This window comes from Phaseolus vulgaris, chromosome 9, assembly GCF_000499845.2.
Source record: "Phaseolus vulgaris cultivar G19833 chromosome 9, P. vulgaris v2.0, whole genome shotgun sequence".
Classification (NCBI taxonomy): domain Eukaryota; kingdom Viridiplantae; phylum Streptophyta; class Magnoliopsida; order Fabales; family Fabaceae; genus Phaseolus; species Phaseolus vulgaris.
Window position 1 is genome coordinate 24,419,734 of NC_023751.2, and position 144,179 is coordinate 24,563,912.

The following is a 144,179-nucleotide window of genomic DNA, read 5'->3' on the forward strand; positions in this document are numbered from 1 at the left end:
TTCTTTATAAGGAATTTTGACATGTCTGATCTACTGAAAAATCATGAGTTCCATCAACTAAGGTACATAGGAGAAGGGAAGTAGAATTCATTAAGGTACATAGGAGAAAGAGAGTCGTTATCATCAAAGAAATTGATCATGGTTTGGTGGAGCCAAATCTGAGTTTTGAGGTACTTCACATACTGAATGGCTTCCTCCAATATGGACACTGTGTCCATCTTATTTTTATTATTATTTTTTTATAATTGTATTAATAATTTTTCTGACAAATGATTAATAACTAATAGTGCTACTCCTTATGACTCTTATTCAATATATATAGTGGGAGGGTCATCATTCGACCAGTGGGTAAAGAGTAAGTTTATGATCACATTGAGTTTTATTATGAATTGTTTGCTATACTTCATGTTTAACATTTTGGTTTGCATATTTTGTAGATTGACACCTAATCATTGTGATACTAAGGCAATTGGACATGCAATTAGATGACTTTTACAATAAATCTTGTTTGAAGATTAACCTCCAAATATCAATATTTATATTTACATCTTCAAAGGAATTCATTTATAGAAAGATTAATATCTTAGAACAATTTTGGGAAATTCACAATAGAAATAACATTTGTAACTATAGGCTATCAACCATTGGATAGGAGAGTTACTAAAACAAGATTCAACATTATGAACATTATGATCGAGAAGGTCCAAATCACCTAAAAAATTGAAAATGGGAGCTTTTAAATAAGGTAGGTCGCATTTGCTTTACAATCAATTTTGACTTCCATACCCATATACACATCTAATCATTTTAGTTTCCAAATTATATTTTTCCATGTATTAATAAGTAATGTAGGTCAATATTGTAGTTTAAACATACAACTAATGAAATCTAAAATTTGATAAGTTGGGAAGTAATAAAGTCCAATTATTTTGTGGTTTGGAATGAAAATCCTCAATGTATTTACCCAACAACTTCAGTTTACAAATGGATTATCAACCACACTTATAAAGTGAAGCCTATTTAAAAAGTAAGAAAACTCAAGGTCAATAAAATTAAACTGTATTTTATGTGACAAACCCTTTACTTAGTTTTCTCTATTAATAGAAGAGTTTTCTCAAGATCTTCCATTTCAACCCTTATACACTACATGCTTTAGTTGATATCCATATATATGATAAGTTATTTGTCAATATAGATACCTATTTTTAGTTATCTAACATTTGATTTGATAAAAAAAATCTTAGATATTAATAATAATAAACTTAATAACGTCTTTTTTTACTAGACCATTGAAACATATTACAAACTATCTCAAAATTTCACATATGATATTTAGAACATTGTCTTTTTTTATTAAGTCGTATTAACTTAATTTTAAATTTAGTTTTTTTATAAAAGAAGTTCATTTCTGTGATACATAAATTAATTAGTTTTATACAAGATCACAAGAAACAATAAAAATATATAATTTTATATTCATATTCTTAATTAATAAATATTTTGAGACAATCAATCTCAAACTTTCAGATAATATAACACACGGAATAAATACTAAAAAAGAGGGAGTAAAATAAAAGTAGATTATTCTGCAATATACTTCTAATAATTTGTTTTAAATGACTAATGAAACTGGTAAAGATATTTGTTTGCTTGAATTTGAATATATTTTTCAAATAGTACAATATATTAAACTATATAAATTAATAAAATTATTTTAATGGTTATAAGTTCACAAGGAAAATTAAATTTTATTTTATAGACTAAAAAATATTAATATTTAAAATAAATTTTATTATTAACAAAAGTTAAAATAGTTTTTTAATTAATATATAATTAGTTACCAAAGTACTAATTTTAAAATTTAAAAAATTTGTAGTTAAAATCTTGATAATTAATTAAATATTAATTTAAAAATTAATTTATGATTTTTTATTAATAAAAAAATTACTTTAGATACTAATAATTTTTTAGTTTATAAAATAGTATCTAATTTAATTAATATAGTGACTAATTATTTTTTATTTTTAAAATTATTACTTTTTATTTAATACTTTTTTAATAATAATTTTTTTTCAGTAAAAATTAAATAATATAATAAATGTAAATACGCGTAATTAATATAAATACATTAATTTCCTTTTCTTACAAAAAATAGTTACTATAAATGCAGCATAAATATCTTCAATGACATAAAAAAATTATAAAATTTTAGTTGATAAATAAATAAAATTTAAATTATTATTATATATCACATATACTACCTTAAAATACTTTTTTTAAAGTGATAAAAATAAATAACTTCAATAGCACATACAACAAAAATAATAAACTAACAGTAGAAAAACACATGTTTTAAAATTAAAAAGCGTGAAAATGACAAACAAATTTCATATTTTTATGATAAGGTTACGTGCGTGTGTATATATATATATATATATATATATATATATATATATATATATATATATATATATATATATATATATATATATATATATATATCAAGAATCCAAGAACTAAAGGAATAAAGAAATTTATTACCAGTTTGTGTTGTCATGTTGGAAGGAATAACAAAGACTTAATTATAAACATTGCCATTAGATTTGGACTGTTGTCAAAGATCTAACAATGTTTGATAATGCTCAGGAGTAAAATCAATTTGTCGAGACAACACTTTTATCTTTGAACCTTCATGATTTTTCTCATCATTACTAGAATCTTCTTTGAAAGAAGAAATCATCTCCCGACGATCAAAAACATCTCCTTTAAATCATTTCATATGTTAAAGGCATTGTCCATTCTCTTTATGATGGGTGGAGAAACAACCTTGAGCATCCAGGAAACAACCAACATATTGGCTCTTTGCCATGCTGGAAACAATAAGTTGGTATGAGTCTTCTATGGTTCCATCAATGAAACCTATCCTATTCTTTGAAATGAGACTCATTTGAAATAAACGAGATCAATGATGATAGTTTGGTCCCTCAAGAGTAAGGGATAATGAGAAAGGAAGGATGATCAGATGAACTAACATGGTAAGGAGAACAAATTTTTTGTGAGGGATCAACAATTTCACCCATGGGTAAATGTAGCAATCAAAGCTCTGATACCATATTATAAAAGAAAAACTGAGATAGACAAAAGGAAAAAAAGAAAGGTAAAGGATATGATAATGAATATTTTTTCTATTTTATTTTTCTTACTTAAATCAAAGTAAAGAGTCTCGATATATCAAGTAATACATTCATTCTAGGTCTAGTTAAAGAGACAATGTAAAATAAAGAGGCAATAAAGGCTAAAATAAGAAAAGACAAAATTAATATTAGCTTTATTCTAGAAGTCTTGTATCCATATCATTTGTTATTATCAAAGATGCGTTACATAAAAAATGAGCTTTAATTGTGATAAAACAATCTTAACTTTATTTCTAACACTACAATAAAATCATTAAATAGAAACTAATTTAGATACCAAAATAATTAGTTACTATTTGATTAAATTAAAGACCATTTTATAAACTAAAAAAACTATTGGTATTTAAAGTAGTTTCTATTATTAATAAAAAATTATAAAATGGTTTCTAAATTGATATCTAATCATTAGCTACCAAGTTTTTAGTTACTTACTACTTTATATTCTAAATTAGTATCTATTAGTCTTTTAGAGACTAGCTTAAAATCTAAAATATTAGTTGTTAAAACTTAGGTACCTAATTTAGATACAAATTTAGAAACTGTTTTATAAATTTTTATTAATAATATAAACCATTTAGATATGAATAATTTTTTATTCTCTAAATTAGTATATAATTTAATTTATATAGTGATTAATTATTATTTTTTCTCTAAATTTGATTACTATTTAATTATTTTCTTGTAGAGTGCTATTGATTTAAACTTTTGATATATAATATTCATTAAATTAAATTAAATTTAGAAAGAACAGTTTTTTATCTCATAATAACTAGCTTAAACTTATTTGTCTCAGAATATATATATATATATATATATATATATATATATATATATATATATATATATATATATATATATATATGGTGTTATTGACCACATTTGTTCATCCTTAATTCATTTCACTTCATATCATCAAATTAACCCTATTTATGTCAAATTTCCAAATGAAAATCAAGTCATTGCCAATTATTCTGAAAGTGTTTTTCTCAATCAAAATCATGTCATAGACAATATTTTGTATATTCCTTGTTTCACTTTTAATCTCCTTTCAGTAGCAAAATTGATTGATAATTTATCTTGTGTTCTTACCTTTGACTATAATGGTTGTCACATTCAAGACAAGAACTTCTTGAAAATAATTGGTTCAACTAAGATGCAAGATAAACTTTATATACTCAGGATCCCATCCTATCAAAAACTTCAAATCAAACTCATCAAATATATATATACCATCAATACTATTAATGTTAGTGTTATTGATCTAGAAACCCTTTGGCATGTTTCAAACAAATGTATTGATGTTATAATGACTAAAATTCCTTTTGTTAAATATAAAAAAAAATATATTGTTTGTGATGTTTGTCACTTTGGAAAACAAAAAAGACTTCCATTTCCTATTAATTCATCTAAATCTAAAAAATGTTTTTAATTAATTCATGTAGATGTATGGGGACCATACTCAATAACATCAATTTGAGGTACGCGTGGATTTTTCTTTTAAAACAAAAATCTGAAGTTGTCAAGACTTTGAAAAATTTTGTTGTTTTTGTTCAAACACAATTTTAGACAACAATAAATTAATAAGAAGTGATATTGAGACTGAATTTTTCATGACTAATTTATTTGTTAACAAAGGAATAGTGCATCAAACATCATGTGTCAATACTCCACAACAAAAATAGCATAGTTGAAAGGAAACATGATCATATATCAACTGTAGCAAGAGCTCTCATGATATAGTCTCATTTACCCAAAATTTATTGGTCATATTTTGTGATACATGTTACGCATAGTATAAACATGCTTCCAAAACCTATTTTAAATTATTCTCCTCCTCATGAAATGCTTTGCAAAACTGCAACAAATTTTAATGAATTAAAGATGTTTGGATCTTTATGTTATTCTAGCACTTTGTCAACAAACAAAAGAAAATATGATCCAAGGGTATCAAAATATGTTTATATTGGTTTTAAAATGGAAACAAAAGGATATGTTTTGTTGAATATTCAATCCAAAGAAATTTTTATGTCTAGGGATGTTGTCTTTTATGAACATGTTTTTCCATAGCAAAGGGTTCAAGATACTAGCAATGAAACTAACAATCAAAACATGGGAGACTACTCTTCTGCCTAAGGAAAAAACAACCATAGGTTGCAAATGAATACTCAAAATAAAATATAAGGCTAATGGGACAATTGAAAGGTATAAAAGCAAGGCTAGTAGCAAATGGATACACACAAACAAAAGACATTGACTACCTTGATGCTTTCTCTTCGTAGCAATGATGACCACCATAAGGTTTCTTCTTCTCCTAGCTTCTATCTATAATTGGGAATTGAAACAATTAGACATAAATAATGTCTTTTTACATGGAGAATTGAAAGAAGATGTATACATAGTTTCTTCTCCTAGGTTGACTCATACTCAACCAGGACAAGTTTGTAAATTAAAAAAGGCTTTGTATGGCCTTAAGCAAGCTAATGGAGAGTGGTTTTCCAAACGGTCATCACTTTTTCTTTCTGTGTGATATATTTAATCTATGAATGATCATTCCTTGTTCATTAATTCTTCTGAAGGATCTTTTACAACATTATTGGTGTATGTGGATGATATAATATTGGCAGGAAATGATAAAGAGAAGATTGAAATAATCAAACAAGCCTTGGATCAAACATTCAAGATTAAGGATCTTAGGGATTTAAGATATATTCTTGGTCTTGAAATAGCAAGAAGAAAGGGATAATGATGAATCAAAGAAAATATGCACTAGAATTGTTAACAAATGTAGGTCTTTTAGCCTGCAAACCTGCACTTACTCCAATTGATAATCATGTAAAATTATCTTCTATTAGAAGTGTTCCTTTCACAAATGTTCAAGCCTATAGAAGATTGATTGGAAGACTTGTGTATCTCACTAATACCCGACTTGACATAACCTTTTTTGTGCAACAACTTTCTCAAACATGCAATTGCTTAGTATAATGCAACAATTAGAATTCTGATATATATAAAAGAAGCTCCGAGTCTAGGTTTATTTTTCTCTTTCAACACTTCTGCTCATTTAAAAGCCTTTTGTGATAGTGATTGGAGGCACTTGTAGTGATTCAAGACAATTAGTGACTGATTTTAGTGTGTATCTTGGGAATTCCCTCATATCCAGGAAATCAAAGAAGCAATAAACAATATCAAAGAATTCTTGTGAAGTTGAATACAAGTCAATGACCATTGTTACATGTGAAATTCAATTGCTAACTTATCTTTTTTTCAAGATTTTAAAATTCCTTTTGAACAATCATCTCTTTTATATGTAGTTAGTACTTAACGAGTTATATATAAAGCAAAATCACAAAATTAAAAACATATATTCATATAGCACTTATCATAAGATCTACACACAACTTTTTTATATATATTTTCCTAAATCTACACACAACTTTTATATATATATATATATATATTTTTTTTTTTTTTTTTTTTTATTTTATTTTTTTATTTTTTTTTATTTTATTTTATTTTATTTTTCCTAAAGGGTTATTTGTTCATGTGTCAAAATATAATTGTTCATGTGTCAACACATGTACCACAAACATAACGAGTGACTACTTTTGGAAGAATACTATTGTTTATAGTTACTACCAGTATAACACGTGTATCGAATTAAATTAAATTCTAAATAAAAAATGTTAAAGGAAACATGTGTATAAAGTTTTAATTAGACATACTCCATTTAACTGTTTTTTTTTCTTTTACCCAAATAAATTTATTGAGTGAATAGCTAAAATCTCATTCCCTAGCGAAGTCATGGAATTCATTGGACATATTAATATTCATTGGACGAAATCAATTAAGAAATTAGCAGAGTGAACTCTTGTCCTCTTGGAAAATTATATAGAACCATAAATTCTATAAAAAAAATCATCCAACATACTTAGAATCCAAAATAAATATTTGTAACCATCCTATCAAGTTTTAAACCTCAATTTAAATTTGTTTTCTACTCTAGTGTACATGTATATCAATTGAAGTTATTTATGATTATTCAATACTTAAAAACAAGTTATTTATGATTATTGATCAAAATTATTATTTACCCTATTTATTTGTGTGAGGAAATCTATTGAGAAAAAAGATGAGAAACAAATTTAACAAAAAATAGAAAAAAAAATGGATTAAAAAGTATAAAAACCGAAGAAAAAGAAAAGATAGATAATAAAAAAAAGAGAAAAACACAAAGTTTTCACAAAGAATAAAATTAAAATTAAAAAAGTTTACCTCACATAATCTTTAGATACTACTGTAAATAGTATTTACCTAAAGATTATGTGAGGTAAATTAACTTCAAGTATGTAATTAACTTTTTAATAATTTTATTTATATATTTTCAAACGTTTAAATAATTAAATGCTACTAAAATATTAGCGTTTACCAATATTTCAACGAATCCTGTATGACCGCTGCAGAAACAATGCATCAATGGATACAAAAGCATTCAAAGAATTATTATAAATGTTTGACATTTATAGAAGTTTAACTGAAATTTAGTTTTGTAAATATAAATTTTTTTCTTATTTAAATTTTCAAATAAAATGTGTTTGCATTAGAAAAAAAATCATACTCATTTACACTTAATTATTTACTTATTCATTGTGTGTGTGATAATCGGAATTTAATTTTTGAATTAACAGAAAAATATGAAAGCATAAATATGATGAATTAGCTGTCTTGTTTTGGATTGATAGCGACCTTTTCCCGTTACCTTTTGGCATGCAAGTTTACTCAGTGAATGCTCTGAATTGGGACCCAAATTTCCTGTTCATTTTACACGATTCTTCCTTCTTTTATCCAAAACCATCCAAACAAATTACGTACCACAGCAGTGCAGTACAAGAAGCTAACTCGTGATTATCATTTTCTAGTCACCTTCTTCCAAAAATTTTAGTCCAAAATATGAAATTATTCTTCTTTAAAATGTATGCATTTAAAATTTTAAATCGTGTTAGTTCCTACAACAAAATAAGAATACAATGGATATGGCTGAATTGAAACTTTGGAATATATAAAATGATCCTTTTGTTCTTGTATCCGGAGGGAGTTCTTCTCGTCCTTAGAATCCTCCAAGTTATTAGTGTTGTATTAATAAATCTTTGATTATTACAAAGTGCATTTTAAGTCTAATTCAATCTATAAAATTGATTCATAGAATGAGGTTTGCATCCACTTATATCACACTCTCCTCACGCTGAAAGTGACAGTTCGTGCGTGAGACAATATATATGAAAAGTCCGATAATATGTGGCACGATAGGCTCATCAAACACTCATTAGTATAAGCTTTAAATGACTCTGATATTATATTACAAAGTAAACTTTAAGCCTAACTTAATAACTTATGAGATAAGGTTTGCACCCACTTATATCCAATAAAATATTTTTATCTCTAATTAGTTAATGTAGGATCTCCAATTTTAGATTTAGATTAAAGTAAATTATTGGGTTAATCTTAAAATTAGAATAACATAGAGATCTGTATCCTATGGTACACCTTCATTTTAGACATGCAATGATGAAGAAATAAAAAAATAATCACATCCTATAGCTATAGACCCAGAAGGTACAAAAATACTGAAAGGAAATAAATAATACTATGTATCTATTGCTACGTCTAGGTTTTGTGATTGGAAATGGAACTGGAATTTATAATAAGATCAAAACCATTGATATTTGATGGGAATTTCACAATTCAGTGCATAAAAAATTGATATCATTAACCGAAGGAATTCTGAGTGAGACAAATGACATCGCATGGGCTGAAGTTGTTGGATCATAAAAATCTATCGGCCCAAGATAAACCATTTTTACGTAATTTTTTTAAAAATAATTATGAAAATTTTATATAGTACTTAATAAACAAAAATTATAGAAATTATAAGGAAGATGTTGAGCTGTTTAGTGATGTTTAATAGCTGTTAGTGTTACTATTAGTCTCTCCGTTTGTTTTTCCCATGTTAAGTTAGTCAAACTAACTAAGTTAGTCAAAGCATTCTATAAATTATTAAATTGACTTACTAAATTAGAAAGAAAGTATAATATTTTAAAGAAAATTATGTTTATTAAATAATTTTTAATTAATATTTGTGTTTTGTAGAATGTTATAATTGCACTTAATGCACTTAGAAATGTTCATGGAAATGTTAGATAATTAGAATTCTAACTCTTGTAAAAAAGATAAATATTTCTACATGCAATATTTTAATAATATAAATTGACATAACTTTATTATATATTTTAGTGAAATATATATAGTACTTATTTTGATGGAATATTTTAGTTATAATATTATTTTAAAGATGATATGATTTATAAATAGGAAATAATTTGGATTTGAAGATAATACAATATTGTTGACCAGGGCTCTTAAATATTCTTATAATTTTTGTGATAGAAGTGTCGCTTTTTCTATATGTGATTAATTGTGTAAGATGTGTTATTCTTATGTGATTTCACACTTTTGTATTACAAAATTATTTTATGTTTTCATTTAAGAGTTTTAGAACAAAATAAATGTATTTGTATAAATTATTTCATGTGATAATCAGTTATCATATATAGAATAATCAATTGATTATATTAAGTAATAATGGAAGCTAATTTCAAACAAGATTCATAGACTAGATAGTCTATTATTAGTTCTATCTTTTATCTGTTGTGATTGCATTTCTACATGTGAAGTGTGTAACATAAATATTTGATATAATGAAACAATCTCACTCATATTATGATTATTAAAATCGGTTACAGATTTATGAAGAATTGTATCAATATATTTTTTTATCATTCTTTCTGTTTTGAATCTTACTTTTATGTTCTTTATTTTATTTTATTTTTTTTAAAAAATTAATCTTAACTTTTGTATTCTAATCTTTTAATCATGTGTTTCATTTTTTTTAAATTCTATTAATCAAAATAAAAGTTTTTTTAAAACATCAATTACTTCTCTTTTAATATTGTGCAACCTATTTTTCTTACAAATACTTATAATAATAATAATAAATTTAATTTGAAATTAAATATAGTAGAGATTACTATTATTTTAAATAAAATATGCAGTAACATATTTGCATATGATGTAACCCCCGGTCAATTAGAAACAACTAGATTAGTTGCAAAAGCGTTTCGGCTTCCGAACAACCCCATACCTTTAGTTTAGAGAATTTCTTGTGGCATAATACACCTAAGTTTAATGGAAGAGAAAATCCACACAAAGCAGACCAGTGGGTGAGAGATATTGAAAGAATTTTTTAAGCTTCTCAATGTCCTGAAGAGAGGAAGTTATCTTATGTTACCTATGTAATGACTCAAGACGCTAAATTTTGGTGGATAGGCATGAAGCAAATGATGGAAGACAAAGGAGAAGATGGCACTGGGGAGAACTTCAAAGCAAGATTCTTGGAGGAATATTTCCTTGAAAGTGTCACATATGCAAAGGAGATTGAATTCGTGTAGTTAGAATAGGAAAATCTCTTTGTTACTAAGTATGCCACTATATTCAAACACTTGGCTAGATTTTGTACCTAAACCATTATTGAAGCTTGGAGATGTAGAAAAATGGAGTTTGGATTGAGGCAGGAGCTTAAGGAAATGGTAGTCCCAATGTGGGAGGACCTTCTAGAAGCAATAGGTGGTGGGGATTTTGAAGAGTAGCAGTAAAGCTATTATGCCACAAATGGTGGGAGGACCTTCTAGAAGCAGACCAAAATATGAAGATAAAAAGAAATCTTATTCCATACCTCAATCCTTCATAAGTGAAGGACCTAATTCTCAATTACCACCCCATGTCAAATGTTTTAGATGTGGTGGATCACGTATTCTTAGATTTTGTTCTCATTATGTGCCAAATGTTACATGCGGTAGATGTCATAAGTATGGTCATGCAACAAAAGACTATCGTGTCTATTTGGGAGATCCAAATTCTGGTGTAGTGCAACAAGTTCAACAAAATAATAATAGAAACCGAGAGCAACTGGCAGAGTCTTTGCTATTAGTAGAGATGAAAATTCACAGTCTGATAACCTTCTTAAAGGTATTTATTTTATCCTTGGGACACAATTATTTATATTGTTTAATTTAAGGACAACCCATTCTTTTATATCTTTTGATTGTGCTAAGAAACTCAAGTAGTCAGTCCAAGAATTAGATATTGAGTTGGTGGTATCTACACCAACATAATGTATTATAATAACTTCTTTTATGTGTGTTGAGTGTCTAGAATTATAGATGGACAAAGATGCAAGATCAACATGATTTGTATACCCACTAAAAGATTTGGAGGTTATATTGGGGATGAATTAGCTATCTGCTAATCGTATCCTTATAGACTGTGATTAGAAGAAGTTAATTTTCCCTAAATTAGAAAGAATGCAGGTTATCTCAGCTCAACAACTTGAGAGAGAGGTACAAGAAGGTGCATAATGTTTTTTTTTCTTTTGGCTTGTTCTATAGTTACTGATAAAACAAAAAAAGATATGTTTATAGTTCAGGAGTTTTTGGATGTATTTCTCGATGAGATTCCACGACTTTTGCCTAAAAGAGAGATTAAGTTTGAAATAGATTATTTTTCCCAATTAAGAAAGTATGTATGCGGTCTTAGCCACATTCTAAAGTCTAATTTAGTTCAGGTGAAAGAAAATTTGTCATTTGAAGTGAAGCCAATCCGAATTTTAGATTCACAAGTAAAACAACTCCGTGGAAGAAGTATTCCTATGGTGAAAGTATTTTGGGTTCTCATATTTCGATATTCCACTTAGGAAATTGAAGAAGATATACGAGCATCATACCCTGATCTCTTTCTTGGTAAGCTTATTTTTAAGACGAAAATTTTTGTAGTTGGGGATAATGTAACCTCCAGTCAAACACAACCCCCACCCCCACAAAGTTTTTTTTTTCTTTCTTTCTCTCTCTCTCCATCTCTCTAACTCTCTCCCTTCTCTCTCCATTTCTCACTCCATAGATCATATATTTTAGAATATGATTGCACCACACTGTAGCTGAGGAGTTAAGGAACATTTCTACCCGAACATATTCTCAAACAGAGTAAGTTCATATTTACTCTAAGGATCCTTTATTCTCAATTTTTCCTTAGGAATTAGTCATGAATCTTGGTGAGGTTAAGTAAAAAAGTAATCATCTCCACTCATTCTACTATATACTAATTTTTTGTTCTATTTGGATAACTTGCATTATGTCCTCATATCTTGAAGCTTTTCCAGACTGGAAGGATAAATCTCATAGGTTGCTTGGAAAGCAAGAAATTCAGGTAAGGGGAAGCTAGCTTTAATTTTTAATAATATCCTAGGCTAGAAGTTATGAATGTGGAGGGGACGTGGTCCCAAGATTCAATTTCTCTCGCAGGGATGTTGTTTATTTATATGTTGTCTGGTCTTATAGAAATATTAGATTTTGATGGATTAGTATTTGAGTGATGGTTTTTTTTTTATGTTAAATAGACTTTTTAATGTTGTGAATTATGTTTGAATAATTTAGAATATTGATTTTGGATAAATTTTTGACTTATGTATGATTTTTTTTAAAATGCAAATTGGATATTAATTTGTAGATTAAATTAGATTAAGAAATTTTAATGCCATATGAATGAATGGTATGTAAAATATATGAGTGACATTGTATGATGAAAGTTTGTATGAACTTGATCCGATACATTTAGGATAATGTATGAGATGTTATGATATATTAAGTATGAAAAGCCTATGTTTTAATATAGATTCTCTAGTTACACTAATGATCTAAGTCACACAGACTAAGGTATCAGTTGGTGAGAAGTTGAAGAGGGAGCTCATACACTCGGTGACCGCTTGTACTCACACGATTTTGTATGTTTGAACTTACCATGATCCTTCTCTTAGATTCTTGTGCAAATCTAAGTCTTGGGTATTGGATTAGATGTTAGTATCTGATATGAACATATTTAATGAGTCTTTCGAAAGATGATGAATCCATGTGTGGTTTGTATGAATGATGTAATTGATAATTGGAATTTTGTATGACTACATTTGAAAAAATATATTATGAATGACTAATCTAGTTAGTTCTTTTTGCATGTGTTGAGTTTATTATGATATCTCTTTTTGTTTGCTTACTTTTGTTTTTCTTGTTGTGTTGTGAACTACGATGATTATATTACGTATACAAACAAATGATTATACTAGTGCAGGAGGGTCTAGAAGGCTTTAAGATGTTGTTTTGAACCTTATATTGTAAACATTTATATTTCTATAAGTCTTATAAGCTTGTTTAGAAATATGTAAAATTTGTATTGTATTAGTTAAATATATTTATGGGATGTTATATATGACACTTATTTTATTTTTTTCTAAATTCCTAGAGATATTTCAAAAAAATTAGAAAATAATTTCCTTACTAAAATCAAAATTTAATTTACTCATTTATAAGAATAAAAATATTAATTTTAGAAATGTAAAAGTTAAAGTAAATAGACTTAAATTATTTAATTCTTGTTTCTAATTGTTACAAACATAATTAAAAATGATGTCATGTATTAGTGGTGGATTTGTTTCTTAGAAATTCTGTCACAAAAATAAAATTAAATAAAAAGTAATTTAGATATAGACATTTTATTATTCTTCTTTTCTAGAAAGAGTTATAAATTGGTCTTCTTGCTTGCTGATAATTTTTTTTTTAATTGTTCTTCTTTTAAATTATTAGATACATCACAAATTTCATGACACACATATAAATGCAAGTAAAATTAACCAAGAAAAAAAATGCGAACCGACTAGTAATCCAATTTTAATTGGCTTTAAATGATCATTTTAGCACATTTATAGTGATAATACATTAACACGCCGTGCAATCTTATTAAATCTCTGTTAATAATAAATCTTATATTATATTTACATAAGATATATTTAGGAAGGAAAAATAAAAAATAATTTTGTTTATAAATTAAAAAAATTTTATAAATAAGCTAAATAAGAATTTAGATAAATGATATGAGATTTTTTTTTATAACTGTTTATAAATAAAATAATTTAACTTTATAGAAAAAAATAATTTGATTTATATATATATATATATATTAAAAATATTGAAATATAATTCTTTTATTAATAAATTGTTATTTCAACTAAAATTGGGTTTGGTAAGTCTCTCTCTTGGAGATTCCACATCGACTAGAGATTAGAGTATTTCATTTTATATAAGTGGGTGCAAACCTCACCTTATGAGCCGATTTTATGAGATTGAGATTGAGATTGAATTAGTTTTAAAGTTTACTTAGTAATAATACTCTCAAGTAATTTTTCTTTATAAATAATAATATGAGTGACTTTTTTATTTTGAATTTTTTTGTCATTCAAACTAGAGTTAGGAAAGTGATTGTGAGGATCCAACTTATTTATTGATGTTTGAAGTGAATTGGATTAAAGTAAATATTTATAGAGCTGTAAAAAGTTGTTCGGAATATGCTGGTTGTGGTGATATTTTTAGAGGCAGTGGAGATGAGTACATTGGGAGTTTCATTTCCTTTTTAAGAGTTCAAAATACTTTATATGGTAAGATTTTGAGAATATTTTGGTTATTTAGATATCCCCTTGGTATTTTAGAGGAAGACGAAGAAAATGCATGTAGGTTTGTGAGTGTGTGAAGTTTAAATCTTCTAAAATCTTTGGCACACGTTTTCTTAACCAGAAATTAAGGTTGTAGGGTAATGGCAGCGAGTTTAGCGTAGACTTTCTGACAAAATGTTTACCTTTTTTATAGACCGAAATTTGAGATGTGAGTGATAATAAAAAGCTAATTGTTTGACTGTAGTCAATATGCATGTTTATCGTGTTGCATGCAGAGATAACAATTTCACAGAGTAATTCAAATTGGGATTGACGAGCCGTGAGTGAAAAATGTGTTGACTCATTTCTATACATTCACAACTTATATTTTTTCTATATTTATCTTACAATTTTTAATAATTATTTTTATATTATTTAATTATAAATTTATTATTTATTATATATTTTTTAAAATTGTTACATCAAAAAATTTATACAACTTCCTCAAAGTATAACTTTTTTTTCGCTGGAATATGTTCAACTTCCTCAAAGTATAATTCTTTTTTTGCTGGAATACGTATGTGTCAGGTTACTGGACCTACATTATGTACTAAGATCTGTAGTTATTACACCTCTTTTCTAATACTCATTTTACAAAATTAATGTCAAAATGAAATAACTTTTATTTTTATTTTTTTACTTTAAAAGCATAATAATAATAATAATAATAATAATAATAGTAATAAAAGTTGGTACATTTAAAAAAAAAAATCTAAGCATATTTTCCATTTTTGTCCTAACATTGTTAAATGTTTAACACCGTAACAACGTGATACATACGAGTACTGGCAAACAGTATTTTAGAATTAAAAAAATAAAAAACAAGGTTTTTTGTAATTGTATATTTTTAGTATTATTCTATGACCAAGGCAGACAATCGCATTGCTAATAATAATAATAATAATAATAATTTAGTTGAAAACTATTAAGTCTATTCAAGTTAAGACAAATATTTTTTTTCTCCAAATTCTTGCCATATTGGCATGAAAATAACCCATATAAAAAAATCCCGATTAATTAGGTTAAAAATTAAATATGACATTGTCTAAATTTTAGTTCCAAAACATATTTTTCACTATAATTTAGTTGGCTTGACGCATGAAGTTATTTTACTGTCTCTAGAGAGTATTAATACACAATTAAGTGCTCTAGAATTACATTTCTTGAAATTTTGTGCGTGAATATTTTATGAAAATTTAAAAAATTTAACAAAATACCACAGAAAATCATTTCTTATATTTTTTTATAAATATTTGAAAAAAAAATAAAAAAAAATTATAGTAGTGATTCGAAAAACTAGGAATAAAGGCTCTTCATGATCAACAAATGAATAGGTAGTTTTTTAGCCAATCATTGCATGTCTTGCACATATATTTATAAGTATAAATGAAACGTTAAAAGTATTAAGTACATATCTAAAAGATGGATTTGTTTAATAAATTGTTGTTCTTAAAATGATATATTTAAAACATAAAATAATATGCTAAAAGGATAAAAAAAAGCTTGATAAGACAAGAAACTAAATTGACAGTGTTAGAAGGATAGTAAAGTAGAAATAAATAGATTGAGAAATGGACGACAGATGGTATTTTGGAAGAAATAAAAAAGTGTTGAGAAAAAGTCAAGATGATGGTAGAGTTTTGAATTTGATCCAAGTCCTTTATGTCTAGGTCTTGTAAAAAAGCCATTAATTTCGCCATGTTAATGGATTGAGTTTGAGTCAAGGGTTTGAATTGTCTGATATGTGTATAAGCTAAAATAGTTGAATGTTTGGGAGGTGGAAGAATAATGGAGGATCATGAACGGAGGAAATGGAGCGTGTTCAAAGAACGTAATAATAATATATGTACCCATGGAAAATGACAGATTTCCATTTGATTCATGGTGCAGTAGAAACGCTGTTAATAAGATACATAGCATGGACCATGGCTCGTGTTTTGTTCTCCCCTCCGACTCCATTCCCTAAGACCTTTTCCTCCCTCCCTGTCGTGCCTCTGCCTGCATGCCTCTCGTGCTTTGTCTCTAAATCATCCAAACATTTATCTATAACATTTTAACCAAACAAACAAACTCTATGCTTTTCCAAACCTCCTTATTCTCTCACCAAACAACCACACACTCTTTATTACTCTAACCCACACTTCTTTTTTATCTTCTAAAAATTATAACACTATCCTCACCGGATTTTATACAACCATATATTAGGAAAATTTACAAGAATAGTCTAATTTGACACCAAAATTATGTCAATGGATAATTGCAAGCAAAAATTACGAATATGGAAATATTGTCATGGAGCACGACTTCATTTATTCAAAACAACTAATGTCGTTCTCCAAATATACGATTTTAACCTACATTAATATTGTGATGCTAAAGTTTATATGGGTTCCTCTGTTAGTGAAACAATAAGAAATTTTTAATGATGATTGAAAAATCCAACGTCGTAAATAATTAGCTTTAAGTCATTCAATTAAGTTACTAAGTTCAGTATGATCTATTAGATAAAAAAAGTTGATTTGAAAATTTGAATTATTTAATTATTTGTTTAGACGGAACATTTATTTAACATGTTCCAAAATCTACACATTACATTCAATCATTCTATAAAATATAATTCAAATTAATATATATAGTATTTTTTATTATAATTATTTTATGAACATAAATTAGTTTCTTTTATAATATAAAATTTATTTTTATTAATAAATATTAAATTTGTTTTAAAAAAATTGCAGGTGTCAAGTGTGGTTCAATTCCCTATCTAGCACCATTTATATCTTTATTTTCCTATCTAACACCCTTTTGTTTTTATTTCTCTATCTAGCACCATTTTGTTTTTATTTTCCTATCTAGCACTCTTTTATTTTTTATTTCCCTATCTAGCACCATTTTAAAAATAAATAAATAAATAATAAATTATTATTTTTTTTATAATTTTAATTTTGAATGCATTAAAAAATAAATATTTTTAATGTTTAAAATAATTAGAAATATAATTAATGAATAAATAAATGAGTTTTTACAAAATAAAAATAAAAAAGTAATAAATTAAAAATGTTTAGTTTAAAATTTTTTTTTTTAAATGAAGAAAATAAAAAAAATTAAACTATACAACAACATAAAAGTTGAATCTATAAACATAAATTAACATTTATTTTTATTATTATTGATAATATAATCATGTTAATTTCAAGTAAAAAATACAGGACATAATTATAAAAAAACCAAAGTCAATTAGTATTAATTAATAGTGAACACATAAATAATATTGAAGTGTCTACACTAAATGCAAAATTCTAAAAAACAGCTAATGCAAATGCTACACTTAATGCTTAAAAATGAGACAAAAAAATGCAAAACTAAATAAGTATAGAAAATAAAAACAGCAACAATAAAATAAAAACAAAAAATAAATATAAATAAAGAATGACAGAAAAAAAAATAACAACTAAAAACATAAAAGATATAAAATAAAGGCAAAACAAAATAAGATAAAGATAAAAGATATAAAAAAAATTCAAACAAGATAAAGATAAAAGATATAAGGCGATATTAAATAAGTATATGTAGGAAAATAAATAAAAGATGATTATTCATTTGATATTTTCTTCAGTGGTACATTAAATAGTTTGTGCAAAATGAAACATAATTAATTACGAGAATTGCCCAATCCAGTAATTTTTTTATAATTTTAATTTCGAATGCATTAAAAAAAATATTTTTAGTATTTAAAATAGTTAGAAATATAATTAATGAATAAAAACATAAATAGAAATAAATAAAGAATGGCAGAAAAAATAATAATATTGTCAAACACCAGGACACACGTGTCCCAACATTACTAAACCGTCTACTTTTCGTCATTAATTATGTTTCATTTCGCACAAACTATTTAATGTACCATTGAAGAACATATTAAATGAATGATCATCTCTCATTTATTTTTCTTTTTATGATCAACATATACTTATTTAGTATCGCCTTATATCTCTTATATTTATCTTGTTTTGATTTATTTGATTTTTTTTTATATCTTTTATCTTTATCTTATTTTGTTTTTCCTTTATTTTATACCTTTTATGTTTTTAGTTATTATTATTTTTTCTGTCAATCTTTATTTATTTATGGTTTTTGTTTTTATTTTATTGTTGTTGTTTTTATTTTCTAGACTTATTTATTTTTGCATTTTTTTCTTCTCATTTTTAAGCATTAAGTGTAACGTTTGTATTAGTTTTTTTTAGAATTTTTCATTTAGGTAAATACTTCAATATTATTTATGTGTCCACTATTAATTAATACTAATTGACTTTGGTTTTTTTTATAAATATGTTATGTATTTTTTACTTGAAATTAACATGATTACATAATCAATAATAATAAAAATAAATATTAATTTATGTTTATAGATTCAACTTTTATGTTGTTGTAGAGTTTAATTTTTTATTTTCTTCATTTAAAAAAAATAATTTTAAACTAAACATTTTTAATTTATTACTTTTTTATTTTTATTTTGTAAAAACTCATTTATTTATTCATTAATTATATTTCTAATTATTTTAAACATTAAAAATATTTATTTTTTAATGCATTCAAAATTAAAATTATAAAAAAATAATAATTTATTGTTTATTTATTTATTTTTAAAATGGTGCTAGATAGGAAAATAAAAAATAAAAGAGTGCTAGATAGGGAAATAAAAACAAAAGAGTGCTAGATAGGAAAATAAAAACAAAATGGTGGTAGATAGGGAAATAAAGATGTAAATGGTGCTAGATAGGGAATTGAGTCATCAAGTGTCACACGAGTTATTAGATGTTTTATTAATTTTTAAATAATGAAGCGAATTTAAATTTATTTCTATGTCATTGATTTATGTCCTTATTTATGTTTTTTTATCTGTTTTCTTCTACAATCTTATTTAATGTGATTCTCTTATTTAATATTATTTGATGTTACTTAATGTCATTCTCTTCTCCCAATCTCACTACGAGAAATAAAGTGAAACATATAACTAAGAAGAAGAAATGGTAGAGAGGTAGAGAGGTAGAGAAGTAAAGAAGAATTTCAACGGACAATAATTATTAGAGTAAAAAGAAAAGAATTTCAAACATTGTGTGATTGCACAAATTCAAACCATATATACATATATTCATAAATATTTTTCTGATTTTTTAAAAGTTAATTAATAATAAAAAGTATTTAAATATCGACATTGATTTTTTTAAATGTCTAAAATTAGTTTTAGATAAATATAATTATACATTTTTGGTTATTTATTACAAAATATTCAATCATGACAGTTACACGAAATATCCTGAACATAGACTTATTCAAAACGCCTTAAATATCAAATTGATATTGTATCCAAAGACAAAAAAGACTTAAATCTGTGTGGTTCATGGAATACTTTGTTTATCATTGTTTCTTGTTTATCATTTAAATCCATTTTTTCTAAATAAATTTCTTCAAATAAATATTACAAATATTTTTCTCAATCTATGGCAAATATTACTCAATCTTCTTTGACTAAATTCAATTTCAATAAATTAAAAATCTCATATACTTATTTTTAGTATCTCACATTATTATTTGAAACAATGATTTTATCATTATCTTTTGATTTATTTCAATAATCAAACTCACATTACTATAAAATATTGCAAATAGGTATAATTTAACAAGGTATTTATTGAACTATGTTAACAAATGTTCAAATAAAGTTATAAATTAAAATCAATGCTACTCCTATGAACGGTACATAAAAGACATAAAAACTCATTACTAATAAAATTTCTAAATTATTTAAAATCCTAAATAACCACAAATCCTAACTTATTTTATGTTATACTTAAATAAAAATCTTAAATAAATAAAATTTTTAAGTTTTACAAAATTCTAAATAAATACAAAATCTTAAATTATTTTATTTTCTACTTAAATAAAAATCTTAAATAAATAAAATTTATAAGTTTTTCAAAATTCTTAACAAATATAAATCCAAAAAATTTGAATGCCGTTCTTAAATAAAAATAAAAATTCAATAAAATTTCCAAATTATTAAATTTTTTAAATAAATAGATATCTTAAATTATTTAATTTCATTCTTAAATAAAAATTTAAATTAATTAATTTTCTAAGTTTTTCAAAGTCCTAAATAAATACAATTCTCAAAATTATTTCATTTTCTACTTAAATAATAATCTAAAATAAATAATATTTTTAAAATTTTCAAAATCCTAAATAAATAAAAATCTAAATGATTTAATGTTTTACTTAAATAAAAATATGAAATAAATTAAATTCTTAAATTATTCAAAATCTTAAATAAATAAAAATTATAAATAAAATTTTTAAATTATTCTAAATTGTAAACAAACACAAATCTGAAATTATTTTATGTCATTCTTAAATAAAAATCTCAAAATCTTAAATAAATATAAAATCTTAAATTATTTTATTTCCTACTTAAATAAAAATCTAAAATAAATAAAATTTATAAGTTTTTTAAAATTCTAAATAAATATAAATCCAAAAACATTTAATGTCATTCTTAAATAAAAATAAAAAATCAACAAAATTCTTAAATTATTTAAAATCCCAAATAAACACATATCCTAAATTATTTAATGTCATTCTTAAATAAAAATCTAAATTAATTAAATTTAAAAGTATTTCAAAATCCTAAATAAATATAAATAACAAATTTTTTAATTTTCTACATAAATAATAAACTAAAATAAATGTTATTTCTAAAATTTTCAAAATCTTAAATAAATTCAAAAACTAAATTATTTAATGTTCTACTTAAATAAAAATATGAAATAAATTAAATTTTTAAATTATTCAAAATCTTATATAAATAGAAATCTTAAATTAATTACTAAATAAAAATCTGAAATAAATAAAGTTCTTAAATTATTTAAAATCATAAATAAATATAAATCTAAATTATTTAATATTCTATTTTTAAAAAAAAATCTTAGTTTTAACCTGATGTCTTCATGCCATTTAGGTTGAGTGAGTTTTTAACTTCATTTTTGTACGTTATTGTTTGAAGATGTATTTTATTGTTCTTTGTTCATCTCATTATTGTTATTTTTATTTTATTTTCACTCTTAATGGGTTGCTTGATCTATGTATTAAAGCTCTTAACACTATTATTTTTTTTCTTTTCTCTTTCCCACTTTTAACACCATTTTTCTCATCTTGTTCTTTTGGATTTTGTATTATGAGCTTTTAACTCCATTTTTGTATATTATTATTTGGAGATGTATTTTGGTTGCATCTATTATTGTTGTTTGTTCATCTCACTGTTATTCACTTTTATTACATGTTTTAATCGCCATTTTTATACATTCTATTCAGTTGATTTGTTCATTTTATTTTTTTTCATTGTTTATTTGAATTTTTTGTTTTTGTTGGATTTGTTATTGTCATTGGTTGATCTTATTTCTGGAGAATTTGTATTACAATTTTTTAAGTCTATATTTGTTTGCATTTGTTTTTGTTATTTGATCAACTCATCTTAGTTACCTCTTCGCATTACATGTTTTTAATGTCATTATTTTATGTTATTATTTTTTTATATTTTCTTTTCTTTTGGTTGGTTGGATGTTTACTGTAATGCATCTTAGGTTTGGGTGGATGTAAATAGACTCAACATTTTTAATATTGTCATTAATTAACCACGGTTATGATGGTCTAAATCCTTACCATATCCAGATCAATGTCTTTTCGGTTCTTATTTTCGTAATAAATATTAGTAATTAGTAATATTAATAATAATTTCTGATATTCAGTTTCTAAAATTGTTTTAAGTTTTTATTTGTCAAACGCTGTAACTGTAAGGATGAAAATGGTTCGAAGATTAGGTGGTAAGGCTTGATTTTAAACTTTACTATAAATACAGCTCTTAACTGACTTTATATTTTATTCACAGTCCTCCTGTCTTCCTTTTTTTAATCAAAATTCCGAAATAAATAAAAAAATATAAATTATTTAATGTTTTATATAAATATAAATCGACAATAAACTAAATTGCTAAATAATTCAAAATTATAAACAAATAAAAATCCTAAATTATTAAATTTCATACATAAATAAATACATATCTAAATTATTTAATGTCTTAAATAAATACGCTTTCTATTTAAATAAATTTTGTAATAAATAAAATTATTAAATTATTTATAATTATAAACGAATACAAATCCTAAATTTTATTTAAATAAGAGATTAAATAATTTAAATTTGTATAACATTTAATAATTTAGAATTTGTATTTATATATGAATAATTTAAAAATTTAATTTATTTCTTATTTTTATTTAATTAAAACATTAAATAATTTAGACTTTGTATTTATTTAAGATTTTAAAAATGACTTTTATTTAATATTATTATTTCTGTACAAAATAAAATAATTTAAGATATGTATTTATTTAGGATTTTGAAACACTTAAAAATTTAATTAGTTTAGATTTTTATTTAAGAATAGAATTGAATAATTTAGGATATGTATTTATTTAGAATTTTGAATAATTTCTTTTTTTTTCTTTTTATTTATGAATGACATGAATTTTTTTTTTGGATTTATATTTATTTAGGATTTTGAAAAACTTATAAATTTTATTTATTTTAGATTTTTATTCAATTATTTAATAAAATAATTTAAGATATTATTTATTTATTGTAATTTTTTATTTAAGTATCACATTCAATAATTTGGAATTTGAATTTGTTTAAAATTTTGAATAATTTAGAAATTTTATTTATTGTAAATTTTTATTTAAGTAAATAAAATTCCTAAATTATTTAAATTATAAAGAAAATACAAATCCTAAATTATTAAATGTCATACTTAAATAAAAATTTACAATAAATAAAAATTTTAATTATTCAAAATCTTAAATAAACATAAATCTTAACTTATTTCATTTCCTACTTAAATAATAATCTAAAATAAATACATATACTAAATTATTTAATATCATACGTAATGAAAATCTGAAATAATAAAATTTTTAAATTATTCAAAATCTTAAATTAATACAAATATAAATTGTTTAATATCCTACATAAATAAAAATTTGCAATAAATAAAATTCTTAAACTATTTAAAATTCTAAAAATTAAAAAGCATAAATTATTGAATGTCATATTTAAATAAAAAAATTAATAAAAAAATTCCAAAATTATTTAAAATTCTAAATAAACACAAACCTAAATTATTTAATGTCCTTCTTAAATAAAATATCTGAAAGAAATAAAATTATTAAATTATTTTAAATGTTAATAAATACAAATTTTAAATTATTTAATATCTTAGTTAAATAGATATGTTTGTAATACGACATTGTAAAAACAGCTATAAACTATTATGAATTATGGAAATACTGCAAAGTTTTTAAACTTTTAGAGAATGTGAGATAAACAAGTCAGGAATTAGTCGAAAGTGCTGCAAAGATCAAAGAATTTGCTGATTGGATTCTAAAGATTGGTGATGGAAATATGAACTTAAATGAAATGGATGGAAGGCATAATTGAAATACCTAAACATGTGTTAATCGAACACATTGATTCACCTTTACTCAGCTTAGTTGAATTTGTGTATCCTAAATTAATGGATAATATGAGCAATGCTAACTATTTTGATGACGGTGTAATACTTTGTCCGATGACTGAATGTGTACATAAAGTTAATGAATTTATCATATGTTTAATGCTCGAAGAATAAGTTACTTACTTAAGTTCATACACACTTTGCCAATCTGATGAACAGGAAGACATTTAAGATTAGTGGTTCACATTGGAGTTTTTAAACGATATTAGATGCTTAGGAATTCCTAATCATTGCCTAAAACTCAAAATCGATGTCCCAATAATGCTTTTAAGAAATATTGATCAAGTTAATGGACTATGTAATATGACACACTATTTACAATTTAATGAGTTGGGAAAGAATGTTATTGGTGCTACAATGATTACAAACAAAAAAATTGGTCATAAAATAATCATTCCTATAATGGACTTGATTCCTTCAAATTCATAAATGTCTTTCAAGTTTCAAAGAAGACAATTCCCAGTATCCTTGTACTTAATGACTATAAATAAAAGTCAAAGTCAAATGCTTTTCGAAGTTGGGCTTTATCTTCTAAGACCTATATTTACACATGGACAGTTATATGTTGTGATTTCTCGAGTAAAATATAAAAAAAAGTTTGAAAATCTTAATTTTGGATGAAGACAAACAATAAACTACTTCAACAACTAATGTTGTTTACAACGAAGTATTTGAAAATCTTTAAAATATGATGTTACATCACACATATGAGGTATGAACATTATTATATTTTCAATTCATTTTATTTGTTCCATTTTTTTACATATAAAAAATCTAACTCTCATGATAGTAAATGTGATTGTGTACCAATATATGTTATTTGTCAAATAGCAACCTCAACATGATTATGCTGCTTACAGGTTTCTAATTTATCTTCTTAGTAGTATAATCATACTTTTTTTAGGATGAATATTTCTTCATGTTCGTGCCTTTTGAAAATATTTATGCCTAAAATGACGCAGTTTTGGTACAGGAGCATAATTGAAAGAGTATATTAGAAAAAAATATTAAAAGATCATAACTTAAATTTTAGATACTGTTGATTCAAATTCACATACACACATTCACACACATAATATATATATATATATATATATATATATATATATATAACAAAAGTTTAAGCAATATTCACATATACAAATGTCTACTTTTTTTCTGTTTCTTATTTGAATTTGTAGGGTAATATAGTTGTTATGATTATAATTGTGCTTCTACTGCAAAATTGTAATAAATCCTTCTACTTTGCATTTGATAGAATAATACTTCTACTTCTTGTTTTTTGTCTAAAACTTAACAGTACAAGTATGACACGTACAAATTAGTCTTTTATATTTTGATATCTTTCATATATTTTCTTCCACCAGTTTTACATTTAAGTTACCTGGTGATTGAAATGTGTTGACATTATAATTCAATATTGTTCAATACTCAATTTATGCTAACTAAAGTAAGAAAGTTATGTAATTTAGTTCCTATTGTTTGTTGCTTGACATGTTTTTTTAGTAAAATTGTTTTTTTCTCTGATTTATTTCTACTTATTGCATTTTTTTTCAAAAGTTTTATGTAATAGTCATTGAATTAAAATCGTTAATTAGTTTTTTATTTTAATTTCTTGATTATATAATAAAATTTAAAGTACAAATGGAACATACACACTACTATATGACTATATTGGTAATTACATTTCTACAACTATATTATTTTAGAATAGTTTAAATCTTATGTGTTGTCTTATTAAAATAAATGTGTTGACTTGATCCTATTAAGTGATCAACACTTTAAATTTGATAGCTACATTAAGTATAATTTATAAATATGTTTTCAATTATTATTTGTACCTTTTTATTTCTTATTTATTTTTATATTTAATTTTATTCTTTATTTATTGCAAATATACTTACAAGAATAATGTTGCACTACATAATCTATTTTATTTATTAATATTATAATATTTAATATTATAATCTTTTACTATTGTAATTTTTTTTATAAAATACTCCTACTGTGCACGGCTACATGGCTAGTTTCATACATAAACATTTAGGAAAATACCGAAGTATAATTAATATAATTCATCTACATATGCTCGTTCTGTATGCGAGAAGTATGGAACTATTATATGGAGATTAGCTGGTTTGTGAAGGTATATGGACAATCCACATTGTCTTAAATTTTTAAATTACCAATGGAAAAACTCGAACAAACATGTAAACGTACTTATCAACAAATTATTCCATCGGTATATGTCAACACTTACAACACTAAACTTTTGGACAAACTTTTCCTTTGGTAATTATAGATAGATGAATCTTTCGATAACTACTATCAGTGGATGTATCTTTTGGTAATTTATGATGGATAAATTTTTCAATCATTTTTTATGGATGAATCCTTCAATAATTTAGGACGCATAAATTCTTCGATAATTTCTAATGAATAGAATAAGTTCTTTGATAGTTATTGACTATTGGGTCATCGAAATTATCATCAAAATTGTTGTCATCGATAATTACCAAAAGACTTGTCTTATCCATAAGTAAAATTTATCGACAATTTTTTTTTGTCAAATTTTATTTACCAACAAAATTTTGATCTTACCAACAAACTTTCCTGGTCAATAATATAATTTTTTTTATTGTGGACATAATTAAGAAATAAAAATAATGTAGTTTTGTCTTTACTTGGACGACTAATTAGAGTTAGAGTGTTACATATTGTAATAAAGTGAGAATGAATACTAACTCTTTCATTACTAATGTTTAACTGACCTAACTTAGTTTAACATTAATAACTTCGAGAACCCGTTTAAATTTGGTCTCATAATTTCTTGACACGTCACTTTAACAATCAATTGGACATTTTGAATAATAATTATTTACACTTGAAATAATAGGGGTAGCTTAAATACTTTTCGGCGTTCAAATAACGTGTATAAAACTACCAAAAACAACAAAACAACAGAAATTTCACAGAACAAACACCAAAGCAATTTAAATCATTCAACACATTTTAATGCTAACTGAAACATGTTTTACAGTCAAATGCAATAAATTGACATTTCAATAAAAATAGGTTTATTTAACACTCCAAACAAGTTCAAATAACACTATCTCACACACAATTTCAAGAATAACAATATAATCATTTACTCAACAAGTTTTTATTTCTACATGACCTTAAATATTTTCAACATATAGTTCTCCTCTTACCTAAAGATTGATTCTCGAAGCAATAACAATCTTATGATTAAAAAAAAGTTGAGAGTACATAAAAAAATATATAAGATCTATAAGAAAACACCACATAATCATTTACAACATTTATGAAATATTGAATTAGTTGAGATAATAATTTTCTGAACTGATTGAGCATATATATGAAGCCTTAAAATATTTGTATGAAGAATCAAAAGAAGATATAATAAAAAGACTTCAAAAAAAAACTTAAATATAAGAGAAAATGAATATAAAAACTATAGAAAGAAATTAAAAAAATAAGAAAATATGTAAGGATTTATATTAAGGGTAAAATTAATACATCGTAAAATAATGAATTGAAACAATTTTTATAACCAAATATAAAAAATATTTTTTGAAATTATCTAAATTACATGAATATCAACATAATAAAATAGTAACTTCACGATGGAATTATGGGTATGGGTGGTTATTATTTCCTTTTTGATTTTTTCTGTCAGCACCATAATTGATACATCCATGTACGTATAACTTTTAGTCAGGATTCGAACCCAAGTCCTTCCAATAATCAAGGAAGGGTTAACCACTGGACCAGAGAAGTTCTTTGGTCATATTATCATTTTTATTTCACTTATAATTATTAACATAATTTATACATATTAATATTATTATTATAATTAATATTATATTCATATTATTAATATTATTCATATTATTAATATTATTACTATTATTATTGTTAATATTATTATTAATATTATTATAAATATTATTATTAATAATATTATTAATATTAGTATAAATATTATTATAAATATTATTATTAATATTATTATAATGAATAGTTTCCAGTGTCGGATTCTTCAAAATTTGATACTACAAATGTAACCAAAAAATAAATTATGATGGTGTATATATGTGATAAGTTAATGTCACTTCACAAACAACTTATTTTTACTTATTGAAATTCATAAAAACAATCTTTAAGAATTGAATAATAATTTCAATTAATGAAGTGTCTTCTAACTTCAATTAATGAATCAACCTCTAAGACCTAAGTTCAAAGCATATTTAAATATATATACCAGTTTAGGCTAAACTCACTAAAAAATTTAATTATATCTATTTATTAAGAATTGAGAAAATATAAAATATAAAATATTTTATTGATGTTTTACAATAAACTTTTGACACTTAAAAAAAATTAAAAAAACTCTATTATTTTGATGAGATTTTAGAATAAATATTTAGAATTTAACGAAGGTTTTAAAATAAACCTTTGAAAATTAACGAAGGTTAAAAAAATCTTTGTTATTTTATGGAGGTTTTAAAATAAACCTTTGTAAATTAACAAAGGTTAAAAAAACCTTCGTTATTTTGTGGAGGTTTTAAAATAAACCTTTGGAAATTAACGAAGGTTAAAAAAACCTTCGTTATTTTGCGGAGGTTTTAAAATAAACCTTTGGAAATTAATAAAGGTTAAAAAAACCTCTGTTATTTTACTGAGGTTTTAGAATAAACATTTGGAATTTAGCTAAGGTTAAAAAACCTCCGTTATTTTGTTGAGGTTTTAGAAAAAACCTCCATTAATTAAATCAATTCCTAAGGTTATATTAACCTCCACTAAATAACCTCTATTAAAACCTTTTTTTCTTGTAGTGTATGGAAATTATTCCACATGTTTCAATTATAAAAATAATGCTATTTTCACTAGAATAATCACGCATATAACAAGAACACCAAATCTGCATTACTGTTTGCATATATTAAAAAACCAAAGTTTATTTGACTATACTAAAAACAATTATTTTACATTTTTTTTTAATAAAACAACCATTCATATATCAATACTGATAGCTTGACACTCTTCACACTAAATACACCTAATTAATAATTTATGAAATTAATATTTTATTTTTATTTTTTAATGTAAAATATTATTATATTATTTTTAGGGATTGCCAAATGGAAGTGTTTTAGTATTGAGATATTATTATTGTGAATTAAATATGTATGGAATAAATTTATTAACTCTTTAAAGTTATATTGTTTCAATTTCTAATTAGTTGAGTGTGAAAAGTTTTAGCAATATATAAAAATTAACCTTTATATATATTAAAGATAACATTAATGGTTGACAGCTATTTATTTGTACTGGTCAGAAAAATAGAATAAAGTTTAATTAAATAACTGTCTTCATTTGGAGAATATTTTATAAAACAATGACAGTGATATATATTTGAGATTCGAAAGTAAAGTATTCAACATTTTTCTTCACTTCACAGATTATTACAATGTGCAGTGTGATGTTTAAGCTGAGGGTCCTTCTTCCACACCAACTTCGCCAGTTCTGAAATATACAGGTCTTAATTACACTACAAATCACCATTGAATTTCCCTTCACTATTCACCACCCCCAACGTTACGTTCTTCTTCCACAACAAACAATTTTCTTCGCCATTTTGAAATACGCAAATCTTATAGTTACACTCCAAGGTGCAATAGAATTCAATTTTTGACATCTTACCAAGCATTTTGCATTTAATGTAAATGAACCAAGATCATAAAAAAATCTGCATGGATCTTATGTATTTTGTCTGGAAGAGAGAACAGACTAATACTATATATGTCAATCAAGCAGGAACAAGAGACACAAAATAAGTTGGCACAACATTTAGTTTAATCATATTTTATTGCAGTTGATGGACCATGTAGTCCTCTTCATTAGTCGAAATACAAACTACCAGACAAATACGACCATACACAAATTTAGACCAATGTTCCCACAAGAAAACAGGGTCTAGTGACCTTTGAATTTGATTTTCTTTTAAATTTGTAGCAGCTGTTGGTGGGTACAACTACACCCATAACCTAACATAACATATAACATAACAAAATATAATAGAATAGAACTCGCCGCCACTCACGCTACCGGAGAAAGAGAAAAACGTGGGCAACAAAATCTTGCCATGCCGACGAATCCACACGCGTGATTAATTTCGAAGTGGGTTTGGTTCCTTCGTTAATTATATTATCTGTACATTTATTTGTGAAGAGACTATATAATATGTACGTGTCGGTGCCAGCTTCAAGAATTGGACTGTACAATATATATACACCAGCTGTGTGTGTACGTAGGGCTCAAACTTAAGCTCTTGTCATTTCTTTTTGAGAAAGTTGAAATGTTTTCATTTCTAAAGCTATGGATTTCAGTTTTGTCATTTCGTATTACCGACGATGATTAAGCACAATCATTAATTGAGACTTTGAATTCCTGTGCATTACAAATAAACAACGATTGATATGTGTGATCATGTTTTACGGCGATCTTTGGCAGTTTCTATTGTGGATTTGTGTTTGGCTCATTAAGACTCTGATCAACTAAATCTTATTATGTCTTTACTTATAAACTTTCATACGACTCTAATTACTCAAACTGTTATAGATTGAGACCGTTTAGTGCCATTGGGTCCACGCCTTAAGCGTCTTTCTTAATCATTACTCTTAACACGAGGAGATAAAATAATATTATCCTCTTAAATTCTTCGCTCCTGAGAGATCAAATCAACTTTCGACCTTATCCTCTCTTCGTTCTTCGATTATTATCATCACGCATTATTACTTTGGACGACACAAAAATCTTTTCACGACTGGTTACTGTTTAATCAATAGAGAGAATGAAAGAATTTGTTACGCTGCTATCGGTGTCAATGCATGCGTACCCATAAGCCTATTCACGTCTCTCTCTCTCTCTTATATATTAGGCATGAAAGATTGGCATAGAATAATCATCATAATGTTGTGGAATTTTGTACAATATATATGCAACTTAATTTCAGACACTTTATATTGCTTATAGTTCCCTTCCAATTAAACCGCTTAAATATTAATCTTGGAGTACTAGTTAAGATTATAGTTTCTTATATATATATCATCTCAGTTTTACGTGAGTCATTATTGTTAATGTTCCTTACTATTTGAGACAGAATTGGGTAATTTGTTTCTTATGTATAGTGGGGCTTTGCTTTTGCTTGGTTCATCCTTCTGACAAAAAAGATAAAGTGTAACTTGGAATTTGATTTTGGTTCACAGCTGGCCGAAGTGATTGACAGTTCTGCACTCTCACTTGCCAAAATGGGTACCTTAAGCCATGCATGTCCCACGATATTACAGAATTGATAGCAAGAATATGAACGCAACTAAGTTCCAAGGTTTTCTTTATATTTTTTCAAGACGATGATGGGATAATACTGATGTGCACACGCTACCACAAATAAAACGATATGTGGGTGTGTGCAGAGCTAAATTCCATGTATAAGATGATGATAAGGTTAAGGTCTAACAAAAAAGTCTACCTCATATATTTTCGCTCTGTTGTTTTAGTGTTCTCCAAGGAATTCAAATGGCATGTGTATTCTGTATTTTTGTAGAACCACGTCAATTTGATAGTGCATGAAAATGACTCAACAAAATTGGGCAATATCTACCAAAGCAATATGTTCATGAAAAGAGGGAACACAGAGAAAAGTAAGAACCGTAGGTTTTTTAATACGTTTGAGCCTAGGGTATCTATGTTATTTTGATCTTATGCAAAGTTCCATTGTTAATTTGGACCACAACATGATGGCAACTTGATGTAGAGACTATATTGTTATATTCCATTCTGAGATAGCGATTACTATACATGCAACATTGGTTTAAAGTTAAAAGATGTAAGATGAATACAGCTATATGTTTTTCACTAGATGACTTCTTCAAAAGCAAACAAAACCAGTACGTACGGTGCTTCTACAAAATCTGCTGCCCAAAGTGCGTCCAAAAAAGATTGCCCCCACTCTGAAAATGAAGCCTTTGCCACTCTTCTCCAATATTAGAATATTATTCTAAAATGTGGGAATATATTAAAGGATAAGAGTTATAAAAAAATCTTAATATTAATTGTGTTTTTTTTTAATTATGAATTGTTTCTCTTTATAGAGGAGAATAATTGAATGTTTTTTCTAATTATTAATTGTTTCTTTTTATAGAAGTGAAAATAACCTTTATTTTGTTTATGATTTTAGTATTTAATTATATTCTTTCCTTTAGTTAAACCTAGAATATGAGTGTACTATTTATATATATATTCAGACCATTTTCACAAATAGGTTTTAGAGTTGGTGAAGTTTCAATCAAGGTCAACAAGTCAAATTGTCTCCAAGTTCACTCTCAGAAAAGAGAGGTAAGTCACTAGGACTACTTAAGTACCAAGTCTTCCTTTAGCCAGAGCTTACCTCAAATAGTCTTAAAAAAAATTTTCCTAAAAAAAAAAACCTTCAAAACAATTTTTTCCTAAATGTGATGCATGCAAGACATCCTATTGATCAAATGAAGATCAACTACAAACAGAGAACAATCACCTAGGCATCACGGTGACTTAGAAAAATAAAGGAAAGCAAGAAATTAAACAAGAAGGAATTAAAGACAAAGAAAATAAAGAAGGAAAGACGGAAAAGTAAATTAGACGTGTCCTATGTGAAAGTGCAAGTGACACTTAGAGCCCCTTGACACACTTTCACCACTAATGAACGAACTTAGCTATTACAATGTGTTTTAATGGGATTGCTTTGAAAACATTTTTCCCACCAACTAATGTAAGCAAGAATAAGCAAGGAAAATAAACTTGAATACAAAGGTTTCGTGATACAAAGCTAAAAATAAAACAATTTTTTTTTATGAATTTCTTTTCTTCAGGTTGTCAAATCTTCCTTCTCTTTATATGAACTTGATTTGGATTTATTATAATGGCAATGATTAACAAGAAAACAATTCAAAGAGTTTGTTGATTCAAGTGGAAAAATAGGGATTGAGTTTCATCTTTCTCACTCTTTTGTATTTTGATTAGCATGATAATATTGTGTCCTTTGATTGATATTAATGTTCGTATAAAAATCATTTATATTGAATCATCACATATAAAATTATTAAGGTGTTTCCTAAATATCGTTTTCTCGCATATTTATAAAAAAAAACTTATCATTAAGATAAGATGTTGATAACAATTAACATTTCAAATTTGTTCATAGCATTCAAATATGTTAAGTGTTATCGTTTAGGTCAGAACCTTATAAGTACTTTCCAGTCAAATTTTAGATTCTAGATTATGTAAACCAAACATTTAGAAGCAAAACAATAATATCAATCATCAATCAAGAACAAAATATTATGTTTAGATATCAGCATAATACACAAGAGTTTGAACAAATTACTCCTAATCCCAAAGGGTAGAATTAGCCACACATGATGACGGTTACAAGCAGGGATAACAAGAAAAGAAGATCCAGGATGTTTCTCCTTGACGATTGCCTTCTCTAATGTTTTTCACACATCCTATTCTCCCAATTGAGTTACAAGTCACTCAATGATGTTTTTCCCTCAATCTTGCACACTAGGGTTGTACCTTAAGCCCCCTATTTAACCTAATTTGTTTGGGCTTAAGTCGATTTCTCGCTCAAACAAGATTGAGCTCGCTTGAGCGAGTAAAACAAAAAAATGACCAATGCTGCTGGAGAAATCTCGCTCAAGCGAGAATGAACTCGCTTGAGTGAGATGCTCTAATGTTGAGTTGGGCTTTTGTGGGCTTGGTGCGTGTCAGGACCTTCCAACTTTCCCTTTTTAGCTTATATTATTCTCCTTTTGCCTGTCATCTCCATTTTCCCCTGGAATCCTGAAATTACACAAAATTTGGGAATAAATTATTCTTATTCAAATAAAAACTACAAAATATGTAAAAAGGTATAAATTCATAAATTAGGGGTTATTTTATACTTATTTTAGCAATTAATACTCATAAGTACCTATATTTTAATATGAAATATTACTAAAATTTGGCACTTATCACCCACATCCAATCAAGTAGGGTTAGGCCCAGGTGTCTCCTAGTTCGTCATGATTAGGTCGGGCCTTGCTCGATTAAGACCAGGTTGGGCCTTGCCTGATCAGGATCGGTTAAGCAGAGCCAAGGTCAAGCCAAGTTTGCCCACGCCCAATTGAGCCGAGTCGGCACAAGCCATGTTGAGCTAAGGTTGGCTCAAGCCCAAGTCAAGCCAAGTTGACACAGGTCCAAATCAAGTTGAGTCCAGGACAGGATCACGTTTAGCCGAGTTAGGTTAGACCCATGTTTGAGTCAAGTTCGGTCTGATTTAGCTCGAGTTGAGTCCATGTCAGGTTGGGCCCAAGTGGGACCAAGACAAATTGGGTCAAATTTGGTCAGGTATGAATTTAAGAATATGTAGAATTTCAATTTATTACTTTTTAGGTGAAATTTTAAATTCTTTAATTTTGAAGTAATACAATTATTTCATGAAATTTTACATATTTAATTTCTTTCAAAATTTCTTACCCAGGTTATTTTGGTATAAAATATTTCAAATTCTCTAAAAAAAAAAAGTAATTGCCCTTTTAAAATGCTTAGTCTAAACACAAAATAAATTAATCTCTGCAAGCTTATCTATGGAACTAGTATAGAAAGCAAAATTTTCTCCTTATAAACATAAATAAACCTTTATATGTTAACCTTAGAGTTCTTTAGTAATAGTTTATCTACCTTAAAAATGACTTGTTAACAAACATAATTATAGGAAAATAAATTATGTGAATTGTTACTTGGTCTCGAGCTACCAAGTTTCACAACTTTGGCAGAACTTTGGGAGGTAATGTTTGGTTATAGAAAAAGACCTCAATAATATTTAACAACTTTGACAAAATAAATTTGAAAAAAAAATGTATCTAATATGTTTTCTATCAGTAAAGATTTTAGTAATAACTATATTTAAAAATCTCCATTCTCCACAACAAGTGGATTGACCTACACTAGGTAGATGATGAATCCCCTTGAATTACATTCAGAAAATCTATAAATAGGAACCTTGGGGCATCATGAGATAGAGAGACATCAATAGCAATCAAGAGGTATCAAAAGATACCAAGAGATAGAGAGACACAAAGCTTAAAATGATCAAGTGAGATGCAAAAAAAGGTTTAAATATAGAGGTTCTGCTGGTTCAAACTCAAAGAGTCTGAACTTCATAATCAATAAGGCTACAAGGCCAAAACATCATAAGAAGTTAAGGCTAATCTCTCTTTGGAGAAGGAAATCTTGAAGCCAAGCTGGTAACAACACTTAAGGATCCATGTTTGTTTTGTTTAACTTCTCATATGGAACTATTATTGTAAGATCTTATCATGAGTTTCTAAATCTATCTTGTTGGGATTAAATGGCTAAGTGATATTTTTGGAGTTATTATTATTTATAAATGTTTGTTTCTCTTTTATATTCAAATTTCTTAAGTCTAGTAGTGTGCTTAATGATCAATGGTGAAAATCTTGTTCTATTTTTGTATATACAATTTTCTTTTACCAATTTATTGGTTTTAACATGTTTTAAATACATATTCAACCATCCACCCAGATGCACAAAATACATGAAGAAGAAGAAAAAATATAATTGTTGGAACATTCCGCAACAACAATGAGAAAGTGTCAGGTACCTTAAATAATTTGTGTATTATGACTGTTAGATGCAATGAAGTAATGAACTTATTGATATATCTTAATTGACAACCTAAAATTTTATACAATTATCTATTATTTCTTATATCAATTGTCCAAATTATTCCAAATTTTCAATAATGAAAGTGCAAATGTGCAAATGAATCAAAGCCTTACAAGTTAAATTATTATTCTTGAAATATATTTTTTACATTTTATTTTATTTTAGCTATAATAAGTATGTATGAGCAATTTATTTACAATGCGAACACAAATTACAAATTTAACTGTATCAGCAAGTGAGTTTACATTTTTGTAAATGTAGCAGATGATACTACAAATAGAATACCTTTATTTAAGATAAACAATGGTGAGCTCAATTGAAGCAATTTTTCTTTAGTAATGGATGGAATTGATGAAAGACAACGAAAGACTTGTAGATTTGTAGAGGAAGCACCAAATGGCTATGGAGGTTTAGCGTTTGGACGTGAGTTTATAAGGTGCAAGGGCCAAGGAAAATGTTAGGCCAACTTCCTTGAGTTTCTAAGAATGCAAAAAGCATCATAGAGAGAGACTTGGATAAAATGTGTTGAGAATTTTAGAAACACAATTTCATATATCAATCAAGTCCAATTTTACAAGAAATAAGTCTTTTATTTATAGCCTAAGGAGACCCTAACATGACTATTATAATTCTAAAATAATCTCCATTCATAGCATGCCATATGACAATCCTATGTACAAGAAACTTTCCAATCATAGGTTGTCATGTGTCATTGAATGATTGGAGAGCATGTAGAAGGTGCCTAGCTTACTTATTTAAGAAGTTTGAAGAGTTGTTTCCCATGCAAAGAAAAAGGTGCCCCTAAGTATATGCCCTGGACCAAGGTTGAGTCAGCATCGGGCCTATGTAAACCAAGTCAACCCAGGCCCAAGTCAAGATCCTTATCGAGTTAAATCAGCTATGTTTCATGTTGAGTTGAGTGGACCAAAGTCCATCTCGAACCGAGTGAACCCAAGTGTGGCAATTTCTTCCTGCACCCCTACATTTTTCTTTCTGCACCCCCACAATATTATGCAAAGACAAAAATAACCCTATTATTTTTTAAAAACCCCAAAATGCACATAAGACCCATACTACTCTTTCTTCTTCCTTTGCACACAGACTGCATACATGGATTCCATTTCTCTCTTAACAGCGGCGACGTTTCTCCATCTCTTAGCACAAAAAGATGTTTCTTTTGGTGGTGGTCGTTAGTGTCTCGAATTATCGTTTCCATAGTTTATATCTAATATTTCAGACAATGCAGTTCAGTAATTTTATGAAATCAGGAATCCTCATTGGTTTTTTTCACATTCCGGATTTGGAAATCCATAAATCTTTTGGATTGGGGAATCCGCAAATATTCCAGATTGGAGAATCCTTAAATCTTCTGGATCCATCAATCTGTAACAGAAATTAGGCTTCCAAATTCAACAATCCGGAAATCAACAATTTATTAACAATTTGCTTCCGAAACACCTCCTCATCCGAAAAAAAAACATGATTCATTTACGGATTGATGAATTCGTAGCACACTCCATCTCGGTGCCCTTTTCCACTTAAAAGGTCAAGACCAGTTTCGGTATTTTTAAAATTATGGGGGTAGAAAAAGAAAAATGTAGAGGTGTAGGAAGAAGAAGTCCCAAATGTATATCAAACTGAGTCGATAAGAATTCAGATTGAGATGAAAAATGAATTTAATCTATTTTAAATAAATTTTAAAAAATTCAAATAAATTTAATGTAGATAAATTTAATAAATTTGATTTGATTGGATCTAGATTCATGACCATCCTACTAAAAAAAAGTTTTAAAAAGAAGTTTTCGTGAACCTTAAACCCAGCAGTAGTCAGGGTTCGGTTACAATGCAAACTGTGTAGCTTTTATGAAAAGGTTTTATCGATTTTCATTTCCATGACGCTCGCTAGCTTAAAATTCGCGCGCAAACCCACTCTGTTCAGTTCCACACCCTTCCTATGTGTTCGCAAGGTTGTGCCGAGATTCATTGCTGGGGTTGGGGCCGAGACCCTGACAAACATACAAGGCATTGTCTCAATTCGTAAAGAAGGCAAGTTAACACTCAACTCAGTTGTTGCCAACTTAGGGTTTATTATTTGAAAATTTTTCATTGGAGTTTTGCATTGTGTAACTCTGAAATGGACTGTGTTTGTTAATTTGAGGAAGAAAAACAGAATTTCCCTGCATGGAAGAGGCTGAGTTCCGCGGAGCTTGGGATTTGTAATTCAATGATTGGAAGCTCTACGAAAAAGGTTCTTAACGGGCTGAAGAAAAAGGGTTGGTGCACACTGCTGTCACTTTCTTGAGCTGGGTTTTATAGGGAAGATGAAAGCACGAGTGTTTCCATGATTTTGTCTTTATTATAACGGGGAATTTGTTGATTGATGAGCTTTATATTTATACGGAGATTACAGCTATGCTTTGTTTAAAATTGACAGAAGCTAATGCAAATGCAAATGATAGGCAAAACAAAGGCAGCAGAAAAGTGGAGGAATTTCACTCACTTTATTCATCAACCAAAGGCCTTTAAATAGGCATACATTAGAAACAAACCAGAAAACTAAAATAGGAATAGAATACTAGAAAAACTAAGCTACATAAAAATCTGAACATTCTTGTAAAGACTTGGTAAATCATAATTTCTATTGGCTAACAAGCAGTGTAAAATGATCGTTTTATCCAACAATACCTCCCTTTAACTGATATTTCTAATATTTATGTAAATCCGGACCTTGCTATTATGCAAACTCCGAGTGTCTCTTTCAACTTCTGAAATGTATCCTGCTTGAGTCCTTGTGAAGATGCTTGCAACCTGGTTTTCACTTCTGGTGTAAACTAAGTCAATTTCTCCATCTCTTTCGATATCTATTGGGAACTGAAATTTCACATCAATGTGAACTGGTTTCACGACAGCTTAATAGTTGAATTGTTGTCACAATAGAAGAGTTTGACAAGCACAAAAGTTGAGTTATTGTCAGAATTGATCTTTTACTGTGGTATATGTCTTAGTTTCTTTATACTCATAGCTTGAGCATAAGGTTCTAAGACTTCTTGATTTAGATGAGCAATACTAATTGGTCTTCAACTATGTACCAAATTTTAGATGCTTGCTTTGATTGTGTTGAGATGAGTGTGATTGCGTTTGATCCAGTAAGGATTATGTCTGCAGTGCTATGCTATCATGCTTTTATATATTTCTTTCAATTTTTATTGTTAATTACGTTTTTCTATTTTTTCTTGATTCCTATATTTTGAATGTCTTGAAATTGTATTTCTTCTCCTTGTAGGATATGATGTATACCTTGTAGGAGGTTGTGTGCGGGATCTTATTCTAAATCAAACACCAAAGGACTTTCATATTATAACTTCAGCCGAGCTTAAAGAGGTTATGTACTTGTATTATTTTATGTTTTTAGTTTTTTAATATTTATGAAATGACAGTTTACTGGACTCAACATTATTTTAATTAAATAAAAGTTAGAAGGGCAACAGCACTCAACATTGGCATTTGGCTTCGCATAAAAAAGTTAATTTATGCAATGTCACTTTGGATCTCACAATTACCTGATGAATATTGATTCAAGTTACAGGTGATGAGAACATTTTCATGGTGTGAGATAGTTGGTAAACGTTTTCCTGTATGCCATGTTCAATTGGATGGTACCATTGTTGAGGTTGGTATATTCCTGTTAACTTTAAAGAACACTAGCTTTGGTCTGAATTTTGCTCACTTGAATTTGTCTATATTAAGTGCTGAATTTCTTCTATTGCTTTTGTTATTGATAATTTTATCTCCCTTCTTTTAGGTTTCAAGTTTTGATGCCAAGTTCAAGGCAGATTTTGAATTCTCTCATCATACTGAAGCACTCAATGGCGTTGACAAGAAGGATCATCTTCGTTGGATGAATTGTTTAAACCGAGACTTCACAATTAATGGGTTGTGCACTGGTCCCTGCATGCAACATTAAAAAGATTGCAAATCTCTTTTTCACTCTATCTCTTTGAAGAAGGGGGAAGGGGTGCTTGTCTGCAGCTGCTGCTCTATAACCACTCTGCTTTGTTTAAAATTCACACACACTTTAGTTTTTACAATTTCTATGATGTTAACCAACCTCATGTTCTTGCAGGTTGATGCTTGATCCACATGCAAGAATTGTCTATGATTATTTTGGAGGAATAGAAGATATTAGAAAAGCTAAAGTGTGCATGTATCTCATAACATCTTTGGTTTCATATGTTACTTTTGATAAGCAGCGGCCTTGTAACAATATTCTTTGAAACTGTGCATAGGTGCGAACAATAATCCCTGCTGAAACTTCATTTAAGGAAGATTGTGGTGAGTTTCCTTGATTAATTACTTCATCCTTCTTTTCTGTGTTTTATCCATTTTTAGGTGTAAACTGCCTTGAACTCGCCATCTCTCTAAATTCCTTAGTTCTGTCTGACACCATTTGTTCTTCATGCAGCTCACATCCTACGTGCAATTAGAATTGCTGCTCGCATAGGATTTAGTATTTCAAAGGAGGCAGCTCATCATATTAGGAAATTGTCTTCTTCAGTGTTAAGCCTTGATAAGGTATTCAATAGAATATGCAAAAAATATCCAATAGTATCATGATTATATCTTTAAATAATTTGGAGTGTTTTATCTCCAAAGATTTGTTTCCATATTTCCTATTATAATCATGATTTTAGTTAGGTTAGGATTATGATATATAATATTACTATAAAAAAAGGGTTAGCGATTTATGTTTTATACCATATTATAACATCACAATGCAGGAGAACATCTCTCAATTTCCCCCTTTAACACCTGAAATCCTATGATTTACCTATGTTTTTGAGTTCCCTAAAATTTGAAGCTTTATTTTGTTATCATGTTTTTTACTTAAGGCAATATAGACAAGAAGACAATATGAAATTGATATAAGTATTGAGTTGCATTAAAGAGATTAAATCACCCACTTCTTTTTAGAGTTTCTCTTGTTTAGTTAATTGGATTTGGAATATGCTGAAACTCAATGAAGATTGCCATTGGACACAAATTTAACCCGAATAGAGTTATATAAGTGTGAAAGCGCTCTTAAAAGAATGTAGAAGAAAAAGAAAACACAAGACAAAAGGAAGAACATGAAATGAAGAGAATAGAAGGAACTACGGAAAGTAGAAGATGAAGGGAGAAGACTTATATGGATTCAAAAGCAATGGGAGAAGCCACACCACTTGGAGATTACTTCAAGATAAGTGATGATCAGAGTCGCCACTTGAATTTAGAACTCAAGATAGGACTCAAAGTAGAGAACCCTTCTCTCACAAATCAAGTATAGTAACTTTACTCTATTGAATGTGTGAAATACAAGCAGAGAGGCACCCTATTATAGGATGAGGGGTTGAGAATCCTAATAGGAGAGGGAGATTTGAATTTCAAATTTTCTCCCATGTGCTCCTAAAAAATGCCTAAAAATTGGATCTAACGAGTCACAATTTGCACATGTGATTAATGTGCAAAGTGTGACTGAGGGCATGCCTAATGGAGGGAGGGATGCCTAGGGTTTGTAGGAAGACCTAGGATTTCCTAATTTGATGTCAGCCCATTTTATTTAGAAAAGAAATCCTACACAACTAATAGGTTGAAAAGAGAGAACAACTGTGCCCTAGCCCTTGCTCGTGAGCAATGCTCTTGGGGACTCTCCCAAGAATGGTGGGGCCTGTGTCCTGGGCTGGCTAAGATGGTTGAGCTGGCTAACCAATCCTTGGGTCCTGTGTCATACTCCAGGGAGGTTGGGGTTGGTTAGATGGTCTTATGCTATTCATGGGTACATAAAAAATGGAGCAAGGCTATGGAAAGACATACTGAAGCATAGTGAATTTGTGAAAAGATTGTTGAATAAACTTTAAATGTTATTTTGTGGGTTTTAAATTTAGAAGTTAGTGAAAAATTAAAAGAACGAGAGTTTCGATAGATGAAGGGTTTTATGGGGTTTTATGGCCATAATAAGGTTTTATTATTTTCTGTTTTAGAAGAGCTTGCTAATGCCTATAAATAGGTTGTTCTCTCAATTGTAAAAAACACAACGAAAAAGATACACAAGAGAAATAGAAGAAAAATGGTTTTTCAAAAAACAGAGTGTGCGTGTTAACTTTTGCGAAATTGATTGCTTTTTACAATTTGGTATCAAAGCCAATGGTGAATGTGACGGGTCAAATGCTGCTGCCATGATTAACGAAAGCGACCAAATACGATAACTGGAGCATTCAACAAAGGCATTCGATGTGTTCAAAACAAAGAAATAGAAGAAGAGTGGTTTTTCATGAGAAATCATTGATAAAGGAAATGAAATACCTTTTACCGCTGAAGGATTTGGGGGTAATTAGTCCACATATGTCGGTATGAATCAATTCGAGAGGTTGCTTAGCCCAATATTTGGCCTTCTTTTGAAACGAGGTTCTCACATGCTTGTTGAGCATGCATTCTTCACAAAATTTTCCCTCGTAGTCCATGTTGGGTAGCCCATGCACCATATTCTTCTTTGCTAACTCTTTTAGATCACCATGATGTAGGTGACCAAAATGGAGATGCCACAGCGATGCCTTGTCTTCTATGTTGACTCACAAACATTTTTCTCATATGCTTCTCAAATTTAGTTTGTACATTCGATTTCTTCCCATCTCTATTTGAGCAACCAAATGCCCTTGCTTGTTCTTCTAGTGTAGTAGCGGATCTTATAAAAATATCGAGTAACCTATCTTTGTGAGTTGTCCCATACTCAAAATGTTGGTCTTGAGGTCTGGTACGTAATAAATATCTTTGAGTGACCCAATTAGACCATCTTTTTGTAAGTAGCAAACCGTACCTCAGCCTTTGACATCCACCTTTGATGCATCTCCAAATGACACATGTCCATTTTCAATCTTTTGCATCTCTTTGAATACGTACTTGTGATCGCACATATGGTTGCTTGCCCTCGAGTCGAGGTACCACAAAGTGTCATTGTTAATATTGACTTCATTTTGAGCCATCAAGAGAAAACCTTCATTTGTTTCGTCTTCCAAGGCTAGGTTGGTTGTTTCTTCTATCTTTATATTGGCTTGACAATTTTTGCAAAATTCCCCACTTTACCATAATTATAACATTTGTCGGAGTTGCAATTCTTCACATAGTGACCATATATGTGACATTTGTAGCACTCGACCGCGTCCTCTTTCATGCCAATTTGGTTGGCTCGACTGTTTCTTCTCCTTGTAGTACCCTTCATGACTAAAGCCTTGACCACCACTACCATTTCCACGACTTCCACGGCCACGCCCTCTACTTCGAAATTTTTTATAATAGAGTACCCTTTCGTCTTTGATCGACACCTTGGTTTGAAGTGCTTGGTCGAGTGTTTCCTCCTTCTTCTTACATACCTCGTGTGCCTCGAGAGAATCGACGAGCTTGTCGACCGTGAGCGTCACTAGATCCTTTGACTCTTCTATCGCGTACACAATATTCTCAAAATTGTTAGTTAATGTTCTCAAAATCTTTTCCACAACTCGTGTATTGGTTAAGTTTCATCGTTTCGGTTGAGTTAATTCACCATAGTCGGTACACGCGAGAAGGACTTTCATTTGAATGCTCCAGTTATCGTATTTGGTTGCCTTCGTTAATCATGGCAGCGGCATTTGACCTATCAAATTCACCATTGGCTTTGATACCAAATTGTAAAAAGCAATCAATTTCGCCAAAGTTAACACGCACACTCTATTTTATGAAAAACCACTCTTCTATTTCTCTTGTTGTATATCTTTTTCGTTGTGTTTCTTACAATTGAGAGAACAACCTATTTATAGGTGTTAGATATTATTATATATAATTAGATATTGTTAGCTATTTCATATTTATGTAATGGGCTTGACCCATATGTTTCTTTTCCCATATAAACATAATCCTATGTGTTCAATATACACAAGGGGATTTATCCTATTCTTTCTTTTCCTTTAATAATAGGCATTAACAAGCTCTCCTAAAACAGAAAATAATAAAACCATTTTATGGCCATAAAATCCCACTAACAACTATTGGCCTTTCATCCATCGAAACTCTCGTTCTTTTATTTTTCACTAACTTCTAAATTTAAAACCCACAAAATAACATTTAAAGTTTATTCAACAAAACTCCTCCATAAACTTAAATGTTTCTACCATCCACCATGTCAATCATCTTCTTGTATTTGTCGAAAAATACTTTTGTTGCGGTTTTGTGAAGATATCCGCAACTTGATCCTGACTTGCCACATGCACCAATTCCACACTTCCTTTCTTCACATGATCATGGATAAAGTGAAAACAAACGTCAATGTGTTTGCTTCTTTCATGGTTCACTGGCTTCTTTGCCAACTCAATTGTTGATTTGTTGTCAACTTTAATCACGGTTGCACCTAGTTGCTTTAGCTCCATATTGCTCAACAAGTTTCTAAGCCATATCGCATGACATGCACACCAAGATGCTACAACATATTCAACTTCACACGCGATAGCGTCACGATTGGTTGCTTCTTTGAGAGCTAAGAAAATGTTGTGTTGCCCATAAAGAATACATATCCCGATGTACTTTTTCGATCATCTATGTCTCTGCACCAATCGCTGTCAGAGTAACAAACCAATTTGTAATATTCTACTTTCGAGTTGAACAACTCTAGTGATATAGTACCTTGGATGTACCGTAGGACTTGCTTCAATGCATTCCAATATGAGTAAATCGGCTACTCCATGAATCGACTTATAATGCCAACACTTAATGAAAGATCCGGCCTTGTGCATGTGAGATAGCGAAGGCCTCCTACCAAACTCCGGTATCTGCTCACATTGACATGTTCTCCTCCATCGAACTTCAAGAGTTTTGCACTTGGTTCCATTGGTATTGATACCGGGTTGCAATTTGCCATTTTGTACTTCTTCAAAATCTCTTTTGCATGTCTCTTGTGATACAAAAATACTGACTCTTCTTGTCTAACCTCCAAACCAAGGAAAAACTTCATCAATTCCAAATCTGTCATCTCAAATTCTCGTGTCATTATTCCCTTAAACTCTTGTATCATCTCATCATTGTTACCCATAAAAATGAGATCATCAACATAAAAAAGCAACAAATATCTCGTTACCTCCACTCTTCTTTTGTGTAAAGGACATGCTCGTAAGGACATTGTCTGAACCTGTTCTCCTTGAAATATGTTTTGATACGAGTATTCCATGCCCGCGGTGCTTTCTTCAACCTGTAAAGTGCCTTCTTCAATTTTAGCACCTTCTTCTCTTTTCTGCTTTTCATGTACCTGGGTGGTTGTTCAATGTAGACTTCTTCTTCAAGCACACCATTCAAGAATGCCGACCTGACATCCATTTGAAATATCAACCATTTAAATTGAGCCGCTTGGGAAATGAGCAATCAAATTGTCTCATTCTTACAATGGGAGCAAACACCTCATCGTAGTCGATTCCCTTTTTTGTTTGTATCCCTTCACAACGAGTCGCGCCTTGTACTGCTCTATCTCACCTTGAGCATTCATCTTTTTCTTGAATACCCACTTTACACCAATGGGCTGACTTCCCTTTGGCAATTCTTTTAGCTCCCATGTGTTGTTGCGGTCAATCATTTTAATCTCCTCATCCATCGCAGTTTGCCACTTGTCTTGCACTGCCTCTTCAAAGCTGATATTTTAGCATCTGCCAAAAGACATACAAGGTGTACCTCATTTGTCAAATCATACAAATCTTGCAAACTTCGTATTTTGGGCTGTCGTAGTTCATCATCATCGCTAGTTTCTGATTTTTTTGTATACTTGTCGGTGCAATGACTGATGATTCTCCAACTTCGATGATAACTTCCGAAGAATTGTTCCAATCCCACTCGCTTGCTTCATTTATTCGCACATCACGACTCACCATCACCTTCTTGCTTATCGGGTCAAGTAGCTTGTACCCTTTTGTCTTCTCATCACACCCAATAAAAATATACCTTTTGCTCTTTTCTTCTTCGTTGATCTGGTACGTGTGCATAAGCCACACTACCAAACACTTTGAGATGAAAAACTTCCGACTTTTGTCCTCTTCATGCCTCTTGTGGTGTTTGATCATCTAACTTCAATTTTGCACATAGATGGCACATTGCACAACTTTCACCCTAAATTCTTTCGGCATATTTTTGCTCTTGAGCATTGACCGAACCATGTCGATAATGGTTTGGTTCTTCCTCTCAGTTACACCATTTTGTTGAGGAGTGTACGGTGCGGTTAGAAATCACCTTATGCCTTACTCCTTGCAATACTCCATGAAAGTCATCGAAGTATACTCACCACCTCTATCAGATCGTACAACTTTAATGCTTCTATCAATTGCCTTGTCCACCATCACTTTGAACTTTTTGAACACCTTGAATGCCTCAGATTTTTCTTTCAAAAAATAAACCCAAGTTTTTCAATTTTGCACAACAAAAAAGATATACCACAGAGAAATAGAAGAAAAGTGGTTTTTCAGAAAACAGAGTGTGCGTGTTAACTTTTCCGAAATTGATTGTTTTTTACAAAGATAGGCTAAAAGGGAACCGTTAGGCTGAAATGGGACTAATCTATTTAAAGATAAGCCGAAACAGAGCCAATTTGTAGAAAGACAGACTGAAACATAGCCAATCTATGGAAAGATAGGGCAGAATGGAGCCATTGGGCTAAAATGGAGCTAATCCGCTTAAAGATAATCTGAAACATAGCCGAATTGTGCAATGACATGTTTAAATTATAGCAAGGACTACCCAGGGAATAAAAACTCAAGACCAGAATTTAATATGGAAAAATGCACAATGTTGAGTTTGGGAGCAAACGAAGAATAGAAAAGCAAGAAAATAAAACACAGGTTGGTGGTATGAACTCACAAGACCAAAGGAAGAAGTTATCCTTAAATTGGATACCATGTTGATATTATAATAATTTAAGCAGAGAAGAAATAAAAGAGATAATAATGTTTTTTCTCGTGTACAATGACATGATATAAAAGATAAGACTCTTAATTCGTAGTTTCTTGCAAAGAAGTAAAGAAATCAATAAACATAATGAAATATCAAAACTACCCTCCATAAGATCATCCAAGATACTTTAAGATATTCTAAAATACAATAATGATATTAGGAGGTATTTCATAGATATTCTAACAATGTGTACCACTGTCCTGGCAAATTTGTTTTCTTTAATGATTGTTTCAGGGTAGGCTGTTGATGGAAATGAATCATATGCTAGCATATGGTTCCGGGGAAGCTTCTCTGAGGCTGTTATGGAAATTTGGTCTTCTAGATATACTTTTCCCCTTTCAGGTAGATGTTAATTTTTCCCTTTAATTTCTGAATCCCATATGGATTGTAAGTATAATTTAGGTTCTTGTCGCAGGCTGCTTATTTTGCTCACCATGGATTTCAAAGACGGGATAGAAGAACCAATATGCTTCTGGTAACCCCATACCTCTTTATGGAGTTTAGACTTGTGACAATTGCATGAAATATATTAGCCTCCCAGCATTAATCTAAGTGGAATAAGATACTAGAGATCAGACTGATGAAGCTAAAGTAGTAACTTTTTGTAATCCTTTCTATCAAGTTTTGCCTTAAAAACATGTTTTTGGAAATCAATTCAAGCGCCACCTTCCCTTCGAAAATAAATTTTTTGCACAGTCCTTGCATTGGTATTAACTGGAATATGCAATATGAAAAGTTCCTTAGTTACTAAGAACAGGCATTTTTGAGGGTGGGTAGGGTATTTAACTCAGTTTGAATACCTTGATTTAGAATTAGGAATCACTTTAATCATTTGAAAGTCTTCAACATTAAGGTCTACCAAAATTTTCTTGTATAGGAGTAGGCTGCATAATGAGTTTACCTTGTTTTCCCACTTACTCATTAAAGCTTTACTTACTATTATAATCTAAACATATGACAGGAGTCTTTTGAATTTCTAAATAGGGAGTTGGGAGCAGGACTGATTTGGTGTTTTCCTTTAGTGTGGTTTTTATCAGACTTTATCACAACATAACAATATTTGTTTCATTTTTTAATTGGATAATTTCACCCTTTAGTAAATAAAAAATAATTTATTTATTTATTTAATAAAATAGATAATTGAATAACTTCTCTTTATTTCAAAATAAATAAATAACTTATCTTTTCTAAAAATGACGACTAGATAATTTTTTAAAATTATGTATATATTAAATTGTATTATTTTCCACTTTTAATTAATTACGCATAAAAATAATAAAACTATATGGTGTCATCTATACCATTATATAAAGAAAATATGTCATTTGGTAACTTTCTTTGGTGTCATCTTTTAATTGGACAATTTTGTCCTTTAATAAATAAAAAATGATTTATTTATTTAATAAAATAAGTAGTTGTATAACTTCTCTTTATTTCAAAATAACTAAATAACTTTTCTTTTTTAAAAATAACGGCTACATAATTTTTTAATACTTTTTTTATAAAATTATGTGTGTGTATAATATATGAATTGTACCATTTTTCTATTTTTTAATTAATTACTCATAAAAATAACAAAATTATAAAACTATATATATTTTAATGTAATAAAAATGTAGTTATTTTAAATTTTAAAATAAATAACATGCTAGCATCTCATTGACACTTTTCTTGTGGGATCTTTTGTAATTTCATTTCAGTCTTTGTTCTCCAATCTGGATAAACTTTTGGCACCTAATCGACCATGTCATAATAGCTTATGGTAAGATCTATGCAACAACGTTGCCTTCATCTCCCTTGTTTTACTTTGTTAGCCATATGTGATATACATTATTGTAATGCTGTGTGAAAAAAAAAACCCATAACAATACTTCTGTAATTTGCTTATAAACTAAAGTTAAGCCTTCTTTTAAGATCATGCTATACATTGCTGTATGTTTGAGGACATGAATTAATTTTATTTGTCTTTTCCCCCTTGTTTCATAGTGAATGTCTCACCAATGACCACTACTATTTCCTGATTCATTTATCATCAATTGTGAAGCCCATGGTTTACTTCAATTTTCTTTTTTTGTGAAGCAATTTATATAACAACCCATAACCACTATATTTACAGGTAATGTAAAACATGTTTAAGTCTTCCGTTTGATACCATCATCTTACATTTTCAAGACCTATTGAAAGGATGATTAGTGCATGATGCTCTCACATAATGCGTTTGGGATTGGTAAGCAACCTTACCTTCCCAAGTGGAGATATTGTTTTCAACCTTATGTATAGTTACAAGGAAGCAACCTATTCATTGTGCCAAGTCTCTCACTCTTTCAGTGCCTATCACTGGTGTAAATTTAATACAATAGATTTGCATGTGTTATACCTCAGGAACTACAAGATACCAATAAGACGTTGCAAGTGTATTATAGGAAGAGGGGTAGAAATAGGAATTAAACCTACTTCACTCTTTAACCTATTTGTTAGGATTTAAGTAAGAGTTAGTTAGTTGGTTTAGTTGTTTGCACCAGCCTTCTATTAATAAGGTTTTAGTTCAGAGAGGGAGGAAGGTCTTTGGGTTGATACAAACTGAATAGTTTCCGGTGTGAAAGGAGTAGTCTCCTTTGTGTTCTTGTTTTTCTTGAAATTCAATTAACTCTGGGACAAATAAAGCCCATGTTGTTCTTTCTGTCCTTTCAGAGATCCTAACAGCATGATCTATGGACAATTTGTTTTTATGGTTTGAAAATAGTTGAACGGGATCTAGAACTAGAATGGGAAGAAAGGATCTTACCTCTAAAATGGGGAGGGGGAGGGACATTGTTATCGGTTCTTAGAGAGATAGATAGCCAAATACATGGTACCCAAGTCATCTGTGCTAATCTTTTGTTTTGGGTGAGCTATAATCTAAATTCAGAATTGCCGTAGTTAAAATCAAGTGCCTTGAACCATGGTGTCTGACTAAAATCCATATCATTTCCGAAATTTTTTCTTTGCAAAAAAGTTATTGAAAATTTTAAATATCATAAATATTTTAGGGGATCCGAAATATCTGAGTGTATCGTTTCCTTTTTTTTTTGGGTATAGTTGTTAGATTAGAGAATGTATTAGATACACACAATGAATATACAGTTTCTTTCCTTTCAACAAAAGTGTTGGTTATTCAAAAAAAAAATCTCGGATAATTTTGGAGCCTTTTGTAGATTTAAACCATTTTGTAACTTTCTCAATTTGATGGAAACTGAGAGTTAGCAGTTATGACTAATGACAGTTATGTTTAGAAAATAACTGTTTTAGAAATCAGTTGTGTATTAGAAACCCATAATTGCTTTTGAAAACAGTTCTATATTTGCAGAACGATAGTATGTGATGAAAATAATTGGTGGTAGTTTTGCAGGTATATATGATAGTAATAGCATGTTGTGTAATTAGGTATTGTGAAGTTATTTGTAGTTTGTGGACAGAGGATAATCTCTGTATGAGACTTTTGTTTCTAGGACAGCAAATAGGTGTGTTGTGTATTTTATTACTTTTATCAATTTGTATTCTATAATCTATTACATTTGAGTATGTTTTTTAATTTTTTTCTTCTTAATTCTCTTTATTGGTTAGAATTATTTTTAAATTTTTTCTTCCCATTATTCTGAGATTTTGGTATATGACAATTTCTTTTACTATCGAATATACATTGTTAGAACTCAGGAATATTAATAAGCTGGTTAAAAGTTGGGTCGACGAAGCTTAGTTAGTCTGGAATGTATGTTTTCAGGGTTGGTATCTTAGCATTACACAAAACATTGAGTGATCGACCAAGGGACCCCTTGGCAGTTGCTGCGTTCAGCATTACCATCCATAATGGTGGAAATTTGTCGGAAGCGGTATACATAGCAGGGATGATCAACAAACCACACGATGTCAGATTTCCTGAATTATTAAATCATTCAGGTCTGGAAACCGAGTCATTGGAAGCTGAGATTCTGGATCTTGCTGAGTCTGTCAGAGGGACAATGTTGCAGATGACAAATGAGTATTTTGTGTCTCAGGCTATGGCTGACTATCCTCAAGCCCCTCATTCGAATTTGGTGAGAATCTTTTTGCTTGATTTTTGTGTATACTCGAGGACAATTTTTTCCAGTTACTCCAGTAGAAAGGCTAACCCAGATATAAATGAACTTTTCACCATCCCCTTGAAAAAACATACAAATTACCCACCAGTAGCACGCTTATTTATGTGCAAAACAAGCAGAGTGAGAGAGAATGTTTGTCAGCAGTTTGGTTTCGTATGATCTAAATCGTAGATGTCATTCTAACAAGGAATGTTCCTCACTAGTCTGTATCTCAAGAGTCAAGAATTTAATCCGTTTCCATTCTAGTGCCATCTAGGGGATTTTCTTTTTCAAGTACACAGGCTGAAATAAGATAAGGCCCAGATATTGGAAGATCCAAAGATGTGTATTTTTTTTTAACAAATTCTTGTAAAAAATTATTTGGTTTTAATTACTTGGAATATTAACTTATCATTTGTAATTTATGGATTTCTTGTCCAATTATTGATGATGTTATTAGACAGTTCAGACTGCCAAATCAATCACATCTTTGCTAGTTCACAGACTAACAATATATTACATGTCCAATGTGAAAATAATGTGGATGTTCTTAGGCTGAACTACCATTTCTCAAGAATTAAGACTTATGGCTCATTTTTTACTTTTGAGTTACATGTTTATTTCTAAATAAGTTGAAGTTGGACTTAGTTATGATGATTTGTGATTTATGATTTTATTCTCAGACTTATGGTTAAGTTTATTGTGTTTCTTTCTGAATATTGATTCTATTTATGATTCAAAAATATCAACTTGCGATTTGTTAACATTTGTTCTGGGTTATTTTGGTATAATGCATTCTGACATTATGTATACTAGTGATATGGGATATCATATCACTCTAGGACTATATTTTGCTCTAGAATTGATTTGACGATATAGATTCAATTTCTGTGCCACCACGTCTGGTTTTTACTGACAAGTGAGAACTTTTCTTGATGTTTTTTCAATCTTTTGTCAACTTTACAGGTATTCATCCCGTTATCATTATACCTAGAAGTATACAAAATTTTCGATGGTGTGAGAGTGAGTACTGTTCAGAAATTTTTGTCAAAGCAACGCCGGGAAATTGATTACGACTCTTTAGCTCTGGGTAACCTGCAAGAAGTACGACATGTTTTTGCAAGGGTTGTATTTGATACCGTCTACCCAATTCATCAAAATCAAAGTCAGTTATGAAGAAGCAATATTCTTTCACAGAGAGGCTAGTTGGAAGTTTTTATCTGAAATCGTGAGTAACATCTACTAAAGTAGGCATTTTACCAAATGGAATATTCTATTGAAAATTGGAATAATTTGGTGAAAGGTCTAAATTCCAGGCTCAAAGCAGTGCCTGCAAGAACTATCATCAATTTTTGTCAACTTTTTAGAGAGAGACCTTACCCTGTTATGCACTGTTCCGGACTTGATACATAGCCAGAGGATAATAGAGGGACTTTTAGATTGTAATGGATAGCTTAAATCTCAAGTTTTTTTGTGAAGTCCTATGGCTAATACTAAGCATGGTTAGAGCATCGCCAACAGGAAAACTTATTTTGAGTTTTTAATGAGCCTTTTGTGGATCCTCAATGTCAGTTAAAATATAAGAATTTCATTTATTTTTTTGCTCTAATAAAGAATTTAACTTGATTCTTAATTCACTTTATGTTATTTCTACTTTGTCTTTAATATATGATTAAGGTCCGGTGCTTCTAGGTTATTCTAGAAGAACATGTTTTACATTCGGCATTCAACTCACTCTTCTCCAATGAAAAAGAGAAAATAAGTCCTAAGAACACATTTAAGAGCCACAATTGCAGATGGTGACCTTATGACTTGTGTTTAGCTATTTCAAATGTTCTTGTAATATATTATGTAATGGTCGGAGTATATTGCGGATTTCACCAAGTAAAATCAAGTTTTTTGGTTAGCGAATGAACACAGAAGTTTAAAATATTAATTTATTTTTTAACAAAAAAAGTAAATGTGTTTGAATGAAATATCTAAGAATTCTTGAGAATTTAAATCATTGTAATTGAAAATTCTTTAATTTCCTAAAATTTCTTGCTTTGATCAAATAAATAAGTTTATTTTATTTTAAACTTTGTATTTGAATATAGAGAAGAGAGAGATGAGTGGTAAATGTAAGAATAAAGAAAGAAACTTTTTAATCACAAACAATCTATTAAACCTATATATTATTGGCGAACCCTCTGATTCTTCCTTATTATTAATTATTTGTATCAAGTTTCCTTTTAATGATAACTTACTTGTTGGACACACTCTCAATATAGCAAACTCATTTATGTACAATACACAATCATTAGAGCTTATGTGTATCTTCTTGTACTCTAAACCTATTACAAAAAACATTTTCTTTGTCTCATAGTTACAATTAAGTAATCTATTATCTTCTAGAAGCATCTCCTTCAACAATTTTCAATAATTTTGTTAAACTTCTATTAGTTCATTTCTTTGTTTTAAATTGAACCGTTCTCAAGTTGCTGACAATGTTTTAAAGTTATTACATCATGGGTACAATTTTTTCTCCATATCAGACCTCAAAGAATCATACATGCTCTTCATAAATTTTTTTCATCAACATTATGTATCATCTTCTTTAAATGATCGTTCATCCTTTCTTCAAAATATTATATTGTGTCTGACATAGTTGGAATGTCTAATATTTCTCTGTGTCATGTCCATATTGTATAATTCTTCGATTCTTCACAATATTAAAGATAACTTTGGAAAAATGAAGAAAAAGACTCCATATAGGTGTTCATGTGACGCCTATGTGAATGCCATTTAGACTTCCTCTCATGCTCTTCTATTCTAAAATAAAAATTGGCCCAAATACAAGGTTCAAAAGTCTTATACAAAAATTTAAAGAATGAATTAGAAAGTCATAATTACTCTATACAAATTTACAAGGTTTCATAAAAAAAAAAACTTCTTCAAAAGAATCTTTTGTTCAACACTTCTCTTCTGAGTTTGATATTTTAGATGGCAAGGATAGTCCTCCATCATTCTTAGAATAATCCTCCATTATCTAAAACATCGAATGTAAACATTTTAAAATATCTCACCACATTTTTTTTACATTACATTTTTAGAAGTCTATCGTAAAAAAAAGTGATGTAATTGAAATATTTTACACTATTACCTTTAATCAAGAAAATACTATGATATTATTATCAAACTAAATTAACACTTTATATTTTAGAAAACACATTTCTTCATTGATTGAAATATTCTATAATTTCGTTATTAATTGAAGTAGTCTAATCAAAGTTTTTATTTAATTTAGAGTGAAAACTCATTATTAAAATTTGATATACCCTTCTTTATTAATCATTAGATGTTACTAGTATGTATAAAATAAAGTATCATAATTGAAATATAAAAAATATCTTATTAATTACTATGATAGTCAAAGGAAACTAATACATTTTACTTTAAAAAAATACAATTATTAAAAAAAATTAAAATAAATGAGTTCAATCACCAAATTTTCAGATATATATATATATATATATATATTTTGTGCGTGAGAGTGAGTGAGTATGTGAGAGGGAGTGAGTATGTGAGTGTGTGTGGATTTAATTATTAAAGTCTTATTTAAAATAATTTTGATGAAATAAATAATTTAAATTGAAAAGCTTGTTTCTTATTATAATATAATAAGTCTCTATTTTTAATAAAAATATTTTCAAATTAACAATTCAATCAAACAATAATCAAATAAAGAATAATTTTTATTTAAAATTAATAAGATATTAAAGTATTAAAAATATATTTAAAGAATATAAATAAATAATAAATAAGGGATGCATTTGTTTAACCAAAAATCAATATGAAACAAACCGTTCTTAAATTTATAATATTAGGATGTAATTGGCCAATCAATCTCATGTTCATCAAGAAAGTGTTAAATTTTTATCAATAGTTATGAATTAAAAAGTATTGGTAATATTAAATACTTTATTTTTAGCTTTATATTTATTTCTTAAAAAAACTGGTACCCATGGTGTTTGATGTGATGTATAATAGTAAAAAACTGTGTGATGCACTGACTAGGAATTGCATATTGGAAAAGATGGTATGCTCTTTTTTTTATTTGATTGATTTGGGCTAATATGTTTTTAGGTACATGAAAAAAAAAAGTACATTATTTAAATATGTTAATAAATCGTGTAATCTAGTTCTTCAATTTTGAATATTTAAAAGGAAACACTGCATGTGATTTTCATGAAAAAGAGACAAAATGTTATCTTGTAAATGAAATTTGTCTTATACTCATGTAGAAATGCAATAATGAATCTTTGTCCTAGACAAACTCATATAAAGGAAAGCAGGGAGGTATGGTATGAGTAATAAGGTAGCAAACAAACACACCAAAAAGTTGCATTTTTGTTCTTCTTGGATTCTCTGTAAAGTAAAATTATCATTGGGCGTTTGTTTTTCTTGTTTTATATATATTTCAAATATACTTTTCACGGGTAATAATTCTAGACTTATTTAAAGTTTAAATACTGTTTAAATTTGAAAATATTTGAGTTTCCATTAAAAAAAAATATTTTAGTAAGTGTTTAAAACATTTTTTTTGTTTTTAGTTAAGTATATTGATTTTGTCATCAAGGTGATAATGCGTCATTTAAGTATTTGATAGTTAAGGAAAGTTGAATAACTGACATATAAATCTGGAGCTTTTATAACAATTCTCCTGTTTGAATATAATTTTTTTTTTTAGGTTTATTTTCGATCAAATAAAAGGAAAATTTATTTGGTTTTAAAATTGTGTTTTCTTTAATTGAATGAGTATGAGTGTTATATATAAATGCATAAAAAATATTGAATTGTACATTTATTATTTTTATTCAAGTAAATTAGGTTGAATAGAAAATGTAGTTTATAATATATGAATTTAAGGTTACAAATTTGGAGTGAGATGTGAGTCCTTGTTTAAATTTGTGTATTAAGAAAAAAACTATGTTATAACATATGTATTTAGTTTCACTTATAATTTAAGTCATACATACTAAGACATCATGTAGTGAGAAATTAAAGGAAAGTTTATTGTTTCATCAGAACATGTGTTGAGATCTGGTATAAATATACTTTAAACTTATCTCGATTTATATGATCAGAATTTACATACCTAAGGTACTAAAATGGGTGACCTGTTATTCTTTGATAAATAATACGTGATATAAATATTTAAAATATGTTAATAAATATTTGTTGGTAAACATTACATGTGTGTTTGATGAAATGATGATGGATTGTTGTTGTGATGAATTAAATTATGATTGTTTTATTATGATAACTTTTTTTATAACATACATTGTATTTATTATGAATTAAATACACTATGTACATAAACAAATGTAGGTTCATGTCTTATACTAATATATAGAAGGAAATAACTAGATAATTTGTGTTTTTTAATATATACATATTATATATAATTTTTATTATAAATTACTAAATATTTTTGGATAAACCCTCTATAAAAACTATAGTAAAATTGATTATATTTTGGAACATTACCCTATAACTTTAGTTTAGGAAAAAAAAAAGTAACATGCAAATAAAAAAAAACATAGTACTTATGTTGTGGTAGGATAAAATAGAATATGATAAAAGATAAGATTAAAACATAATAATATACAAAATAAAATAAATATCAATTTTATTTAGTGTTTGGTGTATATTAGAATAAAGTTAAAGATAATAACATGTTATAATAATAATAATAATATATACCTATAAATAAAGAGGATTCCTCTTTATAACAGTATTTTGGTGTATACAATTTTTTTCTTATTCTACTTTTATTTAATATATCTCATCTTATTAGTACAATGAAATATTTTGTCATTTCATATGAATTACTTACAAAATATTATTATTTTATAATTTTTTAAATTAATGTTATGTAATAGTATATATATGCAAACTAATTCCCCACCCTCCCTTACTTCCTTATTTTAAGTAACAACAAAAAGAAAGAGCATACTCTCACCCTCACTACTTCCGGTCCCACATCAAATTTTACTTATTAAATAAAATAACATTTATTTCCAATCACTCTTTCCACTCCATTTCAAATAACTCTATTCTTTGATAAAACCATCATTCTTTCGGTATCTACCATAAAGTGAATCATAACTTTAACGTGAATATCATCACATTCTCAGATCCCAAAATCATCAGTGGAAGAAATGAAAAGCTTGAAGAAGAGAAACTCAAACCTTAGGAGAGAAAAAATGTTGATTAATCAATTCATAAATTTTCTTTTATATGTTATTTTTTGTTTTTCAATTTCGACTCATCTAAAATTATTTTTATATGTATTTTAAATTTCTATCATAATGAAACTTTCAAAAAAAAAAATACAGATACATGGGTGCTCTTATATTTCCAATAATAATAATAATAGTAATAAAAAAATATTAATAGTGATAATAATAATAATAATAAGATATAAATTAAAGATGAAGAATAGAGAAGTCTGTAGTTTATTATAAGTTGTTATATATACCATTTATATGAGATTTTCCGTAATATGTGACAATATAATTAATAATTTGTTTGGTTGATAAATGAGAAGAAAAATATTATTTTGACACCCACTTTTTGCATTGCTCCAAATTACACCTTTCAAATGGTAGAGGTTATGAAATGTAAAAAGATATTTTTGTCATTTGAAGAGGTGTAATTTGGAGTAAGAAGTGTCAAATTATCATTGCTCAAATGAGAAAATATCACAATTCAGCTAGTAATTTGTTTGGTTGGTAGAAGAGAAAATGAGGGAGAGACAATTTGTTCAGCAAAATTAACTAACAAGCTAGGTTGTATCTGATAACTTGGTTCTAAGCAAATAAGTTAGTTTAGTGGATTATAAGTATCTGATAACCTACTTAGTAATAATGTTCTCATTCAATGGCATCTCTCTTTCAATAATAATAATATTACATTACAGTAATAGTTATAATAAAAGTGAAGTAGTGTAAAAATATAAATAAGGGATTAATGTCTTATACAACAACTTCCCTTCTCAATAGTATTCCTCTTGCAATAACATTTACATTACATTAAAATAACATGTTAGATAATATGATCAATAAATAATTTCTTATTAATACATTAAATAATTAATTACAACATGATAAAATAATTATTTTCTTATCCTATCGTATTTTGATTATCAAACTTTTTTTCTTGATTAATCAAGTTTAGGGCCATTTATATGTCCTAAAAAATTCACTAAACTTTTACTCTTCTTTCTTCTTATTTTACAGATGATTATAATTCTATTTTTTTAAAGTAAAGAAAGGTAACAATTTTCATTTTCTTTATTCCACTATACATATATACAAACATTTTGTTTTTCTTTGGGAGCAAACAAGAAAAAATCAAGTTTAACCAAATTTTTTAAAAATTAATCCGATTATTAAGCAAACATTGCACAATGCATTAAACAACAAACTAGTAAAAAGTTATAAAAAATCAAGTAAAATTTCAAATTTACGTACATTGCATTAATATAATATAATATAATAAAAAAAATACGCATCAGAAAAATAATAAAAAAATTAACAAATATTGAAATAATAACAATGAATATGTATTCTTTTTATAAAAGAAAGACAAAACAATCCATTCAGATAAGCTTATTACCACCAACTTACTTGTTTTTAAATGGTTTTAACTTTTTTTAATCAATTCCTTAAAATGTTTATACCATCAACCTAACTAATTTGTCAATGTAATCAAAATTTTCCTAAACCTGGTTTGACTTGAACTGAATTGAATTGTTTCCTTCCTTAGGATAAGCGATTTCACTGTCAAAAAATCCAATAACAAAAATGATGCTCCCATTTCAAAGTTCACCTCCTACGACACCGTTCTGACGCCGCCAAAACAAATGTCTCTCTCTCACGCCAGTGAAGGAAACCGAATATTAGAACCTCTCTGACAAAATAAAAGCCACGTATTCTCCTGAGTCTTCTCTTCAGCGGACCCATTATGACGAACCGGCGTCGTTTTGTCCCATAGACCTGCCCACCATTCTAACGGAACAAACTCTCCGACTATTCCTCCCAATTTTCCCTTCGATTTTCCCGAGAAAATCTCGCCCAGCGAAAATCTAGCTCAGTCAACGCAACACTTCTATATCCACAGCACCGTAAACTCATGGATCGAAGGAGAAACGCGAGTCCTATATACGCGCGGCAGTGGAGCGGTGGTTCCAGCAGCACTGGCTCGTCGTCGCCGGCGATGTCTCCGGCTCATCCTCAATCGCGCCTCGGTGCTTCTTCTACCGGTATCTCCACCGTCAAGCGCACGCAAAACGTGGCCGCCAAAGCCGCCGCGCAGCGCCTCGCTCGCGTCATGGCGTCTCAGAACGCCATCGCCGACGACGGGGAAGATGACGACGATCTCGATTTCCGGTTCAGCGCTCCGCCTCCTTCATCTATTTCTTCATTCTCCAGCAACGCCAGCAGTAACAGGAGCACCAGCACTAATGCCGCCACTATTCCTCCGATTTCGGTCGCCAGGCCTAACAGATCTCCTTCTCCTGCGGTAATTCCCACTGCAATTGTTCGTTCTGATGTGTTTGCATGATTAATTGCATGGATTCACTTGTTGAATTGTGAAAAATAAAATGAAGTAATAGCGTATTCGATACGATTTTGAACTTAGGTGTGTTTTGTTGGTTCGTGGTTGTTAATTTGTATGGCATTAATAACGATCGAGCGAGATCGAAGTTTTATCAGTTTTGGTTGCATGATTGTGATTGATTCAATTCGTCTTGTCTAGTTCTTGTTGAGTTAATAGGATTTTGATGTTTTTATTAGTTAGGTCGGAACTTTGTAGAGCATACTCATTCCGTTCGTTCAACATCAGCTGGAAGATCGGGGGTTTCTGTTCGTTCAGCGGCAGTGGTGCCACCGAGCAAATCCACATTACGAACGCCTATGGCTATACCTCCTATTGACCCTCCTACTAATCGCAATAGAGAGAAAAGGTACTGTATCTGTTTCTCCTTATTTCTTATGGTTTTGCAGCTATGTTGATTAACTAGTAAGTTTTTACGTCTCGGAGCAATTTCTAAGTTGATACAATATTTACCGTAACGCTGTGTAGTTCCTTTTCCCCTTAGTTCTTTTGTTTTGTGGATATGGTTATTAACTAGTAAGCTTTTCTGTCTTGGAGCATTTCCAGGTTGATATGATAGTAGTGTAACGCTGAAGCTGAGTCTTTATAAATTTTAAAGAAGGCAATACGAAGAATGTCCTAAGTGTTCATGTTAAGGATTTAAAAGTAAATATTTTTATAGAAAATTAAAGCTTTGTTTAAGTTTATAATGTATGAATTCGGTGTTTGGAAATAGCTTCTTTCCTGTAAATAATTATTTTTCTTCAAAAGCTAACTAATGAAGCCAGAAAAATAAAATATGCATACGATCTATTTTTCACTATAATATTTATTTCCTTTTTTATATTCACGAACAAATATCAATGTACTCTTTATTTGGATCTTTAAGGGGGTCTTTGGTAAAGGCAACAAATTTAATTTCTCAGAAATTGTAAAACTATTTTTTCATATTTGGTTTACCTTTTTAAAAAACAACACTCCTAGTAAACAACGTTTTTTCAGAACTGATTTTTAGGCCAAGTTTTCTCAAAAAAATTCTCATGTCGGGAGGTGGGAATCTAACTTTCATGTTGAATTAAAAATTTAATGAAAAGAGATCATGTTACTCTTATATAAATATTTTCAGTAATATTTTTTACTAATCAGGCATAATATAGTTATTTCTAAGAATTATGATTTCCATGATTCATGATTCCCATAAATCATGATTCTTGGGTCTGAAATTTTTTTACCGTACCAAAACACCCTTTAAAAGAAATAAGCATCTAACACACTTGTATGTTGTAACACTCCTTCAGTGAGTTGTTTGGTCGTGTTATATCTCCTCAATTAAAAATTTACCCTTAAAGGGGGAAGTTATGATAAGCTGATAGTTATTTAAGTTTCAAAACATTTAACTGTGTGTGAAGCCATCATTCAAGTTCTATGCCCTGTTCTCCACAAAATCATCATGCATCTATCTTCCCTTGCCATAGTTTTGTGAGTTTAATTATTTATAATGTGGTTGAATACATATCTCTAGTCATGATTTGGCCAATTTTCACATCTCCACAGTCCACATACATTTAATTGATCCTTTTTTATGTATGAATGAGCTTACACACACACACACACACACACACATATATATATATATCTTTGGGTGTATATGCAAACTGAAGTGCTAGCCTCTCAAACACTAGTTTGTTGGCCATTAGGAATATTGATAACCTACTCTTCTTTGAATTATAACCATCAGTGATGGTTTCAGGTTTCCATCAGATATATCTATCAGGCCACTTAACTCAAAAGACACAGGAGATCAGCGTGAAGCTTCTGCACTCCGTGATGAAGTATAGTATTTATACCCATCAATTTCAGTCTCCAAAAGCTAAATCCGTTGATCCTCAATTTGGCTATGCTATTTCTTTCAAGTTTTTATTTTAGTATTTTTATCATAATTCATAAAGGATGAGTGTTGAAAAGCTGATTCATACTGATTTTGCAGCTTGATATGCTACAAGAAGAGAACGAGGCTTTATTAGAAAAGGTATGTTCATTAATACCCTACAAAGTTGGCTTTTTTCTCATGTTATGTGATATTGAACATAATGCCTGGTTATATTCCAGCTAAGACAAGCAGAGGAGAAACGCCAAGAAGTGGAGGCCAGAAGTAGGGAACTTGAGAAACAGGTAATTTTTTCCTAGATATTAACTAAATTTGAAAACTAACCAATGTAATTTTAACGCCGTATTTTAGATTCCATATTTTGCATATTTATTAAGCTTTCATTCACAACAGTCTGTAACTACGACCAAGTTTAGATAAACTTCTTAATAAACATTTATCAGGGAAGAAAATACGGAAGTACAATGAATCATACTTCTCTCATAAGTTCAACCTACGCACCTTGACTCTTTTATAAACTCTTTCATCTATCTTCTCCCAAAATTGATTGCATAATCTTATTTTATCTTACAGAAGAAGTATATATTAGGACTCAATTGGTATGGGACTTGATTCTCACATTGGAAGTATGAGATTCCAGTGAGGGTTTTTTATGGCTAGTTTTTGCAGTGTGACTTTCCCTAGTGAAAATAAGCGGTGTGGATGGTGATTTTGACATAACAGTTTTTGCTTGTACTAGCCAATGGGCCACTGCACAACCGACCTGCTTGTGTGTTAGGGCTGTGAAGTTTGGTAGGTTGTTAGGATTTAATTGCAAAATATGGGACTAGATTTTGACATTACAAGTATGTATGGGATCCTAGTGTGGGGTTCATGAGGCCTTGGTCTCTCTAACCACAATGGTTTATAGGGTAATGCTCCCAAGGTTCTATCAGTATGATTCATTTCACCTCTATTTTTTCTTTTATTAGTGCTTAATATGGAGAAACTTATCTAAATTAGTCTACATGAACTAAGAGCTATTTAACTATATGCAAAAGCAACTATAAAGTTCAGGCAGTATTCTGAGTTTGCTGATATCAGTATCCTTGTTTATTTTGACTTTGGCAGGTTGCTTCTCTTGGAGAAGGTGTATCCCTGGAAGCAAAATTGTTGAGCAGGTAAACTAGCTTTAAATTCTCTTGTATGCTGGCTGGCACAGTGGTAATGGAACTATTTATTTTTGTTTAAGATTATATGATTTTTGTGTTATATTTTCAGGAAGGAAGCTGCTTTGCGTCAAAGAGAGGTATACCGAAACAATGGATATAAGATGTGGCAGAAATATGAAATTAATGATGGCTGTATGTTTGAAGTTATATGATCACCCTTGATTGATAACGCACTATTCCATGTCCTCTAAATATTTATCTCAAAATTGTTTTTGACTTTCTGTATTATTGAGAAAAATGCATGCATATATTTGGCAAAGAAGCATGAATCAGAGAAGCAGTTATGTTGCTTGACATTTTTGTAAAGCTCTGTTTCCAGTTACTGTTTTATCCTTGAATTGTGGACTTTGAGCAAGAGGCTCGTCATTGTTAGTTCTTTCAAAGAATGTCCTTGGAATACTCAATATTTTTGTACAGGCTGCACTCAAGGCTGCTCAACAAACACAGAGTGGGAGAGATGAGGATATCACTGCCCTTCGAGTGGAAATTCAGGTAGTTTTGAATAAAGCATACATGTTTTCCCTCTAAGTTGTACCATTTATCTGCTCTGATTAATTATTCTCTGTTATAAGTTTTAGCTATCTTCTTTGTATTTGTCAGAACCTAAAAGATGATGCTGCAGCAACTTTGGAGCAGCAGCAAGAAGCTGAAGCTGAAGCAAAGGCTCTTCGCACAATGACTCAGAGAATGATTTTGACCCAAGAAGAAATGGTTACTATTTATCATTGAAATAAGATTTAGTAAGTCATCATTTTCCCATTTGTCTTAATTCATCTTATCTGTCTTTTAGGAGGAAGTTGTCCTGAAGAGATGTTGGCTAGCCCGCTACTGGGGTCTTGCTGTAAAACATGGTAACGAAATTACTGCCCTCAACTTTCTGTGGGAAAAATACAGTTTCCAATCTTTAACTATTATCTGAAAAATCGTGACTTCAAAAGTTTGAGGAGCATATTTTGTAAAACTCAGTTTATATACTAACAATAACATAAGTCCTTATAATCCTTGTAATTTGAAAAATCATGTACCTCTATGCTTTTTAGGCATATGTGCAGATATAGCACAATCCAAGCATGAACATTGGTCTTCTCTAGCGCCTCTTCCTTTTGAACTTGTCATCTCTGCTGGACAGAAGGCTAAGGAAGAATCTTGGAACAAAAGTGAGAATGAGTTGGTACTAAAAACATTCATTAGAATTATATCTCTGAAATTATCTATTTTGATGTCTAATGAAAGAGCGTGAACCAGGTGCTGATGGTCCAGATAGAAGCAAGCTTGTTCGTGATTTGAATGATCTTGCCGGGGAAGGAAATATTGAGACTATGCTTTCAGTGGAGATGGGGTTGAGGGAACTTGCATCCTTAAAGGTTCTTCATGTTTATTTTTTCAAAATTAGTGCTTTGTTTGTTCAGTTCTTTATTGTACTTTTCTTTTGGGCATTTTAGATACAAAAATTCATATTTTAAAGCTTCTTTTATGAAAGAGTTCATTGAGATGAGAGAAAGCATCATTATTTTGTAACAATATTAAAAGTGAATTTGTTACACAGATAAGTCTATTTATAGGCAGATACGGGTCAGTTTGGTATGTAAAAGGAGAGAGGAAGGGAATGCAAGTGGTGGTTTTGAAGGGTTTTTGAGAGGGGGGAGGAGTAATCTCTTCATTGTTTTTTTTCCATTTTTGTGTGTTATTGCTTGTATTCTGTACGGATGGCTTCCTCTGATTGTAAGGAGCTGGCCTCCTTCACTAATACTTTTCTATAGTAAATTGCAGAACATTTTTTTCTGAATTTTTTATTTTGTAGGTTGAGGATGCTGTTGTGCTTGCACTAGCTCAACACAGACGACCAAATTTGGTTCGACAGTCCATTTTAGGTATTTAATATAACATCTTGTATCTTTTTCAAATATCAGTTTTGTCTAGTTTTATGGTTAGTTCTGTTCAGATGTCTAATTTGTGATAAGAATTCTATTTAAGTAGTTTTGATACATGTATCCATTTTATGGTCATTCATTTTCCCAAACCATTATTCTGAAACTATTCCAAAATAGTCTGTTTAGCAGAAGAAACTGATTTTATTTTATAATTTTCATATTTTTATTATTTTATTTTCAGATTCCAAGTCACAAGGCGATGCTAAATATTCAGAAGCATTTGGTAAGAATTAAGTTGTCTGTTTTATTATAGTGTTTGTCTATTTTAAGTTTTGAGAAGAAATATGTTTTGACCTGCTTTACCAATGTTAAATTTGCTGTTATAGAAATCCCTATGGAATATTATAAGTGTGAAGGTTGTATATTTGCATTATAGAATTTATTGTTTCCCTTTCACTGGTAAAATATCGCTTGTATAGTTTTCATTCATTTCTCTATTTTTCTTCTCTATTTTTCTTCTCTTGAAGGGGAAGTTGGGATTTGATTTTGGATAACATACATTAGTTTTGTGCATGCATGGTCTGATAAGATCTGTATTGGAGGATGATGATACGTCAATATTGTAAATTGCATGGTATGTAGTCATTTTTACCCTCTTCATTATCTGTGAGAAATGTAAAAGCGCCCTTGCCTTTACAAGCTAGAAGGCATAAAATATTGGTGTATACCCTTGTAGATGATAGAGAAACGTGAGACAACATTTAATTGAACCGTGTAAACTCTTTTAACTATGGATTAATCTCCATCTATCGGGTGAACTTTATGTGAGAGGCCAGTGATTTCATGTGTATTTTTACGCTAAAATATGATGCGACGTGGTTGCATTTAGCCATACTTCATTTCTAAATGGAAATGTGTCTGGCCAGTGATTCATTGCTGATTTTCTGTTTCTTCGTTTCCTCCAGAATTAAGTGAAGAGGAAGCAGAAGACGTTCTTTTCAAAGAGGTCAGTTGCTTTTTATTCTAATATTTGGCACAATTCATGGTATTATTTCTATGAAATTGTGATATCTTCCTTCGGATTAAAACTTTAGAATGTGGATTTCTACTAGTATTGTCTCATGTGTATAACACGTGTCTAAATTTCTTATCAAATCAGCAATCAGTTTATCTTGGCAGAGATTTGTGTTCTTTGTTGAATTTCTTTCTGTTCAAGGCAGATTATTACTCTTTAACCATAATCTTTTTAAGATGAAATCTTGCAATGTAGGCTCCCCAAGTTGCCTTGGGTTTATAATGGGCAGTTTTTGTCAAAGTTGAATTTAATGTTTAACTAATTTGTAAATAGTATGCATGTACACGTAATTTAATATGATTTACTAATGAAGTCTAAACATGGCAGTCATGGTTAACCTATATTTGGAGAAGAGCATTATTTCATGGTGTGGAAGAAGATATTGCTGAAGAGCAGCTTCAATTTTGGATTGCCCGCAGTGGGCAGGCACCAACTTCACATGATGCTGTTGATGGTAAGCTCTTGCCTTTCTTATTATGATATTTGGTTTTCTGAAGAGAGTAATATGTTACCACGTTAAAAAGTAAACAATCTTGAAACTACAGGGGGTTAATATATACATGGTTTTGAACTGTGTTGATTGGCTAAATATAGCCAATTGAAGCTTCCTCTATGGATCATAACAGCATTTTTAAAAAAATGTGTATAACAGGTCAATAGAAAAATGTTGATCTTGGTTCTCAAATTAGTATGTAAGAAAAATAAACGTCATGACCGGAACCAAGCTGATTTTTGGTCTTGGCTATATTAATCAGAAATGATTCTATATCAACTCAGAATTGGTATTTGGTGGAACTGAATCTATTCAATATAATTTGGACAAATTATGCTATTCAGCAGTAGAGATAACCTTGTTTTCTTCAGCCTGTATGGCAGATCTGCATGATCCCTGCTGCCTGCTTAAAACACTTGGCAATTTGGTTTGCCTTTTAAACCAAAGACAGGGTCAACTGATCATTTAAAGAAAAAACAAATCTGTTCCCTCATTTTAATCCATTCTCTTGTTTTGGCTCTTCAACTTTGTAAGCCTGTCTTTTTTTGTTACCCTAACAGCTATTAGTTACTCAGGTGTCAACCTCCATGCGGACTAAAACATGGTAGTTATTATTTTCCAAACTAAAATTAATAATTTGAGTATTTTCTTTATAATATTTGAATATTCTTATTTTAGAATGTGAAAACAGGTATGCTTAGGAAGTCTTAATTAAAGATCAGGCATACACTTCTATTTTTTTTTTGTATTATTTTTTCAAATTACAAATTGAAATTAAAAAAATCTCACTTTTAGGTTTTATCTAAACTGGAAGTATTGAAGTTTAGATATTCAAATGGTAATCTCTGGGTCTGACTCAGAACCATAGGAAGTGATCCTAGTAGCTCTAGGGATATCAAGATCCTTAAATTTGTCTAATTATCCATGCATTATGTTTGGTTAAGGAAAGAAAAGATAAAAAAGGTAAATGATTAGAAAGAAATGTTTTTTAGGTTGTTTGGTAGGGGGAGAAGATGAAAGGAAAGAAAGAAAATTTTCCATTTCTCATTTTAATTGTGTTGAAAGTAGAAGCGAAAAAAAGATATATGTGTAAAATGAGATTAACATCCTAAATAAAGAATGAGACGTGATTCTCAATAAAAGTATTTTTGTCTGTGTGAAAAAAATCCCTCCTCCTTTCTGCCCAATATTGGACAGACTACAAAAGGTTAAATGACACTCATCGTTCTTCCCTTTCACTTGCTGTTCCCAATGACGGAGGTAAGAAATATATAGCCTTTTCCATCTTTCCTAAATCCTTTCTTATTCACATGAAACCAACAAACCTTGAAGTATATAGCATCATATGATTACAAATCACTTCAATTTAATTTTTATTTAATTTATTTTAAAAAAAAAATCTAATGATAAAGATGTGATTTAAATTGGGGGAAAGTTCAAAGAGAGGAGGGTGTTATTTTTATTGCTTTTGATGTACTGGTTTGTTATGTATCGCTCATTCTGTTTTCTATCTAGTTGAGCGTGGCTTGTTGGAGTTGAGGAAGCTAAGTATAGAACCGCAGCTTTGGGAAGCATCTCGAAAGGGAATTGATCAGGCTCAGGGGTCAGTAGATGCTAATCATAAGCCTGCCACCGACTCGGATGCCTCATCCTGATGGTCTCGGCCCCTTAGTTCTTAATTGATTCTTTGTCCTATATGTATATTTTTTTGTTTTGTTTTCTACACAAGTTTTTCATTCTGTAAACATCTCAACATTATATTCGGGAATACAAAGAAAGCGAGAATCTTTACATTGCACCAGACACAGTGGGTTGTAATAATTGGCAATCTACACAAGACAGAAATTTTCCTTATTCTTTTAAGTTTAATTTGTAACTTCAGAATCCCAGTTTGTATGTTTGTTATTAAACGAGGATGCAGGAGAATTGCAGCCACTATTTTTTTGTTTATTTTTGGTTTTATATATATATATATATTTATATTATATTTTTTTTGTTTAGTTATCAATTGAAAGCTTGAAACGGTTCATGTCATAGAAAAAAGGAATAGTAAGTTCAGTAATTCGATGCTAAGTTGTTTGAGATGTTGATGTTCTTAAAGTACTAAGAAGCACATGGTTTTCACCATTTCTGCATATTGGAATTCAGTTAGGCCTAACGGAATGGTGGTGTAAAAGGATTAAACATCTAGTTGGAGATATATCAATTAGGGCAGTATTGAATTGCACAATATATCAGATTCCTCTTATTTATCACCCACACCTAAAAAATAAGTTAACATTGAAAAAGGTAAGCTCTTCTTCTATCCTGTAGTATTAATAATGATAAGAAATAATATTTGGTAATAGTAGTAAGAGACAACAGTAGTTTTATATCACAACCCATGCGTTCAGCTGAAGATTCATCAGGAGCGTGCCTTTGCTGGCAGAAAACATTGATACTCTAGTCGTCCACGTATATAATGGATTCTGAGAATAATTCGAACCTCTGATGGTGCTCTACTCACGCGGGGTCCTGTTCCGCTTTGTGGAGTGTGGACGCCAATAGTGGCTGGTATAGCAACCCGAATCATAAAAAGAAGGAAAGCCTGCGCAATTTAATAGTTAAAGTTTATGAGCTTTTTCTCCACTTGTGTATTTTATGACTCTCGTGAAAAGGACCCAAATTTTGAGGTGAAAAACGAAATTAAAAAAAAAAACAAAACAGCAACGAAGATTACTCACCAAAAGGCATGCCCTTGCTCTACTTGCAAGAATTCAAAAGCAGAATATAGGCTTCACTCGCACTCTTTCACACGTTTCCCAACTCTGATGCTCAAAAGTCATTCCAACCACTTCTACTCGGTTATAATATTCAGTCATACCCTTGTGACATAATTTTCCTATGCATTATGAGCACCTACTCTTCTTTTCGCTTTTTGTTTTGGAGTTGGTTAGGAATACAATTCGGGTCTTAAGAGGCAATAGAATATTTTGACAATGAGGAGATGAACGCCAAAATCAGTGACACTAGTGCTAGTAATGATGAAAAACCTGAAATCTTTTGTAAAAGCTGTAAAGGTAGGGACCATTTTCTTCTCCTTTACCAGTTCTGTGAGCTGCAACTACAACAGAAGCACAGAATCCACCGCATAACTCTTGATCAAATTTGTCATTTTATAGTTTGTTCTTTTTTTGGCATTCATTATCTTGCATTTTTTTCTGCCTTGTCTTGTGGAAATAAAATAATAGCCTAGCTACCCTTGTGGTTAGAGTGGTCCGGTGACACTGCTTTGTAGTAATTATAGCCTGACTACACCATCCTTCTCCCTTCAACTCTAGTTAGATGGGGTCGGTTCAAATCACTCCAAATGTTTGCCAAACCAAAAACATCCATAAATTGCGCAGCTGCATACCAAACAAGCAATACATAACACAGCTTGCAAAGTTGAAATGGTGAATGAAGGATGGCCCACTTGAAGCTAGCGTGGAAAGGTTTGTGGCCCCAATGGGGAACATGTGGCTCCTTGGAGTCTAGCATGTGAGTTTGTAAGCAAAAACATATATATATTGTTGATGAATGGAGGTGGGTTATATTTGCTTTTGTATCACCAGCACAAAAAATATTGAATTTCAAAGAATCATAGAGTTACCTTATGTATAAGAAAAGCCTTTTCACATCTGGTCAAAGGGAACAAGTTCATTCCCACATAAGTACATAAAGAAAAGTCTTTAACCACCACAAGGAAAATATTAGACTTTATGGGAATAAGATTATTTGATTTCCACTCCCACTTAATAATGTTTGGGTTTTATGTCCATTCAACAACATACTTATTATGGGCATGAAAAAACCTCATCCCAGATCTTGCTCATTACTTAAATAAAGATTCTTTACAATAAAAAAAAGGGAAAGGTATACCCCTCTCATCACTCAAGTTCTTTAGTGAGTATTGTTTTATGGTTAATGATGCATTTGAGTATTCTTCAGATTCTGTAGCTTCTCTGACAAGCCACATACATTTTAAACTAAATGGCCATTAGAGTACTAAGATGGCTCTATTCTCCTTGGAATCTCCATTCTGTAACCAGTTATCTTGTCGATGTGCAAATCTAGCCGTACTTGCTGATCAAGAAAAACCAATGAATCAAACATTTTCCTTTGAACAAACATTAAAAGTAACTCTGCATCTGTTTTACACCTGCATGTTTACAGCATTTAACCAAGATGCTTGAGTACTGTTAATTAACCAAGTGCAAAAGAATCTTTTTAATATTAGTTAAAATTGATTGAAACTCATAATCAAAGACTGTTAAATATGAGATGAAACCTCCCTCATTTTGTAGGTTTTGAAAAAATTTAACTAATAATAACTAATGAAAGTTAGTTTTCATACCTGTAAGAAATTACATATATTTCTCTTGGCCTATGATGAGAATTGAGAAATAAGAAAAAAAAAATATCTGATCTTTAAAAAAACAAAACCTCAAAATACGTATTTTTCCAAGGAGTGAAAAGTATCCCCGTAAAGCCATTTTCCATGGAAAGGTCACATTCCTGTTGGTGCAGTGAAAAAGGATACAAGTTTTCTTTGTTTTTTGCTAACTGCAAAAGGGTGATAGAAGGTCTTTGTTGTTAATGCATGCAGAGAGAAATAAACAAAAAACAGGACCACAACAACAAAATGTAAAGATGATCGATCTAAACGATGTAATGTAATATTTAAGAAGGAATATTGTTGAAGGCAGAGCCCATATTCCAATAACTAATTTCCTATTGATGGCAGAAAACTCTTTTCATAATTATCCTTTTGCCACTGCATATGGAATGACCCGGCACACCATGGTCATTGCCTCTGTCACGTCTCTTTCAACACCATTTTCAGGCCTGCCATTCAAAAGCTAAATTTGTAATCATAATTAGAATGAAACAGATAAAATTTCCAGCCACCTTCCTGGCCCACCCTTAAAGCAATATTCGTGCCACGAGTGTCAAGAATACATTATATACATTTATATATAGTCCTTCCAATGTCATACTATGAATAATCACTCTAACTTTTTATAACTCCTTTGTGTAATATGTTAGTACAAAATGTATAATCACTAAGTCAATTTTCATTTTAGATCTGATTGAAAAAACGTTTCTACAGATATCATAAAAGAAAAAAAAAATAAGAAGAGAAAAAGAAAATATTATCTTTGTAAACTAAATCAGCTTACAGTAGCATTAATTTCAAGATTATAGCAGAATTGGCGGAAATTTAAAGTATAGATTGTGATTTTATGTAAATTAAATTCTACAGTTTTACTGTCATTTCTCATAATGCTATTCGTGTTCACACTAGGTGATGACACTTTAAATACAGCACCTTTCACTCTTTCTCTTTGTTAGTCCTACTCTTCCCGTTTGTGAAACCATGAAGTGGCCAACATGGAAGTCCAACACCATGGAAATGGCTGTGGTGCTCCTTTATCTGAGTTTTTCCTTGGAGGTGCTCTGTCACCCTTCTCATGCAGACAGAATTGATGAGCTTCCTGGCCAACCCTACGTAGGCTTTCAACAGTTCTCAGGATATGTCACAGTGGATGACAAGAAACACAAGTCTCTCTTTTACTATTTTGCTGAGTCAGAAACTGATCCAGCTTCAAAGCCTCTTGTTCTGTGGCTCAATGGAGGTCCGCAATCTCTTGCTTCAAAACCTGATATTAAATTTTTTTCTAGACTTGGGATTAAATAAGAATAAGCTATCATAAGCAGTATTAGCATCATGGATTCATGGACTATTGAATTTGACTAATATTTAGTTATTCAGGACCTGGTTGTTCTTCTCTGGGAGTGGGAGCATTCTCAGAAAATGGACCCTTCAGGCCAAATGGAGAATTTCTGATTAAAAATGAGTATAGTTGGAACAAAGGTACTCTTTACCTACATTCCATTATACCTTTTTTTTATAGGCACATTCCTTTATACCTATCTGCCAGAATGGCCTGCATTTCATTCTTCCACTGATTGGGTTACTTTTGTGCTGCAGAGGCAAACATGCTGTATTTAGAGACACCAGTTGGAGTGGGGTTCTCCTATGCTAAAGGTAGCTCCTCATACATGACAGTGAATGACGAGGCAACAGGTATTTTTCATTAATATTAGACCCTTTTTTTAATCTTTTGGGACAAAACCTTTCTCTTTAGAAAGCTTCTTTAAATTCTATCTTCCATGGGAAAAGGCACGCATCATTTGTATGCTGCTTAGGCTTTTAAAAAGTTGAGACAAAACAGTGATCAATGGTTAAATTTCATGCTAACTTTTGCGTGACACTTTACATGATTATTCTTTCATCTCGTATTCTCTACGCCAGCATTAGAAGAAGGTATATTAGTATACTTTTTATTCGGTATGATTGCACTGTCCCTGAATAATGAATTGTTTACATGCAAATTTTGTCATCTGAAGCAATTCTTTTGATTTCTTAAGCCAGGGACAATCTTGTATTCCTGCTACGCTGGTTCAACAAGTTCCCCCAATACAGGAGCAGAGATTTGTTTCTAACGGGGGAAAGCTATGCAGGTAAACTTGTCATTATTGGAATTTCCATTTCAAAAGCAGGTTACAGAAATTATTTGTTCTTACACATTTAAAAAGTTGCATGTATCAGGTCATTATGTTCCTCAACTTGCAAAGCTCATGATTAAAATGAACACAAAGAAAAAGATATTCAATCTGAAAGGCATTGCGGTAAGTGTTATCAATCAACGTTTAAGCTATCTTTCTTAAATATTACTATTTGGTGTTTGCTGACACCAAAAAGGAAATTAAGAAACGAATGCTCTCTTGTATTGAATGCAGTTGGGTAATCCAGTTCTAGAATATGCCACCGACTTCAATTCAAGAGCTGAGTTCTTCTGGTCTCATGGGCTAATATCAGATTCAACCTACAACATGTTCACCACAGTGTGCAACTATTCTAGGTACGTGAGTGAGTACTACAGGGACTCAATTTCGCCTCTTTGTTCAAAGGTTATGGGCCAAGTGAGCAGAGAAACAAGTAAATTTGTGGACAAATATGATGTCACACTTGATGTTTGCATTTCCTCAGTGCTATCACAATCCAATGTTATTTCTCCTAAAACCCAAGTGAGTCTTTACTTCAGATCAGTACTTCTCAAGTTTGGCTTTTCCATTAAAATTGGTGCCTTAAATCGTGGCATGCAGGAAGCAAGTGAGAGCATAGATGTTTGTGTGGATGATAAGGTTACAAACTACTTAAACCGGAGAGATGTACAAGAGGCACTTCATGCAAAGCTCGTTGGAGTTCGGAAGTGGGATGTTTGCAGCAAGTAATTCCTTCATACTAGATGTCTTGTGTTTGCCTTTTCTTAGTTCTTCTTGATAAATGAAACTTGAAGGATGAAAAGTCATAATCAGCTTAGCCTGTCTTTGCTGATTGTGATTTCAGTAAACAATGTAATCACTTGACTGCATTTGTTGTACCAGCGTACTCAACTATGATATGCTCAACCTGGAAGTGCCTACACTACCTGTTGTTGGATCACTGATAAAAGCTGGAGTTAGGGTCTTAATTTACAGGTAACCTACCAAAACCTTTTCTTCTCCTTTTTATTTATTTGGTCACTTCAACTTTAGGCCTCATACATATGTTTCTCAGTGCTAATTAAAATGACCAAGTGCATTGTTCTTGTTACAGTGGAGATCAAGATTCAGTAATTCCACTGACTGGAAGCCGTACCTTAGTTCAGAAGTTGGGAAGACAATTAGGACTGAATACAACAGTCCCTTACAGAGTATGGTTTGAAGGTCAGCAGGTATGTATGTATATTAACTCGAACGTAGCTTTTGGCCCAGTTCATTTTCTTTTCTCCTTAATCCAATTAATTTCTATGGAACTTATGCTTTATTCTTAATTAAGAAAAGCTACTTTTTTAAAAAATATATTTAGTTATGCTTGGCATATTTTGTTCCAAAAAGAAAAAGAAAATCAGTCAACTGAGGTCAAATGCCGTGTGATTGACATCTTACTAGTTTAAATTAGTAAGAAAACAATTGCAAAAAATATTTATTTATAAGAGGCCAGAAGCTTTGAGTGGACAGATTAGTGATTAAAATAGTATAGCTTTGTCCATTATGCAATATGTCGATTTTTTTCTTTGAACCATATTATGTCTGCATTCACAACAATAGTAAAAAGCATTCCACTTTTTTATCAATAATACCAAATTGTATGTACCATCAGAAACTAATCCCAGTTAATGAAACTTAGGTTGGTGGGTGGACTCAAGTTCATGGCAATACCCTCTCATTTGCGACTGTCAGAGGTGCCTCCCATGAAGTTCCTTTCTCACAACCTCGAAGATCACTTGTACTATTCAAGTCATTCTTGAAAGGCATATCTTTACCTGAAGTCTTCTGACACACCCTTTCCTTTGTGTTTTCATATGTAGTTTAGCTTGTAAGTATTAAGTAAGCATGGTCTTTAAGTACCATATTATTAGCAAAGAAATGTACTATTATTTGTGCAGAATGTGATAAGAAAAGTGGGGAAAAGTATCTTTTTTTCTTTTGGGTTTTCAACCTTTGCATGTGAGTTTTTGGGTTCTTGCTTGTTCTTGAGCTGTCAACTGTAATTGACCCTTGTCAACTGTAACTGACCTTTGGATTGAAGAGATTCTGTAAAAATGTTGTGAGAAAATACTGGTGCATTCTTGTTATAAATTTCTAGTGGACCATCCTGTTATGTAATTTAAGCCCCTGCATTCGAACACCAGTAATGTCGCATTTCTTGTGTCAATATGATGTATTATATGTCACTCTTCTACACACTACTTTTTCTCTTTATATCTCAAATGCATTCATCTTATCGCATACCTCTTTGTTTTATCTTTTGACCATACCAAAAGTTGTGCAAAATTTAATTTCTTTATTTAAAAATCAATTATATTTACCTTCGCCCTCCTCAATTTACGGCAACTAAAGCCATTTGGGAAAAGCACATATCAACAAAATTGTTACTTGGAAAATCAGTGAAGTGTATTGATGCAGTGTCCATGTGCAGTTTCTTTATGGGATGAATAAGAATATCACAGTTAAATTTTAAGTACTATTCACTCACTGTTATTTGTAAGAAGAGCTTAGACAGTGATCTACATGCTCTCTCACACATTGGTCTTTTCTCCATGGACATTATTGGCTTTTGAAAACTGCTATATATGTGTGTAAGAAATTACATGTGATGAATGACGTCAACTAGATGATTCCTGTTCAGGAGAAGACAAAAAACCATCTCTACAGCAGAACTTGTACTTAAGTACTAATCTTAGCCAACGGGAACAACCTTTTGTTCAGAAAGGTGGATTCTGATCCCATTTGTCCTCTCTGCATCACTGCTCATATTCTAAAGAACAGTGTAAAACATGCACAAAAGTTGTAAAAAACAAAGGGCATAGAAGTGCTTTTGTAATTTCACTGGTTTGGATTAGATTAGCAGCCACTCATCATCCTTCAAAAGGCACAAATTTTAAGATGCCAGGTTTTGAGTAATAGCACTGAATTCGCTTGAACTCACACCACTACTCCAGCACACCACCCATTTTTTGCTTTTGATTAATTCCAGAGTGGAACTAATTCAAGATTTCGTGGTGTAGTTGGTCACCAGGGTACATTTTTCTTGATGTGTACATGAATCATGAGAGATAAAACTTATTTTACAAATCTCTACGTTTCTAATTAGTTATACAGGGATTAAAAATGGTGATTTCAAACAATCATAAAAAGAATTTTCAAATAACAGAACAACATAGAACCTAAATTGTTCAGAATAGAGCATTAGAATCATCAACTTTAGACATAAAAAATTAGCATAGAGACCTAAACCTCCTCTTCCACCTTCGATTTCTCCAGAAATTTCATGTGTAAAGAAAGTGATGAAAGAGAGTAATCTCCTCCCTTTTTTTCCTTTGTTGTCTATCATCTCTGATCTAGTGATGTTACTTTCAAATTTATGGTTAATGTCTTATAAAATAAACCTTATTAAAATACATTGATTTGATATGGTGAATGTCTTAAACTTAAGATTCTGAATTTTATTATAATACAGGTCTTATGCTTTAAGAATAAAAGAAATTAATTAAGTTTTTAAGTAGTAAAAAATTAAGGTAAAAATAAAAACTATAGAAGTCTGGATCTTGTCAAATTTTAACACTTAAAAAAAAAAACTTGCCATGAAATTTTAAAAAGTAGAACTCACTTGAAATAAATAAATTTTTTGAAAAGGTTTTATTAAACCGATATTCCTAAGTCTTCAGGTATCTGATGATTTAAAATATATTGATAAAATAATCCTATTTACATTTTAAAATTCAAAATTAGAATAAGAATAAATAAATGAGTTAACTTCAATTTTTTTATGATACTACTTAGTATGTCATATTATTATATTTAAAATTAAAATTAAAGTATTTTATTGAAAATAACACGTTCTATTGAACTTTGAATTCATATTTTTATGGGTATAGTGACTGCTCGACCTTCCCGCATTTAGGTATTTAGGATGTGTTTAAATTAAGAAGAAGATTTGTGAGGATTTGAGGGAGTAGATGTGTGAGAATTTAAGAGGATATGTTAGATTATTTGGATTGAGGGATGTTAGAGTAGATTTGTAAAGATGGTTTATTAAAATTTAAGAGTGATGATAGTTGGAAAGGAATTATAATTTTTTTTAAAAGTATAAGTTTACAAATTTACCCTTGTGTTTTAAAATATTTGAATAATGAAATATGAGTTATTTTATCTAGATTTCAGTTTCAATTAAAAAATAAAATGATAATATTCATAATTATAATAATTTTTAGATGGAAAATAATGAATATGTGTAAAAATTGAAAATTGTTACATAGAAATAAATTATTGAAATACTCATAATTTTAAAAATAAAATATAAAATAATTTTGCATTAAATTTAAATAATAGTAATAATTTTATAATAATTTATGAAAATAATAATAATTATTGTATATATTTTTTATTATTATAATTTTATTTTATTATTATGTAATGTTTAATAATTTTATTTATATTCTTTTAATATTTTTGAAAATTATTTTATTTTTATTATATTATATATAATGGAATATATTGTGTATATATATAATAAAATTAATAATAATAATAATTAAAATTATTATTAATTAAAATTAATTCTTATTAATTAAGAATGAATTCTGCTTCTAGAGGCATGAAAATTGATTTCACCATAATGGAGAATCGATTATGCCTTAACAATAACTTCCTTGAGAATCGATTTTGCAAATCAACAATTACACACAACAAAATCGATTCTCTCTTCGTTATAACATCTATGAGAATAGATTCTCTCTGTTATAACAATTACTATGAAAATCGATTCTCCCTTCACAGATATGCTTAAAAAATTAATTTTGTTCAACAACAAAGCATATTTATTTAACACACGTGTAGGGTTTTTCCTATGCTTTCTTCTTCCTCTTCCTCAACCTCATAACCTTCAACAAATCTAAGAACTTCTCACATGCACACCTCCCCCCCGGAAGAAATAGGGTATTACAGTAACTTTGAATGGGTATACATGTATGCACCCTCTCATCCGCGCTCATCCTCGCATATGAGGGAAGAAAGAAAAAAAAGACTCTCCCACTCTCCTTCACATCAATTGATCCAAACATCCAAGCCACCCGTTCGCACATCCACTTCAAGATTCAATTAGTGGATCCAAACAATGCATTAAAGTTCGACCATTTATTTCTGCACCCCCCTTATCTTCTACCTTCACCTCTAAAGGAATATGTAGAAGACCAAAATACCCCATATTATCCCCTGCTAGGCCTCTTCATTTTCCACCCCGCTTTAAGTTATAAACCAACCTTAGCTTTCATCTCTCTCTCACTTCTCTTCTTTCTCCGCTTGTGCACCCTTTACTTGAGCTTACGTGTGAGAGTACATGTCAGAACACCATCATCTTCTTAAGAGTTATCATCGACTCTATCACATTACCATCCCCGTTGAATAGGTTCAATCAGTTGTGTTACTCCATAATGGTTGATTTGGAAAGTGTCCAAATTGTACAATATGGAACATATTTGATGGTTTTTTTTCTAGATTGTTCAATTTGAAATGTATTTATGGATATGAAAATATATTCCAAAATCTACAATCTAGAATGTATTAATACATTCAAGCATTATAATAATATATTTCAAATTGTGCATTCCAAAACATATAATTTTTTTTAATTTGTTAGCTAATGGAATCATTTAACATTTGACAAAGACATGTATAAGACTAGAGTTGGAACACATTAAGTTGAAGCTAGAGTAGAAAGGATAGTGAACCAGTTATCACTAAAATTAATGTGGATGGTTGCAGGAGGACATAATGAGCAACAAGGATTTTGTGAAAAATAGGAAAATCATAAAGAATGGTTGAATTGTGATTTATTTAATTTTTAAAATTTTTTTCTTAATTTATCATTTGATAACAATGGTAAGAAGACTATTTGATTTGTGAAACAAACATGAGATATGTCATGTCGGTCGCACTTGACTTCTCAGATATCTTCTTATTCATTTAGACTAAAGATCATATTGTAATTCTTTTGTTTGAAAAAGAATACCTTATGCATATTTGACTTAAGACAATACATCGAGAAAGCAAAAGACTTAAAGTAAAATCTCAAGGTCACGACAACTTAAATTACATAAGTCAGTTAAATATTTTACTAACATATGTTCATGTTTACTTTAACAAGTGATTAGATCATAGTCTTAGTTTTTGACATCATGTTTCAGAATAAATATTTTCCATAATTATAAAAGCTTTCAAAACTATAAATTACTTTTGAGTAATAAAAATAAGACTAAATGTTGTTTTTATTCCTTAATATTTTATATTTTGTTGTTTTGAGATGTAATTACATTAAGTTTAAACACCCACAACTTATTTTTATTTATTTTAATAACGGTTAGTGTCACCATTAATGTTACATCCGAGCTAATATATTAATGCATCATCAACCATTTTCTTTACATAAAAGAGCCACAAAGGAAAAAAAAACACATTTGTATCCAATGAGCTTGGGAACAAATCAGAAATGTGTAAAATGTAGTTAGGTTTACAATTGTAGTGTCTTATGAATTTTTTTTGATAAACTTACTTGTTCAGAGTGAGGGGATATGGAGAAGAGTAACCAATTTAACTAAAAGACCAAACTTTCATGTGCTTGATGACGACAACGATTTCCCTCTAGATTAATCCAATACAATTATGCATAACCAATGGACTAAACTTTATGCACTTGATGACAACAACGATTTTCCTATGGATTAATCCAATACAAATTATGCATTTTATGTCAAATTATTAATAATAAAAATACAAGATTGGTAAAAAAAAGAAAAAAAAAGAAAGAAGGAAGTATTTTACCATCATTTTGGACACTTTTGTTTATTTTAGGATTTTAAGTTTCATTTTTTGCTTACTTTATAATTTTAGGTTTTCGAATACACATTTACTAGTTAGATGTTGCAATGTGAGTTTGAGTTCTCCTATTGTTGCCATAGTTGTGAGTTGATTTTGAACCTATATACAAAATGGTAATGCATGTAAAGAAGATGGAATAATTAGAAAAAAAAAAGAAAAAAAAAATAAGAGTATATCTACATAAAAGAGAAAAGAAAAAAAAGTGAAAATGGAAACATATCTCCAAGAGAAAAGAATGTGAAAAAATGAGTGACACTTGAGATAAATTAATATTACAACTCACAAGTTTAAAGAATCACAATTATAAAAGAGAAGTGAAAAGTTCTTGATAGAGTGATAAATGAAAAGTTGTTAAAGAAGTTAGATTTAGTGTTTAAAGAATAGTAATTGACAATTTTAGTGTTCAAATAACTATTTCATACTGACGATGTACTCATTTTTCAAAAATTTTCCTTCCCATTTTGGGATATTCGTAAAAGAATTACATTAGAAAAAAACCATGATTGAAGAATCCGAGTTTCCCTACGTAGATAGGGAGATCCCATTTTTATTTTATCTTATTTATGAATAGGTTGAAAATTTCTATTTCTATTTATAATTTCACTAATTATAAATTTTTTTATTAGACCATTTGTAATATAATCTTCGTACGTGACTTTTAAATGAATTTAATCCTTGATAAGACCTTACCAATTTTATTCAATACAAAATTTTACAAGACCCTCTGTGGGAAGACTCAAAAGTTGTATTTAAGATTTAGAATCTTAAATCTAAGATCCACATGTTTTAAAAAGTATTTTAGAACGTTACTGAAAATGTTTCTGTACTCAACCAATTATTATTGATGACCTTAACCTCTGTGTACACCAAGGCACGGTTTTCCCTCCATTCTTGTAAAAAGCAGTGTGGAGCAGTTTTCTCACTCTTTCAGAAACCCAAATAATTTTTTATAGCAAAGAAGATGGCAAAAGAGCAGCAAAAGCAGGATCCCGGGGCATTCACCAACTCTTTGCAAAACCCAAACCAGGTGTATACCCATTTTTCTCTTTTCACTTCCCGTTTACTTTACTTTATATAAACCCAAAAGGGAAACTGGTGTTAATCTAGATCGTGTTTGCATCGAGTGTGTGTGATCTTCAAACTTCACTCCTAGTCCTAACCCATGTAACGTGATGTTTTGAAATTTGCGTGTGGGAGTAGGAATTGCAGGGTAAAGGTGAAGTGGTAAAGGAGGAGGCTGAGGCCCCTTTCACTCTCAGCGTCACTTCCAAGGTATATTTGGTAATTGGGTTCTCTCTGTAATAAAAAAGCTTGAAACTTGTTCGGTGAATGCAGGTTTTGTACATGTTGGGAGACATCACTGCAGGGCCTGCGTCTATGTTTACGCAATGGCTCCAATTAGTTCGTAAACGCACTTCCAATTATCGCACTTCTGGCTTCCCTCACCGTTCTTCCACCATGCCTTCCAGGTTTCTACTACTATTTCTTCTCCTTCAATTGCATTTCTACCATTTTTCATCATTGCCATTGAGCATGTACGTAATAGGACCATGCTAAGTGAAAGAAATTGTATAGGAAGCAGCCAATCAGTTTGTGATTATTTATTAAAAGTAAAAGTAGAAAATGTTTTCTCAAACTAGCCACGCTTTAGTTTTTTTTTTTTTTTTTGCTTTTTTAGAAGTGAAGGGGGCGTGTTGGAGGAGATTCCTTTTTGGTTATGAATTTAGTTTTTATCTGAAGTGGTTGCTAAAGATGACTTAATTTATGTTCAGCCCAGGAGAATCTATAGAGGATGTGAAAAATGACCAGCAATCAGAAACTAGTTTGTGGGAGAGACTTGGTAAAGCTGAAGTGTTGGACATTGAATCGAGTTCATTTTCTTGGGACAGACTCTCTTCGCTTCACCACACTGAACATACTAGCAGCAATGAACATTCTGAGGATGAAATGAACCGAGCTCTTGAGGTCTTTTATTTATTTTTACTTACTGGCACAAATAAGTTAAGGGTTTTTGAAGTTGTGTCAATATGCTAATAGCTTCAGTCTATAAGTTCCATAGAGTTAGATATACAGATAAAAAAAACATGTCATCTTTACTCGAGCATGTTGATAATCGTCAGCTTTTTTTCCAATCTTTACAAAAACCAATATATTATTTGCCAGGTGTGTGGGGCTTAAAGAAATCAATGTTATGTTAAATTGTTTGTGATTTTGTTTTTTCTTTTGAAATACACAGCTTTCTTTCTTTAATTGTGCCTCACTTTCTTATCAGTTTTGTGTGCACATAGGTAACAGTAAATTCTGGAGGGGTAGTCTTCTTTGCCTTTTTCAGTGGTTGTGGGAGTGGTGATGCTTGTCCAAAACAAGAAACAGCTGTTATAAAGATATCATCTTCAAGAATGGCAACACAATCCGAACGTCTTGGTTATGAATTTGCCAAGTGGTTGGGAATCCAAACTCCTCAGGTTATTCTCTCTCTTTTATCTAATTATCCTCCAGATTTACTGGCTTAGGAAATCACACTATATTTTTACCATATTCATCCTTTACTTCTATTTGGAATTCAAGGCTAGAGTCATCCACAATACCAGTTTAGAGTGGATACAAATAAAGGAAGCTACAGAAAAAGCAAGAGATGCGGCAGGTTCTGCAGGTGATGAAATTGGTGAACTGACATGCACAGAACTTCTGGAAGCACTTGATCTTAGCCGATGTCTCATGTTTATGAGGTATGATTCAAATCTAGTGTTAATATGATAAGGTTTATACCATTGCAGCAGGAGATATCTTGCTTGCCCTGTTATATTTCTTTCCTAGAGTTTTCATGATTGGGCCTGATGTAATAATTCCAAATAGTGGCATGCAATGTTATCATCTTACGTCTGAGTTAATGCAACCATCCAACAGATGACATTTTCATATAAATTTCAATATTACAATGACAGTTTTTGGTAATTAGCAAGATAACTAACTATTTTGTGTCCTTCTCCACGTGTGGTTGTGGGCAATTTAGTGGAAGTTGGAGTAGTATGATAGTTTTTTTATTCCATTTCTAAGTTAAATCAAATCCAGTTTCAATATTTTCTATTTTCCAGAAACACAATTAAAGCAATCAACATGGTAATTATTTGGTGCAAAATCACTCGGCTATTCTTCTGCTGCAAGATGACTACTTTTAATCATTTATTCTAAATTTTTAATAGTCTTATTGCAGTTATGTGCATGGTTCACCCTTGCTTGAAAGCTCTAGAGCATTTGAGTCACAGGAATATGCAGAACGAACATCAGCAGCTCTTGGCAGAGTACTGATGCTGGATCTTGTCATCAGAAATGAAGATAGGCTCCCTTGCCGGCAGCTTAGATGGCGTGGGAACTCTGCAAATTTGTTATTGACTGAAAAAGTAATCTCTGCAAGTGTGGATACAATAGGAGAAACCTTTAATTCTGCGGTGACCCGATGCGGACCAAGGGTGAGTAGGGCACTTCAAAAAGACAAAAGGTCAACATCAGTTGATAGTAGAATGAATGTATCACAATACTCTGGTCTTTCTGACATCAAATACACCTCAATAACCCATAACTTGAACTTGAAAATTCAAACATCAGGAGAATCAATGACAACTGACTTTAACATTGTGGCAATTGATTCTGGCGTACCCCGTCGACCCCCTGCTGGAAAACGTGCAGATGACCAGGTTAATTATCCTAAGTTGGTCGAGTTACTTCTTAATAGCTCTGAGTTTTCCTCTAACCTATTACATGATATAACTGGAGGAAGGTTAGGATGTCCTCATCTAGAAGAGACTAACACAACAACAGATGTTTACATAGATGATGCATCAGTAGTTCACGAGTTCCGTAATGGTTTTCGTGCTGCTCTCATGGACATGCAGGGATTCCATATATTCCTACTCACACTTCATCAAAAACTTGATAATTTGTTAAGGGTATTTATGAATGCTGTAGGCAAAATATCATCTGGAGAGTCTGAAAAGGAGGATGCAGTGGTTCATGACTTACCTTCACCAGCTTTTTCAGGCAGTTGTCTTTCCCCATATATTAAAGAGAAACATTCTAATGATATTCATCAAGATTGGAGTGATCCAGAATCACAGAGAACTGCTCCAAGGGCATCAACATCTTCAAGCATTAGAGATTGCTGTGACTCTGCCTCTCCTGCGTCAAGAGAAGGTTGGCATGGAAAGCACTCTAAAGGAAGCGCGGAGTCACTTCGTGGTCTGCGCTTGACAACTAAGCTTCGTGACTTACATAAGTTTGCCAAGGTTGGTCTCTAGGTAACATGATCTTGTTTCTTGATTCATTGTTTTGGTTCTGTAATCCTGTCTTTTTTCTGGATCATAATTAATCAGACATTGGCATATTGATTGTTATGCAAAGTAAAAGTAATTTTTTGCTCTATTTACACAAAATAAATTTATGTGAACAGTATTTAAGACCAACCAGGATGTACTCTTGTTGTTTTGAGAATGAGAGCATGAAATTTGACTAGTAAGTTTCAGTTATTTTATTTTGGAAAACAGGTTACTCTGACCTTTTGCTCTTGTTGCTATAATTGAAGTAGTTACATTACATTGTGTGACATAGACGAGTTCCTAAATCAGCCGTACATTTAAAATTTTGGTTTCTTCCAAATAAATTGTTTTCTAGTAGTTTCGTTTTCCTGTGACCTGCATGTGCAAATGTCATACACAATCATTCATGTATCTCGAGGTGATTGACAAAAAAAGATATAGAAGTATTGTCACTAGGTCTGTCTTTGACAAGTAAAACTGCATTTTATTACATGTTCCCTTTTATCATATGTCTTATACTTTATCCTGATTTCTAGGTTGACTCAGAATCTAATAAAGAATTGGAACAGTGGAATGAAATGCTTAAAAATGATGCAGTCAAGTTATGCTTGGACAACAATTTTAATACAGGATTTTTTGAGGGTAGTGATAACAACACTGTTGTTGATGCATATGAACTCAAGGTATCAATTTATAATAGTATTGAGAACTAATATGTTGGATTAATTTCACCTATGGAGGATACATGAATAAAGCGATTACCCCATTGACCTTCAGGTCAGACTCGAGCATATTCTTGAGAGGATTGCATTGATATCTGAGGCTGCAAATACAGAGAGACCATCTGCTGTTACAAATAGTCTGTTTATTGGTGGAGCACTAGCTGCAAGATCTACATACACACTGCAACGCTTGGGAATTACACATATTTTATGTTTGTGTACAAATGAAATTGGCCAATCAGATTCTCAGTTTCCTGATCTATTCACATACAAAAATTTCTCTGTAAGTTGTACTGATCTATTTTTTACCATTATATGAGGTTTAGTTTGTGTAAGAATCAATTGATTTCATGCCTAATGTCCTACTCTGCATTTGTATTAATCATGCATGCATTTTTATGCAGGATTCATTCAGTTTTTGTATTGAATTAGAGCTTTAGACTTTTATTTGTTTCTTACTGGAATAACTTTATTAGTTTCCAATTACTATTTGATGTTCCATTCATTCAAAAGGCTAAGATTATGCTCATTAATGTTTTTCATCCCCATCCCCAACACAATCTTACCTGAGATATCTGTGTTTCAAGTGTAGACAAGACACTTTTTATCTTAGCTTATGCTAAAACTTGTTTTTGGTCTTTAACTGGGCATCCTCACAAGCAAAATATCAGATAATCCTCTGGCCAGGCGTGGTAGTTAGGCAAACCCTCCCCAAATGCTTGAGCTGTTGGGTAGTGCTACTGGCAGTCCATGGAACCCAGAATATAGTTTCCAACTTTAATATATGAATGATTTTACAGGAAATTTGGTTTCTGATGCCCCAATGGTTTCACTTCATGGATGCAGCTTATCTCATCAAACAAGATGGCTTGGTTGGGTTCACAGATTAATTCAGTAGTAGAGTTTTTTCTACCTTAACATTTATACTGTGACCAAATTAAAGTTTCTCACAAGTTTTTCCTTAATTTCTATCAAATATTTCTTAATTTACGTCTTGATTTAATATTGTGATAAATCTATTCAGAATCTGATTTGAATTAATCTAAATCAGGGTCAAATAATTTAGGTGATAGGTTATATTATTTTTTACTTCCCAGTTTTTCCCGATTGTGGCAGATTTTATTCTCTTTGGGACTAATCTAGTCTATAAATCAATGGCTGTATTGTTATAAAATGATCAGACAAATAAAACATCTTTCTCTGTTCTGATAATATGATTCCACCCTCTTTTTCTCGTTTTTTTTTCTACAGTTCCCTTTTGGACGCTATTTGATTCATTGGTTTGAAAAATTGATCTCTTGGTCGGATAGAGTATTTTCTAGGCCTTCTCATTTTCTCGTTTAATCATGCAATTTATTTGCTATTCAATATGATGTTTAAGTTATGCATGTAATTGTGAGTATCTATAACTATTTTTTTCCTGGATAGATAGGTATCAATTACATTTTTAAATGAGGTTCTGTTCAGGAATAATTCTTCACATTGTCTCTCTTCATTCTCCCATTGAACAGGTGTGTGACAATGAAGATTCTAACATCAGCAGCATATTTGAAGAGGCTTGTGATTTTATAGATTATGTTGAGAAAGCTGGTCAAAGTGTTTTAGTTCATTGCTTTGAGGGGAAAAGCAGAAGTGCCACTCTGGTCCTTGCTTTCCTGATGCTTAGGAAGTAAGTAAAAATATAAAAATACAATCTTATGTATGATAATCGGAACACATGCAACTCTTAATTATGTGTTCCATGGTAGTGAAGATGATCACTGCTACTACTACTTAGGGCAATTTAGGAACTAAAAGGCTTTTGTGTTGTAGGAAATTCACTTTGTTAGAAGCATGGAATGCTCTAAAGCGAGTTCATCGTCGATCTCAGCCCAACGATGGTTTTGCAAAGATCTTACTTGAACTAGACCAGAAACTGCATGGCAAGGTTTCAATGGAGTGGCAGCAACGGAAACCAATGATGAAAATTTGTCCCATCTGTGGCAAGAATGCTGGACTAAGTAGTAGTTCACTTAAACTTCACCTTCAGAAATCACACAAAAAGTTGTCATCAGGGAGTGTTGATAGTGCCATGACAATGGAGATCCAGAAGGCATTAACAACTTTGAAGATTAGCCGTGGTGGGAGTGTTAGTCCCACACAAAGACACTCTCATTCTATGGTTGATGCATAGATAGCGCATGCAAATATTACTGAACATTCATTCAAGATTTAATTTCATGTTAGAAATAGTAAGAGTGAGTGAAATAGTGGTTTGGAAATAGGATTAGTTTAGTTAGTGATTTCATGTAATTGGGTAATGGGGATTCTTTTTTTTTTTGTGTACATGAAAAAGAATTTGTTAAAAATATCAAATTTGCTTATCTTGGCCTCTTGCAAAGAATTAGTCTAAAGAATAAGCTTTCTTACATTTGCGAAAATGTTACCTACATTTTGTAATTGTGTTGTCCTGAGTCCTACTTTATGGATGGTTTCATCCAGAAAATATATATTTGATTTGCTTATTTGTTCCTCCTAGTACATAAAGTTTCCATCTTTACCATTAGCGGAACTATAAATGAATGTGGGCCAACACCAAAATTAAGTCTAGTCCAGAGAGCTAAATTTTTATTAAAGTATGTAATTAGTAGGAAGAAAATAAAGAAAAAAGAGAGAAAATAAAAAATATATAAATAAAAATTAATTTAAAAAGAAATATTTATTAGTGTGTCAAAATTTTACTTTGAACTCAATTTTCAAATGTTAATAACTAACTTTAACTCTCAAATAATTTATAATCAAATTTGGGAGAAGAATAATAAAATCTTGATTAAATTTTAAATCCCTCGTAAATATAAATATTTTCAATTGAGTTGTTTCTAAAGATTTTCGTTATCTAAATTTTTTATATTTTTTTAACTAAGAGTCTTTGTCATTAGATTTTATCGGTTAATTAGGGTGACGCAGTGGGTTGTTACTTTGCATATTGTTTACGTATCTTCATAAGGAAAATAAACAACGACTTAACTAAGTTTTAAGTCTTTTATAAATTTAATTATCTTCAATTGAGTCTTTATGAAAAAAATTCTTTATTATTTTTATATTAAGTTTCAAATTCTTTATGTTTTTCAATTGAGTCTTTGCTGTTGGAGTGACTTGATTGTTTGATCTTACATATCAAAAGGAGAACACTACAACTTTGGATAATAAGAAAAATAAAGTTTTAAAATTCTAATTATTTTTCTAAAAAATGACATAGTTTCATTTTATAAATTACAAACTATGACGACAAAAACTCAATTAAAAAATATAAAAAAAATTGGACACTCAATATAACGGAAATATTCGATACACAATTGAAAATATGAGGGACTTAATTTTTTAAGTAAACCATTATTTTATTTTTCATATGAAGACACATCCGCAGTGACATGAATTTTTTTAATAAGGAGTCAATAGAAAATATTAAGTTAAAACTTAATTAAGCCCAAAATCTTTTAAATATTATTTATAGACTTTAAAAAATAAATAATATATGATAAATAAATAGAATTTGAATATTTTAACTAAAAATAAAATTATCAATAAAAAAAATAAAAAATATTACCTTGGTGATAAATATTAAAATATAATAAAATATTGACTTAATTGCAAGTTTTATTATTAAGTTATTATTTACAAGGCCTGAAATTGAAACTATTCTACTATTTACAAGTTTCTACAAGGTTAAGAGGAAGAAAATATTCTACTATGTCTCTTTTCTTAGCTTGAGATGTGGTGTTTGGATATGATTGGGAGAACGTTTGTATGAATGAAGAAACTTAAAAAATATTTGCTAAAATTTAGTTATATAGAATTATGAAGAGTAATGTTGTTTTCAATTGAAACAGTGAGAATTGGTGGATTTATGAAAAAGTCGGTGTAGCCTCAATAGTAAAAAATCAATCAATATAAAAAATATTATGTTTTTAATATTATTTGCTCTTAAAAATGTTTTAAAAACCATGTTTTATATACATTAGTATCATCCAGTATATATTATTAATAATAATAATAAAATCACAATTATTCCACCCAGTGAAACATTTTGGATTAAATCTTAGAACCTTTATTTATTACTCACTGAATCATATTCATTGTACTGAAAAGTCTGAAATTTCTGTTAATTCTATGACTTCTTTTAAAAAATAGACATTTTGCATTACTAACAAAATCCTTTACACTCATTTTCTCCCCCTTATTAAAGCCATCATATCCTCTCTATCTAGTTTTATCATTTTATGAAGCTGTCTTCTATTTATATTAGTATCTTGGGTTTATTGATGATTATGATAAATTCTCCGGTAAATATATGGTTAAACCTATTTATCGTCCAATTTTATAATAATTCGTGTTTTTTATTTGACAAACTGCTCGTCCATGTGCTTAGGACATTGGTTAAACAATTAAAAAAAATATTTTTTATTGGGATGGGAAGAAATGTACTCTTCAATTTTATTAAGGTGTTTTCACACTGGTTAAAAAAAGCACTTGTTTTAATTCTTTAACTATCACCTTAAACCATTTAATTTCTATTGAATTTGTATTACAATTTTAATTTGTTGCACATTGATAACTCAATGTCATCTTTAGTAACTAATCGATCAATAATAATAGTGCTGCAACTAATCGGTGGAGCTAAAGTAGCAAATGGGTTAAAATTTCCGTTGGACCAATTATAAATTTTGGCGTGATTTATCAATTTAGGAATGATTTTTTTTGGGTTAAATATATTTTTGTTTTCTGTGTTATAACACGAGATTTATTTTTTTCTTGTTTTAAATTTTAGACCATCCAGATATATCCAGATATTTACATGTAAATTATTGAAATAAATTTTTCGATATGTGAAATGATTGTTAGTTTTTTTTTTAAAATTCGTTATTATTTTAATTACATATGGATGTCGAGGATAATTACAGATTAATATTTTTCTTAATGTCTTTTAGGACAACTAGAAATAAAAGTATGTGATTGACTAATTAATTAGTGAAAGAATAAAACAAAAGTATATGATAAGTTAACGAGCAATTATCGTAAAAAAAACTAATTAACAATTTTCTAAAATTACAAAGCGAAAAAGATGATTAAAAGTACAATTTCAGGTTCCCTATTCAAGTAAATTTTTGCCCCTTCAAAAATATCTTTTACCCATTCAAGTGCACGTTATGTGTAGTTCTGCTTTTCCTATTAAAGAAATTTTGACCCCTTAAAAATATGTTTTACCCTTTGAACCATTTGAGGTACAATTTTTTATATACATCGGTCACGGTAATTTTGCACTTTTTCTAGGCGATTAAGCAATTGACATTGTATTATTCTGACCACGCAAATAGGTAGACGTAAAAGAAAGTGTGGAAATAGCTTACCAACACAAGATATACCAAATTTGAAGGCCTTTGCTTTAGTCTTAGGCTTCTAAACAACTTTTCATTGTTTAGAGATAAATTAGAGGTGCCCTATTCAAAAGGGCATGAACATTAGAGGAACACTCCATTTTTTATGGCTAGAATGGCACATAGGCAACACCCCCTCTAGTATCTTCTATTTTTTGCGTGCAAGTTAACGATGGATTTCTCACCTTATTTTCTCCCACTCGAATGAAAGTGGTTGGGCTGCGAATCCGATATCTTTCTCTCAAGTTATTGATTTTCACATCCCTATGTTACAAACACAAAATCTCCTTCTTTTTCTTTCTTAATTAAGCTTCCCCTTTCCCATAATTCACCATTAGTTGCACCTACAAATTATACACCCTTTTCAAATGAAATCATTTCCCCTTCACCAACAAACTTGGGCTACACTTATATCTAACGTTACTTTTTCATTATTCTGAATTCCACTAGGCTTGTTGTTGCTGATTTCAGTCCTTCATCAACCACCTTACATCGATCAATGGCCGCAATCAGCAACATCCGTTTACAATTCCCACGGAATTTAAACGATTCTAAGAAGAATGTGAGGTTTTATGCTCCATGCAATATTACTAACGTGTTTAATAATAAACGAAGATTCTTGTCGGTGACCGCAAATTATAGTGAAAGTCCTCGAAAAATGGACACTGCCAACAGAGTAAATGTGAATGGAACACACGTGGCAGAGGCTCCTCTACAAGCAGGAAAGTTCGCCAAAGAAAGTGCAGCAGATGAAGCTATTGTTACCAGCTTGCGTGGAAGGTTTGTGGAGGATAAGTTTGTATTTAGGCAAATTTTTGTTATCAGGTCTTACGAAATTGGACCAGATAAAACTGCCACCATGGAGACACTCATGAATTTTCTTCAGGTTAGCCTCACAATTCCACCATTTTCTAATAATGTGCCTAACAAAATTTATCATGGTAGTGATGTCCAACGATTACACCATAGAATGGAACAAAAGTATGTTGTGATCTTTATCAGTATGACAACATAGTGATGTTCTGAATTTCTGTACCTTGTTGAAGATAGAATGAATAATAGTTCAAATAGATAATGAATGACAGTGTGACTGAAACAAAGCAATAAAAATTAATTTTCAGGAAACTGCTTTAAATCATGTCACTAGCTCTGGGATTGGGGGAGAAGGATTTGGAGCAACCCGCGAGATGAGCCTTCGAAAGCTCATTTGGGTTGTTACTCGTATTCAACTTCAAGTTCAGAAATATAACAAATGGTAAAAATATAATGCTTTTCCAAGCCTTTGCCTTACGAAATACTTGTGACCTCTTTGTATTTGATTGTTTGGTTCAAAGAATTAAGAGCAAGAGCATGAATACGTGACAGGGGAGACGAAATTGAAGTTGATACTTGGGTCGATGCAGCAGGAAAGAATGGAATGCGAAGAGATTGGATAATCAGGGATCACTACACCAAAGAGATCATAACAAGAGCCACAAGGTGCATAGTTTCATCTTTTTCATACACTCTAATCACAATGACATCGAGGTTTTTCTCAATTCTCAATACATGATGATGAGAAAATTCTCTGGTGCAGCACATGGGTGATCATGAATAGACAAACAAGAAGACTTTCCAAGATCCCTGAAGAGGTTAAACAAGAGCTTGTTCCTTTTTACCTAAACAGGCTTGCCGTTCCTACCGAAGAAGTAGATTGTGAGAGAATAGACAAACTCACTGATGACACAGCTGAGAGAATCCGATCTGGGTTGGCTGTAAGTTTCATATCTCTTTATTATCAATCACCATTTCTTTGCTTTCTCAAAAAGCAATTACGATGTCTTCTGGTTAAGATCACGTTATTAAACCCTTCATTTTGCATGTAATACAGCCAAGGTGGAATGACATGGACGCTAACCAGCATGTCAACAATGTGAAATACATTGGATGGATTTTAGAGGTACGAATTGTTGACAGAGAACAAGTTGCAAGAAAATGGCAAAACAAATTACTGTATTTGTGGCAAAGATAGCAATACTCCATTTACTATAACATCAGTGATTATTAAATTTGGACTTGGTATTGATGTGATTTTGTTGTTGCAGAGTGTGCCAATTGAAGTTCTAGAGCATTATAATATGACAAGCATGACTTTGGAGTATCGACGTGAATGCACACAATCAAATATTGTGGAATCAATGACGTCTCCAACAGAAAGAGTTTTTGAGTCCAATAATAATTCCAAGAACAGAAAACCGGACCTGCAATACACACACTTGCTTCGTCTGCAACATGATAAAGCAGACGTTGTTCGAGCCAGAACTGAGTGGAATTTCAAGCAAAACCAACAGTGATACGTAACACTGACAAAAAAACAGAGTATCTATGGATCTTATCTTGTACTCCTTTTAGCTTTTCGCTCTTCTGGTTTTCCTTTCTAGGATCCTTTACGTTCTACATTCATTACATTTGTCCTTAATCCTTTTTTGTAAATTCTTTCTGTGAGGAGAACTATAGATTGCTAATTATTCAGAAATTTATTATAAATAAAAGCATTTTTTATAATAACGGCTGAGTTAATTGCCTAATTGCCTAATGCTGCTAACACCTGATATAATTCAACCACAAATATTTACATGCAACAATAATTTTTCTGCTTAGGGATTAAATATTAATATTAAAATTCATGGATTCGCTACTCATCAATAAATCAGTATTCGTGATATGTTACTTTTTAATTGATATTGCGAATTATGCATCTATTTTTCTTTTGCGTTAATTTAGTTTATTAGGTTGGATGAACCTCTCACCAAATTATGCAGGAGATCTAAGCTTCAATAAAAGGAGTTGTTGATCAATCAAAAGCACTTGTTTCAATCTTTCAGCTATTCAAGAAGATACTCTTTTCATACAAAGTCTTTGATGTTTGAGTATGTTTGTAATGATATTTAAACTACTTTAGTTCATTTGAATAATTTATGAGTTTGTTTGATCAAATAAAAAATTGATAAATTGGTTTCATTTTACAGGTTTATAAGCTACCTCAAGTTTTTTTTATCATACATATCTTCAATGTTTTAATGAATTTCACTTTTATTTCTTCTTCTTTTTTTCACATTAGAATTAAAATTTCTTTTCACCTCTTAAAAATGTCATCAAAGCCTCTCGAATATAGAGGAGAGATATACTAATATAAAAGAGATTCCAATAATTAATTTTCATTATTTTTGATAAAAATAAGCAATTAAAAATATTCTAAGTAGATTATATAGTTTTTTATTAGTTAAAAGTAACTACTTATTTTAATTAATACATTATTTATATATTTATGTTTTTATGAAATATATTGATTTTAGTTCAACCAGTTTGTTCATGTATTGTTTTAGGTCCTCAATTCGAATTCTATAGAATCCCAAAGCCTAAAATGAATATATATGTGCATGAAGTATTACTCAAAAGGAAAGGACAAGTAATGCTACATATTAATAAAAATAAATATTCCAAAAGAAACGACAAACAACTCATGAGAATTAAATTAAAGATGTCTTCTATCATTTTCTCATATAGTAAACGTCCAAAAGAATAATAAAAAAAAAAAACTTCAGATTTAGTTACCCAAGAACAAATGAAGTTCAAAACTAACATATTAATCGTGCATAGAACTCAACCAAATGAATCATTCACGACAAAAAAAAAATATCTATCTTAAATACAACGGTTTTAATATGAAAGCTTTTTAAAATGGCATGCATAATGTGTAAAATACATAGAAAACTAACCTGAAAGGCATGTAAAACCCAGGAGTAGAAAAGAAAAATGAGATGAAATCTTTTAGAAATAAAAAAAACAACAAACAAAGAGAAAAATAAGAAAAGATCAATTTGCCCAACACATGAAAAATGATTCAGCAGATTGAATTCAATGAGCTAGTTTTAAAGAAACTTCACAAATCACTGAGAGCTGATATCATGAGTGGAGCAAATTAAGGCCAAAAGAATCAAAGTGACCCAATAAAAGTTTGGGTGAATTCACATAGGTTGAGCGCAAAGAGTCCTTCACCATGAACACAAGCTTAAATTTACCAGCCAACCTGAGCAAAAATAGAGAAGATTGAGATTCGTTTGGAGTCAATCTTAAGCTCAATAAGACTTCATGTCTAATTGGAAGCAACTTAAAGTGATTCCCATGCAAATACCTGAACATATGAATCCTAAGAAGCCAAGAAATGGGCTTGAAGCCCAAAAGATTGTGAAGCAATGGTGCCTTGAGTTGAGCCACGAATTCAATGGAGGCAGCGAAAGACTTGTAAAGTTAAGGAGGAAGCATTGAATGGTATGAGTTTTAGAAAGTGAAGGGGCGGTTTTTCTAGGTGCAAAGGGTCAAGGAAGAGGTTAAGCCAACTTCCTTGAGTTCTAGAATGCATGAGAGCATCATAAAGAAAGAGACTTGAGAGAAATGTGTTGAGAGTTTCAGGAACACAAATTCAATATATCATTCAAGCATTAGTGCAGAAAAAGATGTTCAATAATAGCCTTACCACAACCAATCCAAAGTTGTTCTCGCCGGTTGACTCGGTCGCCGTTGACTTCAAAGGCAGATGGTGGCTCCTCCTATCTCCTGGTGGTTTACGCCTTCTCCTTAGGTGGCTGAGAGTGGCTCCGTTGAAACAAAGAGGACCCTACCTGTTGGTTGCACTCTGACGATCAAGTCAGTACTGGGCTAAGAAACAATAAGTGTGTAAAGCAGTTTCAGTCTTAGAAACGACGTACCTTTTCTAGGGTTCTTACCACCCTTTATATAGGCTGTATTAGGTCAACTTCCCTATCCCTCAAGGATCTTTCCTTAAGTGGATTAGGGTTCACTGGTGAGACATCCTGTGACGTGTTGCACAAGCTTAGTGCAGTCGTGGCACAAGACTTGCCTCTTATGGTGTGCAATCTTTCTAACAGTATGACCGCTAGGGTACCAACTCATGTACCAGCGCTGCGGCGTCATCTGTTGTGTGGGTGCCCTAATTATTCACGTGTCATGCATGCAATCTTTTCCTGGAAACCCTAACCCTTACGGGCCTTAGTGCCTCCAGGGAACACTTGCTTGTGTCGTACCCGAATGTACTATACACACCTCATGCATAATCCTCTCGTGATTTAGGTCTTTCTGGTATCTGGGTGTTAACTCACGTTCAATAATAGTCTTACCACAACCGATCCAAAGCCAAACGTCGTCAATAAAACACGATGATATTTTTGAAATTAAAATAAACATATGTACCAGATCACGTAGTTTTAGAAGTTAACAATTAGGTGTTAACTCATGTTCAATAATAGTCTACATATTTTTTGTTCATAACAAAATAATCAAGGATCACATAGTTCTAGAAGTTAAGAAATGTGTATTTGAAAAAGAATTTCAGGATGATTTGGATTTTGTCAGTTGAAACTGGACTTTTGAAAAAGTGAACTCAATAAAGATTGACCTTTCTCCTACATATTTCTATTCGTAACAGAAAATCAAAGATCACACAATTATGGAGATTAAACTATTTCTTTGAATAAGATCTTTTTAATTTTGAAATTTTTCAATATTGTTTTCTATATTTTTTAGAAAGCAAGAGTTGGAGGGTCTATAAATTAAAAAACTGGTGGCAGATAGCAAAATTGATGGGCCAGGTGGTATGGACACAGAAAACACAGGTGGCAAGAAAAAAAAAGTGTTGGCCCAGCCTAATCACCGTAGGCTTTAAGATGCAGTGTAGATATGAAAATGAGTGTTTATAAAAACAAAATTGTTCGGCTAGCCGAATGGGCCAGGCTTTTGAAAAGACGGTGCAAATAAAAATGGGAAGGAAGTGGAGATATTAACGAGGGGCCCAAAAAGCAATTGATGCATGCCCCGTCTGTTTTGCTCTCCCTCTTTTACTTCAATCTTCTGCAACTCTTACATGCCCATTCTAAATCAGTACATTGGTCCCCACATTGCTACAAATCGGTGAACCGTTCTCACTTTCAGATTCTAATTTTGTTTCACAAACTCGTGGCCCCCACTTTTCTTTTTACATTGTGAATGCAAACTTGGATGGAAAAGTGATACAAGATGGAAACGCATGCATAGTGAAATGAATGAAGAAAGCGTATGCAACATTTGTGATGGCTTCTTTGAAATAAAAGCAGAACTCAAAAATGAAACACTGGTACAAAATAGAGCTAGAAATTAAAAAGGTGCATATGTTGTGCAAAACATGGGTTGGAACAAAAGCTAAAAACCTCTTTATAAACCCTTTCCGTTTTGTTTCAACTGCAAGAACCTTTGCACTGAAAACTCTCATACCACCAACAAACAGAAATGACGCTCAAAACAAATATGTAGCAGCTTTAAACAACATTCAATATGCACTTATACAAAATTGAAAGAGAGAAAAACAAAATGGACACAAACTGCTCTTCATACAAATGAAGAAACACGCGTACAGAAATGCGAGGAGTGCAGATGAAGCTCGTACATTTTTACCGCAAATAGCAAAAGAAAACACACTTAAAACTGAAACGCAGAAACTGGTATGTGGTATGCGCTCAAATGCATCCAGACTGCACCTCCATACGTCCAAAACACCATCGAAACGCGATTATTAAATATATACATGCAAAGCAAGCAAACTGCCAAAATCCGATAAAATAATATATAACCTGCATTCTCTGAACTTAGAGAATTGAGAAACCTGGAGGAGCTGGTTCATTGACACACTCAGCAAACTGGTCTCACCATAACCGCTACATAGTAATTTTGGCTGTCTGTGTGGCGATGGCAGCAACATGCAGACTATGTGCAGAGTGATACGCGAAAGAGTGAATGAGGAAAAGAACCAAAAGTCTTGTGAGCGTGGTGAGGGGAGCGTGAATGAGAAGAAAATTATGGAGTGGCCCAATGAAAAAGAGAAAAAGTGAAATAATGAAAAATTGAGAGTGAGGGGGCTGCGAACGGTAATAGTGGGGTGTGTAAGTGAAAAAACTAAATGGGTTCTGGGGGTGTAGGAAGTGAATCGGGAGGTGTGGAAAGGAAACGAGAGGTGTTTTTTTTGTTTATTTTCTTTTTCTTTTTTCCTCTTTTTTATTTTCTTTAAAACAAATTTTATTTACCCACATGAAATTTAAATTTAGTCACTACAAAAAAATAGTATAATCTGGATTTTTATGCACGAATTTTAATTCGTAGGTAAATTCAGCATTACCCACGGATATTATCTACGAAAACCATTACCTACGGATATTATCGATTTGAATCCGTAGGTAAATTCAGCATTACCTACCAACTATTACTCACAGATCTTATTACCTACGAACTTTTACCCACAAATCTCTATTACCTACCAACTATTATCATAATAATTATATATATATAATATAATAAAATCATAAATAATAATAATAATAAATAATAACCATAACTAATAAGTATAACATATTATTCATATTATAAAATTAATAATATTAATATAATAATATAATTAGTATTATATTAATAATATGAATAATATTTAATAATATTAATAATACTTAATAATATTAATAATAGTTAATAATGTTAATAATTTTTATATTATTAATATTAATATTGATAATTTTACTAATAAGTATAATAATCATAATGTAACAACAAAACTTGACTGATGTAATGGTTAAAGTTTTTTTGGACATTTCTCAACGGACTTGGCTTCGAGTCTCACCACATTACTAGGTTTGAGGAAAGGGTAAGTGATGGAGTTCTCATTGGCTCCTTGAAAAGTTCTTCGATTGAAAGTAATTTTTGGATGGAGAAGATGATGACAACAAAATGAAAGCATAAAAAATGGGTAAAAGTATGGGTTTATTGACAGAGAATGATGCTAGGAAGGAGGTTAGGTCAACCTTCTAACAATACTCTAGGTTTCTCAAACTAAAGAGTGAGAGCAAGAGATAAGAAAGACTTAGAAGAAGAATGAAAAAACAATTTGGCAACAATTTACTATGATTCAAAGTCTTAATGATTTACAAGACAAAAACATTTATTTATAGTGTTGGTTACTCCTAAAAGTGACTCTTTAAGTCTCCTAAAATCCTTTCCATACATGAGTTTCCATGCGGCACTCTAGAAACCTCTCCATTGGTAGGTTGGCATGTGGCAATCCTAGTTTCAAGAATCTCTCCATCCATGTGAAGACAAGTGGCACAAAGATGTTGAAGAGGCATGAGAAGGGGAGTCTAAGGAGAAGCTAAATGGCATGGAGGAATTTGAAAAGTCATCTTAGGAGAAGAAAAGGAATGGGCGGCTACTTGGAGTCTTAGTTGGCGTCATGTGGAGACTTTGGAAGAAGATCGTGTGTCCAGAATCTTAAATTAATTTGGCCCAGAATACAAGGCCCTAAAATTCTATTCTAATTAAATACAAAATACAAGGACTGAAGAGGAATCCTAACTACTTTATATAATTTTTACAAGGCTAAAGAAGGAGAAATCTCTAAAACATATCTTTTGAAACATTGTTTTCTCTCTTCTTAGCCTAGATGTTTTGATGACTTGGATGGACCTCCATCAGTTCCTCCCTCTTGAAAAAGGATTTGTCCTCAGATCCTGGCATTTCTTTTCGGATAGCCACCTTATTTCTTTTTATTCTCCTCATTGTCCTCCAGGATCAAACACTATCCTATAGAAATAAGCAAACGGTAAGACAAATGATATTTGTTCAAAAACAAGAACAACAAAAAGAAACGACCTTGCTTCCAAGGTCATTGTACCCTTTACCTAATAGGTAGACAATATTGATCCAAGGAGTACTATTTTTATACTTTTCTACCTGGTGAAGTTGTTTAACTATTTGATTATGTTGTTTAGGCAAAACTTCACTAGTTTTTTCTTTATAAAAATTTGTATCCATACCTAATTCAACACTAGTCAAAGTTTCTTCAAATTTCAAGTGCGTTTGTAGTTGTTTTTCCACTACTTGTGAAGGTATTTAAAAACTAACCACAAACTTATTTTCTTTGTAAGTGAAAGTGATTATATTAGAACGACTGATGTTAGTTGATTTTAAGATTGCACATTTTATGGTGACACTTTGTTTATGAATTTTGATTTTTAGCAATTATGGTGAGAACCCTAAGAAGATTCCCACTGGACACAAACTTAACTAAATGGTTAAGTAAACGTGAAGGTGAACTTTATATGGGCAAAGAGAAAAGACAATAATATGGTGTGGATGATGCAAGGTGTGGAAATTAAGACAAGGAACAAGTAAAAAAGAATAACAAAACAAAGAACAAATTAAAGAGTAAAAAAAGACATATATGGAATGGAAGGATGGCACAAAGAAAGATAAAAAGAGGAAGAGATGAAGAAAGTTTATGGAATAAGAAGGTTGCCAGGCCACTTGGAGAAAAGAGGACTCCAAGATGAGTGGTGCAAAGAGCCGCCAATTGAGATGTTACACACCCAAGATAAGACCCAAAAATGAGAGCTCACCACCGGTATATTTCACAGTTGCCACCACCGGTAGACTCAGTGACATCATAAACTTGTTCCCCATTGATCCTCCGCAACCCCTCTTCGATATTGTTAAGTCTCGATTCAAAAGTAAAAAATAGATATAATTAATAATTAATTAGAAACTCTTGATTCTTATTAAATATGTTTTCTTATATTGGATAACACGTCAATTTCACCTATGCAAAAATGTGCCACATTGTGTGTTATATAATCTTAAGTTAACGTTGTTGATAAAAATTTAACAAAAATGACCAAATTGCATACTTTTTAAAATACTTTAGAATAAATTTGATTTTTCTAAAAATTACTAGATCAAATTGACTATTGACTCTTAATGTATGGACCAAAAAGGTAATTATATTTTTTTTAATATTGTAATACCATATATAAAGCAATATTAATAAAAAAATGATACACATATAGTTATAAAATTCAAAATTAAACTTCACTTAAAATTGACATGCCGTAATATAAAATAAAAATGAGTTATGTATAAAATAAACAAATCTAATACAGAATATTTATGTTCAACAATACAAATAAAATTCAGTAGTATCTAAAAATATCTTAAAAAGCCAACAACAACAAATAAAACGCCAATTGAACCTTCAGTACAAAAAAAAAAATAGTATTATCTATAGATTTTTATTCACGGATTTAAATTTGTAGATAAATTTAGTATTATCTATAGATATTACTAATAGACAACATTACCTACACATATTACTCACATATTTTTAATCCATAGGTAAATTCAGCATTACTTACCAACTATTATTCACGAATCTCTATTATCAATCAACTATTACCTACGAATCTCTATTACCTACCAATTATGACCCAGAGATCTCTATTACCTACCAATTATTACTCATGAATCTCTATTACCTATCAATCATTACCCACGAATCTCTATTACCTATCAATTATTATTCACGAATCTTTATTATCTACCAATATTATCCATGAATCTCTATTACCTACCAACTATTATTATAATAATTATATATATAATATTAAAAATATTATTATAATATAAATAATTATAAAATCATAATTAATATTCATAAATAATAATAATCTTAACTAATAGGTATACATATTATTAAAATTATAAAATTAATAATATTAATATTATAAAATTAATAATAATAATATAAATAATATTATTAGTATTATATTAATAATATGAATAATATTATTATTTATAATATTAATAGTATAAGTAATATTAATAGTATTAATAATATAAATAATATTTAATAATATTAATAATATTTAATATGAATAATATTATTATTTATAATATTAATAGTATAAGTAATATTAATAGTATTAATAATATAAATAATATAAATAATATTTAATAATGTTAATAATATTTAATAATATTAATAATAATTAATAATGTTAATAATATTTAATAATATTAATAATGTTAATAATATTTAATAATATTAATAATGTTAATAATATTTAATAATATTAATAATGTTAATAATATTTAATAATGTTAATAATATTTAATAATGTTAATAATATTTAAAAATATTAATAATATTTAATAATGTTAATAATATTTAATAATATTAATAATATTTTATTAATGTTAATAATATTTAATAATATTAATAATATTTAATAATATTAATAATATTTAACAATATTAATAATATTAATAATATTTAACAATATTAATAATATTTAACAATATTAATAATATTTAACAATATTAATAATATTTAACAATATTAATAATATTAATTAATAATGTTAATAATATTTAATAATATTAATAATAATTAATAATGTTAATAATATTTAATAATATTAATAATGTTAATAATATTTAATAATATTAATAATGTTAATAATATTTAATAATGTTAATAATATTTAATAATGTTAATAATATTTAATAATATTAATAATATTTAATAATGTTAATAATATTTAATAATATTAATAATATTTTATTAATGTTAATAATATTTAATAATATTAATAATATTTAATAATGTTAATAATATTTAATAATATTTAATAATATTAATAATATTTAACAATATTAATAATATTAATAATATTAATAATATTAATAATATTAATAATATTTAATAATATTAATAATATTTAATAATATTAATAATATTTAATAATATTAATAATATAAATAATATTTAATAATATAAATAATATTTAATAATATAAATAATATTTAATAATATTTAATAATATAAATAATATTTAATAATATAAATAATATTTAATAATATTAATAATATTTAATAATATTAATAATATTTAATAATATTAATAATATTTAATAATATTAATAATATTTAATAATATAAATAATATTTAATAATATTAATAATATTTAATAATATTAATAATATTTATTAATATTAATAATATTTATTAATATAAATAATATTTAATAATATAAATAATATTTAATAATATTAATAATATTATTAATATTTAATAATATTAATAATATTTATTAATATTTAATAATATTAATAATATTATTAATATTTAATAATATTATTAATATTTAATAATATTATTAATATTTAATAATATTAATAATATTATTAATATTTAATAATATTAATAATATTATTAATATTTAATAATATTAATAATATTATTAATATTTAATAATATTAATAATATTATTAATATTTAATAATATTAATAATATTTATTAATATTTAATAATATTAAAAATAATTAATCATGTTAATAATATTAATAAAATTATTATAATAATTAATAATGTTATTAATATGAATAATAATAATATTAATGAAATTAATAATATGAATGATATTAAATATATTAATAATATTTATATTATTAATTATATTAATTTTGATAATATAGTAATAAGTATAATAATAATCATAACATGACAAATTAACTAGTGTAATGGTTAAAATTTTTGGAACTTGGTTTTGTGTTCCATCTATTCTGTTTTTTTTTTTCATTGCTAGTTGGATCAATGTTATTTATTTTAAATATATTTGTGTTTGAAGAAGATTTGGATAGGACACTATCGCTTCCACCAATTTGTTTGATAAATTATGAAAATTATAATTCTTAGTATTCCTTCTCCATTTTTGTATTTTCAATCTCACTGTGCACTTTGTAGCATGAATTTTTAATCTCGTAAAAGAAGGAATGTGACAAGTGCCATTTTGCTCTCATTAGAATCAAGAGACAAAAAATTTGAAGAGTTTGATAAGGATAAGTGTTCATTGTACAATATTACTTTATTGGATGTATTTCCATATATAACTTAATTGACATACATGTGTTTGATTACATAGAGTTATGAGTTCATACTAAGTAATGGTGAAAGGTAACCACTAAAAAGAGGTAAAAAAAAAAAGGATGGGTGTTGTCACATGAAAGTGTTTTTGTCTTTTAATTTTCTTTGTTTTAATTTTTAATTGGTTATATTTTTTTAAGTTGGTTAAATTTTATATATACACAAATAGGAAACCATAGATGTGCCATATTTTTCATTTGACGAACATCATTCAAACACACATTGATTTATTTGAAATACACTTTTTTTCCATAAATAGTTTTGTATAATATTTGTGGTGCTATAGTTTTTTAATTCATTGCTTCAAAACGGTAGATATCCAACAAATCAAATCCTTTCTCTTAAAGAAAATTAATGATTTGAAAATGACAACTTGCTTCATTCATACTCACTACATCCCCATAATTATAATGTGTGATATATTAGATTTGTTTTAGGTTATCATAATACATAGATGAGTAAATATTGATATATAAAGTTTGTATTGATTATATGAAAGTAGTTTTCTATGAATTGGTCCTATCAAGTTAACTGTGTATGTGATTACGTATATAGTGCAAATGTATATGGCAAGTCTTTTATAAATGGTTTCTCAAAGTATAGTTCTGTGATATGTTTATTGTGTTTCAATATACAACGAAATTTGGTTGACAAATTTATTAAGGTTAGGGATGTTGTTCATTTAATGCATTACTTTTAAAATAAAAATAAACTTTCAATAATAGTTCTGCCTCCTCTCCATATTATAAAGGAACCAACTTGTATTTACTTTCATACTAACTTTCAAGATTTTTTGCCTATAAAAAAACATTTATTAAATTTTACTTATGATAATAGATATTTGTCATCATACAATTAGTAACAATGTCATTCATTATTGAAAATTATTTTTCCCGAATACTAATAATAATCCTATATTTCATTACAACCAAAGTTAACATCAATGAAAGATAGCAATTAATAGGCATAGGATATATCTATTATTTGTTGATATTTAGGAGAGGAAAAGAATCTTCGGGAGACATCTTGTTGAAGCCATTTTAGTCCATCCCATTTAATTTTTCTGTTTTACCACATGACATTGGCTAGTCAAAGTTGCATATTGATTTTCCCACATGAAGACCACTTTGGGTAGTTTGGATATTTATTCGGCAATTTTTTGTAATGGTTCAAACCTAATATTCTGTTATCTTTTATAATAATAGTTTCATGGAGGGATTGGTTGAACCTTTACTTGGTTTGTGTTTACATTGTTAAACCTTTACTTGGTTGTATAATTGTTTTCTTGGTTTAACTCTAGTGGGAGGAAATCTTTGCTACATCACCATCGATCCCTAAGTGTAGAAATGGTACTTGTTTAAAAGTATCAAGTTATCTAACATTTCTAAAAATTGAATATTCATTTTTTCTGTCTATTTTCTGGTTTCGGTTGTTGAAATCAGTTCTGACATTTATTGGTCAATCTTATATAACGTAATTCAATCTTCCTTTATTGAGTCATTAAGAACATTTAAATGTCTTTAACACAAGATCTTTGACGTAAAATTTCTGTTACCAAGGGTCGGACTAGATCCACCTACTACATATTCGAGTCCAAACCATCACTCTACATTACTGAAATTAATCCTGAATATATAGATTTTAAGTTTTTTTTTTCTACACATATTTACACAAAATCAGTTATAGAATATCTTAAAAGTGTTAAAGATCACAATTGATAACTTTGATATTGGGTGGAGTTAATTTCCCTCACAATGAATATGAACCCAAAATGGCTATACAGAAAGCACAGAATTAGGATGATGAAAGCATCTTTATCCATTAACTTAGGTATGGAGGTGGATTTCCCTTAGCACCTAGCATTTTGGTTGAGGATGTGTGGGGCAGGGTGATGGAGAGTGTCTTTCAAACTGACTTGGCAGCGGGCTCACCTTAGCTTTCAAGTGCTTTTTTCGGAATGAATGGGTACGGCTTGAAAGTGATATTAAAAAAGAGTGCAATCTGATCCTGTAAATTCGATTGGTTTGGTTTGAAAGGACAGCCAAAAAGATAATACTATTAAGAAGGAAGGCTAGACATCATGACTGAAGCTTTTGTCCTTTTGCAGTGCAATGTATGTGTGATGATGTATCTTCTTCCTGGCGTTAACTATGAGAGTATAAGACTGTGTCTCAGTGTAATGTTACCAATGTATCTCCACAGAGTTTCGTTTAAACTCTCTAGAAATTTGGGATCTTTCTTCAAATTGGAATGCCAGATCTTAAGACGGAAGGTATGTGCCATCATATCTCCCTCTCAACCACTATTATTCGTTTCCTTCTTCTAAAATAGTAATCAATGTACCCTTTCTTTCCTCATCAAAATTATGATAAATATTCCATATTATGTTATATGTCTGTTGTAATGGTCATTTTGCTTAATTGTTCTTGCTATTAATTTATTTTTCGTAGAATCTCTTCCTTTTAGAGTTAGTTAAACTGAACAGTGAAAAATTAATAAATGTTTATATAGAATTGAACATTTATTTTGATGTGTTTATTAGTTAGAACTTGATATATATACTCCCTTCTTTCTTCTTTACAAGTCATCACATCACATCCTTAAAGTTTTATTTATTAATCCAGCGGAAAAGTCATGTTATAAAGTGTGTTTTGTTTTTATGTATTCTTAACCCTAGTTACGTTTGTTAAAAAGTAGGCTCAGTTTAAGAGGGGTAAATTGAGATTTTAATTTAAAAATTTAATTATAAGGAAAATCAACAGATTAGAAACATCAGATTCAAAATGCTTATAAGTAGTACAAATAAAAAAATTTAATTAGTTAAACTTTATCATATAACTTCTATTAATCAATTAAAATTCTTAATACAAGAATCACTTAAAATTTGATTACAGAAATGTAAAAAAAAAAAAAAAAAAAAGACAATCACAAACTTTTTTTATAGACTTTTGCTGCTAACCCTAACCGCAAACCTCACCATTAGCTGAAATCGTCCACCTTCACCTGAACCATCGTCATCTCTGATCATCTGTGATAGGCTTCATTTTCATCCTCGAAGGCTAACGCAAGGAGAAAATGACGTTCACGACGAGAATTGGTCACCTTCCATTCTTATGCTAACTCAAGAAAGCACAATAAAGGACTCAAAAATTACAACGCTTAAAATTGACATCATTGAAACTTCATCATCCTATATACTTTTAGACTTCGTCTCTTACTTTTTCTACTCACGGATGTTTAATTATTTGGCTTGACAGAGAGATGATTTCTTTGTTGCACGAGGTTGAAATTAGAACAGAAAGCAAAATTATATAAAAAAAAAAGGTCAAATGTGTGCTGGCAAACCTCCGCCCCCATCGTTGCCATGCTTATACGGATCGAAATTCTCTACAATTGTTCTTCGATAGATTCACCAACTTATTAATTTAGAACCATTATTACGAGGAAATTGAACAAATCATATTTTATTTCAATAAATTCAACTTTTATGCATTCGTATTCATTTAATAGTTACAGATAAATTAAATTAAATGAGTGAATATGTAATCAAATATAGCAGGGAATCCTTTTCTCTCTTGTTTAGTACTACAACATTTAAGGGATTCTAAGGTTGCCAAGGTAAAATTGATCTATTTAGTATAAATGTTTTTAGAATTATTTCTAAAAATTATTAGTATTCTTAAAGGGTTATTTTTAAATAAATTTTCCACGGAAGGAAATGAGCATCTAAATATTTCACATATAAATAGATTTCTCATCCTAAAAAATATTCAAGACATCAACCATATTTATGACATTTTTTATTGCATTGTAAAAAACACTATTTTCAACCAACATGATTTCGAGTATGAACATATATCAGACTACTACTACTAAATTTAGTAAAGATTATTTTGTGTTTATTTTCTAGAATGTATCTCCTTAATCAATAAAAAAATTTACTTGTTGATTATTGTAAATAAGGTTATGAGACTCGAGAGTGTACTCAGACTTATGGAAGACTTGTAAATCTAACTCGTAAACTCGACTCGTAGATTCGTGTTCATATAAAAAAATTAACAAAAAAAAATAATTTTACAATCTTACACCATTTCCAGACATCTTACAATTTGTCAAAAATTTAAAAACAACAATCAATCTGTTAAAAATCTAAAAGAATTCAATCTGTCAAAAAATCTCCAATATAAAAAAAAATCTCAATCTATCTAGAATTTTTGAATCGGCCAAAAATCCTAATCTGTCCAAAAATCCTCACTGTCAAAAAATTCTTAAACCCAACCTAAAAATAACCCTAAACCAAATTAACTAAAAAGCTCAAATCCAACTTAAAAAGCCTAACAGTAGTACATAGCAGTGGTGCTTCGCGAGTGGTGCAACGACAAGAATGTGCAGTGTGCGATGACGATGCGCTGCGATGAGGAAGATGGCCGCGTAAAAGAGGAAGATGGTTGCGTGAATGTGAAACATGAAACACCCGAAGGTCTAATCTAGAAAAAATACCGGGGGTTTTGGATTTTTTTTCACCGGGAGTTTTGGATTTTTTTTCATAACTCGATGACTCAGTCTCAAACACACGAGTTTACCCAATTTGACTGAATCTACACTGAATTTACTAAAAAACGGATTTACTCCTGAATCGACTCGTAATCCTTGAACAGATTCTTAAAATCGGATTATCAGTAGGTTTGATAACTTGATTGTGAAGGTATACACCAATTTTGAAGCCATACATTTCATAATACACTGTTTAAAAAAGAAAAAACACTTAAAAAATCAAATTTATTTATCATAAAGATAAAATTTGAAAAAAAAAATCATCTTATTTTGAAACTTGAATATGCAGTCAGCCAAAACACTTATTTTTTTCTCATTTTTAAGTAATATAGTATATTCTACTTAAACATAAAGCAAAAGAAGTCTTACAAAATTGAAAATTCTATAGTTTATGCATACAGTGTACTTTCAGCAGGAATAGTACAACAGCCCATAAGTAACATAAGAAAGGGTATAATCTATATTATCACCCACCCACATCACAATTTTCCCATATCACCCTTGACACCTTCCATTTTTACATGACAATGCAAGCATTTGGGTTCTCATCGCTGAACATCTGGGGAGGGTAGGCATGGTAATACCCAGGGTATGCAGGGTGTACAGGGTGTACAGGGTGTGCAGGATATGCATACACCTCCATGCCATACCTTGGTGAGTTATAGAAGGATTCATTAATCTTCACCTCTGGAACAACCTTGTTGCTGTCTTCACTAGATGCTGCTGTTTCCTCTGCTTTGGTCTCACCCTTTGCTTCTTCCTCTTTCTTTTCCTTGTTTTCTTCTCCTTCACCACTCTTCTTCTCTTTCTCAACCTCCTCCTTCTTCGCCTCCTTTGTTTCCTCCACCTTCTCTTCCTTTTCTGGCTCTTGCTTCACGATCGCTGCGTGCTTCCCAGTTCTCTTTTTCACGTACTCAACCAACTTCTCTGGATCATACACGCCCTTCACACTCACTACTGAGTTCTTCAGATCGGGTTCAGCTGATTCCACTCCTGCACAATTTTGATATAGTAATAATAATAAATAGTTACACCATAGGGCTGGTATTCACTAATTGCAATGAATATTAAATGGGATTATAAAGGCACAGAATTTTACCACACCTGCATCACTTCAGCCTAAATCTGACCGACTTTAATATTTGAATTAATTCAATTTAAAGTTCAGGGCAGTGGAATTAATAAAACGAGAATAATGAAACAACAATAAATAATAAGAATAACCCTTTCACATGGGTGATTCAGATTCAAACAGAGAAAGTACTTGTTCTGCTTAATTGACCCAACAAACAATAGACCTCGTGCTGATGGGATGTAGCTTAGGAAAAATTAAATCAAACATATACCCTTCATTCTCTGTATGCGTCTCTTGATTTCCAGTGAACAAGCTTCGCAATGCATGTGAACTTTCAGAACCGTCACAATCGGAGTCTGCGCAGAAGGAAAAGATAAACGCCGGCATAATTTGTTAGAATCCCACACCGCAAATAGGTATGGTAAAAATAATGCATAAAATATTGGTTATAGGACAAAACAACAAGCCAGTGTAGAAAGAACCAAACCTCTTCAACTTTCTCTTCGAGCTTGGGCTTTTCTTCTTCCGGGACCTTCTGCTCCTCTGGAGGTTTCGGGATCGGAGAGAGAAGCTCGACCAGTCTGTGATTCTTCCTCTGTATTCTCTCCAAAACCTTCAGAGGATCCGCTTTCTCTCCCTTGACAACCACCTTGTGAGATTTGCAATCGGTGAGTACATCTTCGACACCTAAACTCAAACACACACGAGTGGGTTCAGATATGATGCCACGAATCAAAATGGGTGTTGTGTGAAAAAAGTGGGACCCACCTGGGAATCCTTTGAGGGAGCGACGAACCTTGCGAGCGCAACCCTCGCAATGCATGAACACTTTGAGCACAATCTCCTGCGGAGGCGGTGGCGGTGGAGGAGTCACTTCTTTCTTCTCCTCTTCTGGTTTTTTCTCTCCCGCTGGTTTTGCCGCAGTTTCTTCCTTCTTCTCCTCTTGTTTCTTTTCGGGTTCCTCTGGTTTTTTCTCCTTGGCCTTGGGTTCCTCTGGTTTCTTTTCCTCCTAAATCACAAAAGAAGCACAAAATCACAAAATCAGAAGGAGGAATAATAATAATAATAGAGGTTAGTTCCACGTGTCTGAAACACATAAGAGTGAATAGAAAAAAGAAAGGTAGAGAAGGGTTACTAAGACCTCCCCCATGAGTGTTACTGAAACTACTGGAAGTGGGTGGAGTATGGCGCTGGGATAAGCTTAGGGGAGGTGCTACTTTTTGCTGCTAAGCCTGTTATTTCCCCCTTTGTTTCTTTCACCCTTTTCCCTCACTTCTCTCTTTCTTTTCTGTACTACCACTTCTAAACTAGTTATATATAACACAACATTATATTGTATTCTCTCTCTCTCTTTTATTTTTATTTAATTTCTTAAACGCCCATATTAATTATTTATAATTAATCATTTATTAATATTGTTAGTTTTCTTTCATAATATTACAAGTACATCTCATAATGTTTTAAACATAGTTTAATATGTCACCAAAAACCATTTAAGTATTAAAACTATTTATATTATTTAATATAGGATTATATAATATCTTAACACTTAAGCAAATAGTTGTATAAATTTATTAAAAGTAGTCCTTGTTAATAACAAAAACGTTAATTAGAGAAATATTATATGTAAAAATTCAGAAAATGATGATCAGATTTAATGGACATGTACAAAAAAAAAATATAAGTACATTTTTGTGCAAGTCTAACTATTATAAGAATTTGAGTTAGATAATTGGAGGATTATTTTGAATCCGGGTACCAAAACCCCACCCAAACCAAAATGAAATAACAAAACCACATCAAAAACCAAATCTCCACATGTATACATAACGTACATATTATATAAATGTGATTTTGATTTCTTTTGAAAGAAACGGAGGAAATCTTAGTTTAGTTTAATAATTCAATTAAGAAATTATCAAAATACAATTATGGGTAAAATTAACAGGTTATAATAACTTATTTTATGATAACTTATTTAGTGTTAACTGTCCGTTATACGTTAGATTAGACTTAGTTAAGAAAACTAAGGGAAAGTATTGATAAAAACTAATTAAAAAATCATATTAAAACTTTTAACTACCAAGAGTTTTGAAAATCATTTCCAATGCTGACTCAATGTTTTGTTTCAGTCACACTCAAAGATGTTGAAAACTTTATCAATGTTGAAGTAAAACACAATTTTCTCATAATATCATATAAATCAAGATTCAGTCTCTTATTAAGATGTATTCACATATAATGTATACTAATGCTTTGCACAAAAATTATTAAATTGGTTATAGTTGATATTCAAACTTTAGACCATGTATTTTTGTGATATAAAAATATTGAAATAAAGTATTTTGTATATGGAATTAGTTCAATTTAAAGTTTCATTTCATCAACTTATTGAAAGTAGTTACACTTAACATCAATATGCAATCAAAATAATATCAAATTTTGAAAAAATTAAAAATCTTTGAAAAAACTAATAATCATTTCAGATACAAAACGACCTATTTCAATAATTTTCACACTACAAGTACGCGATGATGTAAAGTTTGAATCAATGATGAAAATTAATTTCATGTTATAGTACAAAGATCATCCAGGTGTTTGTAGTACGAAAATGATTGGAATAAGTCATTTTGTATCTGAAAATGATTCATTTTGAGGTTTCACTTTATCAACTCATTAAAAGTAGTTATAATGAACATCAATATGCAATCAAAAGAATAACGAATTTTAAAAAAAAAACTAAAAATCTTTTGAAAAAACTAACAACCATTTCACATACAAAAAGTTGTATTCCAATCATTTTCATAATATAAGTATTTGGATGGTCTAAAGTTTGAACCAATGACGAAAATTATATTATGGTACAATACCAAAAATATATTTAATCATTTTATTAATAATAGAAACTATTTTATATATAATAATTTTTTAATATGCAAAATAATATTTAATATAGTTAATATAATAAATATTTTTTTATTTTTAAAATTAATTTTTATTTAATTATTTTGTTGTTGTAAACAATTCAAATATAAAAACCTTTTAAATCTATTTAATTGATAGAAACAAAATTAGTCTTCAAGCTATTTAAAAAAAGTATTTTTTTTTATCATTGTAAGTTTTATGACTGGTGGGTTTTAAGTAAACTTTCTTCTTTTTACAAGACGTTTTCATATTATATATTAATTAAGTTAAATGATTATAAGTTAAGATAAAAAAAAAATTACATGATTAATTAATAAAAGGTATTGTTAACATAATTTTTATATTATTTATTACAAAAGTAAATACTTTTATGCATATGATAATTCATGATTAGGGAATTGTATTTAACAATATTTGCATATGATATATTTCTCTATACATCTATTTTAACATTAATATTTTTTGTTTAAAATTATAATATAGATTCTTAATTATTAAGAGGTTATTATTTATTTAAATTGCTTTCTCAAATAATTCAGTTACTTTATGTATTAAACAACTTAGATTGAGTTTGATAAGATTAATAAATTAGCTTATTTTACCAATTTATAAGCTAGTTTTATTAATACGAAAATATTTGATAAGATTATTAAAGTAATAGATTTAGTTTATAAGTGGCAAGCTACTTCAATTAGTTACTTGAATTAGTTTATAATTTATAACTTATTTAATTTTTTTTATTGTTATCCTTTATATTTCAGTTCCTTTTTTATTTTTAATTTATTTCATCTATTATGCATTTCAATTTTATAGTAGAGATAATTAATTATTACACTATTTATAGTATTTATTAAAATATTATTTATTTTGATGTAGTTCAATTAAAGTAATTAGTGTTTCATGATATGTGAAGACTACAGACAATAGAAATTTATAAAACATCCAGTATAACAGTAATTTAAGTTGAGAAATAAAAAATTTAAATTTTATTAATACTCATCATATCCACTTATTTAAATAAAATAATTAGCATAAATAAAAAATATATATAAAACTTTAAAAAAATCAAAATTTTAATAAATATTTAACTATATTAAAAACTAAAACTATAATTACATATTAATATATTTTTTTCTAAATAATACAAGTTTCATTTATATAATAAAATTTATTTAAATATTTGTTTTTTTATGTCAGTATACATCTAGCAATAAATTTATTAATTCAAATCTTATAAATAAGAATTTATATAAGTCATCTTATTAATTACCATCTATCTTCTAAAGTTAATGTCACATAACAAATACGTTAGAAAGTTAGACCAATCCGAAGATAAAGTCATTATATTTATTCATAACTTGATAGCTTGGTTATTGATAATTATTAACTATCAATGCAAAATATTAGTAGCTATTTACGACTATGTGTATTAAGTCATCTTTACTGTAAGTCTTGCAAAATTGTTTAAAGTGAAATAATGTCGAGTCACATTTATTTTTAAAACAAAATATGTAACATACTTATACCAATTCTTTAATTTATATAAGCAATATTGTTTAAGAAAAAATTATGATATGAATAAAAGAAATTAATATAGAAATATTTTAAGTATTAGTACAATATCAATGTATGATTTATGAAATCAAGTTAAGCACTTACTTTAACGATTTTATTATTAGAGTAGATTTTTAAAAAAAATCTATGTAGCATTGTAATAATCACATCAGAGTAAAAAAAAAAATAAAATATATATATATATATAAATTACGGAAGTAATTAATGTAAAAACAATTTTTAACGATAATTAAAAACGATTCCAAAATTGTTCTTAACAAGCTGTTGTTATAAGACCGTTATTTTTAATGGCGAGCATTATCATACTGATTTTAACTAAAAAAAAAAGGTCAATATAAGTGATGAATTAACAACGAGTAAAAGAATTTGTTGTAAACAAATTTGCTACTTTTAATGATGGTTGTAAGTAGAATTGTTGTTAAAATTATATATGACAGTTTTTCTTACAATCGTTGTTAAAAATGACTAAAAGTTTGTGACATATGCAATGAAATATTACTATCCTCACATATGCATATCTAAAAAAAAAACTCAAATAGTGCTAGTTTAAACAATTTAAATATAAAAAAACTCCCAAAAATATATAAATTTAAACAAAAAAATTTAGTATATCAAAAAGTTCAATAAAAACCTAATGTCATTTTAATCAGTCATCTATCCTAAGATGGTGTATATGGTTACAAATATTTCATATTGGTCTTCAGGTAACACGAAATGAAAGTGGTGACACGAAATCTCAACAATCAAATATACAATCGAAGACCAACACAAATTGTAATGTAAGTTAAGTAAAATATATGAAATGTTAAGTTGAATATAACATAAATTATTATGAGGGTGGTGGTGAGGGGAAAAGGTGTGCATTGCCTGAGGGTAGGAGGGAAGGAGGTGCGTCAGGAACGGGAGTGTGAGTGTGCACAGGGGGAAGGAGCGTTGGGCGCTGCATTGGGTGGTGGTACCCGAGCGATTGGTGTTGTTGGCGGTACTAGTGAGCAAGTCTGTGCAGAGGGAAAGAGAACAACAAAAAAAGAAGTGAAGATGAAATTTTAAAATGATACTTTTAACAACAGTTTTTCAGTAAACAAGTTATGTAAAGTCTTGTTTTCACTAGAGGATTATTTAAACGAGTCAATTTGTGACAAATTTGATGACCGATAACACATTGAATATACAACAATTTTGGTGACTAATTATACAGCAAAATTTACCATTTTTAAAAATATATTGTTTCTATTTTGGCTTCAATACTGATTGAAGTAAGGATTGATTTTTTTTAGTCCCAAATCAATTACCAATTTACCTTTTTTAATATGTTTTTTGTTTTAAAAAAATTATGATATACGTAAACCTCTTAATTAAGAACAACCATTTTTCTAGAATTCATCTACCAATACATAAGCTTAATACTAATTTAATACTATGATTCTTGAAAAGTATTAAAACACATTAAAACATAGTATAAAATAACAACATAAATAATAAGTTAAGAGTTACCAAGATAACTACACACAAATATTAAACCTAATAAAAAAATTAAGTATTAAAATATCTAGAATGAGAATAACTAGTTATATAAATAACTATGAAAAATATTTATGTTTGCATAATATCTTTCATCTTCAGAGTAATATGATAAGACTTAAATAATAACAATTATATCTTTTATCTTCAAAATAATATCACAAGAGATAAAATATTTTTTTATCTTTTATCTTTAGAATAATATCACAATAAATAAAATATCTCTTTATATTTTTCTTCAAAATAATATCACAACAGATAAAATATCTCTTTATATTTTATCTTCAGAATAATATCATAACAAATAAATTATAATACCACAACAGATAAAATATAATATCACAATAAATAAAATTAACAGATAAAATATAATATCACAACAGATAAAATATAATATCACAAATAAAATATAATATCACAACAAATAAAATATCTCTCTATCTTTTATCTTCGGAATAATATGATAATAATAATTATATATTTTATCTTAATTACCCTTTCTAGGCTAACCAACATCTAGGCCAAACTCGTTACCTACCATTTGGATCCAATAGCCAAGGTCTCGAGCCCTCGAGCACTCTTGTTCAGTACAATGGTTATTATGACAATCAAAGACTTCTCACCATATTATATTCATTCTATATGATGACGTGAGAGAAGTCATGTCACCATGAAACTACATACATATATACCATATACATTACTACATACGAGGTAGTATAAATCAAAGACTTTTTGTTATAAGTTGTTCCTTGTTTAGTTAAGAGGTGATGATAAGTTATTGTTTACATATTTTTATAAATATATAACGTATTATGCTTGGATTATTGTATTATATTTTTAGTTGTTTGAAGACTACTTAGTGATGTAAATATTATATATATATAATTAATTAATTAATTGTATAGGTTAAAGTATCAAAATGGTGCAATATTTTTCTTAAATTTTCTGGAATAGGTAAAAATTTAAAAAATTATGTAAATAGAAGTCATACTTAGAAATGCAATTTTTCTTTGTGAAGTCATTTTACCACCCAAATCCAACATGCAACAATATATACAAACCTTTGCTACCCTTGTTTCTACCACCAAATTCAAATATATTAGTTAATGATTATCAAAATTGTGACATCTTTGCATTTAAATGAATAATAGTGATAGATTTTAATTTCAAATCTTATTCATCTTCAAACTTCTCATTCCTTTTACACTTGTTATATTGGTAAAAAAAGGTTATGCACGCATTTATGAAAGCAGTTTTTAATGCGGGAGTTAAGAGCGTTTGCAAATGTGAATAATTTAGCCTAAATTAGTTCTTTTCACACTTTAAGGCAATTTAAAGCTTGAAAAACTTTGTCAAGTCATATTTATCACCTATGATAAACTATACATTTACCTATCATTTCATTAAAAATTAAAGTATTGCAATTTGAAAATATCATTTCATTAAAAATTTAGGTATTGCAATTTGAAAATATACAAAGCAACTTTAAAGTATAACCAATGCTATGTCACAACTATGACTACTTTAATACAATCCCATCCTTACTTGTAGTTTCTTTCTCAGAATACTTAATATAAGGTTTGTCCCTTGTAATGTTTTGCACTTGGTATGCTAAACGGTATATTTTTTAATGTTATAATATATGAATAGGGTTCAAGTGTGTGGCAGTTCAATGGGCATTGAGGATGAACCTATTATAAGAGATATTATGGATGACTTTGATGAGAACGAAGAATAGGACACAATCCCTCTTGCATAATACCATTGGACAGCCATGCCTCTCTTAATAAAAAATTTTAGGAAAACAACCATAACCTTCCAATTGATGCACAAACATCATAAGAAATTTTAAACTTATATAAGAATTATTAAATTCGAATTCATATTTATAAATAAATTTAACATTACATATTAATTTTTATCTATATATTTGTATCCGTCACAAATTTAATACATATAAATTATTATTCATAAATATAAATTCGTAGGTAAATTATCCATAGATATATATATATTCTAAATAAATTTAACTATGGATATGTATGCGTAGGTAATATTAATAATAAAAAATAATATTATTAATAAAATTAATATTAATAATAATAGAAATAATTTTAATAATAATAATATTATTAACTATAACAATAACAATAATATTATTATTAGTTGTAATAATAATAAAATTAATAATATTAATATTAACTATAACAATAACAATGATATTAATAATACCAATACCAATAATAATAATAAAATTAATAATAATATTATTATTATTAAAAATAATAACAAAAATAATATTAATATTAATAATAATAATAAAGATAATGAGATTATTAAATTTGTGTGGTTTAGTGTTTTATGTTTAGTCCTAAGCTATGACTTTGATTCCCTTGTTAATATAATAATTATAATTATTATATTTATTTATAATTAACATTGGTGGTATGTAACATACTATTTAGATTCAATTAATTATTATTTTATGACGTACAAAATGATATGGACGACTAAAAAAACACTTGTCATGGAATTTGGAGACTAAGAAGATCATATTACGATCTTTCTAGATGGTTGCATGTTTGCAATAAAATCTACATAGCATAACTGATAAATTTGGTAGTATATGATGGATGGTGTGAAAGATCCATTGTTATTTATCATAGAGTGTGTTTTTTGGTTTTTAAGTCATGCATTGACGGTGGGGCAAAGGTGAATTTAATGTGGTTCCTCCAACTTTTACAACAATATCTAATGCGTTAAGAAAGCTTATATACTATAATAGACAAAAAAAGAGAGACTATATTATCAATCTTACGAGTAAGTTGGGTCAGATGCATAAGATTCATAATCACTGTACTATATTTAACATATTTCATTAAACTTTTACATAAAAAATTCAAGAACATTAAGTTAAAAACATTGGTAATTGGTAATGTGTTTTAACTTTACTAATGATAGTAACATTTAATTCCATTGCTAATTTATTAACTCATTTGATTTATAGTTTTTGTCATAGGATACAAGATCATACAATCAACATTTGAAAGCATAATTGTTTTTTATGAGGTTAAGTTTTATGAAAACTACATTTAGGATAAGAGATAAAGGAGTCAATACTTCTAAAATATTATGAGTTCGACAAGTTATTTCTTAGTTCGAACAAATTTAGTGACTATTTTAAAATTTTGTACTACAAAATAAAATGATTTTATTATTAGTAATAATTTTTAAACTATTAAAGTTAATATTAATATTTTGCTGCAAGAAATGGTTAAACCCAGGTCCACTAAGTATAAAAACATGTAACCACTACACCAAAAACTTTTAATGATCAAATTATGATTATTATTGTTATTATTATTACTATTATTATTATTCTTTATATTATTATCATTATCAATATTAATAATAGTATCATTAATGATGTTATATTAAAATTATAATTAAAATTATTTTAATTATTATTAATAATATTATATCATTATTGATATTACTATTATATTTATTAATATTAATATTATTAATGTTAATATTATTATTATTATATTTACTAATGTTTTTTCTATAAAAGCTTTTATGTTAGGTATCACTATGCAACTTGGCATCTCAGCTAGGCTCACACCTCAAGTAACAACAATCATCTGTCATCACACGAAAAAAAGTATTATTAAAAAAGAAAAAAGAAAGAAAATACAAAAACAATATGGGGAAACTAGACCAAAACTCATGTTAATAAAACTGATACATAGGTAGACTATATTCATAAAGAATTCTAAGAACATACTAGATGAAAGCATATTATACCAATGAAATGATTATCTATGAATAAATCCTAAATTAGCCAACTTATCAACACATACTTTCCCTTCACGAAACATATAAGTAAACCTAAACCTGATTTTCCCATAGTAATTAAGACAAGTATTTCATCGATTACGAAGCATCCACAAAACATTAGTCTTAACAATAAATGCAGCACAAATCAAGGCAGAATCACATTCAAGTCATACATTAGTAAGCCCCATCTTTTGAGCTTCCTCAATAGTATATATAACTCCATAAAACTCAGCAATCATAGCAGTCTGAACTTCAAGAAACGCATATAAAACATCAATAAACTCCCCCATACTCCCACAAAAAATACCTCCACAAGTAGCAAAGATATCCCCTAGCAGCCCCATCAGTGTTAATTTTAACACAACCTGGTGAAGGGAACTCCCATCTAACAGGAAGAGGACGAAAAACTTTACCAGTACGAGTATTAATACCAAAAAAAGTTAATCACGTTGAAATCCAACTTATCATTCTTCATTGAAGCTTTAAACGAATTTCCCACTAGACAAGTTAATCTTTAATTACCGAAATAGCCCTAGAAACATCAATCTTATCCTAAAATCTAACATAATTCCTCATACGCCATATCATCCAAATAGAAAAAGTTATCACATCAAGCTTAATCAATTTAACCAAAAGACTACCATCACTCTCTATAAAAGAAAGAAGATCATCCTTATTAGAGAAATGAGAAGTGAGAAAAATTTGTCGAACTCAACTCCAAATATGTAAAGCATTAGAGCATTCAAAAAATAAATGTTGAATAGATTCCTCGTGCTTTTCACAACGCGTACACATAGAACATATATGCAAACCTTTATTCTGAATATGTTGATCTATAGGAAACCACCCATGAAAAACTTTCCAAAGTATTAGAGTTTTGGAAGGCAAAATATATGAAGACCAAATGAATTTACCCCAACCACAGGGAACTCCTGGTTTCAAGAAAAAAGTCTTAGCCAATTTAGGAGTGAAACGACCAGACTCATCTAGAATCCAATTAGGGAGATCCCGTTCCTCCCTAACCATGATATGATTAAAAAAATGAGGCATTTGCTGTAAAGACAAGGGAATAATCCAATCACAACCAGTCCAAAACTAAGAGACGATATCCGAAATGCTAGCACCATTAGATAATCCTACAATATTTGCTAAAGAAGTAGTAGAACACCATTTATCATTCCAGAAATTAATAAAAGTACTTGTACCAACAGTCTAGAAGAAGTATTATCAAGTATAGTAGAATAAAATTGCTTAATTCCAGGCCAAAGAGATGAGGATTTATAAACCATTATAGACTCGTATTTTGATTTAAGAACCCTGACTTTCAGGAGAAAAGACCAAGCTTGTTGCTATAAGCAAAGTTCCAAGAAAGCTTAAGAAGATACGCATTATTTTCATGATGAAGGTTAATAATCTTCAAACCTCTATTCTCAAGAGGTGAACAAATCGTCCTCGAATTAACGGTAGCTATGCCTTTTTTCAGAATATCACTAGTCCAAATAAAATTTTCACACCACTGCTCAACTTGCTTAAGAAGTGAAATAGGCCATTTATACATATTAAAGCTATAAGCTAGAAATTCAGTAATCACCGTATTGACCAACTGAATTCGACCCATCATGTTAAGAGATTTACCTTTCCAAGATGCTAGCTTCAATATGACTTTATCAGCCAAAGGTTGAAAAATCGATACTTTGGAGCACCAACAAAGATAGACACTCCTAAATAAGTGAAAGGCAAACAACCATGACTACAAGAAAGAATACATTGAATTTTGGTGACAAATCTTGTAGAATTATCCTGGTGAAAAAACTATTCTTAGAATTATAAACATATTGACCCGAAAAATCACCATATGTTTTAAGAAAAATACTCAAATTTATAAGAGACTTATTATCTGCCCTATATAAAACAAATATGTCATCAACATATAAAATATGAGAGGGAGTGAGATAACCTTGTGGACTAGCCATATGTAAAACCTTCTTATCATTCACAAGCTTAGAGATATCTCTACTAAGAACTTCCTCTGCAAGACAGAAAAGTAAAGGAGACAAAGGATCACTTTTCCTGACACCTTTACTATAAGGAAAAAAAAAAACCACCAAACTGCCATTTATTCTGATAGAAAGCATAGCTAAACGAAGAATTGTACTAATCCAACCGACAAACGAGGGTGAGAACCAAAGCGTGTCTAAACAAATAATAAGAACTTCCAACTCAGAGTGTCAAAGTCTTTATGAATATCAACTTTGTAAGCCACATTACCTTCTCTAACCTTTTTAGAAAGCATGTTAATAGCTTCAGAAGCAATACCAATATAATCTTGAATCTGTCTACCCTGCACAAACCCATATTGATTAGGAGAAATAATTCTAGTAGCCATAAGTGCAAGCCTATCTGTTAATATCTTGGAAACAATCTTAAATTTGAAATTAGCAACAACAATTGGTCTGTAATCTTTAATGGATTCAACATCCTGAATCTTAGGAATAAGAGAAACCACATTACTTTTCATTCCAGGGAGAACCTAGTTTTGTTTAAAAAACTGTTGAATAGCATTGCAAACATAAGTCCCAATAATTTTCCAGCAAGAATGATAGAAAACACCACCAAAACCATCAACACCAGGAGCACTATTACCATTAAGATTAAAAATAACATTCTTGATTTCCAAAAAATCAGGATATTTAATCAACATCATATTCTTCTCAGAGGAAACCAGCTCAGGAATATAAGTACCAATAAAATCTTCCATATTGCTTGTATCTTGAACATTAGAAATAGACTCAGCATAAAGATTTTTATAAAAGTCCAAAATATGATTCTCAATGAGTTTAGGATCCTCAGTAACCTCATTATCAATCTGTACTCGATGAATCCCACCAGAATTATTTCTCCTCTTGACCGCAACATGGAAAAAAGCAGTATTTTTATCTCCATCTTTAAACCAAAGCATGTTGGTCCTTTCTTTTCAAAACAAATATTGATAGTGAAGAGTATGATCAAGCTCCTTCTTAGCAATCATTTCTTGATAGAGAAGCCCATCAATATCAGACAAACTAACAGTCTCTAAGGTTTGTTGAATAGCAAGGAGGAGACCCTACTTAAGAAGAACTGCATTGTAAACATTATCAAAAGAGTTTTTATTCCAGTCTCGGAGCTCAATTTTCAACCTTTTTAACTTATGTTGCAAAATAAACATAGGAGAACCAACAACCTTATTAGTCCAAGAATCATGAATAAGCTTCATACATGAAGTGGCCTTAAGCCTAACAAAAAAGAAACGAAAATTGTTAATCTTCCTTAAAGAATTACTAGCAAGACTAACAAGAATATGGGAATGATCAGAACAATTTTTAACAAGAACTTCATAAGTACAAGAATATCATTCATCCAGACACACTCCATTACATAAAACCCTATCCAGTCTTCTTTGAATTCTATGCAACATTCTCCTTCCATTAAACCAAGTATAACAATGTCCAATAAAAGACATACAAGAAAGATCATTAGCATTAATTTAATAATATTATTAATGTTAATATCATTATTATTATTATATTTACTAATGTTATTTATTAATATTATTAATGATATTCTTATTATTATCATTATTATATTTACTAATGTTATTTATTAATATTATTAATGTAGATATTAATATTATTATTAATAATAATTATTAATATTAATAATAAGAATAACAATTATTAATATTATTATTAATAATAATGTTATTAATGTTAATATTAATAATAATGTTAACAATAATACTACTATTATTACTATTTCTAATTTAAATATTATTAATATTATTAAAATTAGTTTGAGGGTGGGAGAAGTGCGAGGGAGTGAGTTGAACGTGAAAAATGGAAGTTAGAAATATTTATAAATTGTTGGGAAATAAAAAAAACATTTGTGATTGATTTAGTGACAGATCTGAGATTGATTTTGTGACCGATTTGGTTACTAATTTTGTGATTGATTTTATGTGATTAATTTTTTCGATCAATTGAGAACAAATTTGATAATCGATTTTGTGATCGATTTTTTTAACTAAAATTATAGTAATTATTTTGGTGATATTAAATTACAAAACTGACTTTTGATAACTCTTTTGGTCACGGTAGTGACTACACTTTTTTTTATCACTAATTTGATTATTAATAATAACACATATTTTTTTTTATCAATAGTCAATAATTTTTTAAAAATGACAAAACATATAAACTTTATTTTCATCTAATTATAAATCAAAATTCTTCGTCTTTGTGTATAGGTATAAATTGCATTCTTGATACCAATATAAAATTTTAATAATTAGGAAGATGAATCAGTACTCACAATCATAAGAAAATTATAACGATAATAATTATTCATACTTAAATAAATAATTAAATCGTTTTAAAATTAAAAATTGTGCAATTTTAGTATAAATTACAATATAATAAAATCTTAATTAAGTACGAATTCAACTTAAAAATAATAAAAATTCTAATATTATGCTTGTAAACTCAATATTTTTTTAAAAATATCATTTTTTTGGAAACATGACTTATAATGCAATTTTTTAAAAACAAAAAACTCTTATAAACACATATTTTATATCTATTTAAAAAATCATTAAATTATTTAAAACTGTCCTACAAAATACAATACTTTTGAAGAAAAATAGTTAAAAAGTGTTTGAAAACACAATTTTGTTTCTAAAATCAAATTTTCAAATATCACTTACATTTTAATATATATATATATATATATATATATATATATTAAATTTACTCATGTAAGTAAAATTGAGAAAAGTATTTTTTGTATGTATCATTTATATTAACAATAATGTGTCTTATTTCTCATAGTTGTTGTTTATTGGCTTAGAGATATCTAACTTTATTTTGGTACATGGGGCTTGGTCCCTGATCTTTTAAATATTATATTTAAAGTAAATATATTAGTAAAAATGTATGCAGTTAATTATTATTATTTTAAAAAGTTATAAATAATTTCTATCCATGATTTTTTAATTATTTTATATTTATCTGATATTAAATTTTATTTGTTAATTTTTGTCAATAATAAAGTAATCTATTTCATTTTACTTTAGTATTAACCATAATGAATAAAATTTATTTGAAAATTTATGGTAAACATAAATATAATTTTTGACTTATTATAACCGATAAGTGTTTATTATAACTGATAAATGTTTGTTTACATAAATCTGACCGTTTGCAGTGTTGAATCTTTAAAATTGTTTTATTTATCTTTTATGCAAATATATTTTTATTATATTATTGAATAGTTTTAAAAATATAATTATAAATGTTTTATATGAAATTTTATTTTTTATTAGTTGGTTTCTCAATTCATTCTTCCTGTGGTGGTTTATGAGTAAGTATTTGTGTTTTTTTAAAAATTATTCTGTATTTTGTATTGATATTTTCTATTCATCTAATCAAAATTAATTATTCACTACTTACATAATGTATCTTTTTTGTTAGGTGTGAACAATTATGCTCTAGAGATGTGATAGTTACAATTATATAAAGTGATTTAGGTCTGAACAATTATGCTCAAGAGATGTGATAGTTACAATTATATAAAGTGATGTCTAGGTGTAACATGGAATTATATGTTCATATTAATATATGACACAACTTTTTTTCTTATTTATTTATTTATGAACATTATTGTAAAATCTAAATTTTTTATTTGATAATTTTTGTGTGAAAATGAATAAAAAGTATAATAAAAATAAATTATAAAAAATGAGTAAAAAATAAATATGTAATTTTAGTACATAAAATATCATAATATATCAATTTAATTTATAAAGTAACATTATTAAATGATTTAATTTACTATGTTATGTCAGGACATCAAATGTTAAAATATCATCAACATGATAGCTGTCTAATTTGCTCTTGATTCTTTGATGTTATCCATATTTATCTATTTTTTTTTCTTTATATTTTATTTTATAAAAAAAAGGAATAAATGAAAGTATTTTAGGGATATCTTAACTCTTATGCAAAACCAACAACTTTCTTCAGCCTACCACACACATTGATAGTTATAAAGCAGACAACGCGGGAAAAGTTCGTTGTCTACCCATGTCTAAATACAAAGTAATACCCCTAACTTGGATCAGACCAACTCAAATCGACCTCCCCCTCTAACCTTTCCTATTTTTGATTGATCTCATACATACCAAAGGTTCAAAACATCAATCTGAGTAGGAAAAACATGTTAAACGTACCTTCGAGGTGACCCATGACCAGACTTGCACTGCACCATTGTGAAGATTTATATGTGATCTATGCGTCCAGCCGTTCTTGAAAACCTTCTTATTCCTTTGTTTCTAAATTTCGTCTATAACTATTACTCACCCACAATAACAGATCCAGTTAACGTCTTCACTTTCCTCGTCATCCTGAAATGGGGAGAAAAACATTTTTGGATCTTGATGAACCACCACTGTCATGCTCACCCACTCAGAGCATTTTACCCAAACCAGCCACGCTACCCTACACGTACCAAACAGATGAAGGGTTGTTTCCGCTTCCTCCTCACATATTACATATGTTGCTCTCCACCGTGATTCCCCTTCTCATCAAGTTAGCTTTAGTTGCAATTTTGTTCTCCAACACTGTCCATGCTGTAACTTAGGCTGATTGATGGTTGTAACTTCTTTCTATTTTATATATTTTATATATTTCTCGTGGGGGTGGATAATTTATAGATTAATATTGTTTCCTATTTGTTTAAACTAATTATAATATTAAAAAAATCTTAACTAAATATATTTATTAAATATAAATTAATTTTAAAAATAAAAGGTAATTATTAATTTTTAAAGTAATTTTAAATTAAGATTTTAGATATTAATTATTTTAGATTATAAATTAGTTTTTATAGTAATTAATTTAAAATCTAAATTACTTTGTAAATAATATTAGATACCAATAAATATATAAGAAGTATTTTATAAATTAAGATATTAATTTTTATTTAATGATTTTTAATAAAAAAAATTAAAATAATATAATTTTAAAATATAATTAAGATAAATAGAATTATAATATTAAGTTGTTTGATATTTATTTTTATTTTATATTTTAAATTAGTTTTTATAGTGATTAATTTAAAATGTAAAGTTGTTAGTAATTAATGTTAGATACCAACATAAAAACTAATTTATAAATTAAGATATTAATTTTTATTTAATAATTTTCTTGTAATATAATATTTAAAATATAATTTTATAATATAATTAAGACAAATAGGATTATAATATTATTTTTATGATATATTGTTATAGATCTACAAATTTCTCTAAATTAAAAAAATAAAAGAAAAAAATCATAATATATTCTAAAACATTAATTACTATAAAATCTGATAGTTATAGTAGTAAAAAAAAAATAAGAGGTAAGACTGATAGTGTTAACTTATAACAATATGTTGTCATTTTCTTGAACAATTACAATATTAATCTTTGTTTGACAACAGTTATGTTCATTGGAGTTCACTGTTGTAGGTAAAGAGAATATAACTCCTGTTCAGGGTTGGAGTCAATAATACCCCACCAAAGTGTTTTTTTCTTGTTATTCTAGTTATTCTAGTGTATCTCAAAGTAGAATCTTCAAACTCCAAGCAATCTAACAAATTAATCATTTGCTTCAGTTACATAAATTATTCTTGAGCTTCAATCATGGTAACCACTCATAACTACCTAATTACACACTAACTAGAAATCACACAAATCACACTCATACTCAATGACTTCAAATTATTTTTTCTCTCACATCTTTAGTTATTAGATTTCACAAGCATACTTTCTATTATGTTAACGAGTATGTTTGCATCTAATTACAAATTAATTTATGTATTACAATATTGGCCAAAAAAATAGCACTTCCCAACAAACTTATCAAATGTTATTTGGCATTTCCTAGGTTGTTTTGGGACCTTTTGGGTAATCAGCAGAATACGGTGTTGTATTGTGGTCCTACCCACCATTCCGTTCAACCAAAGTATAATTATATTTAAATGTTTTTTTTGCAAATTAGAACAGAAGGAAAGGTTGTTTCACATCTGGATTCATTCAGTGAACTGGACCCAAAAATTAGATTCAACCACTTTCTTAACTGAGATACTGATGAGGAAAAGAAGAACAAACAAAACGGGTCTGCCAAATCTTATCCGTCCAAAATGGTTACGGTTTGGCTTTTAACACAACACAGGTTATACTTATCTGGAGTCAGTCATCAAACAAAATAACATGCAACAATAGTCTTCATCAAGAACAAGTAACTTGAGGATAAGGTAGAAAGTAAACAGATTCCTTCGACAATGATAAAAGCAGATGGTATATGGTATACACACGTGTGAATGGTAAAATTGAAGAAAACATACCTATGATGAAAAAGTTAGTTTACCTTTCATGACTCACCTAATCAACAACTTTGTCTCTTTGGTCTCATCTTCATTATTTCACAGTATATATGATATGCCACCAAAGACAATAAAATTTGATGACATATTATCACATAATGAGTAAGAAAATATATGATTGAATTGATTGTCCACTGATCTTAGGAAATAGTTCGCAACAGCTAATACAGAAAGAAAAATTAGTAACACTTCTTACCCTTACTGCTTTAAAGCTTTTTCATATTATATAAATTTATTTCCTAGATGTATTAATTATAATAATAATAATAATAATTAAAGTGTTGATTAGCTTTAATATTTTTCTTGGTATTATCATCATTATAATTTTCATATTAGATATTCTTTTATGTATTTCCAAAGAAAAACATCTTGCATATATAGAAAGAAAGAAAACACATAATTTGTTATCTGTTTGAATAAAGTTGACATTCACTCAAATCTCCCTTTACATACCAATTAAAAATTAATTTATAAATTTTTTTATTAATAGAAAATATTTTAAATACTAATAATTTTTTTAATTTTTTAAATAATATTTAATTTAATTAATATAATAATTAATTATTTTTTGTTTTTAAAATTAGTTTTTATTTTATAATTTTTTTAGTAGAGGTTTAAAGCTTAATGCAGGTAAACAATTGAAGCAAGTTGGTAAGATAATTTTGACTGGATGTAGGAGACTACAATGCAATGCCAAATACAAGAGACTTCATGTAGATTAGAGTTGGTGTAAATCTAACAAATGTTATCATATTTTGCTAATGATACAACAAATCCTTCTTGATATAAATTCATTTGTAACAAGAACACGGAGTCAATGTAGAGACTTATGGAGATATATGGGATTCACATCTTGGAGTCACTTTTGTATGATTGAGTTTAGAGAACATGATATGTTGTGTTGTGGTTAAAATGCTTTTTTTTATGTGAATTGAGACCATGTCATATAGCTTTTTTATATAGAGTTAAAGTATCTCTTAAATGTGCTTAATTTATTTCTTATTTTTTATTAATAAAAAATAACATTCTTTTAAACTTTTGTGATAAAAATGATAGACATATTTAGACAATTTTTTTCTATAAATACTTTGAAAAAAAATATTTTTTATAAATAATATATATATAATATAATTTTTTTTTCTCCTGTAACACTATTAGAAAATCATTAAATAGAAATCAATTTTAAATTAAAAAATAGTTATATTGACTAAATTAGATACTATTTTAGAGACTAAAAAAATTATTAATATCTAAATTTATTTTTATTATTGATAAATAGTTTTTAAATTTGTATTAGCTACTAACACTTTAGTTAACAACTATTTAGATTCTAATGTTGGTAGCTAAATCTTTGATATTATATACCAATTTAGAAACTATTTATCAATAATAAAAACTAATTTAAATACTAATAATTTTACTAGTCTTTAAAATAATATTTAATATTATTATTTTTACCTCTAAAATTATTTTTTATTTAATAATTTTCTTATAATATAACTTTTAAAAAATATTATTTTAAATACACATAAAATTATTTTAGTTTAAAAAGATTTTTTTTAACATATGAAAATCACATAGGGTAGTCAAACATCCCCAAATAATAATGATGATATTTTCAATACCATTATTCTACAAAAGTCCCATAATTATTATTATTCCTTTTTGTCTGCTACCATTTTCATTCCCTCCATCAATTCCCTCTTAATCAAAGAAAAACTTAAGTGAAATTTTGTTTCTCCAAGAAAAAAGTTAATTTCTCGTCAAAGAGAACTCTTTTCTCAGTATTAAATTTGTGGTGCATCTCTCTTTTGGAAACTCTCATTTCTACCATTTTTGAGAAATTGCTTCACTACACAAGATCGCACCGTTGCTCAGCAACTCTGAATCACATAGTCCTTACCAAATTGTCTCATCGTTGATAAAACCTCTAAACCTAATTGTGTCAAGGTTAAGTTAATACTTATGCTTAGGATTTTGTAGGGCGAGTTTAAAAAAATTTATCACCAAGGTGTCTGTAGTTGTTGTGAATCATATTTTCATGGACTCCCGATTAAGAATTTTAGGATATGTTTTGAATTTTTGTTTGTCAGAATGTCTTGTAGTTGTCGTGAATCACATCTTGCGATTGTTTTAATTTGTTCATACTCTTCTTTTCTATTCTCATATCTTGTGCCACTGTGTGATTTTATTTTGGTATAAGGTTTAAAAAGTGATTTGATTTAAGCCTGCACGTTCTATTTATTGAAAGTATCACTTAACAAGTCAAGGATGAAATTGAATTCTTTATCACTATGCTTCTTTTGCTAACTTCTATTTTTGCATATTGAAATCTTCCAATTATCCTAATTATATTGTACTGCTATCTTCCAATTATCCCAATTACATTCTAGTGCTATGAAAAAATACACTAAAATAAGTTTTTTAATATATTATGTTTTTGGTTGGCTGTTGTATAAATTTTTTCCCACCTTTTTGTGTTTTTTTTTTCCTTTCATTTTCTTTACGATAGTAGTGTAGTATGAAAATATTGTGCATGACATAGAGAGGTAACCATTTGATCATTGTAATCATTCAAAGCTTGGGAAGTGTACATGTTTTCAAGGTAGAGTCCATCCTCAATTTTGTTTAATGGTATTGTGTTGTTTATGTGGTATAATGAAACCTAACAATTGCGAATTGGAGGGCCATGTTATGTTGATGTATGATATATTTTTACCTTGAATGCTTTAAATACACAGATGCCTAGCTTTTACTTTTCAAATATATAAAGTTTGATATACTATATATATATTAGTATTCTTTATTGATTATTATTATTATTACTTTGTTATGTTTAGGTTTTAACATTCTTTGAGGGAAGAGTCCCTTTCAACTCCACTAGTTGTACCTTATTTTAGGTTAGTCCATGTAAGTAAAAGTGGTATTCAAGTTGATTGATTCATTTTGAGTCAATATGTTTAATTGTATATATCTTATAGGATTAGGTTACCTATCCACTTTTCTCACTTAGAGTCTCAATTGACTTTATTGTAAGATGGGTAGATCACCTTGAGTGTGTATACACCATACTCCTACTAGGTCTAATATATTTCTGAATGTTCACTCAACCAAAATAAGCATATAGTAAGTCTGAAACATATAAATTTCTAAGGGCTTTGACGAGTGACTTTAGAAGAAACTTATGTTTTCCACCCACTTATCATAGTGAAGACTCAACTACTACTAAGTTGCTAACGATATAAAGAGACATGTTTGCTAATTTATAGAATTGTAACAATTTAGGAACATTCATTCATTTCACTCTTTTTTTTCTTTGCTGCTTTTGTGCTTAATTATTGTTTGTTTGTTGGTATGAATTATTTTTCTTGTATCAATATTGGAATGTTATCCATTGTCTCATTATAGTGTTTGTGAGGTTATGTGTTGTTATTTGATATTGGTAATAACCTCACTTAGATTAGATTAGATTAGTTTAATCCATAGAATGTGGTCTTTTACTGGTGTGGATGGTCATTTACCTTAAGTTGATGAAGGATATTTATGTCTTCCATTATTTTTCCTACAAGAAAACAGTGATATAGAGACCAAATTTAAGTGTCGGTCACATGAAAGACGGTGTTAGAGTGGGTTATATTGATGCGAAATTCACATGCACAAAAGTATGGGCAATGGAGACGCAAAATGGACACAAATGGAGACAAACAACACTGTGTAACGCAAATCGACGCACGCAAAGCCTACATACAAAGATTTTTTCTAGGGATGGACGAATTCTAGATGGGGCTGGACCGTCTCTACTCTACAGTGGTTTGGGGCATGCAAGGTTTAGGTCGTCGATCCATACAACTCATGAAGAAAAGTAATCAGGGCTTGGACAATGCAAGGTTTGAGAAAAGAAAGTCAGGTCTTAGTCGGCGCTGTGTGTGAACCAGGGTTGATAGTGAGTTGGACCATCACCAATGTTAGGTGGAAGGTAGGGCTTAGCCTTTGCTTGACCATCGTTGGTTGAGTGACCTAGCACAAGATACATGGTTGTCTCCACGCCACCTTTCTAACTTTTCGGTCTCCCCCTCATTTTTCACTCCCGCTCTCATTTCACCGTGGCTCACATTTCACTCTCCCTCTCATTTTATGTCTTCCTTTTCACAGATTTTGTGTCTTCCTCTTCACATATTTTTTGTTTCCTTTTCATGGATGTTCGTGTTTGGCCATTGATTCGTAGGTGCACGCTTGTTTTGAAGCACATTGCCTTCTCCTTCTAAGAGCCTCAAGCTTGAGGTTTATTGGCCTCCTACCAAGAACCAAGAGGCGTTCAAGAGGAGTATTTTTGAGCTACTCAAGTGGATTCATAGAGATTACAGTTGCACACCATCTTTGCAATTACATTAAAGTGCCAAGAAAAAAAAATCCCTTGACTTTTTGTGTCATGAAATTTTGTGTACATTTTTTTTCTGCATTCTTTAATTTTGTGCAACATTTTGGAAAATGCTCCTAAAGCAATCCCACTCAAAAACCCTGGAATAGTAATCTCGACTTCTTAATGTGAAAGTGTGTCAATTCACTTTGAGTGTTAGTTGAACTTTCACTTAAGGTTCGTCTAGAATTTGTCTTCACTACATGACTTTGTTTTTCTTTATTTGTTTAGATCTCTAAGACACCTAGTGCAAAAATTTCTTTCTTCAAATACCTAGTAGACCTTTTTTTGATCTTTAGGACTCATTGTTTTTTTTTTTTTGCACACACACTTGTGTTGTCAAAATGTGTTTTGAAGGCTCTTTGAAATTACTCTAGTGAGCACTATCTATGGTAAGCTCTGGTACTTAAGCAGTTCTAGTGACTCACTTCACTTTTCTAGGAGTGAACTTGGAGAAATCTCCTATTGTAGTTTTGAAGGACTTCACCTAAAATAAAAATATTTTATGAATTTTTTTTATCACCTTTGTTGATTTCAAACCTTTGTGAAAACTCTTTCAATTTTTAATCAACAATGAGTGATCATATGCATCACATGCACAAAACCAAGAGAAATGAAGAACTTAAAAGGGAGTTAAGAGAAACTAGGAATGAAGTTGCTAAATTAAAACAAATGTTAGCTCAATTTCTGAAGACTTCTAAAAAATCTATGACTCCTCATAGGGAGAGAAATCTAGGAAACTAACAGTTTTTTCTTCCCTTTCTTCTTCATACTCAACTTCTTCTTTCCCTACTTCCACTAAGTCCACTCCCAATACAAACAACCTTGACAAGCAAATGATTAAGGACACAACAAACACTTCACAATTAGGTCAGACATCTCAGCATACAAGACCAGGCCCCAACCAAACCTCAAGAAATTCTAAGCAGAAGAAGAACAAAAAATAAACCAGAATATCATGTGTTCTTCCTTCTAGTCTTTTCACAAAAGAATTTTATGTAAATAAATAGGGCTCACTTTGGGGGTCTAAATAGAAGAATAAGTTAGAGTAGGGTTCATTTAGCATAAATTGGGATGTACTTAGCATAAATTGGGTTTGTGCCAAGTCCACCTTTCATGACAAGTGCACCTAGGTTTAGGGATTTTTGACCTACTTCTAGAAAGTTTCTCACAAATACGCCTATACCCCTCTCACTCTTGCTCCCCAAGTCACTCTCTCCTATATAAAGGGTGCCCTGCCTCATGTAATTTACACTTGAATTTGAATTAAAAAGAGAAGCTCTACTTGAGTGATTAGTGAACTTTGTCTCTAAATTGTTCTTGGGTCTTATCTTGAGAGTAGTGCACCTCAAGTGGCGGCTCCTCACCACTCATATTAGAATTCCCTCACCTTTCAAGTGGCATGATCATCCCCTTCATTTCACCTAAGCTCTCTTATCTTTTCTCTATTTTCCTTTTCTTCATTACACCATTTCCCTATCCATCTATGCACTTTATTTCTCTTTATAATTCGGTCATCTTCTATCTTTACTTGTCTACATTTCCGCAATTCATCATCATCATTTTTATAATTGTATTCTCTCTTTTGCTCTCTAGAAGAGAACATTCACACTTACTTAACCATTTGATTAAGTTCGTGTCCAGTGACAGTCTTCATTGAGTCTCACCTTACTCTGATTAAAACCAAAAACTCATAAACAAGTGCAACTCATAAAAATGTGCAATTCTTGATGCAATCCTAGCTTGCATTGTTATGAGTCTTTTGTTATGTATTTTGGGGTGTGGAATTTGGTGGCATTGAGTGGCTAAAATGGGTAAAAGAAATTTCGAAATATTGGTGTATGATGATAATGAAGCTTAAGAGAGGTTAGACCAACTCCTAAGAAGATTCAAGCAAAACACTAATAGAAGTGCAAACTTGAGAGTGAGAATTTGAAGAGAATGAGCTAGCAACTTGGGCAACATTTCATTATCAATTCAAATTTGATTTACAAGGGGGCTAACACTTGTATTTATAGTGCTATGGACAGCCATGGTGCAAGCTTTAACTCTAAAAAAACTCTTCAGATGGTCTAAAGTTGTATTGGGTCCAAGGAGGCCCAATTGTAACTCTAGTTAGACTTTTTTTTTCTATTTACACCCCTGGTCTAATTGGCAAAATTGGCCTTAAAACATGGCCCAGGTTAGTGGTCGAAATACAAGTCTAAAATAAAGTCTATACTACTTTGTACAAATTTATAAGACTAGGAAATTTGGAAGAAAAAGATTAAAAATTAATTTTCCACAAAAATAGTTTTCTGAACTCCTTCTTCTTCCATTTTTCTAACCATGGCCCTAGTTAAAGACTCAATACGTGTCCTCCGGATGGTCCTCCATCAATTCTAAAATCAAATCACATAAACTCCTTATTGTTAAAGGAGCCCTCTTTTAAGTATCCTTTGAACTATGATGTGAGTTGATTTTATGATTGTTCATTTTATGGTGTGACACTTTATTTAGATTGAGATTTTAGGAATTTAAGAGTGAAAATCTTAGGAAAATCTCCATTGGACATTAACTTAACCAAGTGGTTAAGTAGATGTGAATATTTATTTCATAAAGGAAAAGACAAGATATGGTGAGAATGGTTGCAAAACTCAATTGATAAAGACAAAATCGAAAACAATACAATGAAGGAAACAAAGACAATGAACATAAAATGGAAGGCGAAAATGAAGGAGAATGGAAGAAGGAAACTTATGGAAAATGAGAGTGATGTTCACGCCACTTGATGGGTGGTAACCATCAAGATGAGTGGAAGACCACCACTTGAGAGCTTCATTCTCATCAAGATAAGACCAAGGGAGAGGAGATAACACTCACTCAAGCTCACACAATATTTGTGAAGAGTAACTCTTCTTCTATTAATTTCAACTTGAAAAATACACCAGGTAGGCCTCCTATTTATAAGTGAAGGAGCCTTGGAGAACAAGCTAAAGGGATAGGATGGGAAAAAGGAAAAATGGCCAGCCTTAGGGTTTGACTAAGTCCAACTTGCATCCTAGGCTTGTTCTTCTAGAAACTATGTCAAAATGTCTTCCAAAAGGGCTAGGAACAAGCTAAAATGCTACCCACACCCCCTATTATGCTAAAGGCACCTTATTCTAGCCTATCTTTGCTATTTGGACCTCTAAAATGAACTCAATTTATTTACATAACTTTTCTCCTGTGGAAAAGACCAGAAGGAAGAACTTCTGATATTCTGGTTTATAACTTCTTCTTCCACTTATGCTTTCTCGAGGTTTGGTGGAGTCCGACTTTGTATACTAAGATGACTGACCATTTTGTGAGGTGTTTGATGTGTTCTTAGTCATCTGCTGGTTGCTTTGGTTTGTATCATGCCCCCAGATTGGAAAGAATTCGTCCTCAAATTTAGAACTCCTGCAAATAACATAGTTAGTTTGTTCCCAAAGAAGATTTCTAAGTTTAGGATGTGAAACAAACTTATGTTCATGAGCTTGGAGAGTTCACATGGGTGAATTCTAGATACAGGCCATGGTTGTAGAGAATGTTTAGGGAAGAGATGATTTGTTTGTGAAAATCTTCTTAGAAGTAGATAACCTTTAGGAGGTTTTTGAAGATCATCCCTAAACTTCTTTAACATAGATGTCAAGTATTTAGAATTATTTGGGAATGAAAAAAAGAAGGAAGAAGTATACCTAATCAACAAGATCAAACTCACTTTACTTTTTTTTTTTTTTTTTTTTTAGCTTTTGTTTTTATTTGGTCTTCATTTACTGTAACATTGTGGTTCTTTATTTTGTTAATTATATATGTACAGAGAGAAACTCATGTCGTTTCGTTACTCTCATCCCCAACCACGATCAAAACAGGCTATTGAAATCACATGCAGGTTAATTGGACAAATCAAACACTAATAATGATTTGGTTTTTACAAGTTTTGTAACTTGAATAATCTATTGATACTTTTAAAAGGCTTTCTAGCATAAGAATCAGTATGAAATAATGAAACGGAGTTTACTTGCGTCTAATCTGAATTAACCATTTTAAAAAAACTTATAAAAGAGAAACATCTTCAACACTAACGTGACTGACATTTTTCGTTTAAAAATGTCAAAAGGGTATTTGCTAGGGTTAATAAATATTAAAAAAATATCTCTTATGACTAGTGTACGTAAAAGGATCTCAAAAGGAACGATATATATATACACACACTAATAGAGAAAGAAGAAAAGAGGAATACGAAACAATGACATGTATGTACGATTGTGGCTTTATTTATAAATTTTTGGGATAGAGATAAAGAGATGTGTTTTTGTTGATATTGTCATTTATGGAAGGCAGAAAGCGAAGGGGTAGGTTTAAGGTTTGAGTGCATTTGCTGCAAGGATGTGATGGGTGGGTGAATGTCTTTAATTTTTCATAACAACAATGATAAAAGATAGTGTTTAGTGCAATGAAAGGAGAGAATGCTTTAGGTGATGTATGTACCTAACTCCAATGAATTCTCTCCGAATCATTATTGTCAGATAGAGCTTAGGAGTTGTGTTGCCTGAGGAAGCACACCTCGCTCATTAATTTGAAGATAAATTCTTGTATGTAATGCATAAAATTATGATTTTGATTATGGTGACAGCGATTAACTCTACCCTGTAAACCCAAAGTGGCTTTACAAACTTGGAATAAAAAAGTTAACTAAAGTAAGATTAAAATCTTATTTTCAACTTTAATTGCAGCTTTTTACTTAGCTTTACCATTGCTCGTTTATAAAATGTTTAGTGTAGTTTAACTTTTAAGAAAATTATTAAAAATTCTTCTAATTGTTTTTTATCAAATCAACATTATTTTTTTTAATAAAGATATTCAAGTAATGAAAATTCGAAATCAAAACTCAGAGTAAAAATTATGCAAAAATTGGTAGTAGATGGTTAATAGTTCCTCGTCAACCTATACTAGAAGGCCTTGGAAAAAGAAGCTGAGGTTAGTTAGTTTTAAAATCAGTTTTTGGGCACGAGTGAAAAACACATTTATTTCTAAAGATTAGAAACTCGATAAATAGAGTAAAAATAACACTTAAAAAGAAATTTACGAAGAGCTTTAATGATGGAGGATCATCCATGAAGACACATGAGACCCCTTACAAGGACAATGACTAGAAAAACACATAGAAGAGTCACATCATAAGACTCTTCTTGCATGCACCACAACATCTTCTAGCCTTGTATAAACCTATAAATAGTAGAATAGAGTTTTCAGTTTCTGACCTTGTAAGGGAGTTGTATCTTCCTCATGAAACATGTGTGAATTAACTCCACTTTCTTTAGGGAAGTGGAGGAAGCTTAGAGAATGAGGACTAAAGTAAAGCTATGGGATAAAGCAGGATTCCTGAAGAAAGGAAAATAAGGAAGGTACTATTAGTTGAAATCTAGAGTCATTGTAGTGGAAAGAAAAGTATAATTGCTCATTGGGAATTCGAGGAATTCAAAACAAAAATACAAAAGAGGAAGTGGAACAGATTAATCACACCCTGCCCTTATTTTCATGAAGAAACAATGAGAGAGTTATTTGCAAATGTCTACCTAATGAACTTGAATGAAATTTACAGATACTCATGGGTAAAAGGATAGCACATTTGTTATGATGCAACTGCTATAGGAAGACACCTTCCAATTAATTTGGACATAACTGAAGAAATGAACAGAGAGTTGAATAAAAGAAGGAAGGACATCTCCATGGTAGTAGTGGCAGAACATTTGGGAATATCTAAACAAGCAATTGGAAGAGGAAGAATTGGTCTTCCTAGGAAAATGTAAAGGTCAAACATGAGTATGGGTAAGCATCATGTTTGCTAACATTATTCCCATGACTCATGTTTTTTACATGACCTTAGACAAGAACAATTACTTTATTGTATAACTCAGGGAATCATAGTGGACATAGCATAATTGATCATCGAAGAGATACACAGATCATTTATCTCTCAGACCACTGTTAGAGGTACTGCAAAGCCTTTATTTTTTCCATCTTGATCTCTAAACAATGCAAAAGTATGGACTAAGAGTGCATAGTTATCCAGTAAGCATCATCAAACCATCCATCATTAAAGATTATATTTAGACTAACTGCACTAACCAAATTCATAATTAAGTGCCAAGAAGGAAGGTAGCCACTCCAACAAGAGAATAATCTACAGTTAAGCAAGTCTTACCTTAAGCTACTCAACCTCAATCAAGGATGAAGGATGTTGTGGAACATATTCAACAACAGTTGGTTGCTAATCATAGAGCTCACATTTTGTTATTTAATTTGTTTTCTTTTTTTTTCCTAAAATCAACCGTTGCACCAGTGATAAGTGCATACTTGTAAGACAATTCATAGGTTAAATGACATGTAAATTAGGAAGAAATTTTATAAATATCAACAAGAAGCATGCCAAAACACTCTAACAATGACTGCATATGAAGAACACGAAGAGAAGAAAGAAATTACAGAGAATTGTGTAGAAAAGTGAAGAAAAGCAAGCAACTAGGGATGAAGTAGGAGAGTCAATATACCCAATGCATGAAGAATGGCTCAGCAGTGTTGAGACAAATCAGTCTTAAACGATCCCAACGATAAAACTTTCAAACCTTGAGAATATCTTAGATGCAACAAGTTGTATAGATCTCATAATAGACAAAGTCTACAAAGAACTCAATGGATCAAGTGTCATACTCAAGTGTTAGACGAAGTCTAAACACAAAATGCACAAAGACAAATGCACCAAACGATGTTGATCGACGCACTACACACAGTAAAGTTTGAGCCTTACACAGACCAAACAATGATCGAAAGAACGTCACAGACGAATATCATACACTGGACGAACAAATGTTAGGGAAGTTTCCATACTTAATCCTTTCACTTTTACATGTTCTCAAAAGACTATTCAATGTGTTCAAAACGTGTTTTGATCATGTTGAGTTATACAAATCATATTTAATAAAAAAACAATGCTTTAATTGGAATTCAAAATGTTTTTAAATAAGTTTTAACGAATATATTTTAAGGCTAAATTGTTTATGTTATGAAAACAGTCTCTAAAGCGTAATGAGCTTAATTGATATATCTATGCAAAAGATATTTTGTGAAAACATAGTTCTACTTAATTAAGATTTAAATCTATGTTTGAAAAGGTTTTTCAAAATACATTTTGTGGTATATATTTAAGAGAAATTATGATTGATAAAAGAAGAGATTTAATTTGGATAATTAACTTGAATATATTGATTATGTGTTTGAATTAATATCTAAGAATGAAATGTATTGATAATTCATTTGATATTCTAAGATATTAAGAAATTTTTATTCAGGGATATAATTGCTTTGAAATGTTGAAATATTAATATTACTAATCATCACAAAAGTTTCCTTATGTGATTTTAGGAATAATTAAGACATAAAGGAAAATGAGAGCAAGTTTCTTTACCAAAGGTCCAACGGATACCATAAAGTTGTTGTGGAGTGCAATTCATGGGAAGTCATTGATGAAATTCAAGTTGTTGCACATAACAAGAAAAAGAGAATCTCGAAAGAGATTAAATTAATAAGAGAACAAGTGAGAACAAGACTTTAAGATGCAAACACAACTTTCCTTATTCAGTGTCTAATGTGATGAAGAATTAGTACAATGTTCGAGAAAAGCTGATTTAAGAAAATGTGTGAAGAACAAGTACAAGACCAAGTGAAGAGCGTATTTTACGTAATGGAGAACGAGATTCAAGAAACATCAGATAAACGTTTCTAAAAGATAAAGAAATTGAGAAAACCTATGATGCGAAAAACAAAGAAAATATTTCCATACTCAACGTCCAAGGTAATTACAGTGAAAGCATATGTGGCAAAGATATGAATATGATTGAAGATTCAAGTCACAAAGCTTTAAAGGGTTAATGTGCTATTGACCTAATTTGACAAGTGTATCGAGTCAGAAGTAATACTTCGTCTCAAAAGACAGATATCGAACCCATAAGGAACAATTTCCTTAAAATTTTAATATGTAAAACTCACTAAATATTGAAATATGTACAATAAATTGATTCAAGAGATATGAACATTGTTTCAATAAAATGTGCTCATAATTTAAATAAAAAATAGAATAAATGATTATGCGAAGTTGATTGATAGAATTGGGATTGAAGTTAATCTTTCTTACTGATAAATGCCAAATTTCAGTAATATTTCATATTAAAATATATACACTTATGGGTATTAATTGCTAAAATAAATATAAAATAACCCCTAATTTATGAAATTATACCTTTTTATATATTTTGTGATGTTAATTTAAATAAGAACAATTTATTCCCAAATTCGTGTTAATTTTAGGATTCTAGGAAAGAAAGGAGATGATTGGGTGATACAAACCAAGTAGTTATGATGATGATCAAGGAAGCAAAAGACAAAGCACATGACGAACCATCATCTCAACAAATAATTCAAGACCCCACCAAGGATCTCATGGACCTGACCAGAGAAGATGGGCATAAACCAGAGCACCAACTGTTCTTCCTTTTGGTCTTCTTAAGCGATAAAATATGTTGTAAATAATTTTGGGCTCACTTTAAGGGTCCAAATAGCAAAGATAGGCTAGAATAAGGTGTTTTTAGCATAATAGGGGGTGTAGTTATTATTTTAGCTTGTTCCTAACCCTTTAGGAAAGAGTTTTGACCTAGTTTCTAGGACAAGCTTATGGTGCAGGTTTGACTTAGTCAAACCCTAAGGCTACCCCTTTTTTCCCTTTTCCCATCCTACCCTCTTGCTTATTTTCCAAGGCTCATTCACCTATAAATATGAGGTCTACCCATTGTATTTTACGAGTTGAAATTGAATGAAGTAAAGAAACTCTGCACAAACTGTGTGAGCTCTCAGAGGTCTTATCTTGAGTGAATGGGAAGCTTCAAGTGGCGGCCAACACACTCATCTTGGAGCACATTACACTCCAAGTGGCGTGACATTTCTCACCCACCATCATAAGTTTTCTCATTCCATTTCTCCATTCCAATTTATGTGTTTGTCTCTTAGTTTATCTTCTTTGTTGCTCTTGGGTTTCACTCATAATCATGAGTATGGTGCATCATTTGGGAGGCGATGACCACCATTGATGTTACCTTGTGCCCATTTCAATTCCGCAATTGCATTGCATTCTCACCATATCTTGGTTAAGTTCGTGTCCAGTGAGAATCTTCCTTAGGTACTCAACTCTAACTGTTAAAATCTCAACCTTAAATAAAAGTGTCACCATAAATGAAAACATCTAAAACTTCCTTTCTGTCAACTTTGTCACGTCTTTTTGTTATGAGGTTGAAACTCGAGCTAACTGCTCACTATATTTATGAGGCTTTCTTTATAAAATATGTATTGATAAAAAAATAAGAAAGGAAACTATTTAAGTTTCTTCTTTAAATTAAAATATTACAAATATAAGTTTATTTTAGTATATGGAAATTTATTTATTTTTCTCTAAAAATACTTATGCCTGTGATTATCTAAATAAAGCGAAGCTCAATAAATAAACAAAATGATAAAATTCTAGCACATATCTTTTGCTACCACTTTTTTTAATACACTCTACCGAGCTTTTATTGGAAATAAAAATTGGTCTCACTTTTTATTCAATGAACGTATTCTATAATTTTTCAAAAAAAAAAAATTAACCAACAATAAGGAATGTGTTAGAAAGTATATTATTAGCAAAAAAATTATTAAAACAGTCTGGGACTACCGAGTATATCCATGGTCGTGGTGAATATTTATAAAACATGTTACGTAGAGATTAATTTATAGCATAATAGTTTCAAACAGTAATTTTTCAAACAATAAATCCATTATGAAAATATACATTTAGTCATTATCACATAAGTAAAGATGGTTACCTTTTCTTCACGAGTAGTTAATTATTACTTTTGGACATGGTAGTTAGTGATTCAATTCTTGATGTATCACTATTTATATTTTTATTTTTTTCATCTAACATTTTTTTCCCTATTTAGCACTTAATTTTTATTTTGAATGCATTAAAAAATAAATATTTATAATTTTTAAAATAGTTATTAATGAATAAAGAAATGAAAGTTTACAAAATAAAAATAAAAAAGTAATAAATTAAAAATGTTTAGTTTAATTTTTTTAACAATGGAGAAAATAAAAAATAAAACCCTACAACAACATAAAAGTTGAATCTATAAACATAAATTAGTATTTATTTTTATTATTATTAATGATATAATAATGTTAATTTCAAATAAAAAATACGGGACATAATTATAAAAGAAACAAAGTCAATTAGTATTAATTAGTAGTGGACACACAAATAATATTGAATAGTATTGGTCTGCATACACTGGTCATATACTATGCCCATGAAAAAAACCTCAAAGGGAAGGCCTAAGTCGTCGAATAAGGACTGATATGGACATAAGAGAACAACGTGAACGAAAAAAATATGATTCATATGGTTAAACACCACGACACACAAAAAGAACGTGTCCCAACAATACTAAATTGTCTACTTCTCGTCATTAATTATGTTTTCATTCCGCATAAACTATTTAATGTACCATTGAAGAAAACATTAAATGAATTATCATCTCTCATTTATTTTCTTTTTTTTCTTTTTATGTTCAACATATACTTATTTAGTATGGTCTTATATCTCTTATCTTTATCTTGTTTTGATTTGTTTTTTTTATATCTTTTATCTTTATCTTATTTTGTTTTGTCTTCTAAACCCTAAACCCTTTTATATCTTTTATGTTTTTAGTTATTATTTTTTTTCTGTCATTCTTTATTTATTTCTGTTTTTTGTTTTTATTTTTATTGTTGCTGTTTTTATTTTCTATATTTTATTTATTTATTTTATGTTTTCTCTTCTCATTTTTAAGCATTAAGTGTAACATTTCCTTTAGTTTTTTTAGGATCTCTTCAATATCATCTGTGTCTACTACTAATTAATACTAGTTGTCTTTGATTTTTTTTATATAATTATATCATGTATTTTTTACTTGAAATTAACATGATTACATCATTAATAATAATAATAAAAATACTAATTTTTATATATAGATTTAACTTTTATGTTGTTGTAGGGTTTAATTTTTTTATTTTCTCATTCTTAAAAAAAAAGTAAACTAAACATTTTTAATTTATATATTAATTTTTTATTTTTATTTTGTAAAAAATTATTTCTTTATTCATTAATTATATTTCTAACTATTTTAAACATTAAAAATATTTATTTTTTTAATGTATTCAATTTTTTTAATTTATTAATTTATTTATTGTTTTACTTTTTTAATTGTGCTAGATAGAAAAATAAAAACAAAAAGGTGCTAAATAGAGAAATAAAACCAAAAAATTATAAATAGAGAAATAAAAATAAAGAGTATTAGATGAAAAAATAAAATGATAAATAATACTATATACGAGGAATAGGAATTGAATCGGTAATTTGTACCTCCTCATATTATTAATATTAAACAAAACAGTTAATATTATTGGGGACTGAGTAATGTTGATCCACGTCGATACAAGGTGTCTTCTTCACTCTTGGTTGTCCTATTCTTCAAGTCTTCTTTCTCTTCGCGTGCTTCGGTCGGCCGGCGGGGGTATCTGCGATTGCACTCCGACGCTCAAGTCAGCGATGGTGCTCAAGTGAGAATTCTCTGATAGTATGGAAAAAACCTTTTCCCCCTTTTCAGAAGTCCCTTTAGTAGGTTGACCTGGGCCTTGGCCATGTGGGCCAATCAGTTGATGGTTAGAGACATGCTTAGTGGTCTTTGGGTCGTGCCTGGTGGTTTCCTGAAAACCAGGGGAGTGGTCTAGAGAACGTGTTTTTACTTCGTCAATGGTTGTCATAACTGCTATTTTCTACACGTGTAACCACGTTCTGGATTAAATTAGATTTAATCGACATAAACCATTCGGTCGTCCGGCTAGAGGTCATGGAAGGACGAAGAGTCGTATAAGACGCAGGGTTTTGTGATGATTTTACCATGAGTATACTGCGGTCGTCCGGTGCCGACCGGTACACTTGCCCCCCAGGCTCGAGGTCATGGAAGGACGAAGAGTCGTATGAGACGCAGGGGTTTTTGTGATAATTTTACCATGAGTACCCTGGGGTCGTCCGGTGCACAAAATCTATTCTATAATGCCGCTGGAAGCACAAAATTTCCATTCTATTGGACGGAGAATCCCACTTCTCTTGACCATCGGCTTTGGGAATCTTTGTCTCCCATCGACCAAGAAATTTTGATGGTCGTGAATCAACTACCGTGTAGGCTCCCTACGCGGGAACTGATAGCTCTTTATGGGTCGTCCAAGCAGTAGGCGGAACTAAAAGGTGAGCACCTTCTTCTTGCGGTCGTTCGGCTAATAGCGTATCTGTTTCTTACTTTCGTGTTTATGTTGCAGAGATTGTTGTGAGCATAGATCCGGGTTTGAAGAAGTATATGATTCGGAGA

General features: G+C 29.5%; 6 protein-coding genes and 1 long non-coding RNA gene across 12 annotated transcripts; 5 read left to right on the plus strand and 2 right to left on the minus strand.

Annotated features, from left to right (window-relative positions):
- The first annotated feature begins 37,913 nt into the window (after positions 1-37,913).
- On the plus strand, positions 37,914-52,972 carry LOC137820809 (uncharacterized). 3 transcript variants are annotated; one of them, XR_011082696.1, is made up of 14 exons: positions 38,028-38,299; positions 38,416-38,526; positions 39,537-39,634; positions 39,840-39,923; positions 40,056-40,186; positions 40,377-40,449; positions 40,540-40,585; positions 40,716-40,825; positions 47,477-47,584; positions 47,658-47,717; positions 48,943-49,004; positions 49,359-49,469; positions 51,003-51,315; positions 52,306-52,948. XR_011082696.1 is itself a non-coding variant. In XM_068625066.1 (13 exons), the coding sequence occupies exons 2-13, from the start codon at positions 38,478-38,480 to the stop codon at positions 52,513-52,515; spliced, it is 1,344 nt and encodes a 447-aa protein (XP_068481167.1). In that variant the 5' UTR covers positions 37,914-38,299; positions 38,424-38,477; the 3' UTR covers positions 52,516-52,972. The 3 variants fall into 3 exon arrangements, 2 of the variants coding, with proteins under 2 accessions (XP_068481167.1, XP_068481166.1); XM_068625066.1 differs by lacking the exon at positions 49,359-49,469 and having other exon boundaries at positions 37,914-38,299; positions 38,424-38,526; positions 52,306-52,972; XM_068625065.1 differs by lacking the exon at positions 49,359-49,469 and having other exon boundaries at positions 38,037-38,299; positions 52,306-52,972.
- A 6,106-nt stretch (positions 52,973-59,078) lies between these two features.
- Positions 59,079-68,470, plus strand: LOC137823052 (coiled-coil domain-containing protein SCD2-like). Of its 3 annotated transcripts, none has more exons than XM_068628162.1 (17): positions 59,079-59,907; positions 60,183-60,352; positions 61,733-61,814; positions 61,970-62,011; positions 62,092-62,154; positions 62,981-63,030; positions 63,131-63,158; positions 63,499-63,573; positions 63,682-63,792; positions 63,872-63,932; positions 64,122-64,238; positions 64,327-64,445; positions 64,883-64,952; positions 65,194-65,235; positions 65,918-65,958; positions 66,355-66,481; positions 68,036-68,470. In XM_068628162.1, the coding sequence occupies exons 1-17, from the start codon at positions 59,518-59,520 to the stop codon at positions 68,173-68,175; spliced, it is 1,728 nt and encodes a 575-aa protein (XP_068484263.1). In that variant the 5' UTR covers positions 59,079-59,517; the 3' UTR covers positions 68,176-68,470. The 3 variants fall into 3 exon arrangements, with proteins under 3 accessions (XP_068484263.1, XP_068484262.1, XP_068484264.1); XM_068628161.1 differs by having other exon boundaries at positions 59,084-59,907; positions 61,721-61,814; XM_068628163.1 differs by having other exon boundaries at positions 59,768-59,907; positions 60,187-60,352; positions 61,721-61,814.
- A 275-nt stretch (positions 68,471-68,745) lies between these two features.
- Positions 68,746-69,648, minus strand: LOC137823054 (uncharacterized). The gene is made up of 2 exons (XR_011083051.1): positions 69,244-69,648; positions 68,746-69,107 (listed from the first exon to the last, which is right to left on the minus strand). It is a non-coding gene; the product is annotated as an uncharacterized lncRNA (long non-coding RNA).
- A 1,883-nt stretch (positions 69,649-71,531) lies between these two features.
- Positions 71,532-75,206, plus strand: LOC137823053 (serine carboxypeptidase-like 45). 2 transcript variants are annotated; one of them, XM_068628166.1, is made up of 10 exons: positions 71,532-72,177; positions 72,315-72,416; positions 72,534-72,629; positions 72,974-73,066; positions 73,155-73,234; positions 73,346-73,633; positions 73,712-73,836; positions 73,994-74,086; positions 74,205-74,322; positions 74,778-75,206. In XM_068628166.1, the coding sequence occupies exons 1-10, from the start codon at positions 71,919-71,921 to the stop codon at positions 74,925-74,927; spliced, it is 1,404 nt and encodes a 467-aa protein (XP_068484267.1). In that variant the 5' UTR covers positions 71,532-71,918; the 3' UTR covers positions 74,928-75,206. The 2 variants fall into 2 exon arrangements, with proteins under 2 accessions (XP_068484267.1, XP_068484265.1); XM_068628164.1 differs by having other exon boundaries at positions 71,550-72,177; positions 73,346-73,836.
- A 5,565-nt stretch (positions 75,207-80,771) lies between these two features.
- On the plus strand, positions 80,772-87,565 carry LOC137821344 (dual specificity protein phosphatase PHS1-like). Its single transcript, XM_068625893.1, has 11 exons — positions 80,772-81,053; positions 81,227-81,298; positions 81,362-81,495; positions 81,799-81,991; positions 82,315-82,491; positions 82,595-82,755; positions 83,241-84,309; positions 84,876-85,022; positions 85,117-85,344; positions 86,573-86,730; positions 86,874-87,565. Exons 1-11 carry the CDS (start codon positions 80,988-80,990, stop codon positions 87,232-87,234), a joined length of 2,766 nt encoding a protein of 921 aa, XP_068481994.1. The 5' UTR covers positions 80,772-80,987; the 3' UTR covers positions 87,235-87,565.
- Positions 87,566-90,586: 3,021 nt separating this feature from the next.
- Positions 90,587-93,024, plus strand: LOC137823038 (palmitoyl-acyl carrier protein thioesterase, chloroplastic-like). The gene is made up of 6 exons (XM_068628142.1): positions 90,587-91,361; positions 91,597-91,730; positions 91,841-91,954; positions 92,052-92,229; positions 92,346-92,414; positions 92,560-93,024. The coding sequence occupies exons 1-6, from the start codon at positions 90,975-90,977 to the stop codon at positions 92,806-92,808; spliced, it is 1,131 nt and encodes a 376-aa protein (XP_068484243.1). The 5' UTR covers positions 90,587-90,974; the 3' UTR covers positions 92,809-93,024.
- Positions 93,025-108,228: 15,204 nt separating this feature from the next.
- LOC137821713 (heavy metal-associated isoprenylated plant protein 7-like) lies at positions 108,229-110,262 on the minus strand. Its single transcript, XM_068626439.1, has 5 exons — positions 110,080-110,262; positions 109,707-109,947; positions 109,426-109,625; positions 109,210-109,294; positions 108,229-108,856 (listed from the first exon to the last, which is right to left on the minus strand). The coding sequence occupies exons 1-5, from the start codon at positions 110,086-110,088 to the stop codon at positions 108,381-108,383; spliced, it is 1,011 nt and encodes a 336-aa protein (XP_068482540.1). The 5' UTR covers positions 110,089-110,262; the 3' UTR covers positions 108,229-108,380.
- Between the last annotated feature and the right edge of the window lie 33,917 nt (positions 110,263-144,179).

Bases quoted from the DNA above. Each gene is read 5' to 3' on its own strand.
- LOC137823052 (XM_068628161.1), top strand. From the start codon at position 59,518: ATGGATCGAAGGAGAAACGCGAGTCCTATATACGCGCGGCAGTGGAGC. The intron at 62,012-62,091 runs GTATGTTCATTA...GTTATATTCCAG, and splicing joins ACGAGGCTTTATTAGAAAAG to CTAAGACAAGCAGAGGAGAA. The intron at 62,155-62,980 runs GTAATTTTTTCC...TGACTTTGGCAG, and splicing joins GTAGGGAACTTGAGAAACAG to GTTGCTTCTCTTGGAGAAGG.
- LOC137821713 (XM_068626439.1), bottom strand. The intron at 109,295-109,425 runs GTTTGGTTCTTT...CCTTCTGCGCAG, and splicing joins TCGAAGAGAAAGTTGAAGAG to ACTCCGATTGTGACGGTTCT. The intron at 108,857-109,209 runs GTATATGTTTGA...AAAATTGTGCAG, and splicing joins ACGCATACAGAGAATGAAGG to GAGTGGAATCAGCTGAACCC.
- LOC137823053 (XM_068628164.1), top strand. From the start codon at position 71,919: ATGAAGTGGCCAACATGGAAGTCCAACACCATGGAAATGGCTGTGGTG. The intron at 72,630-72,973 runs GTATTTTTCATT...TGATTTCTTAAG, and splicing joins AGTGAATGACGAGGCAACAG to CCAGGGACAATCTTGTATTC. The intron at 74,087-74,204 runs GTAACCTACCAA...TTCTTGTTACAG, and splicing joins GTTAGGGTCTTAATTTACAG to TGGAGATCAAGATTCAGTAA.
- LOC137821344 (XM_068625893.1), top strand. From the start codon at position 80,988: ATGGCAAAAGAGCAGCAAAAGCAGGATCCCGGGGCATTCACCAACTCT. The intron at 84,310-84,875 runs GTTGGTCTCTAG...CCTGATTTCTAG, and splicing joins ACTTACATAAGTTTGCCAAG to GTTGACTCAGAATCTAATAA. The intron at 86,731-86,873 runs GTAAGTAAAAAT...TTTGTGTTGTAG, and splicing joins GCTTTCCTGATGCTTAGGAA to GAAATTCACTTTGTTAGAAG.
- LOC137820809 (XM_068625065.1), top strand. From the start codon at position 38,146: ATGACGCTCGCTAGCTTAAAATTCGCGCGCAAACCCACTCTGTTCAGT. The intron at 38,300-38,415 runs GCAAGTTAACAC...AATTTGAGGAAG, and splicing joins TGTCTCAATTCGTAAAGAAG to AAAAACAGAATTTCCCTGCA. The intron at 39,924-40,055 runs GTTGGTATATTC...CCCTTCTTTTAG, and splicing joins TGGATGGTACCATTGTTGAG to GTTTCAAGTTTTGATGCCAA.
- LOC137823038 (XM_068628142.1), top strand. From the start codon at position 90,975: ATGGCCGCAATCAGCAACATCCGTTTACAATTCCCACGGAATTTAAAC. The intron at 91,731-91,840 runs GTAAAAATATAA...AATACGTGACAG, and splicing joins GTTCAGAAATATAACAAATG to GGGAGACGAAATTGAAGTTG. The intron at 92,230-92,345 runs GTAAGTTTCATA...CATGTAATACAG, and splicing joins GAATCCGATCTGGGTTGGCT to CCAAGGTGGAATGACATGGA.